At 44.2% G+C, this 141704-nt stretch overlaps 8 protein-coding genes and 1 long non-coding RNA gene across 13 annotated transcripts; 6 read left to right on the plus strand and 3 right to left on the minus strand.

Moving 5' to 3' along the window:
• Positions 1-7219: 7219 nt before the first annotated feature.
• Positions 7220-11614, plus strand: zdhhc15b (zDHHC palmitoyltransferase 15b). The gene is made up of 11 exons (XM_003970441.3): positions 7220-7532; positions 7870-7896; positions 8009-8103; positions 8216-8336; positions 8625-8694; positions 8882-8914; positions 8992-9112; positions 9273-9405; positions 9547-9673; positions 9885-10003; positions 10373-11614. The coding sequence occupies exons 1-11, from the start codon at positions 7415-7417 to the stop codon at positions 10414-10416; spliced, it is 1008 nt and encodes a 335-aa protein (XP_003970490.1). The 5' UTR covers positions 7220-7414; the 3' UTR covers positions 10417-11614.
• A 339-nt stretch (positions 11615-11953) lies between these two features.
• uprt (uracil phosphoribosyltransferase (FUR1) homolog (S. cerevisiae)) lies at positions 11954-15963 on the minus strand. Its single transcript, XM_003970410.3, has 7 exons — positions 15707-15963; positions 15265-15307; positions 15101-15170; positions 14885-14947; positions 13904-14065; positions 12788-12886; positions 11954-12305 (listed from the first exon to the last, which is right to left on the minus strand). The coding sequence occupies exons 1-7, from the start codon at positions 15922-15924 to the stop codon at positions 12199-12201; spliced, it is 762 nt and encodes a 253-aa protein (XP_003970459.1). The 5' UTR covers positions 15925-15963; the 3' UTR covers positions 11954-12198.
• Positions 15964-16261: 298 nt separating this feature from the next.
• abcb7 (ATP-binding cassette, sub-family B (MDR/TAP), member 7) lies at positions 16262-35749 on the plus strand. The gene is made up of 16 exons (XM_003970442.3): positions 16262-16449; positions 17666-17746; positions 17857-17934; positions 19579-19698; positions 21163-21295; positions 23088-23356; positions 24409-24497; positions 24690-24777; positions 27400-27574; positions 28521-28678; positions 29709-29872; positions 30003-30132; positions 30552-30723; positions 31681-31784; positions 32746-32853; positions 34522-35749. The coding sequence occupies exons 1-16, from the start codon at positions 16300-16302 to the stop codon at positions 34738-34740; spliced, it is 2238 nt and encodes a 745-aa protein (XP_003970491.3). The 5' UTR covers positions 16262-16299; the 3' UTR covers positions 34741-35749.
• Positions 35750-37472: 1723 nt separating this feature from the next.
• On the minus strand, positions 37473-40246 carry LOC115252285 (uncharacterized). The gene is made up of 3 exons (XR_003890689.1): positions 40109-40246; positions 38305-39142; positions 37473-37928 (listed from the first exon to the last, which is right to left on the minus strand). It is a non-coding gene; the product is annotated as an uncharacterized lncRNA (long non-coding RNA).
• nexmifb (neurite extension and migration factor b) lies at positions 40164-88732 on the plus strand. 3 transcript variants are annotated; one of them, XM_029846881.1, is made up of 3 exons: positions 40164-40800; positions 76764-76894; positions 81385-88732. In XM_029846881.1, exons 2-3 carry the CDS (start codon positions 76813-76815, stop codon positions 85545-85547), a joined length of 4245 nt encoding a protein of 1414 aa, XP_029702741.1. In that variant the 5' UTR covers positions 40164-40800; positions 76764-76812; the 3' UTR covers positions 85548-88732. The 3 variants fall into 3 exon arrangements, with proteins under 3 accessions (XP_029702741.1, XP_003970492.1, XP_029702742.1); XM_029846882.1 differs by lacking the exon at positions 40164-40800 and adding an exon at positions 49415-49614; XM_003970443.2 differs by lacking the exon at positions 76764-76894 and having other exon boundaries at positions 40678-40800.
• A 2302-nt stretch (positions 88733-91034) lies between these two features.
• Positions 91035-95969, plus strand: rlim (ring finger protein, LIM domain interacting). Of its 3 annotated transcripts, none has more exons than XM_003970444.3 (4): positions 91035-91281; positions 92283-92505; positions 93419-93523; positions 93595-95969. In XM_003970444.3, exons 2-4 carry the CDS (start codon positions 92337-92339, stop codon positions 95304-95306), a joined length of 1986 nt encoding a protein of 661 aa, XP_003970493.2. In that variant the 5' UTR covers positions 91035-91281; positions 92283-92336; the 3' UTR covers positions 95307-95969. The 3 variants fall into 3 exon arrangements, with proteins under 3 accessions (XP_003970493.2, XP_011609038.2, XP_011609040.2); XM_011610736.2 differs by lacking the exon at positions 91035-91281 and adding an exon at positions 91325-91551; XM_011610738.2 differs by lacking the exon at positions 91035-91281 and adding an exon at positions 91622-91768.
• Positions 95970-96587: 618 nt separating this feature from the next.
• Positions 96588-98137, plus strand: LOC101071820 (glyoxalase domain-containing protein 5). The gene is made up of 4 exons (XM_003970445.3): positions 96588-96719; positions 97053-97199; positions 97335-97490; positions 97572-98137. The coding sequence occupies exons 1-4, from the start codon at positions 96663-96665 to the stop codon at positions 97707-97709; spliced, it is 498 nt and encodes a 165-aa protein (XP_003970494.3). The 5' UTR covers positions 96588-96662; the 3' UTR covers positions 97710-98137.
• A 769-nt stretch (positions 98138-98906) lies between these two features.
• On the minus strand, positions 98907-102182 carry LOC115252492 (piggyBac transposable element-derived protein 3). The gene is made up of 4 exons (XM_029847818.1): positions 102105-102182; positions 101224-101448; positions 100949-101086; positions 98907-100778 (listed from the first exon to the last, which is right to left on the minus strand). The coding sequence occupies exons 1-4, from the start codon at positions 102160-102162 to the stop codon at positions 99220-99222; spliced, it is 1980 nt and encodes a 659-aa protein (XP_029703678.1). The 5' UTR covers positions 102163-102182; the 3' UTR covers positions 98907-99219.
• Positions 102183-102299: 117 nt separating this feature from the next.
• On the plus strand, positions 102300-103255 carry LOC101065719 (glyoxalase domain-containing protein 5-like). The gene is made up of 2 exons (XM_003979322.3): positions 102300-102605; positions 102687-103255. Exons 1-2 carry the CDS (start codon positions 102300-102302, stop codon positions 102822-102824), a joined length of 444 nt encoding a protein of 147 aa, XP_003979371.2. The 3' UTR covers positions 102825-103255.
• Positions 103256-141704: the final 38449 nt, after the last annotated feature.

Consider the following 141704-nt stretch of genomic DNA (forward strand, 5'->3'; position numbering starts at 1 on the left):
CACTTCACCTGACTGGAAAAAGGCCGATTAATACATTTCAACATATTTAAAGCACACACACTTTATTGTTATTTATTAAAAGCATTATTCAGAAAGTGCTCAATAACCCCCCCCCCCCCCCCCCCCCCCCCAATATTTAACCTTATCCTCTGTTAAAAGGAAGCAAAAATAATACTGCATCTAGTGTCTTCACCGTTATACTGTTGAGGAAGTGGCGATATGTGTTTCTCAAAAGTAGTTGAGATATAATCAAGTAAAACTGTACAAAGGGTTTTTAATTAATATTGCAGTCTCACTGCTGAGAAACATGGTGTTCTACCTGTGCACACACCCGGCAGTGGGGCTGGGCTGTCCTGCTGGACACCTGCGGGTCATGACAGCAACAGTAGAAGCCTGCGATCTGCGGTGGCGCTCTTTCTTCGTGTAATTCCCTTTCAATTTGACTTGGTCTGAGTCTAGGAATATGTGTGTATGTGTGTGTGTGTGTGTTTGTGTGTGTGTGTGTGTGCGCGGTCCTGCTAATGTGCTTCTTCAACACCTTGAATGCGTACAGCGTCCCTCAGTAGAGCGAACCTCCTCACTGCCTATCACTCCATTACCAGCCCCGCCACTTGACTTAGGCCAATGTGCAAAACAGCTGTGGAAAAGGCCCCATGCCTTTGCTTTAATAGAGCGTCCCCTTAGAGAGGTTTTTTCCCCCTACTTTCCCCAGTTTTATCAGAAGCAAAGAAGTACCCACCCACTTCTGTCATGTAAGATTGGTTCCCCTCCAAGTATGACACGATGGAGTTCATCTGGATTGAGTTAGGGTGGGGCACCCTGTGGAGATAGAGTGGACGGGAATGTCATTACTAAATCGATAAAGAGCTTTTAGCAGTTTGGGCTCAAGGTTTCTAACAAAAACTGGATTTGCTAAGTAGGACTCAGTGTCTGTGCTCAGACTGTCTCCTCGACCTCCAGGTCACGTCTCTCTGCTTCTGGTGTGAGAACTTAGATGCTGTGGTACATCTGACACCTTTCCAGTTCCTACATGTGTTGAGAGATGCTGCGGTCCAAAACTGGGATTCAACCTTTGCCATGGCAACACCTCAACTTTCACAGGAATACACAAGGCTGATCCTGGGAAGTGTAAACGCAGACACCTGCATCTGGATTCAGGTGTATTTGTTATAACACTGACGGTACTGTGAATGAACTGGAGCAGGAAACAGACGTACCTGTGTGAGCTGTCTGGCAGCACAGCTGGTCCGGGGAGAGAAAGTTGCTTTGGGAAATTTGCGCTGATTGTTTCCACTCTTGGTGCTGCGTGTGTGAATCCCCAGCGGAATAAAAGTGGATTTTTTCTTGACGTTTCCTCATCAGAAATAATTTCTTTCCCCGCGTTAATCTCCCGTGTCAGAGCGTCACCCAGTCAACCATATCAAACCCGAAGATACAGAACCAAAAAGTGATGTGTGACACCTGCAGAAACAATCCTCCCATGACTGATGGTTGTGAGAAGAATTATTGTTGTTGTTATCGTTTCAATGCTATAGCAAGTATAGTAAGTAGATTTAGAATGTTTAATCAAAAGGAATGTATGAGTGTTTGAACCAAGTGTTGATGCTGTTAGGTACCCAGCACTGAGAGGTACCATGTTCAAGGACACAGAGAAGTCGGAGAAGGAATCATGAGGTCAGATTGACATAAATGTTGTGTGCACCAAATAAAAGAGGAGAGCGAGCAGCAGACGGGCGGAGTTGAGAGAGGAAGCTTGAACTGCTCGTCAGCTCTCCCTTGCAAGGCCTCCTGTTGTTTGTGTGGTTGATCTGAGTCTAGTGAACGAACAGCGCGGGTGACCAAACATCACCCTCACATGGTCTCAATCCCCCGGTGACCATTTGGAGAAGATTTCAGCCGCTGACATGAAAGCATAGTTGGAATAGCTGTCATTTTCCCCGAGTCTGGTTTGATTACGTGAGAAAGATTCTAATGAGGCTTGTTTTTCAGTCCTCTTGTGCATGTCGAACAGTCGGCGCAGGACCCATCAGGCCCGCTTTCCCGGCCAGCCTCGGATGCCAGCAAAGAGCAATCAGGCTAATTATCCATGGCAACACTGATGAAACATTTCAGGAGGAGAAAAACACGGGCTTGGGAAACTGAATCAATATCATTAATCATGGGCAGGAATCCGCTATTAACAGTGTCTGTTTTCTATTAGGGGCCGATCACAGACCTTCGCTATGCAGCAGGGATAGGAATGAGAGATTGTCTTGGTGCTGCTGTCAATGGGATCCAACGCGGGTTCAGAGCAAAGTGAGCCGCCACGTTTGGCTCTCAACTGGCTCAAACGTCAAGCGGCGCGACTCGTCTCTGTCTGTCAAGGTTGCAGAGTCGCGCAGGCATCACACGCGCCTGCAGGTGCGTGGACAAAACTGGCTGGAAAGGAGAGAGAGACGGATAAGATGCAGCTTACCGGTGGTATTATGTACGTATCAGAATGAGGAGGTGTGTGTTCCTGCGGTTTAGACGCAGCAGAAGGGCCACATGTGGAGGGGAGATGATGTGACCTCCTGAAATCACTCTGCTGCCTAGCAAAGGTGTCAGGAGGCTCTGTGCTGGTCAGCGAATCTCAGGGTGATCGTAACCTCATGGTTACAGATATATGATGACTTTTTGAAAAATTGAACCTCTGAACATCAGCATGATAACAACTACTCAGAATCTCCTGCAGCATCTGGAGACATCCACCAAGATTTATAGGGAAGAACAGGATTTTCCCTTGATGACAGATGGCCACCAGGGGGCCTCACCTCTCGTGTCGGGTTTCATTTTGAAATTCAATTCAAACGAGTGATGCTGCAGTGGAGGTGAGATGAAGCTGCAGCTTTTATCCACTTCAAGGGGGCCTCAGATGGTGAGAAGGAGGAGGAGAAGACATGGCTGTATAGCTGCTGAGGCCGTTGCTGGACAGCTTTAGGTAGAAAAAGCAGGGGTACCCTGGAGCGGTGGGATTTGAACCCCTCCTCTCGATGAGCTGCCTTTCCTCCCCTCTCTGTGCCACCCCTGTCTTTGATGGCTGACTCTGATGGTTGTGCCATATTTTTCTTGGCTCTTGAGATCAAATGGAAAACACCAAGTTGTAAAATTCTTGTTGCTGTCCAATCGAGTATATTTAACTTTTAATGTGACTTTAAAGGATGGGGTAACTATTCGGGGGTGACACTGATGCTGTAATTCCACCTAATGCCAGACTCAAAGCAGAGGTTTTTGTTTTTGAGAATGAAACCTCTCCTCCGCCAGGGCACTCTTTCATGTGTAAGCCGTGACATCATCACAAGACACGTCTGTTACCAGCAGCCTACTGACATGTGAGGGAGCAGAAGCGGTTGTCATGGGAATAAGACACCACCGATACAGATCTGTTTCGCCGGGAAACGCTGCAGGCTGACGTCTGACTTTAAATCAGTGTAAGACAAACATCATCAGTTGTGGTATCTTCGGCCCTCCGACCAGAAATGACTTTGAAAACCAACTTTGGCACCGTTCTGATTCTTCTGATTTCCATCCAGCGCGCTGAACTAAGCGGCCATGACAGTTTGAGCGAGGCTTGTTTCAAGATACTGGACGCTGCAGGAATTCATCAACAGCCTCCTGATGCAAATGCTGTCTTTGATTAGTGAGAGAGTTGTTTTATATCTAATGATTTAAGACTTTTTTTCTTTAAAAAAAAATTATGTCAAGATTGAATTTTTGATATTCCACCTCAACGAATCCAACAGCATCAACTCTGAATGTGTGTGTGTCTGTGTGTGTGTCTGTGACTTGTCTACAGTCATGACGCATGTTGTTAAAATTATCATCTTCTTGACCTGCCACTGTCATGTGCACGTTGGAATGTGTCCGTGTGTTTGGGGCCCAGTGGCACGCTGACACCTAAAGGACCCAGACTAAAGGTCAGAATCGCTCTCCAGGCAGCTGTCGGTCGGGTCGGCAGCTTCTGAGACCTCATCTGACGCAGAGGAAACAGAGTCAGGCGCCGTCATGCAAAGTGACGGCGTTAATGGAAAGACGAAGCCTTTAAAATAAATCGGGGGAAAGACCCTCGGAGACATTAGCCGTGGCTGACAGGAAATTTGAATTGATTGATAGCTGTGGTGTTTGTTTTTAGTCATTTTGATTATTATAGTTGAGTCGCTTGTAAAATTTTACAGGCAAAGGTTTGAAGCAGCAGTATAATCAGTGATTCTCTTTCTTTTTTAAACATGAGATGCATCTAAAACCTTCTGTTGTGACAGAAGGACGCACAATTAAAAACTCACATTACCAATCCTCATTAATGAGTCGATACTAGCTGAATCGTTCCAGTTCTCCCTGGCAGTGATCTAAACTGTCACCAGTTGTTTGGCCCCACCTCATCTCTCAGTCTGTCTGCACTTCAGAGGTGCACGTGCACTGGATACCAGGCGAGGTGCAGGTCTCGCTGCGGTGCAGAGAAGGACATCGTGTATTATGACTACCGAAGAGTCCCCCACGGCTCCAGACTGCATCTGCTGCATTCCTCACAAAGCAGAGCAAAAACATGGTCACACAATTTGTTTTGGCAACCTTGAGCAGGAAAGCGCATCAGCGTCAGTGTGGGGGGGCCGGGGTCGGTTAGACCGAATGGTTCTGTTTCCTGACAACGTGTTTTACAAGTCAGAGACTGTGCCTCATTTGGCTGCTTCCACTCAGTCCTGAGAGATCAGCTGCATTTGCAACTCTTTTCCACCCATCCATCAGCAAACAGGAATCATCCAGCAACCCTGGAATTTCATTTACACCGAGAACTGCAGAATCTTCCTGTGCTGCCACTGGAACTCTACATCCTTTGTCAGAATTTAGGTAGAAGACGTATCAGAATAGTGCCACTTTCTCTTCTGTATTCAGCACTGTTATTCTCCCCTTATACATCTGCTTCACATTGTTCACACTCATACAAATATAATAAACAGGTTTTCCTGTGTGTGGTGCTGCGAATGCTTGTGGAAAGCATTCACTGGCGCAGATTGTCGTCCTCAGGGGCTGCTGGAGGCTAATGTGCTGTTCGAGGCAAGCAGCACTTAATCCTTCGAGGGTTTCCGCCTGTCCTCCGCGTCCAGTGTGGCGCTCTGCCTTCTCATCGGCTCTGTCTGTGTCACACCACCAGCACTGAACAGCCACTTCCTTTTCACTCAGTCAGCCTGACCGACACGTATCCCTGCAGCCGACGGTATTCATGGAAAATCAGCCAGAGGTGATGAAAGCGGCTCCCCTCTTGTTCTCAGCACCACCAAGCAACAGAGAGGCTACCTCTGGATCGGATTTTCCATCCTCTCAGTATTTAGGTTTAGGTGGTTTAAACTTGAATTTATGCCTCATGTATCATTTTGCGGTCAGACGCAATGTGTCACTTCACTTTTGAGTCATTTGCCTGATAATGGAACAAAACTACACAAAGAAATGTCTTTATTAAAGTGCATGTGGCAGCCTTTTGTGGCGCAGCTAGTGCATTTTCCATTATTGCTGAAGACACATGGGTCTCCACCCTGCAGCACATTTATTTTCCCACATGCAGGGTGAGGTGTCTACAGTTCCTCCCCACCCTGTCATTGTTTGTTCTGCTGAGTCTGGACATCAAATTCCAGGCTCTCTGCTGATGACATTTGGCTCCGCATGTGGCATCCGTGACTGATTCACACACGCCTAATGCACCGAAACCAATATTTCTTGGTGTGATGCATTCATAGGTCAATGGGAGAATGCACTTCATCCTGTAGTGTGTTACGCTCAATTGAAATTGACGTGCATGTGACCGTGTTCTGTGCTCTGCTTTCTTGCACTGGTCTGTCTACTAATTACTCCTGTGCTTGTGTCGGAAATCTGCACACACAACTTGATACGGAATGCAGCCAGCAGAGATTTTATGTTCACCTGGATTCACACCAATGAAAACATGTTTGGATGTTCAGCCTTTTCCTCATTACGTGAAGCATATTGACTTCAGCTTTACCAACATTCCTCCAGGCATCGAGGCCCCGCGGGAGTGAAAAGTATCCTTTCAAACGTGCAACTGCATCAACATGGAAGGATGCGGAACAGAGTGCTTTGCATCGTCAGCATTCTCTGACGACTGAGGAAGACGACCTCGGCGTGGAATGAAACGCAGAGTGCCCCTTCATCTTCAAGACACAACAGCGAGCAGCGGGTAAAGAAAAAGCTGTCTCAGCTATTGGGCCTTATCACACTCCAGGGTCCTCTTCAGAAACCACACATGATTTCCTCTCAAAAGGGGCCCCCCAGCCCCTGCACTCTGTGTGTAGACCACAATCAAGGGGGCAGTGAATGCAGCACTACATGCATACACAAACACCTCTGAGATGAGGAGTCAGTGTGGACCTGCTGATGCAACCTGCAGGTGTTTAACTTTTAAAAAGGCTTAAATATTTGAAATAAATGTTGCTACTATCAATCTAGACATATTGGCTCATAGAGGGCTTTGCCTCCCTTCTGATGGATGGACGGCTGCTCCCTTCCTCCAGTGAATGCTTGAATGAGTGAGGAGCTGTCATCAACCAGCTGTGCTGAGGAGGAAGCTGCAGGGTGACAAAAAGAGCTGGACGGAGCAACGATGTGTTGAAGAGGGATAAGATTTCAGAGAAAGGGGCAGGCTGATTGTGAGGAGGATGTGCGTTGAAGGTGAGGAGGTCAGCACCGGCTGCAGTTTGCCTCACACCCTTGTTCCAGAGCTCAGTGCGCAGAGGGAATCTGCATTTCGTAAATGTTGGAAAGCAGCTAGTTCTGAAGAAGACTCAAAGTCTGATGAACAGCATTGCTGGGCTGTTAACAGTCAGTTTAATGCTCCGGTGATTCTCAGGTTTCCATTATTACAAGTTTCGCAGAACAGAAACGTGAATGCAGAGGACAAAAGAAGCAAATGAAAGTGTGGGGTTGACTATGGAGGTTTAATATCAGCTCCATGTATTTATAAAAAGTTAGTTCCTAACAGTACTTAGTAATGAAGCAATATTATAAAACACAATCTGTCTTCATATCCTACTGGGGGATTTACGGGTTTACGCTTCATAAAGTCTTCTGGTGCCGCCTGCTGGTGAACTTTGTGAATGACATGTAGAGTTGATCAACAGGGCTGAACTGGCTGCTGCACAGCTGGTATAACCGTAATATTTACTTTAAATCGATATACTGCTATAGTTCTGTCTGTCATTTCGCTCTGAAATCCATCAGACTTCAACAAAACTCAACCCAGCCCTTTGAAAAAAATAAATAAATCAACGGGCATTAATAGCCCAGCGTCACCCGACAGTCAGTGTAGTTAATCGCTCTCCGATATCAAAGGCGGATCAATCCCAGGAATGTTAGTCAAACCCTGATAAGAGCAGAGGTTTGTTGGAACATGGCGCTCTCCAGAGGTTTGAGATGCTGCCAGAGGGTTTTCTCTTGGATACCGGTGCTTATTATAACCTCCGTGGTGTTGTGGTCCTACTATGCCTACGTGTTTGAGCTGTGTCTTTGTAAGTATAATAAACCAGTCACGTTTTAAAAAAAATATATGATTATTGGCCATTTAACTGCAGAGACCGCAGATTGCCGCACAGCAGTGTTGACAAATAAAACGTAGCTAGCACGTTAGGCGGAAGTGTAAAAGCTGCTTTAATTACGTTAAATGTTGCCTTAAAAATGTGGCATCTAATTTATCACCGGTACTAATGTTGGCCGATTAGACTCAGGATTTATACATAGCCGGAACCGTCTTTTCCTCTATGCAACTTTTAGTTTGGCTAGTACCGTATGTTAGCTTGTTGTTTCCTTTGTTTTAATAAAAACATCTTTCCCCCTCGTTTTTCACAGTTACGCTTAAAAGCACGGTTGAAAAAGGTGAGTGATCTGCTCGTCTACATGGTCATAAGATTAAAATGTTGTTGGACAACATGTGTGGACATTTTCCTGGTTGCCTGGTAAAGCTTTTCTGTATTGCTTGTGCTTCCAGTGGCCTATCTACTGGTATTCCATGTTTGTTTTGTGATGTTCTGCTGGACCTACTGGAAGTCCATATTCACACCCCCTTCATCACCATGCAAAAAGGTATAAAATGCTGTGCAGTATATCAGCTGCACTGATTCTTTACCTTTTAATGTGCATGAGACAGTGAGGCGACTTCAAACACGGGATGTGGGCTGTATGTTTGTTGCTGCAGTTCCAGCTGTCCTACTCAGACAAACACAGGTATGAGATGGAGGAAAGGCCAGATGTTCAAAAACAAATCCTGGTTGAGATTGCGAGGAAGCTCCCCATTTTCACCCGAGCACAGTCAGGAGGTAAGCGTCCTTCTCAAAGTATTTTTCAGTTTATTGTTTTCAATATTTCCTCTCGTTTTATCAAGAAAACCTTGGTAGATTAGCCGCACTCTGTCAAATTGAACCTAATCTGCGCGTAATGAAGGTAGACAGCCTGGGCAATAAGCAGTCCCATTCAGAACAAGCAGTCAAAGCATTTCATTTCATTAGTGCTGGTCGTTAAGGGTCATTTCTTGGCTCTGGGAGGCGGCTGAAGGGTAGGCTCGGCTCAGATGTCCCTAATTCACCCTGTCCTCATCTTTTCTCTAGCTATCAGGTTTTGTGACCGCTGCCAAGTGCTGAAGCCTGACCGCTGTCACCACTGCTCAGTGTGTGAAACGTAAGCTCCCTCTTTCCTAAAAAGAAAAAACTGAACTCCTCACCACGACTCAGATTTACCACAATGAAACAACAAATTGACCAGTGTCAAAAGGGCCACTGTAAATTTTCAAAACAAACTCTTCATACTGTTACAGATTTTACAGGAGCTGCTACATTTTAATATTAATCAAACTTTTCTTTTGCAGATGTGTTTTGAAAATGGACCATCACTGCCCATGGTAAGTTAAACATGGCTGAATTTCCCTGCCTGAAGTGATTTACTTTTGCTCTGATGCCACATTTCTTTTTCTTCTAGGGTGAACAACTGTGTTGGCTTTTCCAACTACAAATTCTTTCTGCTTTTCCTTTCCTACTCCATACTGTACTGTGTGTTCATTGCAACAACAGTCTGTCAGTATTTCCTCAAATTCTGGGTGGTGAGTAACTAAAAAAAACAGCTGATAAATAACAAAACCCATCAGCTGGTGACCGAGTCATGTGGCTGAAGCTTGTTGTGAATGTATGTATTTATTCCTGTTTACTACCCTGGGGTTTCCCTCGGGTTTCTACTGTAGCTCTTCTCTTTCTCTCTCCTAGGGAGAGCTGCCAAATGGGCGTGCAAAGTTCCACGTCCTCTTCCTCATGTTTGTGGCGGTCATGTTCTTCGTCAGTCTCATGTTCCTCTTTAGTTACCACTGTTGGCTGGTGGCCAAAAACAGATCAACTTTAGGTGAGATTTTATCTGGAAAATCATTTGTGTTTAAGTTGTTGGTCGTCCCACATTAAATGTTTTAGTTAAATCCCATCACCACTTATTCTTTTATGTGTTTAATATATACTGACATGTGAAATGATTTTTCCTGTTCCCCAGAGGCCTTCTCAGCTCCAGTGTTTGTCTCTGGCCCAGACAAAAATGGCTTCAATGTGGGAGTCCGCAGAAATGTGCAGCAGATCCTGGGAGAGGATCGACGACTGTGGCTCGTCCCTGTTTTCACAAGGCCAGTCAATACAGCATTATTGGCTTTTTTTTTTGCTCATTTTTAATAATATGTTGTATATTTTGGTGTATTAAAACCTACAGCTAGAAATATTGTGGCCTATATGAATTCCATAATAAAACACACGATACGCATGAAGAAACACATGTAGCCAAGAGATTAGAAGAAGGAATGATCTTGGAGATAATGGTCTTGTAAATTTGTTCATCAGCCAGGGAAATGGTCACTATTTCCCCTTGAAGAACCAGAGTTCTGAGTCCCACAATCCCTTGCTAGCCAACGAGGATATGTGGGAGGAATCTGATGATGGCTCGGAGGCAGAGAGCCAGGGTATGTCACTTTATTATTATTTTAATATGTAAATGACTTGTTCTTTAAACAAGAAACTGCACATGACACTTCAATAGTCAAACCAACCCTGGAACGTTGAGTTTGCCTTGGGAAGTTTTTACTTAGCAAACTCTTTAAAAAGGACTTGGGAAAGCGATGTGCAGATGAAAAAATTAAATATAATAATTAAATAATTGTTTTAAATAATAATTAAAATTTGCCAGTCTTCCTCTGCACATTTTGTGTTCAGTGCCGTCAGCTTCGTCAAGTTTCTGGTGCTGCCCCCTGGTGGACAAACGTCTCATATCCTCTGACCATAAGATCTGAACCAGCCACAACAAACACTTTATTTTGTCTTCTTTTTTCCAGGGGAGGACGATGATCCCTCCGTCACCATCGAGATAGATGAATAGTTTCTCCACATGAAGACTGTGTGATGTGTATTAACATGGTGCATATCATTGCTGCACAGTGCAAATGCTTTCTGAATCATGTAGGGTCTTCTGACAGGTTTGACAGAGGTCCAAACATGTCCTTAGTCCCAGCTGTTTGAGTGTACGTCATGATACGTGGAGGAACTGGAATCATGAACAGTAGCACCACATCTCCTCAGCAGCATCAATAAGATTCAGAATCTGTCAAATTACTACCTGCTGTATTTATGTCTAAAATACTTCTCGTACTTTAGTGGTTCCACTTCCTGTTCTGTGTAGAGGCAGAAAATTCTACTTTGTACAGTAACTTGTGGAACACAAACCTTTTATAATCTATTATTGTAACATATTTGAGTCAGAAGTGGTTAATTCGGGGAATTGATGCCACATTGATTTCCTCCCGCCCTCTATTTACTTCCTTCTCTGTCCGTTGATGAAACAAAACCTTCTTTATACCATATTTTCTGCCACTTTTTCAGCCCCCAGCACTGGCCTAGTGGTGTTCAGTACAAAGCTCGCTGCAGCTGCATCGCCTCCACCAGTTATGGTTGTGCAAAGTATTTAATCAAGGTTAAAGTTTTTCTTTCTTTCTTTTTTTTTTTTTTCTTTTAATCACGCAACATTAAAAATCCATCCTTTGCCTCATTAACAGTTTTTAAAAGCCGTTTTTCTCCCCGAGAATGTTTCTCTCTCTAACGAGTCGTAAGACATCACAAAAGTATAATCTGCAGCCCTGCTTCAAAGCCTCTTTTGAGTACAATTTTCTTTTGAAGGAGGACCGGAGTTCTTTCTGACGACCTTGGTAATATCTTAAGTGAAAGATGATGGCATCGTAGCGGTCGTAAAATGCAGTTTAATTTCCTGCCTTGAAAGAAATTAGAAGCATCACAGTGAGATCTCCCTAGCATGAGCTCTCCATTGATCGTGCACTTGCAGTAAAAGGAAAACAAACAGGATTCATTGTGCTGTTGTAATCATCTTAATTAGGTGTGTATATGTGAATATCATGTTTGACGCTCGTCCACTGGGTGGCAGAGGTCAACAGTCATCCGCAGTGATTATCTTCTTTTTCCCTGTTAAATGTTTCCATATCAGTGCAGTGGCTGTTCTGAGACGCTTTATGGACCTGCTTGTTTTTCCTTCTGTTGGGTGAAATAAATGCTGCTCAGGACTTGAACGCACGTAACCTATTGGACTCAAACTGTGTCGAGTCTGCGGTGAGACCGAAAGCATGTATAGAATAGAGAATATGTCGGTATGTCTTGTGTCTATTTATTGGTCAGCTATTTTACTGTGTACTGAGTTTACTGTTTCAACACTGCTGCTTGTGGTATTTTGTGTATTTTCTGATATATTTTTTAAGGTTTTATCTTGGATTCCTGTATTTTGTAACAATACAAATCCTAATCCAGCCCTTGCAGTATTGCGTTATAGCACGTTGGCTTTTGTTCTCGCCGGAGGACAAGACTGCATTGCTTTTGCTCAGTACCGACTCTGATGAATCACTCACAGTTCTCAGTTGTTAACAAATATAAAGTCTTTATTTTCCATCGGTTGTTGCAACATGCAAAATAAAATCAAACTTCAACCCCTTAAATATTTAAATTTTGTGTTCTTTCCACAGCAAAAGCAAATAAATACACCTGATTTTGATGCTTCGGAGACAAAGTACCAGCATTTGGCAAGAAGCGAAAACGGGACACACTCAAACACAGTATAGAGAAAGCAGGAGCAGGTCACATTCCTCACATTGTCCCCGGTTCAATCTGTGCCGAAATACCTCTGTCCAAAATGTGTGGGTGCCACAGGATGAACCTCTGTGGTTAAAATGGTGATATCTGGAAACTCCTGGATTATAGACTTGGCTCCTAGATGGGAAAAGTAAAGGGAATTGTTGAAATGGAGTATTTTATAGACTTTTAATATCAGTTAAAAGGTCAAAGTGATTCCAATTCAGCTTGAAAAAAAAATGTATTCAGAGCGTAGGTGTGAATGAATAAAATATGCATAAACTGTATTTTGAATGCCAATGTTCACGAGGCTACAGTTCCGGTGAACTACCAGAGACTGGACAGTATTATATTTAAATCCACAGAAAGTTTTGTCCAGGAAAACATAAGTTCCATCCTAATCAACACAGAACCTGCTATAATGTCCAGTCATCACAACTAGCAATGGTTAAAGTCTTTCAAGACTTTGTGCTGCCACTCAGGAGGGTTCCCGGAGTTCGATGACAGAGCAGACCAGTTGCGGAGGGAGAAGATTGGAGTCTATTTGCGAGGAGGGGGGTTAAAAAAAAACCTGCCCTGACACCGAGATGCGGTTGTGGTGAGCTGTCTGGTGTTATTACCATGAGGCGTGGAGAAGAGGCTGAGGAGGATGATGTGTTTAGGCTGCACTCCGTGCTCGATCAGCACCCTCACTGCCTCGATCACCGTGTTCCCTGTGCCTGCAGACGCAGAACAGGAAGGTTATTTTCTCATACATCCACTTTAACATGAGCTACTAGGATTTTGCAGTTAGCGTATGGCTGATAAATTACAGTATGTTAGCTTCTAGTAGATATCTTAAAGATGTTTGATGGCTGCTCTGTCAATGAGCCTGGCCTCTTGGCAAGCTGTAATGTCTGCTACTGTTAGCGTTGCGTCAGCGTCACCATATGGTCCATCATTCTGACAGACTTGGACCGCACCGCTTAAACAAGCCTGTTGATAATGGCTCTATTATTCAGGCTTTATGACACCAACAACCTGAACGGCAGAGACTCCATACCAACACTTTAATGTGGAGCTGCAGCTGCAGAGAATTACTCATTTAAGAAAACAACTTTAAAAATAAATAAATCTGATGTTCAAACACCTACAATTTTTATATTTCAGGTGTAGATTTGTATGTTTTTTCCTTGTCTTGTATGCTGTAATGTGTGAATACTGTTTTTTTATTTGCTATTGCCTGTAGGTTAAATAAATGCATTTCACTGTGCATTATACTGCATATGACACATAACTTTATCTTAACTTTCTTTTTTGCAACAAGTAAACATTATCTGTTAGCAGAAATCTCCTGTGGTTTTCAGGCCAGTTGCCGTAGTGCTGAAACTGACAGAATAAAGAGAATTTTTTCCCCATATATTAACAAACATTTTGACCACTCACTTTAAAAAGTGAAAGAGGAAAAATTATGCTTTTTGACACCGGGGGATGAAGGCCATTAAGATACTATTTTTGTTAGTCGTCATTATGGTATTCCGCAGCTTGGTGGCCATCTCCCCAGCAGCGTATAATTTCCCCATGAAAGCTATAATTATCAGAACAGTGTGAATGGACCAGTATGATGTGGTAATGCAGATGGCAGACATGGTTCTGAAGGTCAAAATGAATAACCACATGAAACTGTTTGCATTTTCAAGAAGAAGGGAATCTCTTGACATTTCCATGCAGGGAACTGGATGCCTCTGGTTACTTACTCAGGATGGGGTACATGAGCAGCACTTTTCTCCTGTATATGTCTGGAGGGAACTTGGCGTAGTAGACTTTGGCTTTCTGCGTCTCCTCGTCGCTCTGGATGAGGATCTTGCCGATGCGAATCGAGCGACAGCAGTCCCTGAGGCCCTGCTCCATGGCTTCACCTGGGCGGAGACAAACGCAGATGCCAGTGTGATTAATTCCTTCACCCTGTGAATCACCCAGCCTCATGCAGAGCCAACGTTGTAGGAGTCTGCATTGAGATAAACATTTATTTTCTCCTGGAGTTGGATTATTTTCATCCCGTGTTGACGATGGCCGAGCAGAATAAACTCCTCCTTGAAACTTGACCAAAAAGCAGCGTTACAGTTGTAAGTTCGCCTCTGACCCGAGTAATCAAGCGTATTCCTGCAGTCCGCTGATCTCATTTGCTGGGCACATACTTTTGCCCAACCACCTGACCAACTAAAGCCCCCACACAAATAGTTTGCTGAAGTGAGATCTGAGGTGCTGAGGTGAGATCTTTAGTTACTGTGAAACCAGACAAAGTTCCAGCATATTTTAGATGAATCATTTCCTGTAACTGTGTCATGTTGGTTTTTTCACAAACCCCTCCTCAGCAGGCTCATGGTGCGTATAGTCACTCTGACAACTCAAATTTGCTCATCTCAGACTGCAGCGTCTTTGTGCACTCCACCATCTGTGGGTGTACTCTGACATGTCAACTACCCTCAATCTACAAACACAGGTGTTAACGTGACACACAGGCAGTTTAAACTAAAACTGTTACATACACTGTTCCAAATAGAGATTTTGTATGTGTACCAGGAATTTCACATGAAGGAGTCACATTTACAATAAAGGCAACAGATCAATGTAAAAGTCAACTGTGGTTGATTGGTGTAAAGGTCTAACCGATTCTATTTGTGCATTCAACAGATCATTAAAAAACATTCCAGTTTAACAGCTGAGTGACCACTCACCACTCCGCATTATGCTCACTCCACAGTTGCCTCGTTCAAACTTGACACCGTCATACTTGTACCCTATGAGAAAAAGTATTAAAAAAAGTTTAAATGCAATGGCTCAGAATGAGCGGGCTGCACTCCTACTACTACTAATTTACACATTCTGCTTGGCCCAGTGTGAATGTCACCATTTTAGACCTTAAATTTGTTATTAGATGAACAGATCTTTACCTGTTGGAGTCGTCACCGTGCACTCCGAGAAGGGGAGCTGATTCAAACCCTCTTCAACTACCAGTCTGATCTGGAATAAACAATAGTTTTGTATCTTAGAATCCAATGGATGTCTGCAATCACACACTAGGTGTTTTATTACAACGTCCAGTGTTAATTCTTACCAGCCGATCAGCACAAAACACAAAGTCTCCTCTACTAGTTGTCCTGAAATATGAAGGGAAAGGATTTGTTAGGTAGCGGACAATGTACCTCGCCCATTACTACCATTTCACCTACTCTTCTATAAATATGTGCTATTATGTAACACTGATATCCTGTTCCAGTGCATAACAGGACACTGTGTATCAGTGTTGGATAAATGTGCTTTTTTTTTTTTTTAATTATTGTGTCGTTCCAGAAGATTTGTCAATCCTGCATTTGAAACGTGTACATGTCTTTAAACCATTTACATGTTTAGTGGTGCTGCACAATGCCGACGTGCATTTAATGGGTGCAACAGAATCGACACAACTATATAAAAATAGACGGATGTCTTCATCGCCTAAAGACTGCAGATTATACAGCAGGTGTGTGGTGTCGCCCAACACGCCTGTGTGCACTCACTTGTCTCTGATTATAGTCTGTAATTCACGGATCTGGTCATTCAAAGGCAGCAGCTTCAGCTGTGGACCGATGCTGTCCTGGTTGACAGGAGGGTTGCTGGAATCACTTGGTTCAGAATTTGACAGGACTGCAGGGCTGCTGCTGGCAAATCGCACTTGCTTCATTGGGTGCTCCTGGCCGGTGTTGATATTGTTCATTTGCTGGTTGTGGCATGGCATCCTGAGCTACTTATTGGAGGTCCTTCCACAAAATTGCTAAGGCTGTGGCTTGGCCGGGCGACCCACTTACCGACGCACGATGTCTGACAAAGGAGAAAACGTGTTCTTCCCTGTGCCCGGACACTTGCTTTAAAGTCAAAATCTCCGATTCGCACTGCTGCCGCGCAGGGATTAATCATTGGGTCCGCAAAGGCGAGCTTCAGAATACTTAACAGCGTTGAATCGAAATCAAAATAGTGCTCGATAAGTAAAAATATACATACTGAGTTCGAAAAAGCAGCTTACTAGCTTACTAGCTTTGACAGTAACGGAGGCGCAAAGCGGAAATGACGTAACAGCCGGTGCTTCGAGCCCCTGCCTTCCACTGTCGTCAACATGGCGCCGATGTTAGCGCCTCTGAAATGCGGCTTTCACTTCCAAAGACGAAAATTGGCGTACCTCCTTGGACAGGCGCGCTCTTTTCATCACTGGAATAGTTGCGTCGGTGACATTCGGACGGACCACAGGCGCCAAAGTGCACACGCGGTGAGTGAAAGGTCGGCCGCAGGGAGGACAGTGTGTTTGTGGTGTGACAGTCACCGGACAAGGGCAGGAGCCGAGTGCTTCCGTCAAACTTCCAGGAAAGTTTTTGATGGAATGAAATGGACAGCGTTTCGCCTCTATGTCCAGCTGTCGTCACTGTCCTATTAATGAGGCATCGAGGAACAGGGGGAGACAAACAAGAGCTGGGTAGCTAGCTAACTTAAGAGTTACTGTCGCTGCAGTCTTACGTCATTTGTTTAAACACGCACATGTGTCTTTCGAAATAGTCAAACTACTTCGTTCCTTATCGATTTCTTTTTTCTATAGAGGTCTACCAGTCGTTACTTGTTCTTTGGCATGTGAGTGATCTGCATCACGTGTTGGAACTGTCTGTGGATGATAACGCTGCTTGTTTGGCCCACCCAGTGTTGCTGTCTGCAGCGCTTTACTCTCTTAACATCCACTTAGTAGTTATTTGACAAAATGTACATGCACAAATAGCTGCTCATGTACAGCATACAGCAGCTAATCTTTGGGCCTTTCATAATTGTTGATTTCATTGAAGCCATTATCATTTTTGGTTTATGGAGGTGTTCCTGTCCATCTGAGTTTGGATCCTTGCAAACAAAAGCACATTTACAGACTTTATGATCCTAAAAGACTATTCCAAATGACTTACCCAACATGTGATGATTCTTGGGTAAAGTGGTAACCATCAATGATTTACAGGGGGAATAAAGAGTATTGACCCCCTCCCAATACCAGAATGACCTTTTTGAGTCTAAATACAAACACATGCCCAGCTCTTCAGTTTGAGCATATTAAATGGCTTTAAACATAGTATATCTTTATAATAATAATTGCAACCAATCTAACTTATATGGTGCTTTAATTTAGAGCTTTTAATATTCTATTCTTCAATTTGGCAGTGGTGGTTGGTTTGTAGAGCAGTCGCTCAGGTGATGAGTATATCTGTTTCTTAATCCCTTATAGGCATGGCAACATACAGTATCGGTGGGTCAAGTCTCACCCTGCGAGGTTATACTGGGATATCAATGCAAATCCTTGAATTGATGAATGTGTGGTGTTAATTTTCTTTGAAAAGACGTGTCAAATCTGATTTTTGTGTGTTTGCTCTTCTGTGTGGAATCAAACAGCTGTTTGCTTTGCTTTACTTTTTTGTGACAGCTTTTTTGATTTGACATGTCATCCTTTATAGCTGACCTCCAAGCCACAACAAAGACGTGCTACATGGAGTTCAAGCAGGAGTGGAAACCATCGGATTTTAGAGGCAGCAAAAGTAAGTTAGCTCGATATATTTGATCATTCCTTCATGTATAATTCACGTGTTTCATTGGCTTTGATAATGGCACTAATCACACGCACATCCTAACCATGACTCTTCTGCAGCACTTGCAGATTACAGACAAAAGAACATGTTGGCATGGAAATGCGGGAGGACGGCTAAATGCAGATCCACAAAATGTGGTGAGTACTCAACCTGCTTTCAGCTTTATGTCCTCGAAATGCTGTTCTGATATTTCATTTAAAGCAAATAGTGCTTATTTATTAATGGAGTGACTGTTGGACTCTCAACTGAAAACACCTGGGGAGACCAACTCCACTGACAAGGTTGCTATTGTTATTCAAATCAGGCTAAATGAGGAGCAATGCTTTTAAAAACAACACAGGTAGGACCCTCTTATCACAGAGCTAATATTTAGCCAAGCAGAATACTGATTCTAGAAGTGATGTCGCAATGCTGGAAACAAACACATTAATTCAGAACAAAAACAGTCTTCAGTAACAAGTATGTGTTCTTATGTAATAATAAAAATACAGGTTAGCTGAGTGAGCTCACAGTTGCTAAAAGTAAGTATTTTTTTCGACCGTAATTAAATTACCCACATATTCTGCCAATCACACAAACCTCATTTCTTTTGTGTGTGGGGGGTGGGGGGGTGGTATTGTAAAAACAGTTAACACTCACCTTGCAACGTGCATTAAATGATTTGTGAGGCTGCAGATGATCCTAAACTGTGCTACAGAGTTCTGTTCCCTGAGCAGGTAAATAACGTTTCCCTCTCTGCATCCTGCTCGCCTCAAAGGCTGAAAATGAGAAAGGGACCTCGGATATGGATTCTAAATGAAAATTATCCATTCATCCCTACTACATGAAGGGGGAGGTGAAGTAAGGGCCATGTTTAAGGTTCATTGAGGTCCTGAATTGTTCAGTCGAGTGAATCACTGACCTTCAAACATTAAAACCCAGAAGAAGCATAAAAAGCTTCCATATTGATCTTGCACTTCAACATTCAAGACTTGTGCCATATTCAGTTCTATGTTTTAGCCTGTTAGCGCCAGTATTTGCACACATCCTCTCTCCTTTCTCTAGCACATCTGGTTTAATGTTTCCGAACTAGCTAGCCCTACAGTAGCTGTATGATGCTGTTTTGAGTTGACATCTTGAACAGCCTTTTACCAATTTATGATAATAATTTAACCTTGGAAACTGGATTACTTTATGGATTCAGATTCAAAAGCATTTGAAATGAGTGCAATTTCCTTTTGGGCGAACCGTCATTTTAATATTAATTCTCAATTTGGAATGTCACATCCTTCTTGATTGCATTGAAAGCAGGTGCCGGGCACAGTCTCACTGTAATATTTTTAGGGATGATGGCACACAGCGACGCTGTATTTCACTGCCACCATATTGAGTGGATTAGAGGAATTATTGCATATTCTTTGGCCTGCAGTCAGTCCCTGTGGCAGGTGTGTGTTGGAGCGTTGGTAAACATCCATGTTGGCAGTATGCTCTCATATTCAGCTGGGATGACAGTTCAGGTGTCTCTTGGGACTTGTCGTGTCAAACCAGTGTCCCAGGTTCACCTGGAAACTCGGCTGTCACTGCCTCTCCCTGGCGCTCCCAAGGGACCACTGCTGACATTCAACATTCTGTGTGTCTGCCGTCTTTAATTTAATTTATTTACAATGAAATGCAATATCGGTTTATTCATGGCTTAGCAAGGTAGCACAGCAAATGTTAAGTGGTCTTCAAAATGATCCTGTACCGATTGTTATGGTATTTATAATCGAAGAAATAATTTACCTTTTGTTTTGTTTCCACAGTTAAAGGAGATAAATTCAACTCAGATCCTGTCTGCAATGCTGTCCTACATATGGCCCAAGGACAGACCTGACCTACGAGCCCGAGTTGCCGTCTCTCTGGGCCTGCTTGCTGCAGCCAAAGTGAGTTTTATGCAGCAGTTATTGAAACGGTATTTACTGTAGATCAACCACTCTATCACTTTGTGTGCATTCTTGAACTCTGTAAGCCTGTGAACGCAATTGGCTTCTTTTATAACCTTTTGCAATTTCTGCATGGTGAGGATTTGATTCTGATGTTTCATTTCACCCCTAGTGTTTTAACTGTTGGCCATAATGAGCAGCCGAGTCGGTCAGAAACAGCCATTACTCCTAATCGTGGCATAAAATGCTGCCATCAGATTATGTCAAGAACATGAAGTGTATAATTCAGTCACAAAGTGGTTTAGTGCATTAAAAGTCAAAGTCAAACTTGTTGAGACATTTGTAATCAGAAATGTCGTTGTTAAATCAGATGACCTGTTTGCTGAAAACTCCTGTGTAAAAACTATTCAGAGACAGTTTTTTGTTTTGTTTTTAAATAATTAATTGCAGGCATCAATCAGTGCATGGAGCATTTCCTCTTCCTTTATTCAATGGTCTCTAATTAACACCCTGGAAAACAATCAAATTCTCAGCTCCTAAATAAGCATGTGCTGCTGCCTCCCAGCGTGGTCTTGTGTTTGCGAAAGATGAAAAGAACACACACACCGTCCAGCCTTACCTCCCGTTCTCCAATTAGTTTGAACTCAACCCATCAGTAGTGTGAAAGCAATTATTACGTGGAATAAGTCAGTGGCTACAGCAGACCATACCTCTGGTCCCTCTAGTATTTTACACACTATCACTGCTGTGAGGTCGTATATGGACGGGAACAGACTGACATTGTGTCAATTTAATCTCCAGTTGGCTCATAATGGGTTGAATGCGCGCTGGCTTATCATTTATATTGGAAAAATTGAGACGCATTTCGAACAAGTGATAATAGCTAGGGCTATTTTTGTGTCGTTTTCCTGTTGTCTTGGTAGCAACTATATTGTTTCTTTCCTTGAGGGGCCCAAGAGGATTTGTATTGTCTCAGTATAATGCACAAATGTGTTAAAAGCCCCAGAGATATAGCTTTAGCAGACTATAAGCCATTTTATTATACTTTGTTTACTTTTTTGCATTGGTAACATTAGAGAAAGCAAAGTAAAAAATGGGGGAAGATACTCGAGTGAACGGGCTCTGCATGTTCCTGTGTTGTGTAGCTGTCCTAAACACCCAGTCTGAGTCACACAGCTGTCCCTGTGCTTTTAATTATCTGTAATAACCATTTCAATTCCATTAGCAGGAAGCTCCAGCCTCCTCGCCTCGGTTCAGCCTGTCAGGGAGAGTAACCATGGCTTACACAGAACAGTATTCTTGTGGCTATACACATATGCATCCAGCTGTCTATTAACAATAACATTTATCACCTACAGTTAGTGGGAAGCCCTCCTTTACGTGTGTATACGTAAATGTAGATGTGTTAACTTTACAGTCTGTTTGAAAGTGTCCTCTCCGGTTTCTCCTCTGAATCCCTCCCAGCTCACCAATGTGACGGTGCCCTTCATGTTTAAGTATGCAGTGGACGAGCTTAACCAGATGTCAGGACACATGCTGAACCTGAATGACGCGCCAAACACCGTGGCTACCATGGCAACGGCTGTCCTGATTGGCTGTAAGTCCCAGACTTGTGTTTTGTTGGCAGGTGCCGCGCTCATCAAAAAGGGACGATGGGAGTGCTTATTATCTGCAGGCTGACCTTTTCTCAGCACATTCAAATCACTGGTGCTGCACAACCAGTCCCTCTACACAAAAGTATTTACATTGTGCTCCTCTTTCTGTGCCCCACTTCATACCGGATCACGCTGCCCTCTCGAGAGAGGTTTTCTTATCATACTTTAATCGAGGAAGACAGGTAGATGGATTTCTGTTGCAGTGATGAGGTTGCAGTTCACGTCCTTTTGGAACTGTTTGCAGTTTCTGCATCATGAAGGCCAGAGAGCATCTTTAAAGAGCTGTGATATATCTTGTTTTTGTTCAGTTCCCCCTGTAAGTGAGGAGTGGTGACACGTAGGCTGAAGATGATTTATTTCTTTAAGGAGCCCACTGCCTGCACATTTATATAGACTGTTGGATCAGGGAAGTGCAGGAAAATGGCACCAAATCACACACATTAAGATGACATGGGAGAATGAAGGGGTTTTAAAGAAGAATTCCCCCTCCATTTGCAACACTTGGGCCCCCAACAACCTGAGTGTGCCGTGACGGGTGTAATTTGCCGAAGAGGTTGCACAGAGTCTTCATAAATGTGCAGGTTGTCTTGTCAGATGTGGACACATTGTTCATTGGATGAGCATTTCCATTTAACGCCGCATTACAGCCTGCTGAAGCTGGAGGACGGAGAGAGATTCTAACCCCAACTTTGGTCTCAGCAGGGAAATAATGTACAGGAAGGTGAAGGCACAGCACGAAAGCAATTTGTCATTCAAACACAGATTAATATTAATTTGAAAAAGACATGCACTACATTTTCTGCAGCAGCTCAAGAGAGGGGTGTGGGTAACTATAAATTTCACTTCCCCCCCATATTAAAGCCATACATACATACTCCACTTTCACAGCCAAGACAAAAAGATGGTTTGCCGACAACTACACCTGCTCACACTAATACATGGCTGTCATTTGCGTCATGACCATGGAAGCTGTCTATATGTGATGACAGTCTGCATCCCTGAATGTGATGGTATGTGCTTATTGTCTATGATTATATTGTGTGTTGCTTTTGTATTTTTGGATTATATGTGCTGCCTCTGCATAATTACTGGTGTTTCACTATTGTTTTTTTTCATCTTGGCTGTATTTGCTATCTTTTTTTAATAATATGCTTTTATTTATAACTAAATATCTACTTGATATAAATGGTGGGCATGTTGTTTGGAGCTGGACAGAAAGCATAGATAATAGATCAAATCTCTTCACTGGCAACTTCGTCACGTTTCTGCACAATGCTCTTATTGAATCCCACCTCGCTCCTCTGGTATTCTGCTCACACTTGTAGTTTGCTCCCCCCAGCACTCTGAACAGACGTGTGTACGGTCAGATACGCTCCCTTTGCTGTGTCTGCAGTGTGCTGGCCTGTCATAGTAGCCAGGCTGCCCCCAGCTTCATAATTACATGTCTCTGCACTGCTCTCACACCAGAGATGATGTGCAAAAAAAATTGGCACCTCATATAAGCCTTCACATTGCAGCAGCTGCAAATTGTCAGCACTATATTAGATATCACAAGACCATGAAGGTTATATTCTTTTGTTGCATCACAGCATTTTTAGAGCTTCAGAGCAGTTCTAAGTTGTTGGGGATGAGAATAGAATATGTTCGGCCTTCATCGCCTTGGAGCCTCTTTGTCTGAACCTCACTGCTTTTCACAACAGCTGTTCAAATCTTCATCTCCTCTGTTGGTCCCAGATGGTGGATCGCGGGCTTGCGCAGCCTTCTTCAACGAGCTGAGGAACACTGTGTTTGGGAAGGTGGCCCAGAGCTCCATCCGTCGCATCGCCAAGAACGTCTTCCTTCATCTGCACAGCCTCGATCTGGGGTTTCATCTTAGCCGACAGACGGGGGCGCTATCCAAGGCTATTGACCGTGGCACGCGGGGCATCTCCTTTGTCCTGAGTGCGCTCATCTTCAATCTAGGACCCACGGTCTTTGAAGTAGGCCTCGTCAGTGCCATCTTGGTGAGTCTGTGCGTTAGCTATGCAAGCTAATACCAAAGATGTTGATTGGAAAGGATTCACCTGACTTTGTGATTGTTGGCTTGAAAAACTGGGGCTTTGCAAAACATTACTATGAATTTTTTTAAGAATCTTTTTACAAACTACATTTTAGTGTAATACTGCTAAACTAGAATTTTAAAATCACTTTAAAAAAAAAAAAAAAAAAAAAGAAGAAAAGTCTAGGTCAGCCAGAGCTCACAATCAGTTGTCATTGAAAACCAGATTAGAGAATCTTTCATCTTCCAAGTCAGCTTCACTAGAGGTATTTCAGTGATGCATCAATTCATTTTTATTTTGAATGAAAAGGATTGGGGAATGTGAGCTTCTACGCATCACAGTTCTGCATCTTAACTTTGCCATTTACATGGAAATGACTTTGGTCACAAAATGGAAGCGCCCTGACTGATCAGATTACTGTAAATATTGTACAGATTGCCAAACCTATTGGCCGAAAGAGTTTTTTTTGCTTTAGTTTTTCCTCCTTTTCTTGTGGCTGTTTCAGTCCTTCCTTGAGACAATCCATCACCTTGATGGCCATCACAGCAGATTGTTGGAATATTAATTCTGGACATATTGTCTCATTTGCATTCTAAATGTAACAGGATTCCAATGAACCTGTAGTGGCAACAGAGTGCCTGTTAGCGTCAGGGATAAATCTCAAAGCTTTGTTGCAGCTTAATGTCCTTCTGTGGAGCACGTCACGAACAGATGTCTTTCTTCTCGGCCACCAGTGACAGAAAGGCTCATCTGTAGTTCCTGATATTACTCTGCTCAGGATCTTGATGTCGGTTTTTCTGTAATGAGAAGACAGCATTGTCCAAATAAATAAAGTCTCACTTAGCTTCTTATTAATTCGCAACATGAAATTTCTTAGTGGGTTGATGAAAAATGGTAGAGTTTGACATCAGTTTTAGGCTGGCTGACATCTCTAGACATTTTATCAGAGCTGTTGAATCACAGAATTAGACTCATCCTTTGATTATTTTTTTTCCTTTGCTTTTTTCCTTCTGCAGTATTACAAGTGTGGCGGACAATTTGCAGCAGTGGCCTTGGGCACCTTATCTGCATACGCGCTCTTCACTATTCTCTTCACTCAGTGGAGGTAACGAGGATGTTTGTGTCGGTCTTGTGTCTGTTTGTCATTCAAATTGCTGCTTTACTGCTCGTGGTTCTTATCACGTAAATACTATTCAATAAATGTTTCTGCCCATCACTGCACAGACAGTAACGTGCTTCAGCTTTTGACTGAAATGTGTGCTTAAGAAAGTGCTTACAGGAATGTGTCTCTGCACAGGACTCGCTTCAGGATAGAAATGAATAAAGCCGACAATGACGCTGGTAACGCAGCTATTGACTCTCTCCTCAACTATGAGACTGTTAAGGTGAAGCACGTCCCGCACACACAATCACACTTTTCATCCCATGCTGCTTCTTATTTTTACATTTCACTCTCCTTTATCATCTTCTCTTTATTTTCTCCTCTTCATTTGAGTAAACATGCATTTACGAGGCCATGGTAGCAGTATTTTAGGTGCATGATTGTCACCATCAGAATTTGCATTTTAGTCACAGACATTGAAATAGTTCATTTTGTCTAACTGACCGCTTACAACCTTGAGATCTTTGGCTTACTTTCACAAAAAAACTGTACACTTGGCACATCCTCCCCTTTACTTCCTTTAAAAAAAAAAAAAAAAAAAAATCCTTTCAGTCAACTCCCCAGAATGCTGAGCAAAAAAGGTTTTCTACTGACTCAGGCATTTATCATTTTTAATGCTCCATCTCAGTATTTAGTCTCTCACTGTCTTTTTTGAGTCTAAACCTTAAATGTCACTGATTACATTTTCCTATATTGCTGTCACACAAAGATGGCCCGTTGGTTAAAGATAAGGATGTTATTGTGCTCTGACAGACGTTAGTCTCAGTGGCCTGGTTGTCATGAATCATTGGCTGTTTAGGTCACCCTGTCAAACATGTTTGGACATAATCAGCCCCCTGTTTTGGGTGCTTTAGTTGTTGTTCCAGGTGTATTTTGGTACCCACGTGATTTCTTTTGCAGTATTATTTTGCAACCCTGTTTTTCTTAATGTTTTGTTCAGTTATTTTGTGTCATCTGTGCCAATGCGGCTGGATTTAGCATCACTCTGAGCTGTGAGTGTGCATATGTAATTAGATCTCCACCCACTCAGAAATCCGTTCCACTTTCACAAAGGGCTGGATGAGAACCTGAACATGTTGCCTTGCACTGCCTCTGTTTGCCTTCCATGTGCTACTTTCTTTTCAATCTCTGATTTCCTGCATTTCCCTATATGCAAATCAGTGGCAAGTCAGTAGCAGCATGGTACCACTGCTGTTAGCTAGTGAAGCAAATCGCCCACTTAACCAGAGCAGAGGAACAATAGTGCAAACTAAACAAACAGCAATATTAGGTAATTGGTACCAGAGTTGAGGAGGGCTGTTATTGTGATTATGCTAGAGTTTTATGTTCTGAATTCAAGAGCTGCTATTGGTTTGCGTGTGTGCCAGGTGTGTGTGTTCTTGTGCTTAGTGGGCAGGATATGCTTTTCACCTGCAAAGGTTAATGGATCGAGGATTTGGACTTTTAAGGTCATGGGTCATGGGGTCGCATTTGGTCAGAAAGATATGTCGAAGATAGATGTGGAAATGTGTTTGTGTGTTACTTGATTAAACTGGGATCTATACAGGAAATCTATTGTTGGTTGTTTTAGTCTCATCTTTTAGATAAATCCAGGGTCTGATGGAAATTAGTACCGTAATTCGTTTTCAAGTGCGGTCTAGAATTTCTTAGAAAAAATAATCCCCTGCTTTTTTAGAAATGCTTTAATTTTAATCATTTACACACACTGGACCATGGTCTGAATTCCATCCATCCCTCCCTCCCTCCCTCCCTCTACTGCTTATCCGGGGTCGGGTCGCGGGGGCAGCAGCCTAAGAAGAGAAGCCCAGACTTCCCTCTCCCCAGCTACCTCTTCCAGCTCATCCGGAGGGATCCCCAGGCGTTCCCAGACCAGTCGAGAGACATAGTCTCTCCAACGTGTCCTGGGTCTTCCCGGGGGTCTCCTACTAGAGGGACATGCCCTGAACACCTCACCAGGGAGGCGTCCTGGGGGCATCCTAACTAGATGCCCAAGCCACCTCATCTGGCTCCTCTCAACGCGGAGGAGCAGCGGCTCTACTCCGAGCTCCTCCCGGATGGCAGAGCTTCTCACCCTGTCTCTAAGGGAGAGCCCAGCCACCCTACGGAGGAAGCTCATTTTGGCCACTTGTACCCGTGATCTTGTTCTTTCGGTCATTACCCAAAGCTCATGACCATAGGTGAGGGTAGGAACGAAGATCGACCGGCGTCTGCACCGATACGCTGTCGATCTCCTGCTCCATTCTTCCCTCACTCGTGAACAAGACCCTGAGGTACTTGGACTCCTCCATTTGGGGCAGGATCTCCTCCTTAACCCGGAGAAGGCACTCCACCTTTTTTGAGAACCATGGCCTCGGATTTGGAGGTGCTGATTTTCATCCCAGCCGCTTCACATGCGGCGGCAAACCGATCCAGTGATAGTTGGAGGTCACGGGCCGATGACGCCCACAGAACCACATCATCTGCAAAGAGCAGAGACCCGATCCTGAGGTCGCCAAACCGAATTCTGAACTGAATTCTGAACTGAATTGGTCTGATTTCCATTTTATTATTCTCCACATCCTTTTAGTACACGAAGATGAAGAATTAGAGAGGAAAAACTGCACAAAACGCCGACTGAGACCTCAACTATGCCTACAGTGGTCCCTTGGAACAAATGTTGCCTTTAGTCCTGCTGCACTTTAAGTGTCTGTCTACCTGACACTTCCCTCCACGCTTCCCTAACTTTTAACCTTTACCATATTTTGCAGCCTTTTTTATTTCTTTCTTCTCTCAGCTCAGAGTTTAGTCTTATCGTGAATCTCATTTTTGTCCCGCTCCTATCCTCCTTCCTTCGTCCTGGCTGCAGTACTTCAACAATGAAAAATATGAAGCAGAACGGTACGATGGGTTCCTGAAGACCTATGAGTCGGCCTCTTTGAAGACCACATCCACACTGGCCATGCTCAACTTTGGCCAGAGTGCCATCTTCAGTGTTGGACTCACGGGCATCATGCTGCTCGCCAGTAAGGGCATCGCTGCAGGTGAGCCGAGAATTTGGCGTGTGTTTGTGCGCGCGCATGCGCGTGTTTGTGTGTGTATGTTAACAAATCATTAAAAATGATTCTGAGATGTCTTCAATGGCCTGGGGCTGGCTGGCCTGAGTGGGTGTTTGGAGTCATCGTCTCTCTTGCATTGGATTTAGATAAGTGTGACACTAATTTTATCTCCTAAATTTATATTTGCTTTACTGGTTTCCACTTGGATAACTATGGTATGCTTGTAGCCATTGTCAGACCTTTCGAGTTTCATTTCCAAACCGATGTGTTACTGACGTCTGACTTCGGACACCAACACCACCTGTGCAGCATGCAGATTTTAGCTTTTATTTAAAGTTACATTGTGTATCCTGTTGGCAAGAATGGCAACATCTGCAGTCACCTGGCTGAGTGATTGGTGAAGGAATTAAAACACAAACAGACTGATAGTTTAAAATTTGAACGTCGTGGTGTTTTTACAGGTGGGTTTATTCTTGGCTGTTGAATTGTATTTCAGCCTGTTCAGCCCTTATTGATCTGGCAGTCCAACAAACATGCACAACAGGATACACTTTGTGAAAAAAGTCTGAGATCACCGAGGTATAAATATACAAATTGGCAATTACCCAGCTAGATTTTACTGCTTTGTGCCCCAGGTTTGTGTCCACTGCACAAAAAGAAAATATGAATTTGGAATAAAGAACCAAAACAACCTCATCTAATACAAAAAAATCATCTGAACTGAAGCATTGTGCGATGAAAAAAGAACAGGAGCTTTAACTACCTCAATTCAGCAAATTGGAAGTTAAGACTGAGTGAGTGAAGACTGTCACGCTCAACGTTTTCTCCCAAAGACTTTGATAGTGGACGTGTGTTTTAGGCTCATTCAAATTCAAATGATGCAGCAGAGACAGACATTCAGGAGCGATGTTGTTTTGTTGTTGTGGCAAAGGTACGATGACGGTTGGAGACCTGGTGATGGTGAACGGACTCCTCTTTCAGCTCTCCCTTCCTCTCAACTTCTTGGGCACAGTCTACAGAGAGACCAGACAGGCCCTAATAGATATGAACATTCTTTTTACTCTCCTCAACGTTGACACCAAGATCAAGGTAACTTGTTAGCTTAGCATGCCTCTCTTTGTAGCCTTAAATTGCAAAAGAGATTTTGTTCTTTTGTGTGTGTGTGTGTTTGTTTTTTGTTTTTTTACAATTTCACTTCTGAATTCCGCAGAGCGCAGAGTTCAATATGAGAAAATCTATTAGACCGATTCAGAGTTAAGATGTTTAATGGTGCACTGAGCTCCTTTTTGATGCCAGTTCTAGTTCGCCTACATGTCCATCTCTGCACCCATGGCCACATACATTGGTAACACTTGATTACATTTATCATTATGATAGCACCCTTTATCAGAAAATCCCATTGAAAATGTGAGTGAGCTTCTTTAAAGAGATGAACACTGTCACAGTTTTCACCGAGTAATTGCAGTTGGAGAAGCAAATCTGTCCATTTACTTTTTAATTCATCAGTAAATCTCCTTTCAGTTGTGATTCCCTCTGGAATGGCACTGCCCAGCAGGCCACAGCTGCCTTAATGTTATTTTTTGTGTCAAACATAGGCATATTATGTAGCTGCAAAATAATTTAAAGCTCCCTGTTGCTCAAAATTGTTGCATAGAATTTTCAGGCCCCATGTTTGGGATTGCGGGGATTATCATCTCATTATACTAATGGACTTTGAGTTACGTATTTGTATTAATTGGCTGCGGTCGATTCAGGCACATGCTAATAGGTAGCGTGGTAATGGTGCAGATCGGGCTTTTATGCACAGAAAGTAGAGAATTCTATTCACTGCTGGCCTTGGCCGCAGCTCTGTATGTACTGAAAGTTTTCACAGCTATTGATCCTTCAGTTGCTATGAAGGGCATGTGTGTGGAGATTCAGATGGCCTTTAGAAACAACCTCTTCAATTGGCTTTGAATGCCTTGGCTTTATGCAGTTCACGTCGGCTGGGAGCAGCAGCAAAATCCCTCTTTGCAAGGTGTTGGAGTGGAATTGCATCATGTTGGGCCGCGTCTGCCACTGGCTGTTTTGTATGTGTCTTCTCTTTATCCCAGTGACTCAACCCCCTGCTTTTATGTAGGAAAAGGATCTCGCACCGCCATTAGCCATCACACCGCAGGAAGCGACCATTCGCTTTGAGGATGTCTATTTTGAGTACTTGGAAGGCCAGAAAGTTTTAAATGGGGTGTCCTTCGAAGTGCCCGCTGGGAAAAAGGTGGCTATCGTCGGTGGCAGTGGGTCAGGGTAAGTACACAGATCTTCATTAAATCTTTAACTGTATGTCAGGTCGTGCAGCGCAGCCGTGCCATCAGATGTGACCGATACCGTGGAGGTGCAACGCTGTTCTGATGATTTGTTCCTCCTCTGGTTGCAGAAAGAGCACCATTGTGCGGCTTTTATTTCGCTTCTATGAGCCTCAGAAGGGCAACATCTACATAGCTGGGCAGAATATCCGAGAAGTCAGCTTAGACAGCCTGAGGAAGTCTTTGGGGGTCGTTCCTCAGGTGTGTGACACACACACACACACACACACACACACACACACACACACACACACACACACACACACACACACACACACAAAGTACACGACAATGAAATACAAGCACTCTGGAAGGAGACATGATGAGAACACAGTTTCAAGCTGATGGCCACAAATGAAATGTTTGGGCTTGAATGTAATTTCCAGTTCTTACTTGCAACAGCAGAGCAGCAGAGTTTAACATTAATGCCAGTTGAAATAAGTACAATTCAGTCTGCAGTGGAGCTCAGAGGCTAATCTGAACAGATGGTACGAAACCAGTGTTGTTGTCATCCGTGTGGTCTGCTTCTCCCTCCTACCCTCCCTTTTCTAACTGCAGCCTTCTGCTGCAGTAAACTGCTCTGAAGCCTGATTTTTGTTTTGCTTCTGTAATGGTGTCAGGATGCAGTGCTGTTCCACAACACCATCTACTACAACCTCCTGTACGGGAACATCAACGCAACGGTGGAGGACGTGCACCAAGTGGCGCGTCTAGCAGGCATCCACGATGCGATCCTCAGGATGCCTCATGGCTACGACACGCAGGTTGGCGAGCGAGGCCTCAAGCTGTCAGGTGTGTTACATTATCATCTCCCTAGGTGGTATTACACGTTTCTTTGCATATGCTGGAACTATTGAAAACCCCAATCCACATTTACAATGTTGCCGCTACACACTTAATTGTAGATTCTTGATGAAAGGAAAATGTCCAAAGTGTTTTATGATCAGTTTGATTGTTTAAAAATACTCTGAAATTAACGTAAAAAATGCTTTTAATTGAAAGCAGAATGTTTTTATAGAAATAACGGGGGGCTGACTGTCTTTTGGTCTTATTTTGAACATCCAGCATGCAGCCTTAGATGAAATCATTGCAATGTTTGGTAAAAACAGAAGAACAAGATAGAACTCCTCTTACTAGGTTACTTTCCACTCATCCACTCATAACTCTCATTAGAAAAGGCCAGCTGAGGTGACGTATGAACAATAAAAATATCTTATGTCTGTTCAGAAGATACTGGACTCACCCACACAAATTAATGGGCTCATTCTTTCTGTACGATTACTGAGCCTTGTTTATTTTGCGAGTGAGGGAGTGAGGTGAGTGAGGTAGGGAGTGAGGTAGTGAGTGAGGTAGGGAGTGAGGTGAGTGAGGTAGTGAGGTGAGTGAGGTGAGTGAGGTGAGTGAGGTAGTGAGGGAGTGAGTGATATAATGAAGACATGACTAACCTCATTAATTTCACTGTTTCTTTGACAGCTGCCAGTGACTCTGTCAGGAGGGGAGGTGGCGGGGGGGTTTCAGGGGGTGGGAGTGGTGGGCAGCTTGGTCTGTGAGGCTACTTACTCCCTTAATTGCCGCTGCACACAGCTTGTATGTAATAAAGGCCAAGTCAGGCACAGTGGGAGGAATCTTTTTGTCCCACTGCTTTTGCTTCGCAATTAAAAAAAGTCGCTTTCTTCAGCCCTGCGTTGCTGCACACTCGGCGTTGGGTCCGGTCCGCTTTTATTTGTGACACCTGTTGTTTTGACTCAGGCGGGGAGAAGCAACGTGTCGCCATCGCCCGCGCCATCCTGAAGAACCCACCCGTCCTCCTGTATGACGAGGCTACGTCTTCCCTTGACTCCATCACGGAGGAGGTGGGTCTGACAGACAACGGCGGCAACACTCCCAGAGACGGCCGCCCTCTCTCGCACGTCCACGCCGACACCTCTCTGTTCCCGCGTACGCATTTAGCAGAACAGACGCCCTCTCTGCTCACTACTGCGTCATCACGTACCTGCTGTGAGACACCCCCACCCCCCAAAAAACAACCCAAAAACAAAACGCTGCACCCCCAACACATGCAGGCTCACACACACTCCGCTCATGAACACACCTCCCCCTGCGCTCTGCTGCCAACTGCCACTGTTTCCTCCCCCCTAATCTGCAGCTCAGCCTAAAGCCCGGAGTCTTTGTAAATGTTACACTTAATGAGAAAGTTCAGCGCGGCCGCTCTGAACTTGGTGGGCAGGAGTGGGGCTGCAGATGTGGATGTTAATTGAGATTTGCGTTTGCTGCTCACAATGGTATTTAAAATTATCATAAGTAAACATTGAGCATATGAGGCGGGTTGTTGCTGTGCAATATCCTACTGAATTAGCTTCTCTGACAAAGGCATTTCACACAGTATATATATCCTGTGGGTGCAGCAGCGTACGAGTTGATATTAATATAGAACTTCCACTGATATCGATATAAATTATATTAAAGTCAATCTTATTGTTTTTTTAATGATATTTACTCAATGGATTTTTTTCCATTTTGATGTTATATTAATTTATGTCAAACTTCTGATGTGCGGATGCTGGTTATTTAAAAAAAAATATTATTTAAATTGGAACTCTAAATGTATTTGTGTGTTTCTTTTAAAACAAATAAATTGGTGATTAGTGAAGCGAGAAGTAGAACAAATGCAAACAGAACACGTCTGTCTTTAATGAACAATGAGCTACACAGCGTGCGCAGTTTCAGACGGGTGCACACCGCAGATCTCGGACCCGGGTCGTCGTCAGAGCTATTACTGTTGTCGGCGATTGAGTTGAATTTGTGTTTTTGCAGAACATCCTGACGTCGATGAAGGAGATGGTGAAAGAGAGGACGTCGGTGTTCATCGCCCACAGGCTGTCCACCATTGTAGACGCCGATGAGATCATCGTTCTCAGCGAGGTGCAGACTCATTTACTTACTTGATCTCATACCTTTCCTCGTCTATATTTTCTCCAGCTGGAATCTCGGGCCCACAGAGAGTAAATGATCTATCACTATTCTGTTACCCTGCACCGTGTTAATTGCTGGTCCAATTAGATGTTTCTTACATTGAAGGAAGGATGAGGTCTCGGGCTCGATGTGACCTCTTTTGCACCGAATCTGCCAGCAGCACAAAATCAGCGAGTAGCCTGTGTCGTTAGCACTCATTTATTTTTGAATCACCTTTCTCCAGTGTACGTGATGATAACATGCTTTGTTTGGCTTTTCTCATTATCTTCAACAACAGCAGGACACTGTTAGTAGCATTGAATGTATTATTTTTTCCATAAGGGCTCATTAAAGCGGTCAGGCTGCTTCCTTGGCTGTTTTGGTCAGATGGCGTGTCTTGTTTGTCTCGGTGACTAATAATGTATGGGCCGTGTTCCCAGACACTGCTGAGGCCTCAGAGTAAGCATGTCGTTTCTCTATAGATCGCCATTAGCTACAGTGTGGTCCCACGTACAAAAGCCCTTTTAAACCAGAGCAAATCATTCCGATCAGACTTGCTGTTTACATGGAGAATGAATCTTTAACTGAGTGTCAGGTGGTCATTGAAGACTTGGATCTTTAAATGAACCATTCTCACAGCAACAAGTCTCCTGTAGAAGAAAACAAAAACGTATTGCCTCGTGCTTGCTAACGCTAGCTCGTGGGCTCCGAGTCCTCGCAATCGACTTAATGGCAGCAGCTACCTGGAGAGATCATCCCACCCACCAGTCACCCAAGACCAGATCTCAGCCATCTTAGTAGGCGGGGAGTGCCTTTCAACCAGTGGCAGCGAGCACTTCTGGCAAATGTGGGTCTGCCACCAGTTCATCACCAAAGGCTGAGGTTTGTCTCATTAGCGTGGGGCAGAGACGCTGCCAGACCTTATTGAAACATCTGTATCTGGACACCGTTCAGAACGACCTCAACGCTTGTTTAAAGTAAAACTTCCGTCCACCTCTGACCGAAGGCATTTGTATGTTCTGACTTTTTAATGTAACCGTGCATACGTGTAGGGTGATGTCAATTATTGGCGCTATGTGACCTTTTTGGACCTGCGTTAAACTCGGAATGAAAAGAGGCTCCTTTGAACCGTTGGTAGAGGACGCGAGTGGTTCCATGTTCCAAAGTCAGATGGTGGGGATCTGAGGGATCGTGCCGATGAGGCATGTTTGCGTGTGATGTCGCCATGGCGTTTGCTTGTGTCACCAGCAGAGGACTGCCTGGGGTGCTCATTAAAATAACGAGCAGAAGCAGTCACATGCTTATCTCGGGCGCACTAAAAGACGATGCCAACACCTCTGCATGCTCATGGGAGGTGGGGGAAGGGGGTGCCTTCATTTGTGTTTGGCTGTGTGGGAGGGATGCGCGCGCCCGCGTGTGCGTGCTCGCGTGCCTGTCTGTGAGTGCGCGCCTTTGCGAGAGATTGTAACAGTTGTTGGGGAGGCGGTAAAGATTTTGGGGGGGAGCCAGCTCTCTGCAGTGTGGTCAGCATTGTGTGGTCTTAGAGAGCCGCTAACTAACGTCTGTAGCCTCTTCAGTTTAACTTCATGCGTGCTGCAGTTTATTTATCATACATTCTTTTTTTTGCTCCTTCGCCAGGGTAAAGTGGCCGAGCGAGGCAGCCACCACACGCTCCTCAGCAACCCGAGCAGCTTGTACGCCGAACTGTGGCACACTCAGAACAGCAAAATCCTCAACAACGGCCAGAACGCATCAAAGCCAGCAGCTGAGCGACTCTCCCAGAAGGAGGAGGAGAGGAAGAAGCTGCAGGAGGAGATCCTGAACAGTGTGAAGGGCTGCGGGAACTGCTCCTGTTAGGGGAGGCGCTGCCTCCGTGTCTCCTTCTTCCCTCGCAGATGGTTTACCCCGCAATCTGCCGGAGTCTGGGGGGGGAAAGGGCGGGATCGGGGTACGGCTTCTCTAACCACGCCCACTTCAGCCAAATGCCCGCTTATGTAACTGTCTCCTCCCCTGACTCCTGTGAATCAAGGCCGCACCTTGCTCAAGTCGGGGAGGAGGAGCGGTGAAGTCTCCAAACAGAGACCATGTGCGTGTATCACATACATGTGTAACACTGTCAGCACAATCGACCCCCGCCGTCATTACTGATGTCTGGTTTGTTGACATCTTCCTGTGCACTGGACGCTGGTGAGCTATACGATGACATTTATTTGCCTTGACATTGATGTAAATTTCCTGTTAGTTGAATTTTTAACGTTATTTTTGAAATAAATTTAAGATTAATTTGTTTTATATGACCAATGTCAACTTCTTACAGCGTGCTGTTTATGAATGCAGATAAAACGCTTTTAAGATCCCACTTTTAATGACTGCGCTGCTCTGAAAGAATCACATTTAGAACCAAGTTTTAGAATCAAGTCGTCTCAGTCAAACACAAATCAGACTAAAAGTGTAAATCATCTCCATGACAATATGGGGAGGTGCTGGAGGCTGCTATCCCAGCTGCATACGCTCAATATTCAATATGTCACTGATAGAAATCATGAGTCTTTTTCACCACGGACGGAGCCTCCGTTTGCCTCCTTTGGTAATATTTAATATGCCGCAATATAGATCTTACGGGAACTGTGAGATTGTTCGGGCTGTATAATCAGAATATGGAGACCTTATATTTAAAAATTGTACACGCATGCATGTCCTCAGTTTCTGGAGGGCTGCTGTGGCTCTGATGATGTTTCTAAATGGAATAATATCATTGGGATTGATTCCTACGCACCCAGTGTTGTTGTTTTTTTCTTGTTTATAGAGGTATTGGTGGTGAAAGAACACTGCAGTAGGATTAATAAAGGTTCTGTCTAATCAAAAAGTTGTCAGCGCTCTTCTCATCAATGTTGCGTGATGGCTCCAGACACGGGGCACTTGGGAGATTCCCATATTAGATCTCCCGTCAACACACAGATGGCTGAATGACTTGGATTTCAGTTAGCATGTCGAACCATGGAGTTAGCATCGCTAGGAAATGTGTATCTCACAATAGCTTTTCTCAGAACAATTTTGATGGAAAAATTTACCCCATCACGATTTTAATGCACCTCAATACGTCCAAATTGGTGTGTAATAAAGTCCCCGGTGGATCCACCTGCTGCTCTCCGGCTCCCGCTCTGGGACCAGATATGCCTTGGAACGCTTTCTGGGAGGCGTTACGGCGGGAAAAGTAATTGCCACCGACAATGGCGGAAAAACAACGACCTGGCCCCGCTCTGCTGTGTAATGACCCCCTCCCTCCGCCACGGCGTGGCATTAGAGATGAAAGTGGACTTTGATAGAGGCCTGCTTAAAAGGAAAGCAACTGGGTGATTACTGGATGGATGGGCGCGCTTTCATGGAGCAGATGTCTGTGCAGATGAGTCGGTGTTAATGGTGTACAACCCTGGGAAGTGATTATTACTGTTCATTAGCAACACCGCAATCCTCAAACCTGCTCCTAACTGGCTATTCAGTCATTTTTGGGTGAACGTCACTCCCTGCGATCTGCTCTGGCTTTGCTGGCGAGCCTTAGGTGTACCCGGCCGCAGGATTATTCCACTTCTCCGTCTTCTGTGGAGGCAAAGCTTTATCTGAGAGGGTCAAGGACATAATACTGTCGATTATTAAAGTTGCCGAGCGTTCTGAAAGGGGCTTACGCGGGGAGGTGTTTGCTTTCTTAACTAGTTTTAATCCTGCATCACGCCATCTATCCTGCGGTGACGCTTAATTTTTCTGCGCGGTGTGGAAGTGATGCGCGCAGATGCGGAGCTGTGTGCCGGCGTGTCCTCCAGAGGTAATGAGAAAGACATTTCCACTGTTTAGCATGCAGCATTCTGCAGGCACAAAGAGAGACGGGCGCGCAGAAGCCTTTAATAGCATCCTTAATATGGACCGCAGTAGGAGAGCCGGGCCCATAATACTAACCACGACCTTCTGCTCAAGGAGAGATTTTCAAAGAACTCGCTGCTGATGAGCAGATATTCCGTTTTCTTGTTGAACCCGCTCTTTTCTGGGCGCGCACGGCTCGCTACGTTTCGGCGATGCAACAAACGCGCGGTGTTGTCTAAACTTAAGCAGAGGTCTGATCGGAGATGCCACAAGTGTAGCCTGCTGGTGATGAAAGGGGTCGTGGCGCACACGCACACACATATCAAATCCCAGCCGACCCCCCACCGTGGCCTGCTGCCGAAGTGCACCGTGCAGGGTTTTGTGATGATAACGGGCAGAGCCGACTGAGACTCGGGCCCATCCCTCTGCACCAGACAGCCAGCTCGCCCTTGTACCACTACAATGGAACTAGTTTGTGGCCAAGGGCGGCTCTGCCCCCATGAATATGCATCGACGCCTCGGAGAAGATGCACTTATTTCCACCATTGTGTGTGGGAGTCTAAATTTATGTGCGTAATCCCTGTGTAGTGTATTGATGCTCCTGGTCAGGATGAGAATGAATATTCACACAGCTCTCACACACACACACACACACACACACACACACACACACACACACACACACACACACACACAGAGTTCCTTTTAAAGTCAATAAAAAAGCATCTCTGGATACAGCACACTGCAGATAACACACCCTCTGAGCAGCGTATTGATTGATCCGGACTGTTTGTTCACATTCATACTGCAGAAAAAACCCTCACGTCTGAATGTCCTGCACGCCTTCATTAATGTCAGGAAAATCACTGAGCCCGTCCCCGTCCTCTTTCCAAATCGCGCCTCAGCCTGCTAAAAGTTTCTCGTGTTCTCCCGAAGCATCGGCTGGTTCCCGCCCTCCCTCCAGCTGGTGTCGTCGGCCGGCGTTACAGGTGACCTGACTTCTCATCCCTCCACGTTGTGAAACTGTAGCTGCCACTTGTGATTCCAAAAATGCCCCCTCTGTTCCAGTTAAATGAGAGCAGCTGCTGCTGAGAGTCCCGCGGGAGTCGTTCCATTATTCACCGTCTACAGAGCAGCTTCGGGGGCCTTTGCCAGAGGAGTTAAGGAATTAAGTCAAATAACTCCTGGATCTGAAACATAACACAGGCAAAACAATCTGATGTGACTTAAAGCCCACCCACCCTTAACGGATCAACTCTAGTGACTTCAAATCATATCTGAATGGTTTAATTCTCCAAACAAGCAGGACTTAAGGTCCATGTCCAAGTTCTATTGTAGAAATCAGAGTGAAATAACTTAAGTGTGAGTCAGAAAGTCTTGCAGAAATGTTGAGGAGATCATATTAAAATGTTTAAAAAAAAACACATTTTCATCCAGCAAGACAAGGAATCAGGAAATAGACATTTGTTGGAATGGAGATCAATAAACAGCAGGAAGGAGCACAGGCCTATCACAGAGCGCAGACGCTGTTTACACATCTACAGGCAGTTCAGCAGCTCCACTCACCTAAAGTGCAGGTTCCTGTTTCTGTAGGTGGAAAACTGGAAGCTGGTTACGGAATACACATTTGTTCCTGTCACATCTGCCGTCATTCAGGGGCCTTCCAGGCTTTCAGGTGAATCAGCAAGAGCGACTGCATGTTCCAGGACGGCTGTTTGCATCAGTACACTCGCATCTCAGGCAGAGCTGACAAATGAGCTCCGATGTGGGTTTTCTTTTGGTTTTTCTTTTTTGCTGATGCTAATCCAGCGAAGGAGGCGTGCAGGTTCCAAATGTGGTAATCCTAGCAGAGATTTGGTGGCAGCCGTCAGCCAGTGAGGGTCAGACCAAGCGATCTGCTTTTGTCCCCTACTCTCAGCGCCGGTCCATTTGCTTAAAGATTTGCAGAGATTCAGGAGACTTTTCATGTAATAGTCCAGTTTTCTAATCGCTATTAGTGCCTAAAGCTCTTTTCACCGTGGCGAACCTTCCATCTTCCGCACAGATACGTGATTTTGCTCCGTTTGTTTACTCACCATTCAGCTTCAGCTTTTAAAGGTGAAAGAAGGAAAGTTTAGCGTGCAGCGACACTGGCGCCTAAAGGCAGGCGAGCAACGGTTCCGCCATCTTGAAGAAGACAATTAGTGAAACACCACTGGTCCCATTGATGGAGTCTTGATGTTGTTATGTTGAACACGCAGTGTGGACGCACCAGGACACGAGTCCAGTGTGTCGGCGTGAGCTTGACATGTGGGTTTGCTGCAGCCCCATAGGTGTGCTACATTTCCTTCAAGCTTTTTTCAACGCCGCACAATTTCACAGAGGGTTCACAGTCACGGTGAGACCCACACAACACTCCAAGACACTGGAAAACAGCCACACCAAACAGGTTAATGACAAAAATCAGAGCAGCACACCTGTGACGGTGTACAATTCAGGGTGTTTCTTTAAATGGTGCGTTGTAATAACGCGCCACATCTTTGTTATTGTGCTTTTCTAATGAATAAACTTCACGTAGATTTGCTTTTGCACTTCCGACACTGCAGATAAGTTTAATAGTTTTGCACAAACAGCGTTTTAATTGATTTTAATGAACCTGTTTTAGGCAAATTATCATGCGCCAATCACATGGAAAAGTTCATTATGTATGTGTTAGTAAGGAGCTTTTAGAGCCAGAGAGAGAAGCAGGGACAGTCATTTTCATATTTCATCAAAAAATATGTTATAAATTAGCAAAAAAAGACAAGTGACTTTTGTTCTGCAATTTGACTGCAGAAGTGATATTTTTAGCCATAGATTTAGAAATTTGTGTTACTATGGAGCCAAAACTGAGGCTGGTTGACCATGTTTCAAAGTCAAGTTAAGCAGAAAGAAGTGTAACTAAGACAGAGAGAGAGAGAAACCCGGTTTGGTGTGTCACTGTCAACAAATACCAAAACCTAGTTTTTCAATACACTTTTATTAAAATCACATCAGCGATAGTGGAAACAGTCTAAATATGTATAACTTGAGATGGCTGTGGAACTTATAGTTTCACTTTGGTCATATATGAACTAATGAACTATAATCCTTATTGATCCATAAGGAATACTGAACATATTTATTTGTATAATTCCTTCTCAGCTGCAACCCAATCGATCATGTATCGACTCTCCTGTCGATTGTAGTGCCATTATCATTTAATCTATGGGTTAGGAAAATAAAGGCTGCAGATATGATCCATAGATGTTGAGAGTGGCTCCATCAGCAGGAGCAGACGTGAGTGAGACATTCATTATTCATGTCATTGCAGTTGCCCTGTTATGATACAGTCCTGTTCAGAGTGGACTACCTGATTTGCTCAGCGCGTCCGTCAAAGCGGTGCGTGGCCCTGCGTCGGCTGGCTGTGCGCGCTCATAGGTCGGACCGAGGAGAATCAGAGAGAGAGCAAGAGGAGTGCGCGCCTGCGAGACTGCGCGCCGCAAGGAGGGGGAGAGGTCCAGCTGCCAAAAAAAAGAAAAGAAAAGAGGAAAAAACAAGAAGAAGAGGAGGAAGAAGAGAATCCGCCGCGACAATGGCAACGTTCAGCATCTCTTAAACGACAGGAGGACTGGCGGAGGGGCGCCGCGCATCGGGAGTTTGTGCGCGCCGTGTTTGTCTGAGGAAAAGAGGCGATATTAGGACATGCTGGCTGCCCGATAGCGCCTTTCCTGGAATACGAATTCTTCTGTAATTTAAAAAAAAAAATGGAGCGGCGGGGGAGAGAAGAGTCGCGCTGTCTCTGCCAGTGAGAGGCGCGTCCACCTGCTAATACTGGAGGCCCGGGCTGCTGCTGCTGCTGCTGCTGCTGCTGCTGCTGCCGCCGCCGCTGCTGCTGCTGCTGGTAGTAGTGGCGGGGAGGGTGGGGGGCGACATGCAGGGGGAGCGTTTGCATTTCGGGGCAAAGACGCATCTCTGATACTACCCGAAGCGGCGGAGAAGGATCCCATTGCGGCGAGGGAGAAAACGGCAACGCAGCTCGGGCGCGCACACACGCTCATGGAGGTAGGCAGTGGAATCGTTGTTATTATTAGGTCGCTATTCAGCCTGTGTGTGTGAATTAGGCGACCGTGTCTCTCTCAGGTATGCACATGACAGCTTGATTTCCACACGCGCGGTGATTTATGCCCCCGCTTTGGCTGCATTTGATGCGATTTTATTCAGCGGCTCTGCGGTGTATAGTGGCTGCCCTGCCTCCTCGGGACAGCTGGCGTAGCGTTACATTCATTCGTCTCCGCTCCATTGATCACCCTGCGAAAAAAAGGAGAGGGGGGAAAAATACCCCCACTTCTCTGCTGCACAGACACCCACCGGTTCGCTTTTAGCCTCGGAAATGCTGCAGAAATACAGATTCCACGTGTGGTTCGCTCGGAAGCCAGCAGCCGTCCGTTGTTTGTATGTTTTGGAGACAAACAGTGGCCTGTGGACGTCATTTTGAATCGATGTTATGCATCCCGAGCAGCGCTGTGCACCCCCCCCACCCCCCTTAAAAAAAAGAATCAAAAATGAATAAAAGGGGATTAATCCACAGTCCGAAACTGATTAATCATTCATGGATGCACTACTTCACCCCAGTGGGATAACACATAGTCTTACAGCTAGGCCCCCTCTGTGGTGTGGTGAATAAATGATTCATAAACGGTTTATAAGCGCCAAATTCTCAAGAAAATGGCCTAAATGGGATGGGAGCTCAGGAGCACACACACAGGTGCGTCAAAGGCGTGCGTGTGTGTGAGTGAAAAATGCCTGCACTGTGGGGTCACTGGATCAGTAGCTTACTGTGTCTGCTCCCCTTTAAGGATGCGTCCTGACAGATGTTTACTGGATGTCCCAGTCAGCCGCTCTGCCAGCAGAGCCAGACAAGTCAAGCTGGAGGAATAACGAGCTGCAGCCCATAATAACAGCCCCGGTGCTGGTGTGGAGGTGTCTGACTCAGTTGTTAACTTTGTTGGAAATCAGATTTTAATTGGACTGTCTTCCCCCCCCCCCCAATGAGCTGGCCCGCTTGTTAAGGTGGAGTTTTTTTGTCCCCCACCCAAAGTCGTAGCTGGTGTTTACCGACCTGACCTGACCTGACTGGATCTGACTCACGTTTAGCTGGCTTCCCCCCCCATTAAATGAGACATAACATGGAACTGGTAGAAAGCAGTTAGGGAAAATCTCTCCTTCGCTAATGTGAAGACAGCAGTGGAAAACAGATGGAAGGCCGTGCATTGATTGAGTCAAAGAGAGCCCATAAGAGGCCCAAATTGAGTTGACATGTTGATGTGGGAGTCATTATCATGTGCTGTCATTCGCGCCGTCACACCATCGGGCCCCTGGGCCACGTGACGTGCCGAAGGGCAGAGGGCCTCCCTCCTCTGTCCACCTGGGCTTCGTTTGAGGGCTGTTGAGGGAGGAACTAACAAGATCTATGGCATAAAACTGTGTCCCCGTCCTGCAGTCAGCTGCCACCGTGGAGAGTTGTTTGGACAACCTCTGCAGCTCCCGTTTCCTCCTGGGCGCCTCGTTCCAACTGGCTTAAACTGGGTGAGAGATTAGCGTCCAGAGGCACGTCCAGTGGACGCCGTGGCTCCCGTCCACAGTGGCGAGGGGCAGCGCGAAAACCAGTTTTCGTTTTTTTTTCCTGCAAATGTGTTTAAAATGCTGCCTGAGCTTTATGCTGCGGCAATAAAACGCAGCAGCTTGTGTGTACACACTCTCTTATCTTTGCCTGCCCGTGTGTGCACCTGTGCTCCAGCCTGAGGCCCGTGCGCAGTCCTGGACCTGCGCTGCCGGGTCTGCCGATGGGAAAGTCCTGATCTGAGCAACCGGGGCTGCAACTGACACCCAGTTTTATTACCTTTTAAACAGTAGGTCGCTTCACGGTTGGTCCACGTGCTGGTTAACGGTTGGTTACTGTAGATAGGCGATAGAAACACAGACTGGCCGCCAATCGTTTCAGGACATGTCCTCAAGTTCAGAGAAAGATGAAATAATAATCAAAGCACGAGATGAGCGAAAGGGTGACGGCTTTTGGTCCTGGTTGCTGACAATGTCACAAAGACTGTCAATATGAAGGCAAAAGCAGAAATGGCACATTTAGATAATTTTTTTGTGTTTTTGATGTGAGTCAGAACTCGCCTCTCGGCAGGACACTGAAGGATACAGCTGTTTCCTTTAGACCATTTTTCAGTTGTGCTTTCATAGAGAATTGGACATTATTTAATGGTATCAGTTGCAACATACTCAAATCTGTCTTTGGTGCACAACTATCCAGAGCTCTGATATATTGGCCCATTATAAATACGTCAAGTAGATGAAACGTGTAATGATATAAGTGTGAACAAATGCGCTCATAGGAAGCCAGCGATAATTAAACCAGCTTTAATTGATTTCACTAATATGAAGTATATATATTCTCCTGGTTCATACTAGTTTATGCACATGGGGTTCCAACCCTTGCGTGGAGTCGGTGTCCTCATTTTGTCGCTGCAAGGTTTGAGAGTCACTAATGGCAGAACATTCAGGTTAATGGGCGGTAAATCTGTGGCGCTGCAGCGTCTCCTGCTTCTAATATCGCTGCAGCCACGACGCCGGCCGCCTCTCCCAGCTGATACAATAGATGGAAGCCGACAGCACGGCTGCCCCGTCCCTGCATCGGGGCCGGGACCTGCCGGCTGGGGCCCGGCGGAGGCAGTCTTTCCCCGCGCTGCTGCTGCTGCTGAGTTCTGTAATTAAAGGCAGAGGTAAGTCCAGGGGAGAAGGCTGCGCTCTGATTGCTTTTCATGGCCTCGAGGAGAAAGCTGCAGCTCGTCCCGAGGGACCGAGGCGCTGCTCAGCTCTTTGCTGCCTGCTTGAAAGGGAGACGTTTGCAGGAAGCTACGCATTTGTTGTCTCACGCTACCGACATGTGCACGTGCGCTCACGCACAGGTGCTCCAGCGCATTCTGCAACACACACGCGGTAGCTGAGCAGAAGAACACATCTGTACTGTAGCTCCCGCTCAAAACGTGCTGATCCACTCTGGAGAAGCTCTATTTTAGAAAATATGTGCCAGGATGAGGAGTGAGGCAAACCCAGTACGGGAAACGTCCTGGATCTCTCCCTCCATTGGCTGCTCTGGGTGAGAGCTGTGATATAAACATAAAGCAGGGTTGTGATTGGCTAGTGGTGACTGTGTTTGCTGGGGTGTGTCGCTCCTCGCTGGGGTGTATCTGTAGGTACGGGGCTTTAAATCCCACCAGTCGGTGGCATAAAAATGAAACCGCCACCACGTTCAGCCCTCGGTTCTGCATCACTGTCCTCGCGCATTGCTCCTGTTTACTGCTGCTTTTGCCGCCTGTATTCCGGCCGGACAAACCCCGTGGAGTCACCGAGGTCTTCTTTCCATTTTTGCCTTCACTTCTTCACCACAACTGCACGTGTGAACACATGTTGTGATGTTTGACCTCCGGCTGAGCGCCTCTGCTAGCGTCTCCTTCTTAATACCACATATTCTGCATTGCATGCTGGCGTACTTTGATCAGATTATTCTGTAGATTATATATTTTATTCCATTTCTGGTTACTGTTGTAGGTTTAACACGATTATAATTCAAAAACAAAGTGCACAGGTCTGCGAGGTATGAAGACCTGACACCATTTCTCCAAAAAACATGTATAATAACTGAAAATTCACATTTTTTTCCTGATATAATTGGATAATTTACATTTTATTTAACACCCACATTCTAACAAAAAGGAACAGTTTGCTGTGACAGTTCTTGTTTTAAAAAAAATAAATAATCAAAACAGTTCTAGCAGAAGATTCAAGATTCAAAGATTTCTATGTTGAATGTAGTTTATTTGAATTCCAGTTACATTTTTACACCCTAACATCTGCATATGTTTCATTTTAAACATACCATTAAGCCAGTGATGAGTACAATAAGTCTTTTTTTCCAATGATAACTCTGAGAACCAGGCAGGAAAATACCAGATATGCCGGAACTGTTGTACAAGGACACCAGCCATTTTAGATAAATTGGGAGCAATTTGCCCACACTGCGGTTGTCAAACTTTATTTAATAAAAGCCAAGAGCCCAAAGAAGGCAACAACAAGGCCAAAGTGGTGCTAGCATGGTTAGTGGACAGTGAAAGCAGACTTTTAGTTTTGATGACCAACCTTTGACAGATTATTTGTGGACCTGAACCACTTTACCTTCAGCTAGCATGCTATGCAACATTAGCTGATATTTTTCTTTTAAATTGCCTTTAAATGTCTCAGAAGTCTCTGAATGATTATCTTCAGTTACAATATGGATATAATGCCGGCGTCTCTGACCAGGTTTCGAATGATTTTAATCATGATTTGGGCCAGTAGGGAGCAGCCTGTCTGTCTGGCTCCTTACCTCCTCCCTCCTCCCCTTCCTTTGTTGCTGTGTGCTGTGATGATCTAACCAGGCCATTTGTCACACGTAGGATCTATTAAGAGTCCTGGTGCTTTTAAGGGGTGTGTGGGGGGGGGGGGGGGTGTCCTTTCACCTCCCGTCTCTCTGAATTCAGTTATGATAGGCCGTTGGTTAAAATAGTCAAATGGTCCCAATGAGCTTGGTGCGATGAGCGAGATCGGCCTGAAGAAAGCAAACAGAGGCTCAGAAAAGCTCAGACAATGTGATCGGATGCTGATTTAACACTGAGTCCAGCCACCTTTTTCCTTTTTTTCCTTTCTTTTTGCACCGTGCTCATGAATTAGTTCTGCCAGGGTAATTAAAGTAATGCATCAGGATTTCTGCTATTAACAAATAAAAGTCCAATTAAACCGGGGTCTATTAAAGCACTCCCTGCATTGCCTACTTGATCTCAATCTGTAGGCTGGGGGCCACAGGGACCCCGGGCACACGAGCTTGACGTTCACAGCTCATTTCCCGCTTCCACATCAGACCCCAAAATTGCGGTTGGATTGATAATGTGAAATTTCCCTGGTTCTGCCCGGGCTCTCTGGGGTCCCCTCACATTTGGACTGGCAGGATGCTTGAAACAGACAGTGATGATGCGATGCCGGGAGAACCGGCGCCTCCAGGGGCGGAGATGAACTGTGGTGGACACAGGTGCGGCGTCAGGAACGGCGTGAAGGCGGCGTATTCACAACATGACAGCACGAGGGAGGACGCTATATGATGTGGCTGGGGTTTAATTGCTTTCTCAGAGTGTCCTCCCCTGGATTGTTGCCTCTGTAACGGCACACACAGTGGCAATAACAGCTTGCTTTTTGTTCTATAATAACACTAATAGATTTATTGTCTCTTTAATGTCCCCCCCTTCCTTTCCAGTAGCCCACAGAGTTTGTTACACTGGATCTGTATCCTGGCAGGGTCTTGGGAGAAGGATTCACAGGCCACCTTCATTAGCCCCCTCTTTGACTTGGTGGATAGGAGAAAGGGGATGTGGGTGGGAGATAAAAAATAAAGGCAGTAACACAAGGTGGAAAACAGGGTGGAATGTACAGAGGAGAGGTAGGATGGTGGCTGGTGGAAGATTAGAGGAGAGGAAAAGGGTTACTGTAGCAATGGGTGGGGTATGGTGGGGGTGGGGGGGCTCAGGGCGCATCCTCCCGGCACAGCCAGCTGGAACAAACAAACGGCCGTGAGACAGACAGCGCTGTTTCTAATGGGAGAGAAGCTTGCTGCGCCTTGGATGTTTCCCTGCACCTTTCATTTTCTAAATGCTGTTTTGTCTGTTCACCACTTAACAAGGCAGCAGTGCCTCCGAACGAAAACGCGCTTTATTTGCCGCTGTACATAATTACCAGCCATTCAAGACTTGGCTTGTTTGCGACGCTCACCAATGTTGTGGATTTATATACAAATGAGGGACAGGCTATGTTTTTGCCGCCGAATCCAAGCGGCATCGCTGCTGGGCCTGAAGTTGTGATTGGAAGGCCGTTTAATTACTGCGTTTGGGAGGACGCCGCCGTTTGCGCCTTATTCAAACTTCAGCTCTAATTCAATAGCGTTCTCGCGTTACTGCTGACGCAGGGCGGGATGACAAAAGTCTGGTGGAACAGATGCAATAGCCTTCCCGTCAAATACGGTCAGATGGCGCCTTACTTTCCATTTCCTGCAGCGCGCCGTGGGCAAAGCCGCATCCAGCGAGCGACATGTCAGCACAAGTCAAATGAGGGGTGTTTTTGCAAAGTGGAGTTCAATTGAATAAATGCATTTTCAAGTCGGATTCATCCCCGATCTGTCGGGCGATGTTGCTGATGACACAACAGCGTGACGGCTGTTGTACTATGGGTAATGATTATAATCACCCGCAGCCAGCAGCCCTCGTCACAGGAGCAGGAAACAATGGAAATAATAATTAAGACTTTTAGAGGCATTGCTGAAGAGTGCATGAAGTGCGTATTGTGACTTTTTGAGGATTTACAGCTGTGCGTCTCTGCTGTGTCTCCAGCGTGGGTCTGGATTCTGAGAGAGAGAGAGAGAGATTTTGCAATATGACAGTGACCCAGTCCGCTGTCATAAGGCTAAAAGCATAAAAATAACCTGATGTGAAGGGCCAGGGCTCCTGCTCCGCCTGTATTCCGGGCTCACCCGCTGACAGAAACCCTCAGTGACGCACTGAAGCTCCGTCATCTGCAAATAGGCCTTTTTTTTTCCAGCACGCCATCTCCCCGCACGCTTCTAACCCATTTCCCCAAGTCATCATTCAGCAACAGCATCAGAATACAGCCCACATACATCACAGCTGAGCCAGTAAAATGCTCTCTAGAAGGAGTCAAATATGCACCTTGGTGTAGCTGCCGCCGATAAAAGAGCTAATTCATCATTTAGTCACCCAAAGCCTTCGAGATTCTTTGTAATATATTGTGCGACGGTTGAGTCTGGGGGATCTGGATTTACTGAATAATAATGGCTTTTTCCTGCAGCGGCGGTTTATGTTGAGGCTTTGTTTCTCGATGAAGTAGATCATTTATTTCTCAAATCATACATTGAATTTTATTTCAAATGTTTCAAAACAGGAGGAAAAACCGAGTTCAAGGGTGTAATAACGTCATAATAATTTGATTCGAGCTGGGTACAGAATCTTGCTCAGGGCTGAGACTCAAACTGCTGAATCACGCGCAAAAGTTCATCCCAATGTGCAGTTTGGTCGATGCTTAGGTTTTGGCATTCTTAGGGTTAGGGTGTGAACGGCCATTAGCCGAATAGTCCCTATTCTGCCCCCATTTTTAATACTTGTGGGCTAAATACTCCTACATACTGCGACCACTGAAGCACCACGCGTTCCTTTTTCCTATTCAAATAACTTAGTCCTCTGAGATCTGTCTCACACACACACACACACACACACACACACACACACACACACATATATGCAAAGAACAGAAGAAACTGGAGAAATACGAAGGGCTGAAAGAGGAGATAGAGAGAATGTGGGGTGTGAAGGCACCAGTGGTCCCAGTAGTGATTTGGATACTAGGGGCAGTAACCCCCAAGCTGAGTAGATGGCTCCAACAGACCCCCAGGCGTCTGGTAGAGGACTCGAGAAGGAGGCACCGCCTAGGAGGACGAGGAGGAGATTATTTATTATTTTGTATATGTATAGGTATGTATCCTTTACTGTTGTCCACTCGTTTTAGTGGGCTTGCTTTTGGTTTATTAATGTAGGTAATTCCAGAGAGGTGGCGGTCGCTGTCAGGGGAGAGCCCGTGCACACCGTGCATGCATACCTAACAGCTGTATGATCTAATAGTGTTAAAAGTCTGAATCAATGTCTGCTGCTGCAGTGCTTTTGGTCCAGTGATGAGGCCTCTGGAGAGGTGGGGTAAGGTATCTGCATGTATATATGTATTACACCGCGTGTGCGGGGTGTGCAATTATCTGCTGTCGGGTCAGCCGGTGAATATAGGAGCCCCCCGTGCTGCCTGCAACGACTGTGGCCGGTAATGGTGGTACAGAAAAATTAGCCGTACCAAACCTCCATCTGTCTGTCTGTCAGTCTCAAATCTGCAAGTATCAAGCACAGTGAACCCAGTGACAGCCTGCCAAGCAGTTGATGAGCGCACACCCATGTTTACATTGTTATTTAGCCACCCGAGCGTGTGCGAGCGCGCGTGCACTTACGTGCAGAAAGGATAAAAGCAAACACTGCTATTTGGATAACGCAGAGGGGCTGCGAGGAATGCAGCGACAAAGGCGCCACTGTCGGAAGGAAAACGGAAAAATTTGGTAACAGTTTACACTTTGACTTCCTCTCCGGGGGCGTTAGGAAATGGTAATTCCCGCTATAAAATGTATTTAAATCAGGCTAAGAATTAATTCCACTATTCTTGGAGGCAGCAGGGGCTCCTGTATCCGTCGAGACGGTGTGCTGCTCCCTCCTGAGACCAGTGGGTTTTCCCATCACTTTAAAAATCAATTACCGTTCTACCTCCCTCGCCTCTCCAACTCTCTCCAAGCACTCTCCTATTATTTATTAGAAAACCCACCACTTCACCTCTAACTCACAATGAGCAACTTAACCGGAACTCTGTGTATATTTAAGCCTTCCTGACACCTTTGAGTGCCTCTCTGTGTCTTAAATATTGTTCGCCGCACAATTGTTTTAATCTTATTTTCTCCACGCTTCAGATAAAAACGCGTCAGGGGTCGGGCGAGATCTGTTCGGTCTGCGTGACACTAAATGCCACCACAAAGCCGCCGCTCCACTTCTGCTGAAGAGAGGCTGTGGCCCCTGGGAGAGATTATGTTATTCTCCCTGGTGAGCCATCTCACAAACATCTGACCGCGCTAACCAAGGGAAACAAGCATGGACGGGCTTGACGGCTGCTTCCTATTTTAGTCATCGACAGGTAGGCGGATGAGTTGAACTGCAGAGGATCTCTGTGCGGCAGAGTCTTCGTCTAATTAGTTTGTCTAATTATGTCTTTGTGCTGGAAATTTCTCAAATTAGTGGTATCGCGCAGAATGTGAGCATGCTCATTATGGCTGTCATGAGAATTGTTGCGGTGGTTGGTGGAGGAAAAGAAAGGGAGAGAAGGAGTGTCGCTGGAACCCACAGCCCTCCCTGGTCCAGGTCTTTTACATTAAACGCGAGGATTTCGAAACGTCGCCCGGCAATTCACATGGAAAATGTCGCTTCCGGCTGCCCCCCCCCCCCCCCCCACCCTCCCTGCCTCCTTCACTTCCTGAGCAGCGGTGCTCCTATTTGTCGTGTACCACAAAAGGGTCCCCTTTGAGTCTTCCTCCTCCTGCATCAGCTGCAAATGTTCCCCAGCACTGAGTGCCTCACGTGAGACGTCTTCATTTTTCTTTTTCCCATGCTAGCTCCTGAAGCATCGGCGACACCCCCCAACCCCAACCTGCTCAGCAGAACTCTGAAGCCCTTTTCACATACAATTTTCCCAACATCGAAAAACAAAATCACATCTTCTTACGCGGAAGGAAAAACAAGACATCATAATGAGGCCCCAGTGTGTTTTCAGATTTGGAGCTCTGCAATTAAAAGGTGTGATGGGACTCTGTTTTGACGTTTCACATGGATACGGCGTCAATAACAGCGATTTATGATTGCTGCTGTGTGACACATGTCAAATCCTCAGTTGAGCACTTTAGGATGTTGTTCTTGGAGTTGGCGGCTAACTGTAGCTAGCTGATATTTAATCTCATGGTACCGGGTCACACTCGGTGAGCACCACAGCTGGTGTCTGGTGTGATCCCCGAAACGTGGGCTTTGCCCGCGCACAGCGTGGATCCTGCTCCCTCTGATGTCACCACAGAGGTGGAACAACTTGGATCTCCCATTATGGAGCTGTTAGCAAGCGCCTGTGTGAGAGAGGTTGAAGCTTCTTTTCCTGGCCACCAAGTGAGGACAACCTTTGTAGATTGTGTGCCAGTGACCCTCACCTCCCTTTCTTGCCATTTTCCTTCATTTTCCTGCTTGTTGTCTCCCCACCACCCCTCAACCCCCCACACTCCTGGGCCCACAGTAATTGGTATTCCGAGTGGCAGCTGAGATCCATACAAACGCAGCAGACGGGGAGAGAGTGAGCAAGGCAGGGTGTGTGTGTGTGTGTGTGTGTGTGTGTGTGAGAGAGAGAGAGAGAGCGGGAGAGAGAGAGACATTGAGGCAGAGAGAGAAAGCTGGCAAGTCAATACGCTGGTTCATTAGAGCACTGAGTCACAGTGGCCGCTGCCTCGTTTGTTTATGTTTGTCCAATACTCTGTCTTAAGCAGAGCCCACCGCCTCGATCCCCTCACACCGACAAACCTGACAGCAGCACACCCCAGGCCGCCTGGCCGCCTGTGATATGAGCTTTTCTGCGCCTGTGAGTGTTTGAACATGCAGGCTTATGGAATAATTACTAAATCAATAGGTTCGAATTAAGCAAAGTGAGGTCTTTTCTCTCCTACATTGCTCCAAGTCAGTGGCTGCAACGCGACCATGAATATGTAAGGGGTGCAGGAGGGTGCAATTCATAATAGCTTCATATAGAACACAATAAAACACTTAATTCAATAAACGTTATTGGTTTATTCTCATTAGCACAGGGTCTGGGAGAAGCATTGGTAGCATGTGTGTAACGTACTTAATTTACTGCACTTTATTTTCCATTTTCTAAATTCTTTGCTACTTATCTTTTACATCTCTATTTCCACTGTTGTTTCTGCAGGTTCTTTTCATAGTCGGTTGCGTCGTAACTGAGACAGACGGTTTACTACCGGCAGTACCGGTATGCAAGAATAACAACGATAAACGTTTAATTGAATTTCGTTGATTCACCCTGGGAATTGCCACCAGTTGTCCTGTAATTACGGCGTTACGGCGTTACGGCTTTATTTTGGGCAGCGGATTGTAGATTGTGGCAGCGGATGCAAAGCAGAGGCCTGTTCTGCAGCGCCAACACAAGAGGTAAACAAAAAAAACAACACGCGCTCCCATCTCGGGCAACAACAACTGCAACAAAAAAAAGATTCTGCCGTTGAAAACACTAAAGTGGATGTTCCACAAAAACGAGTGGGGGGGTGCAGTCTGGCCATGGCGAGCTGAGAGCAGACCACTTGTTGGGATATTGAAAGAGAGAGAGAGAGAGAACGAGGCAGGTGAAGAGAAAGGGCTGAAATGACCTGTTCTCTTCTTCTGGGCTGTTTGCTTTGCAGGAAATAGTAATATGGCGGTGTCTGGGAGGGCTGTCTGGGTGGGGCCGTGGGCTCCCAGGGCCCTCACGGTGCACGGTGACCTCTCATTACCACTGCTTCGGGGAGCGTGAAACGGAGGAGATCACTCCAAAGGGCAACTCCGTAGAAACGTCTAACCTTTTAAACAAATGGAAATACGTCACCCATACAAATAATTCATTAACCTTCTCCTTTTAAATGAAAAGCTACTGCTTTAAACCTACACTACCTTTTTTCAAAACCTACCATTATATTTGTTTAATTGGACATTGCGCGTGACGAAAGTGGCACGTTCCCTTGCAACGCAGAGTGCTTGTGCCACGCTGTAGGATGTGTGTGTGTGTGTGTGTGTGTGTGGGGGGGGGGGGGGGGGGGGGGGGGTGTTGGTTGCAGGAGGTGATCTAGCAGGTTATGATTTTAGTGATGCTGTTGTTTTGGAAGCAGCCCGCTGCTCTGTCCTCCAGCATAGACAGCCATTGATTGGAGGAGCTCAATAACTCGGGCCATTTAATCACCTCACTCACAAGCTGCATTGTCCCAGAGGCCCAGGGAATAAGGGCTGTTAATACCCCCGTGCATATGCACACAGCCGCCGCCTCCCAACTCCCTCACACACCCACAAGGCCTCTAATCAATAGGCTTGATTATCAACAAGTAGGCAAAGGGGGCTTTGTTCTCATATGTGGACAGAAGACGCTCGCACCCCGCCCTCTCAAAAGACGGTTTAAAGGGGAGTTTTACCTGGAAAAGCTGCCTGATATCAGCTGGGAGGGCTGCTCTAACCCAGTTAAAGAAAACATATAGATGCGCATTAGCCTTCTAAAAACAGCACCTCCTCTCCCCTCCTCCCGTCTGCCTCCTCGGCTGTCGCGTCCCCTCGTCCCGCTCAGCATTGCTGCATGTTGTGTTGCAGGGTTGCGACTGATAGTCTGCCAATTTGAGCTGTGGCACATCACAGGGTCTAACCCCTCCTCCCCAACTGCACACAGGCGCACGTTTGAAGCCCCAACAGTGGGCTCCTTCTGCTGCCCTCCATCACTCCCTACAGTCGGATCGAGCGTTTCACGGGAGCGCCACATTGTTATTGGTATTAGCTTCCCGTGTAAGACTGCATCATTGCACAGACCCCCCCCCCCCCCCCCACACACACACACACACACACACACCACCACTTGGTTAGGATGTTATATTTGTGCTGCAGCTTTACGTAGAGCAACAGACAGGAATTATTGCTGCCTCTCGTCAGAGATTTGGAAGCCGTTTGTGTCTATGCAGCCTGTCAAAGAGCCTCTAAGCTGGGTTTCAAAAACTAATAACATCAGCGACTTTAAAGGCTAAAACAAATATCAAAGGAAGGCGCCGTATAAGTGCCCGGAGATGAATATTGAGATTTGGGTTTATAGACCATCTAAAGGGCAGAGACGGACGGCTGTTTTGTCCTGTGTCCTCCTCATTATTACCCACCAACACATACAAACACATTGTGGGTTTTTCCCGTCAATTTCCTGAGTGGCCCTGTCTCTCCCATGACCCTCATTTTCCCTATTTTTTTTAACCTCTTTTATTCTCTGCCTCCTCCGCCCCCCCCCCCCCCCATCAGCCCGGCTGCCCCCGTCCCCTGTCCTTTGGTTCCAAAGCCGAGCAAACGAGTCATTTTTTCTGAAGCAATGGGGAAATAATTTGTGGCGCAGAGAACAAAAGGAAATCTTCACTGCGGGCGTAATAAAATGGATTTTTGCGAGGCGGATGGAAACTGTGTTTCGAAAAAACAAACGTCTGACGAAAGCCTGTGACATTAGAAGTGTTAACAGGGTGTAACGTTTGGTGGATAAAGATAATTAGAAATTCATTGGAGACTTTTTTTTTGTCTTTGTATTTGGCTGGGGTCGGGTAGGATGTGTCAAATTGTGGTTCCAGTTTTAAAAAGGCGCCGTGTGCAATCCATTACGGTTCACTTATTGACTGTAGATTCCTCAAAGCCCCCCACAGACCTCCGTGCTTCCTTATCGAACTGATCAATGCACTGCTTTTGTCACGGCTCAAGAGACCACTGATGTATTAGCACCACATTAATTGTGTGAGAAAAGACGAGTTAAGAAGCCAAAGATGCCGATTTCTGAATACAGGCCTGTTCTATTCAGGCCTCAATGGCTGTTTTCCATCACAGCATTGCCCCCCTCCCCCAATTTTATTTTATACAACTTAAAACTAGGCTGAGGAAAGTTAGGCACCTGAATCCAAACCTCCAGAGGGTTTTTTTTACCCGACAGTCTTCCTTCAGATTAAACGTGCCGTCTACTCTGTTCACCAAACATGAACACGTGAGTCCGTGGGTGAGATGTGCAACTTCTTCAAAGAGACCCAAAAATGTGCTATTAAATAATTCTGAATTGAAAAAGTAACATTTGCAGTGCTGTCTAAAGAAAGTGAAGTGGTGCGCTCAAGTGGGATTTAATGACCCCTTTTTTGTCCACTGCATCTTGGCTTCACAACTGCTGGACTTTTCTGCTGATGGCGGCTGAGCCGTTGCTGAGAAATTCAATTCTTTTTTTTTCATTCGGAAACAAATGACTAAGTGTTTGCTGTGAAAATTACCATTGCTAGCATGCTAGCTAATCAATACCTATTTTCACATTCGCCCCAAGACTCCGGCTAACGTGAAGTCATCGTTCTACTTCTCTCAGCTCTAGAGAAAAATCAGCTAGTTGTTGACAAGTTCCCTCAATATTCGGTCAATGGGGGGGTCAATAATACAATTGCAATAATTGTTTGAGCGGTGAAAACACAAACGGAATAAGCAGTTTAAGGAGCAGCCACCCTGCGTTCCACGGAGATCAATCTTGTGGGAGTTTAAGAGATTTGATGTTTTATATATATTTGATTTTTCAAATTGTGTATTTGGATGTAAACATTTGAATTATTTGTCATGATAGAGGATTTGCACAGTTTAACCCGGAGATGAACCCTCCCACCTCTACCATGTTTTTTTAATCACCAGGTTACATCATATGCATGTTTATTATTGTAACTGTGACAAGCACAAATCTCCTTTATGGGTAAAACCAATCCTTACCTCATCACATCTCATGCCAGCTCCCAGTAAATGCATGAAGAAGCATTATTCTTCATTGAAATCCGCATAATTCCATTTCAGATTAATAAAAAATAACTGTGAACAGTGCAGTTATTCCTTTTGTAGCGGCACCACATTGACAGCAATGCACGTATTTGGAATATTGTTCAGGTTAGGTTATAATAATGCTGCTGTTTTGCCCAAATAACAAAACCCCAACCCACAAGGTGCTAACAGCAACACCAAGAGGGTGCTTGGGTAGTGCAGCTTCTCCAGGATATCAGATGAATACATTCCGTAGTCAGATGATCTGTGTGAGGAGCATCCAGGAGATACCAGGAGACACCAGGTGAGGTGGAAGGGGCCTTAGCAAGGCAACTAGCTTGAACTCTACTAAATGACCTCCAGCAGGCCACTTGTGTGCCTATTTTTGCCTAAACCCTCAGAAAGAAGCTCCATTAGGGTGGCCCGAAGGCCATGCGTGAGCGAGGCCTGTGTTTACAGCGAGCGCTGTGCTGCCTGATTGGCATTTGCCAGGAAACAGCAGATTATCTATCAGTGCCCTGTTCTCTCCACAGAGGAGAACAGGTTCACACTGAGCACATTTGACAGAGTGCGACCGGTGACCTGTCCAGGGTGGATTCCTGCCTCTCACCGATAACTGGGCTCCAGCAGCCGTAATGAGGAAAAGGCATTGGTTTGCAGGAAACAAATAAAAAGTAAAGTTTTTCTGCTGTTGTTTTAAGGCGGGAGAGGGGAACTTTTATAATAAGCTTTAATTTGTCTCCTGTCAGCCATACGGAACAACATTTTAACCACCATCTACATTAAACCGTCTCATTCCTGCATTGCCACCAGTTCAATGAAGCCACAAAAGCAAAGAAGACTCTTCTCTTACCAAGGATCCTCCGTGATCCTTGGGACAGATCTCCTGTTTTGTTTTTGTTTTTTTGCCCAGTATCTCCCTCAGCATCTCTGAGCAGGAGCAGAGGGGGTGTGAAAGAGGAGGTTGCCATTAATCACAGGCCCAGAGGTAGTAAACACTCTTTGATGGTCATTAGAAAACAGTTCTATTACAGAGGTTACTGTGTCTAGCAGTTAACCTTCTCCTCTCTAATGTATAGCACCATGGATTTTTAGAGGAGGAGGAAAAGGAAGGAGGGGGTGGACGGGGGAAGCATCCTCACCTTGACTGGAATGTCCCCCTCCAGCAGCTTTTGAGTGGTCGGTGTATCCCCCCTTCTCCACACGCACACCCTGCTCCTCCTGCTTTACCCCCCCCCCCCCCCCCCCCCCCCGGTTCTCCTCCCTCCCTCCCCCCGCTGTGATCTGAAATGTGCCCTGCATAAGTGGAGGCAGCTGCTTAAGTGCTGAGAGAGGGAGGAGAAGGGGAGAGTGGAAGTGGAAGGTAAAGGCTGAAGAGAGAGGGGGGAGAGGCTGACTCACAGTTAGCCTGCCTCTCCCTCCCTGAATGCTGCAGCGTCTCCTCCCGTTGCACTTATGCTCCCTCTTTCTCCCCCCCTCTCCCCCTCACACACACGCGCTCACACGCACACACACTCACACTCCCTCTCCTATAAACATGAATAAGATGCATTGGGGGGGTTTGTCTGGGGGTTTTTGGACTGTTGAAAACGATTTGGCTGCTTCCCTGCATTATTGATTCGAGTGGCTTTATTGTCATCTTGTTTTTTATGTTTTGAAATTTTAATGCGGACCCTTTGTAATTAGGGTGGCCGCGTTTGATGCAGCCGCGTCTCCTGCAGCCGTGCTTTGGGCCGCTGATGCAATAAAAGCAATAGCGTACAGTGACAATTGTTTCTGTCAATGAATTGTCAGAGGAAATGTTGCGGGAGCTTAAGGGCAATTGGGTGATGGCTTGTGCCCCTGTCTTTAGTGCTCTTGCAGTGGTGGGCTTCATAGCTGAAAGCACACTCCCTTGCAGTGGAATTATGTACTGGCGGCCCAAGGCTTTTATAAGCTGTCATTCCTCCAGCCAAAGCTGGATATAGACTGCAAGGCCACCTCAGCATGGCACAGGACAAAAGCCTGATACTGGGCTGTAATTGTTAGGAATAAATGGCAGCTAACAAGGCAGGAGAGATGCGGCGCTCCAGTCAATGTGTGGTTTCAGCAGCAAAACAACGGCGCAACCTTGGTTCGGAGCCGCAAACCCGCGTTTCAGAATGCTGGGAAGGTTTGAATCTCTTCCCAAATGCTGGTGGGCTGGGGTAGACTAAGCTCAGCTGTGACATCTCAGATGTGTTGTAACAGCATTTCTATGTCAGTTCTGATCAAACTGGTCTTCTGAATAATGAAAGACGTCTACGGAGATTAGGACATCGATACTTTTTGAACTATTTACTCGTGCTTTGTACGGAGAGGAGCCGCGGTACCTCAGATTTCAATTTTGCATCGATGAATCAAATGATAATTAGCAGCAAACCAGATTCCTTGAAGTCATGTTTTAATTAAAACACTAAAATCTCTGTATTTTTCATGAGAACTTCTGATGACTTGTGGCACTTTGGAAACTACGAGCACGTCTGTTGAGGTGTATATTTGATAAAAAAATGATAAAAACTCACTCCCCCATTTCCCCTTCTTAGTATTTATAATTTAAGGAATGTGATAGATTAAAAACGCGGCTGAAACGTCAGCTGAAATTTGACCTGTTTCAGCTTTGAACGTGATCACGTTTCACTTCTCTAACACGAAGCAGAGACTCCGGTCCGAACAGGCAGTCTATTGACGAGCACGCGAGCATCTGACGCTGTCAACACCTTCAGCCAACCGTCTGCTTGGTGCGTCCCAGTCGTGCATGAGCGGTCGGTTTTAGAGGTGCCTTGCGTCACTTTTTCTCATGGAAACCCTGTTTTTCCACGAGATAATGAGCATGTATTCCTGCCTTTAACCTCTCCAGGTAAACCTGTTAATAAAGCACTATTTATATGCCAGAGAGATAAATCAGAACGCCTGGCAGTCAGGAAAGCGTGGCCACTCAACAGGAAAAAACAATGTGTGATCAAGTAGCTTCTTTGTTAAGAAGATGAAAAATGTACGAGCTGCTGTTGGATAGAGGCGTCCACTGACGCTCTCAGGTTTGCGCAGGTTTCAACCAAATGTTTATTCTGATAACAACGCGTTTACATAAGGTCTTTTTATCGCACTAGACTCCAAAACAAATGATTCAGCTGGTAGCATTAGCGCGATAGACCACGAAAATTACCAAGACTACAAGCTAGGAAAACTTGCGTCAGTCAGCTCGGCTGGACCGACCGATTCTTTCCACAGAAACATCCCACACTGAACCCGGATTCAGCAGTTTTAACAACGAACACATTTGCAACATCAAACCCAACTCGCTGCAGTATTTTAGTGAGGCTCATTACTAATTTAAGAGCTCACATAATAACACGGAACGCTCTTGTGTTCTGTTTTTCTTTTTTTTTTTTCAGATCAGCATCTTCTCAAAACACAATTCAGGCTTTCCTACAGCCAGTGTGGAACTGCTTTTAGACATTTTACTGCTGTTACAGTGACGGGGGTAAGAGTGGCGCCATTACACAACACAGAAGTCAAGAGAGGGAATTGTATTCCCCTCCAGGTGGGCGGGACTTAATTTCGCTCTCGGAAAGGTAATTGAAGTGGAAATCTCCATGCGATTAAAACTAAAACCGCGTGTGAATCTTTGTTTGGTCGCTCTATGAAAAGTTAATATAACAATTATGCAAATTTGTCAAACCGTGTTGACACAGAGTGAGGAAAGCTACGTCTGTGGTGGAAGGTTATAATGTCATCATCACTTCACATTAACTCCTGCAAAAGGCATGAAAAAATAACGGCTTATTATTATATTTGATGGAAAGGCGCTGGAGACTGTGGTTTAGGACGGACACAGATGTGAGTGGTTGACATGTAGGCCTTTTATCGGCTAAAATGTGAGAATTTACTTTTTACAGGTTTCCTGTTTAAAATAGCCCATAAAATCATTTTAAAAGTCAGTTTTCTAACCAATGTGCCAGTTTAAAATTGTCTGCCTTTAAAAAAACAAAACATAAACAGATTTAAATATATCCGACACCTATGTGATATGATTATAAATGTTTCCCCCTCTGAGGTTTCTCATAAATATTAACGATCAGGTTGCGGTTTGAGCTGCGTGGTTCCTCTGCCACATCACTTAACAGGAAAGTTCCTAATATTCCATATGCAGGTGGGGATGATGTGAATATTTTGTTCATTTTTCTCACTTTTCACAAAGACTGCGCGCTCTCATGCACAGCGGAACAATGTGCAATGCAAGCGTCTTTGCTATTTTTACTTCCCCACCCGACACTGTTTTAATAGCAGATGCACATTTGCCCTGCTGAGCAGCTGCACGTGTGTTGGCGTCAAAATGAGGCGTATAGAGGGGAATTTACAAAATTATAGAGGGGAATTTACAAAATTCCGGTCAATCTCACCTCCCTGAAGTCTGAACGATGAGGACGGCAGCAGCTTCAGCACCTTGGAGAGCGCCGCAGCGCTCGGCCCAAAAACAAGGAAGATGTACAGGATTAACAAAAACCTTTGAAATGTTCTGGTATTTTTCAGTGCAGGCTGGTTGATGAAGAGACCCAGTTCAATCATTCTGGACTTTGTGAGTGGGACTATTTTCCACCCATTAAGCTTACAGTGGATCTGACTTCTCATCTATTCTCGACCAAGGAGAGGGGCCCTCATTTATCCACATATTGAGAACGTAACAATTACAGTGCAAATGTTTACAGAAAGATTCTGGAAATGTATCATCAGTATGTGTGACTATAGACAACCCGCGTGAAGAAAAGGAAGCAGAAATGATTGTTGGTGAGCAGTGAATTACTGTAGCAGCAGGGAAGTTCAATCAAATCAGCTCCTCACATCTCATTCTGTAGCAGGCGCTTAACTAAGAAGTCCAAAATGGCGTCTAAATGTGAAGAATATGTGGTATGAGGGGGACGCTTTAGTGAAACAATGATTTTCTTATTCCAAGTGTAATGATGTACAGTGAACGAGAGAGGGGTGCCTTTACAGCTGCCTGAACTTTCATCCTATTTATGTGCCCTGTGTTCTGTCACCACATATCGTTCACTTTGTCTCTTTATGCATTTGGATCCCCATTAGACTATTGCTATTCTCTCTTAGCCTTCTAGAAAATATATATGGTTGCAAAACAATCAGCACTTACACTACGCACAATTACACAATGACATTATGTTGCACCGCCGTCGCCTTCCTATTGTGTAAAAGCAATTGCCTATTTTGCTTTAGTGCTTCGCATGATTGCACCTCTGTTTTCCTCATAGAAAATCTCTTTGTTTTGGAATATGTTTTTTTTTTTTATATATAATCAATTCAACATTTGCACTTTCAGTAAAAAAACAAAATCATCTTTTTCTTGTCTTAGAGACAACCAAAAAGTGTCCTTTTTCCTTTCACGTACTTAGCACTGGTCGGTGTATTTCTTTGGAGACACATCTTTGTCCACACCTTAACTTACAAATGACAGAATTTGCTGATGCAGATTTCTGTCCCAATGCAGGTTTGAAAAAAACAGCTGAATGACTCCATCATTCCAGAAACCACCATTATGTCTGGAATAGCACGTATGACCAATGTCTCGTGGGAGGAGTTAGAGTTGTTTGTGCAAGTCTTTGCATGTGTGCGGGAATACACAAGAAACGCCACAGGCTGCACGTCCCACATTTTGTGGATGTGTTATGTAAAAGCCATCAGAGTCTGGACCTGGGAATTCCCGCTCCACGCCTGTGATGATGTTCTTCGGTTGGTACTGAAGCTCTGGCCAGCAGCTCACACCCAGACATCCCCCCCGCCCCCCCGGTCTCTCCAGGCAACAGGAGATAATGAGGGGTAGGTCTCCTCCACATGTGCTGAATTTGATCTCGATCCCAGACGCAACTTTACTCTGCAGCACTCGCGTGTCTGACTCACACAGCAGTCAAACTCCATTTGTATTAACCCAGGCTGGCAATATCAAATCAGACCGTTCGACTTGAAAGAACCTGAAACAACAACAACGTCCACATTCAAATAAGTTATCTACAAATGATGTTTGCGCATGATTGCCTGATGGAAACAGGCAGTCATTCCGTATGAATTCCTCTCAGGTAACTATTTCCCAATGCGTTTATCTCTTTAAGCTCAAATAAACAGTTGTATCTGGGTAATGAATTTCCCCTTTGACATCTTCTTAACATATTCATATAAAATAGACTGCCAGCAGCAGAGGCCGTATTTTAATATCACTGTTGTGATGGCCCAACACAGGCTGGACGCCTTTTATCGATGCGGCGTATGTTGCCGTCAGACTGACAGTGCTATTGTAGCTCGCATTCTCGTTGAACAACTAAATGTCAGTATTGGTAGGAGGCAGGCCTGATGCGTGCTATAACCCAGTGAAATTATACTTGTGGAAAGATAGACAGCAGAGCAACACGCATAAATGATAGTAATAAATTATTAGTAATAGGTTTGCCTGTCTCAGCGCAAGATTATACAAGATTAGACCAGATTATTGGCTCTGTAGGATATGCATAATTGCAAGAATCCTATTTATTTGACACAATGTGATGTTGATGGAACAGAAAGGAATAGTTCTGCAGAGCTGCAGAACCATGACAGTCACCAGTGCACGTGTGCTTCACTGAATGTTTATTAGTCTCTCCCTCCCCTGCAGAACTTTGCATGGTCTGATGGGTCCTGCGCTGTTTTTGCGTTGCATTACAAATAGTGTCGTGACAGTTTTCATATTTCATCTTTTTTTTTTTTTTTTTTTTGTATTTCTATTTCAAAGTGACCAACATGAACCCTGAACATTTACAGCACGGATGAGATAATTGTAGTATCCCTGAAATCTGATCTCATCTCATAATAAAGATGATGTAAGAGATGCTACAGAGCGGCAATTACCCACTGCCCCACATTCGAGCATAATACCAGCAATAACAGCTAAATGCCTGCATACATTATACAAGACCGGCAGCAGGAAATCTCTTTGCGAGGCCTAATGACAAATAACATCAGAGTGAAAAAGACGTGAGCCCCCTCGTTGAATTTCTGTGCCCTGGGTGGTTGTTTTTTTTTAGGGCTCATTAACACCGGTGCTGTTCTGATGGAAGAAGTGGGATGTGAGAGTGCGTCTGTGCGGCTGCTGCTGAGGCAGCGTCTGTGAATGGCTGCCCTGGGCTTTCAGCAGAACAAGGCGCAGCGCGAGCTGAAGCAAGCAGCTCTCGAGAAACAGCAACACTCGGTTATTCAGCCCTTGGCCTGTGCTCCAGAACATTGTGTATACATCTGTAATCTTACCCACCCCCTGGGCTCTCTCAGACCCCACCCCCACCCCAACACCAGCACCTTGCTCTTTCCTGCCCCCCCCCCCCCCCCACACACACACACACACACACACTTCCTGCTTCACCTATGTGCGGCATTGTGTGATTTTTCTTTACACAAAATGTAGTCAAGCAAATACGTGCCCACGCACTCCACTTTGACGGCTATCACATGCGCGGCAGCGGCCTTGAAGATACGCCCGTGTGTGTGGATCATGCGGTTTTAATGTGTGGGTGACACGACACATGCACAGTTAATATCTTAATCTGCAAAATTAAAATAAAAAAAAACAACAAAGCGCCCGTGTGCTTTCCCTCCCCTCCCATAGGATCCTCTGTCCTCTCCTCTTCTCAGCTCCTCGGTCCAGAAATTGTGCGTGCACACATCAGAGCATGGTTTCTAGCCCTACGTGTGTGCGTGTGTGTGTGTGTGTGTGTGTGTGTGTGTTCAAATATACATGGGGGCTGCGTGAATGCGATCCCGTCCTGGGCGGCCGAGCGGCTGCGAGCTGTGTCATGCGTCAGCTGCGTGCAGATGAGCCTCTGCCTCTGTCACTGAGACGTGCTCCTCTCCCTCCCTGCCTCCAGCTCGGCTTCATCCGCTGTATTAAGGCATTCGCACAGCGTCTCTGGTGCCTCTGCTGTTTTGCTGCACCACTACATTGCAGTCCAAGTGTAAACGCCTGCTGTTGTCTCAGCGAATACATGCTCTCTGACATGTATTGATTTCACTTCAGCTGCACAAGGTGATGTGCTTGTAGGACAAAGGATATAAATGTGATGTGATCATTTGTATTATTCTGCCATCACCTGCTTGTTAATGTGTGCTGCTGTTTCCTTGGGGACTGCAGAGACTATGAAATTGCACAGATGCCACCCCCCCCCCACCCCACCCCATATGTCTTTATTGTTTTTATTGCATTACCAATCAATCATCATCTGGCTAAATTGCTTTATATTTTTTTCATTTCGATACATACCAAGTGTTAATTGCTCTGATTTTAGCATTATTGTGTTTGTTTCTAATGGAAGGCATTATAAAATGTCTTTCAAGCTCCTGCGGAGTTCAAAACAACAGCCACGTATTTTTCCCCTCGCATCTATTTGAATTTGAATGCTGTGCTTTTAGCACCAGGGTTGTTTGATTATCCACAGACAGGGAGCTGTGCTGGATTCCATTCCTTTCATCATGTTTAACCAGTGTGAGCTGGCTCCCCTGTCGCATTTTACGAGAGGTGATTTCGGTGCCTCTCCCTTATGCAGATGATTTTGGCTGCCTCTCCCCAATCTAACCTTTAAGAGCTGGATATTGCATTTGACAAGAGGGCTAACCCTGTTGCCTCCGCTCTCAGCAGGTGGTCTTCCTGGCTGCTTCACCTGGCTGGGCTACTTAGGCCATATGCTAATGTGAGTTACACTCAATGAAAGGCTGGATGCCGGATCCGTCTACAGGTGACGGAGGCTCAATTTTACACCAGGCTGGATATTTCAGACTGTTCGGGGGGATGTTGGTGTTGGCTAACAATATCCCTCTGATTTCAATATTAGATATCAGCTATTCATATTTGGAATGTATTAATTTACATAAATAAATTTCAGGTTAATTTAGGGTCTGTATGTGTGATCTTGTGTTGTCATGTACAGTATTTCGCCCATGCCACTGATAAATATTCATGTTTTTTTTACTATTGGGGTCTCCATGTCTATCTAATATGGTTAGATTCCCAGTTCCTTCATGCCACCAAGTTGCTGTTTGATAATGAAAACCATTGACGGGTATTTTTTTTGTTTCTGCTCTGCCAAAGCTGTGGCTACACAGAGATGCAGACGGCACTGTTTACTGCAGCGTATGAATACAAGGTTGGGTTTTGCGCTCTATTCAGGTACAAATGTTAGAAATGGTCATATGCTGAGACAAAGGACAGCACATTGCATTCAGACCTTGAATATTCAGCACAACCCCGCAACTTTATGTAATGATCTTCGAACGTTCATGATAGACGTGTATAAATCATCCAAAGGGCATTTTCACGCCAGTGGTGTAATGAATAAAACCCTATATTCAAAACAGCAAGAGTCCTGTCTTACATGAGGCAAAGCGCTCTGTTTCTGACTAAAGTCACCTCTTCACTGCGAAACCAGCCAGGGAGAGCAGCACCGAAACCAAGACAACAAGCCGGGGACATCATGCTGCAGCCGCATTTGTTTGCGAGTGGCGAAGTTGTTTGCGAGTTTTTTACACTTGTGAATATGGTTTAGTTTTGTGCTTCGTGTCCTGACTGTGAACACGGACACTTGTGCTATTTTTGCACGTTCACGTGCACATTTGTTAGTATCATCGAAGACACAATGTTTGCTGCAAAAAGGAAAAAAAAAAAAAATCAAGCCAAACCCAAATCTGTGTAATTCTTGCAGGGCTGATATGAGCAGAGCTTAGCCTGGCTGATTGTTTCACCTTAATGCTGCATCGCTCTGCCGCTCACATGTTCCGCCTTCGTCTGTTTAAATGTATGCATGGAGCTGGAAATCCCAGCTGCTGGCAGGTTCTCTGCTGCTGCAGTGCTCTCTGCTGTGGTAAGCCGTTATCTGATTGTTATTGTTCTTTTTTCTTAAGCTGGCAAACACTATAAAGATAGCACAAAGAGTAGGTAAGGCAAGTCTGGTCAACTCGATTGGCTAATAACACACAGGCACCATTTGTCTCTCTTCTGTCTGTGCTGAAACAGATAGAGTAACTGTGTGGAATAAAGGAGATGCTCCACTCTCTATCACACTCCATCAGCATTATTTTCCAGGCCTGCCAGTTGCTTTGTACAGCACCTCTCCCTGCCAAGTAGGCGACTGGCGTTCGACCAGGGGCTAGTGACAACAGGCTACAGTGGGAAGCAAGGAGAGCTGTGCACGAGCCAAGTCTATTCATTTCCCGAGGCCGCCGACTGAAGCACAGAACTCGATCTGCTCTCGCTGAGGAGAACGCGGATCTTTAAGGATTTGTTTTATGGTATTGCGCTCGACGTTGGAAACGATCATAAACTCGGTCTGTCTGCCTCGGCGTGACAGCACAAACGCTGGGAAGTGGCGGCGCCATGCTAACAGGTTTCTGACGGCTGTGAATGTCCAGATTTGCTGACTTGTACCGTAGTGAGTGCACGATAAGTGTTGTACATACGGAGGTGAATCACATGTGCCGGAGAGCCTATAATAAATGGATCATTTGTTTGTAGTCCCCAGCCACACTCCAGAACTCACTTTCCAGCCTGTGGAAACATCAGCACATGGGGGTTGGAGGCAGAAAAGTAATTTTTTTCCCCACTGTGTGTCACAGATGGTGGGAAAGCCTTTGTAATGCTAATATAATATCACACTGTGTCGGCCTAGCACTGCAGTTTCCTCTGTGTGCCAAGCAGCCTGACTGTGGAGTGATTTACCCCTCTGTGGAGAAAAAGACCTCCCTCGGTTTTCCCTGAATGGCTGTGTGGTCGGCCGGTCTTGCTGCCCGGCCTGCTGCGACCGGTCCCGCCTTTACATTATTGATTCCATGGTGCATCCAGTGTTTTGTGCTGTTAATTAACTCGGCCTCTGAGTGCTTTTCGCATTGTCTGAGCTTATTAAAACTGATTATACAAAGGGAGATGGGGCTGTTAAAAACCTCAGGACAGAGCGACTTGGATGAGGCTGACAGCACTTGAAACTGCACATTTAGAGACGGCAGTGCAGCTCATGGGTCATGGTGGAATGAGAAATTAGGACAGATATGGAAACACAGTAACACCACCTCCGAGGATTCAGATATCTTTGTGTTTCAGTCATGCCTGATTCACTCCGAGACGCAATCATTGTGAAGGTGGTACGATCTAGTTCTCTTTGAGACCTTAGAATTTAGTAAGTACTTATTTTATTTGTTTAGTGCGGGATCATAGTGGGTAATAAATGTATTAGAAATTAGTGCAAAAATAAAAATGATCCCTAATTTTAAAAAAGTACCAAAATGAAATGTTTTTCTTACGCAAAGCTGGTCTCACGATCGAACAATAAAAAAGTAATATTATCAATAACACGCCACCTCCCAACAAACAGGCCAATCAGAGGCCACTTCCTTCTGCGTGAGCCAATGTCATCGCGCCTCCTTGAGTCAGCTGCCACAGAGGAGGAGACAGAGACACTGATGTCTCTCTCCAGCAGCGCCACGTCATGTTGTCTATTCGATTTCCAGCCCTCATCTCTGGTATTTGAATCACAAGGGGGAGCGTTTCATATCCTTGCTGGGAGAAGAAGGGTGATCTTGTCTATCTGAAAGAACATGCTGGATTAAGGGGGTTATTTCCCCAGAGGGGGGATATGAGAGTGAGTGTCACTCACAGAGCACTCAGCCTCGTTCCCCTTCCGCAGGTTGTCAGGGACCCAGCTTTGACTTTTCCTCCTTCCTCTCCTTCATCATGCTTTTCCTCTCCTCATCTTCTCCTTTCTCTGGCTTCTGCCACTTCTTCATCAAAGCTACCATCTCGTCACGCTTCCTTCCTCCTTCTATTGCTCCTGTAGTGCCGCCCTACAGGGAATGGAGAATTGCGTGGTTCGGAGGATGGTTGTTATTCCAATCACACCCCTGATGCAGTGAGGGTCCAGTAAAGTACAGAATAATTGGCAGGTTCCACCAGCTTCAGGCAGGCTTTCTATTCCTGTGTGTGTGTGTGTGTGTGCGTGTGTGTGTGTGTGTGTGTGTGTGTGTGGCATTGATGAGAAAGAGGCTGCTGAGGCTGCATTCGGAGGTCATTTCATTAATTACTGCTCTTGTTTTATGTACTGTGCGTGTTCTCACATTTGGTGTGTGAGTGATGACATGAACACGCTGAGTGACCCTTTGCAAATAAAAAAAATGCAAATTTTTGGTTTCAATTATTTAAATTAACCAGCTGAAAAAATATTGGACGGTTGTTCGATAGCTCCCTCCGTCCCTCAATATTACATTTCTATCAGTCATTTGAAGGTAACTCTAGGAAATATGTGTATGGAATGAGAAAGTGGGAAAGGATCGTGAGCGCCCCCTGTCGGCCGACTGCAGTAGCACAACAAGAACCTTCCCCCGTCCAAATCACAGAAACAAACCGAAACGCTCTAAATCGTTTTTTCCCCAACCAAAAAGATGTTTTCATTTCTCATAGGTGCTTCTGAACAATTTGGACATCTGGAATCATGGGGAACTCCAAGTTTTGTGAGGTCATAACCGACCAATTCTGCTAAATGTTCAAGTGGATGGTGTTGCAATGTGAAGTGTGACCCACAAATGATTAGGCTTGGTGTGTTGAAAAGGTTGGAGTTCAAATGGCCATTCGAAAAAATCACCATAACTATTGGAGAACTACCTACAACAGATAGAATCTGCTGGAACACTGAAAATGATGGTCTGCCCCCCCCCACCCCCAAGGTCTGAAACCTCAACCCCATCCAGCAAATTTGTTGGCCAGATAGAAGACCCAGCATACAGCGTACCGACGGAAAAATCGGTTCCCAAATAGCAGCAATAGCGAGGCGTCATCACTCTGTTGCGTTGTTGGGTGTAAGATGTCACAGCAGAAATGTTCCACTTTTTAATTGGGGGGGTCCATGAGTGACCACGCTGCAGGGCGTCTTTGTGGCACTTTGCTCTTATTCTGTCTGACAAAAGATGGAGCGTTTGTTTCTGTTTGGAGGCAGGAAAGCCTGAAACCAGCCGGTTCACAATGTTGCTGTCCGCTGTAAAAGAGATTTGGCTTTTTCTGAGACAACAGATTAATGGCGCTGTTGGAGCAGATTCTTTGGTAAACACACACACACACACACACACACACACACACACACACACCTAATTAACCGAGGGTCATTGCGGGTCAAGGGGCAGAGGTTGCGGGTCACACGGGTTCGCCTCCTGCCTTCTGACTGATGGGACTCCGGGGGTGACTGCTGATACACATCATTGGATTCATGCGGGTCAGTTAATAAAGCATGTGGGGAACCGAGCTGTAGACAAGCATCCAGGAGAATAAACTAGTGCTATCTTCTGGCAAACACACTGACCCCCAGACTTAATGGAACATGTCTCCCCTCCACACACTGCTGCATTGATTAGCCATCGATAGCAGGTGTATTCTACACTGATTGCTAGTGCAAATCTTCTTTTTTGGCCACCATATGTGTGCTGGGCCCGTCTGTTCTCACAGCGGTTCAATTAACTAGGTACAATATATAAATGTGTCATTTCAAATGCTGCTACTTTTTTCTTTTTTTCTAAGGTGTGAGTGGCTACCATGGAGACCAAGAACCACAGCGACCACCATCACTGCTTGTTCTGACACCGTGCCTTTTTGATCCAACCTCACCTTTTAAGGGCTTCTCATTATGAAAGGCTTTTTGTGACACTTACAAAAGCAGACATGTACTGCCTGCACAAGTGCACGCAGTAAATACGTAACATACACTGGATAACTCAAAGGCACTCACAAAAACTCCCCGCTTAATACAGGAGCACAGCCAAGTGCCGTAGCAGGGTAAAAAGCAGACATACAGAGCCATGAGGCACAGACGGTGTGTTGAGCAACACAAAGCAGTGGCCCTGAAAATGACGTTAATGTCAGTTATTCTGCAGCTAATGCGGGTAAGGTGGAACAAAGCTTCAATAATAAAAACTATTGATCAGTTCCAGCTCTAATGGGTCTGACAGGAGTTGTTGTGGGAGCGTAAGCCTGCGGGGTGTCACCGTATCAGCGGCCATGGTGTTGGTGCAGGGGCCCCCAGACTCAGATTCAGCACAGCCTGACTGTAACAGCGCGCAAAAATATGATAATTGTGTTTCTGATGGAGGGTGTCGATGATTATAAAGTGAGATGTGTGCGTGCGCGCTTGTGTGTGTGTGTGCTTTGTATGTGTCTCTGGAGTTGAAAGGTTGGTCATTGGCAGTTCTCAGCTCTGTGTTGTTGGGTGCATCTTTCTGTATTTGTGGACAGTTACTCATACATCAGCATCTTTTTAGCTCTAGCGAGTGGGTGAACCGCGCACTTAACGAATGTGTGTTGCGCTGCGGACATGATCGTGCGAGTGCGTGAGTGTGTGCGCACGTGTCTGCGCAGCCTCATTAAATCTGCAGTTGTTTCCAAAGACTGACCCAGACCAAGAGCAGTGGGTGGACAAAACACATATTTGCACAGAAATCTGGATTGCAGAAGTTTATTGTCTGCTGCGCGTGTTTTTTGATATTTTTACACGTGTGTGAATACGTTGACGATATTTTGATAATACATTTTCCAATTATTTGTTGGAATATATAAGATATATGATACACTCAGCGCTCTCACACTGTACTGTGTGTGCTCGTGTGGGATGACTCCTTACATCATTATTATACATTTCGATCATTTTTTCATGAATATCTCTGATAATTCCATCTGTGAACTGCTGCATTGCCACAAGAGTGGGTGGGAAATAGTCTGAAAAGATGCAGATGTTGATGCGCTAATGTCAGCATTTATAGCATGAACTATTGAACTATTTGATTAACTCAAGCTACCATAAGGTGAATATGACTTCAGAACCTTCTTACCTGGGCTTTGCCTCACGCCAGGCATGCAGATGCCTTCATTTTGCTGTGGAACCCATCGAAATGGGTCAGAACTCTGAGCACTAGCAAATTCCACAGGTGAACATGGGAGAACGCTGTTTGCATATGTTAGCGTGGACGCTAACGCCGCCTCCGTCTCATTAGCAGCAGGGCTGAGGCCCAGAGCTGCTTCTTGCTCAGGTGGGACAACTGATGAGGCCTGACTATGTGACCTTTAACAACCTAATCAACTTTTAACACCTTGCCTACCTCCTGCTTTATTGCCATTCTTCCTCGTGTCACTCACAGGAAAGGGCTGATCCCCAGTTAGACTGTTTTTTAAAAAAAAAAAAGATTTAATCAGAAGCTTTGTTTTAACTGATTGTCTGAGGACAGATGAATGAAGCACGATTGTCTACAGAGACACTCACTCACACACATACACACACACACACACACACACACACACACACACACACACACACACACATAGGCAGCAGAAACAGTCTCTGGAGGCATGTAGTGATTCACACTCTTGACCTCCCCTCTGCTTGTTTCTCCTCCTCCTTTCTTCCTCCTCATCACTCTCTCTTCCTCTCTGTGCAGTTCAAGTGCTCAGTTTGCACAAACGATAAACAGAAACGCGAACACTGTACTTTACAACTGATTTCTTTATGTCTTCCAATGAAATACGGGAATGAGTTAATGTTCTCATCTTCAGTCATCCAGTCCACAGCATGAGCATGCCCCCCCCCCCCCCCCCCCTTCACACACACACACACATAAAGGTGGACTACAACCCAGTGCAAACTCACATTTCAGCCTCAGCTTCAGTGTGAAACACTGCAGCACAACACAACTTATCACAAATGGGACATTTGGGTGAAAGTGAGACTGGATTTCAACTCAAGACTCCTTCAGCCCAGATGCTCAGACCTTTGTGCTGTTTCCCACCACCTTCCTGTCACCTTCTGCTGTCAGCCACTAATTTCCAAAGTTGATTTTACAGCGAGGAACTCTGGAGAATTATGGAAAATGCCGTTTTAACGAGATCAAAATTGTGTGGCGTGCTGCGTTTGAAACGAGTGCTTGCCTGATGTGAGATTTCCAGTGAGAATATTTGCCGTTGCTGTCATTTGGTGAACAACAGTGCCTCTGTTCCCATAAACTGGCAATGAAGTTCTGCTTTTTAAACTTTAAATGGTTGATATATCTGCACACAAGACACGTCCTCAACAACTGAGGGTAGACACATGAGAGACAAAAACATGACATGAAGAGGCGCGCGTCTCTAAGGCGAGGCTGCCGTGAGCCTTTGATTGTTACAGTGATTCTGCAGGTTGTGCTGCTGATAAGGATCCACTGTGATCCTGATTCATAATCGGTCTCCGCCTATCAGAATCGTGCGGCCTCTTCCGCTGCTTGTGATTGACAGTTGCTATCTGGCGCAGATATCAGATATCTGATGTCATCTGTGACCATGTCGGGGATTTTTGGTGCTGTTGCTTGATCTGGTATCTCAGCCTGGAGCATGGAGACGTGCCACAGAATTAAGGTACCAGTAAGCAACTTTTTTATTTATCCCCTGTAATTTTCCTCACTGCCTGTCGATGAAAATGATGATAGGTGTGAGCGTTGGGGGTGAAGGAGGTTACACGGATACAATCATTGAGACATTCCAGCTGCAGAGCTGCAGAACACGGCCCTGGAAGTTCACACTCTGGGACTGGGAATCCTGTAACAGCTGTCAGGGACTCACCCATCCCCATCCCTAATCTCCAACCCTGACAGGAACGTCAGCGTAGGGGGACAATAGATGGCTGTATAAAGTTGACTGTCGTTGTTGGTTTGAGGACACGTTAAAAGAAAGACATTATCATTGTGTTTGTTGTTGTCGTATAGCAGAACAAAAGGATGAGCACATAAAAATATCTGAACACTCAGAAGAATGCTACAGTTCCCAAGAGCAGTATAAGAAGTTACCGTTTTTGTTATCATCACGCTTCCCGACTGTGAGCCTGGCACCGTTCTGCCTCCTGGGTACAGTCTTCTATCACTGAGAATGATTAGCTAAATTTAAGGGACCTGTTCAGTCCAGAAAGTAGTCACTTTAACATCCAAAATAATCTGAGAAATTCGGTCTATCAGGTTTAGTACAAACCAAAAGAATCTATATTATGCCTTTTTGTTGAATAAGCCATGGTAATTTGCCATTTTGCTATCCATCAGTTAATGCAGCCCTTCTTGATGCTCAGAATGGGTCAGAATGTATGCAGCATTGAGAGCGCTTATAGTAGCTCAAAAAATAGACCTTTTCTACAGAAGCAATGTTCTTTTCTCACTCTGTGTCAGATGGACTGTATTATTCAAGGTGGGACTCTGAGACGCCTTGTCTGAGTGCAACAACAAGCCCAGATAATGAGGCAACACTAACTCTATGCTAGTTTCAAACCCTCTTCATCTTTAAATGTTACTTCCCCTCTTCACTTTGTTTAAATTCTCTGGGCTCCGTCCTTTTCTTTATTCTTTTTTCTCTTCTGTAGAAAACAAATTGTTTTTTTGTTGTTTTAGCAATGGTACAGGCGTACCCCTGTGCTGCGGATCACCTCCTGCTTTTTAAATCTTTGCTGTGGCTGACAGAATAACCATCATGAAAAGGTTACACACAACCAGTATAAAGATGTATCCCGTCATTTTTATGGCTACTGAATCAATAGTTATTTAATAAAAATGAGTAAAACCATCCAACCATAATCTAATATTTGCAATTTTACGTCATTTCACTCCTGTAATCAGAATAGGCCGATGCTTTTTCCTTTGCTTTGTATTATTTAACAATCTTAGTGAAAATATATGAGGTCTGATTGGCAAGTAGAAATGAAAAGGGCCCACCTAGGGTGTCCTGGAGTGATTTCTAGTTCTGCCTCCGTCATGTTAGAGGCTCTCTGGAGGCCGAATTTGCCCTCTAGGACGGTTTTAGTCAGGTGCTCAGCAGGAGAGAAGATTTGCTTCCTAGGTTTGGAATTTCTGGCCTTTAAGATAAGATTCAAATGTTCTAATACACAGTGCCGACCCTGGCTAATTAGCTTCCCCAGGCAAAATTTGGCACGGTGCTGCAGTCCTCTCCACCACCAGTGCTCAGTTAAACAGAAAACACGCCCCCCCCCCTTTCTTTTTATTTCAAAGAAAATTAACTCACGTGGTAACTCCAAAGTAACCGAACCCGCTTGCTGCCGTTTCATCTTTGTGCTGCTTTACAGCTGACGTTTGCTTGCATTTTTGTAGCCTCGAGCGATTCGTTTGAGGAGGAGTTTTGAATTGATCTGTGTTGTGATGAAATTCATTACAAGTGGAGATGTGTGTTATCTGACTCGGCGTGAGCGCGAATGTCCTCTGCCGCCGCACATATTGACACCGCCTTCACGACATTTTGGCTAACAGCAAGAAAATACCACATGACTGCGGCCACTCTGTGGCGATAGTCTTGACTCTTAAGGACAGGCCGTCAGCTCACTCTGTTCCACGAAGCGATGGCGCACATTCTGCAGCCCTACTTTTCTTATTGTGCTTTCTTGCAGGCACCATATCAATATGTCACCTGAACCAACCTAAGGGCGCACGGCAAATGCAACTTGTCTAAATTGTGGCGCAGTTGGGGGGCTTGCAGTGGTTAAAACATTCAGTTTCAGTGACAGTAATCAGATTATTAATTTCAGCCTGAATGCAGCTCAGTCGTTCCTCCCTGTCTTGTCTTCGGTCTCCAGGCCGCTAAGATCTTTCAGCATTTCATGGTAGCAAGTGTCGTAGTCGCCGTGACGTCAGCAAATGGCCCCTTCTCCCCCAAAGAGCAGGTGAGGTGTAATGAGCTGAGGAGGACGCTCTATTAAAAGAATATTATTAAGTAGTAATGAATAATCCCTTTGTTGTGGCCTCTTCTGTTATAAAAAAAAAGAGCAGTAATAGTATAATAGTCTTCCAAAGGATAAAAAGATACATGTAATACCTCTCCCCCCTCCCCCAACTATCTACACTGTCTGCTAATATCTGTGAAATATCAGCGCGTATAAAGATGATGAGGGTTTGATTTTTTTTGTATTTAATTACATTTTCCTCAGGAGGTAGTACGAGGGGCAGCTCACTCGGCTCCTATGCAAACGTCCGGTGAACCTGCTCGGTACCTGTGCTGGAAACTGGAGTAGCCATTTTGGTGCTGTCTGTTTGGGTGACTGTTTCCTGCAGTGCCATGCCCTCCTCCAGACCCCCAGTGTTGACACAACGGATCCTTTGTGCTACTGCTGCGTGTTGTGCTGTCGAACGCGGCTCCTCTCCAGGCAGGCCTGCTGCCGGGGCCTCGTCTGAGAGACCCGTAATCAAATCGATGGTAAACGCTCTGAAATAGGGAAGCGGCGAGGAGCTTTCAGGAATTAGATTGCGGTACAGATAAGTTCCACATAGAGCAAGTAAACATGTTCTTATCTTGTTATCTAGCTTTCACATTAACACATGGTGCGTGGAGGAGGTAGGAGAGGGTTAGGGAGGATAAATCAAGTCCTAATCTGTCTCTTTGACTTGTCCTGCTGTCTGTTCTTTGTCTCTGTTTCTGCCCCTCACCGCGCAGAGCGCCTGGTGCACACACAGGAACAATAGAGGGGGTCAGCAGTACCAGCCATTTTCCTGCACCTGCTGAATGCTCCTGAGATGAGCGCATGGTGATTACGTGCACTAATGCGCGGTGTTTAAAAAGCGGTTTCCTGCAGCAGGGTACCCGTGATGGTGCCCTCTGTGAAGTATTAATGATGTGGATGAATGAATCAGGTCGTTGAAAAACCTGTTGACGGCTGCCGGGGCGCGCTACTGAAGCTGCACGCAGACATCAGGCTTAACTGCTGGGCAAATTGGACATGCTTGTTGGCTGGAGCGCCAATTTATGTGCACTCTCTATTGCAGTTAGTCCATCTTCATTATTGAAATGGCCTCTCGTCACGTCTCTGCAGAGTGTTGCAGTCGGTACAGGGGGAGGGGGGAAGAAAATAATCCAGTATAAATAAGCCTGGAAATAAAACTGTTTCAGGTGCTGGAGCTGTGTGAAGAAACACCCCCATGCATGTGCAGCTTCTGCCACTGGAGGCCGCAGCTGTCGTTGCGTGCAAAACCCAGAGGTGTGGGGGGAAATTAGAATATTCACTGTCTAATATATTCAGATGAGCAACGAATTTCTTACATTCCGGCTTCAGATTCGGGAAATGGTGAGAAACTGGTGTTTAGTTCAATGTTACCAGAACATTATCAGGGGAATGAGCCCCAAAATGGCCATAATCTGTATACATGATGACTCACTTGTCTGTTGCACAACTATGATTTTTAGATGCAAAACCCCTAAAAGTATTGAAGCAAAAGCATTCAGTCTGAATTAAAGCACTACCTGACATGGGTTACTATACTTCATTCCATATTTAATGGGGTTTTTGTTACGTTAAATGAAAAAGCTGTGAGTTCTTTCAAAAAAATCAACTACAATTAAAAGGAAAAAGAAGCTTTTTATTTACTCATGTCTTATATCGTTTCTCTACAGCACCTTTAAATCGGTGCAAGCAAAAGTTGCTACGTGGTTAAAAAAGAAAGGGGTGGAAAAACATCTCATTTTTATTTGTGCTGCTTGACGTGGAGGTGGTTTGTATTGACGTGGAATTTTAATTAATCAAGCATGCAACGCGTCCCAGATCTGAAAATAACCACATGCGCCTAAGCCCGAGCTTCAGCGGCGATTCTGACAACCAGAGCCGGTGTTGGTTGAGCAGACCCACGGGGTCCTGGTACCTGCTGCACACATGAGCAGGTGTGATGGCTCATGAGATAATTACCCGCCGAGCTGGTGTGTATGCAAGTGTAAGATGAAGCAGGGGCTCCCGTCAGGTAGCCCTCCCGCTCCGGTCAGTGAACAGCTAATGACAGTTCCGAGCGAGGGATGAAAGAGATGGCAGTTGTTTGCAGTCAGCTGCACACTACCTTTCTCTTATTGTCTGCCGTCTGTCTTAATCTCCCAGGCGCCGTTTTCACACCTCAAGGAGATCATGTTATTAGATTCCCTCCCCTGCTCGTTTGTCATCCCGCAGCCCCGCTCCTCCAGAGAGGAACTGCGGGAGCTGAAGAAAGAAAACAATACAAACAGTCAGGAGGCCACCGCATCAAATGTTCATCATTTACTGGCACAGAGTCGGTTGTAGCGCCATTCTTCTTTAAGAAATCACTGGGGTCGTGTTCTGCTCTCTGCAGAAAAGGATTTTTTTTTTAAAAATTAAAAAGCTTCTCTTCACCCCTACATGTATAAGTTTAAGGTTTATTAATCAGATTTCAAGAGAAATATCTACATTATCTTGGAATAAATGGTTGTTTTTGCTCTTAAAATGTCCTGTTGGGGGTTGGTTTTCACGCCGCTTCGCACAGAAGCAGAAAAGTTAGCTAATTACAAGCAAGACACCCATGTAAGGTTTGCATAGGTTAATAACTCTGATACAAATGTTAACTGAAGCTTAAAATAGGAATGTGTTGCATACAGTTGCCATAGCGATCTTAGCAGTGATTCTTTATGTGCTCTGCCAGTTGGTCTAAATTAATCTTAGTCACGAATCGCTGTGAAGAATGAAGAGTGATCGTTTGTGCCCTGAGAGACTTTGCGGTGCTTTTTTTAAATTGTATTTGAAATCATTTCTCTCATTACTGCACCTTTATATTCGTGGGTGATGTTGTTGTTGTTGTGGGACTAAGGTTATTCCACTCACTCTCTGTCCTGTTTCTTCCGTTCAACAGGTGGGACAGTTGAAATGATGCGTAGGAGGTGAAGCGCTGGGCTGTATTGATGGACGTGTTAACAGACAGCAGTCTCACATTGATCGTGAAGACTTCGGAGCAGGACAATGCAAACGCACTGGAGAACACAGGTGGAGACTCCTCACGTTTGCACCACAGCTCGGACTCACATGTGTCAGCCAGCGATATTTGAAGTTGTTACTAAAAGTTGAGAGCAGTAAAGAACTCGTCAGGATGTATGAAATCTTAAGGACACGATTCATCTCAGAACACTGTTCAAAGTTAGAAAAGGAGGTGATTAGGAAACACCACGGAACCGGCTTCCTTTAATTAGCTCTCTGCATTCAATTTTTAAGCTCTTGAACAAGATAGGGGGATGCTGAGTCCTATTTTAAAACCAAAAGTGAGAAAGAAACATTAAATTTGCCTTTTTAAGCTATCACTAATCCTCTTACCCAGTGCTCCTGCCATGATAGCAACTACCTTCTCTCATAAAAAGGTGCAAATGTAAGAGAAGGTGTAACCACTAATTCTCTTGCACTCATTTACATTCATCAGCATCAGCCAAAGTGGGTGTGTGGATGATTTGTTTTTTTATTACTTTTGATATCTAAAACAAAAACTTGCTGACCACGCTGGTTGAAAACCTTTTATATGAGTAAAATATGAAAGTAGAACTTGAATGATTCTTCTCCCTGAGCATTTTTAATGAAGTGATGGCTGACGCTGGACTCATTAGGGCTGTAAAGACGCATCATTTCTCATCCCGAGACATTCGCATCAAGATTTTATAAGGACGAAACTGTGCACTTAGATGAGTAACTTCATCAACACAAACGCTGCAAAAGAAAACTCATATAAAGGTCAGAAAGGTGTATTTTTGAGATTCACAGTTTCTATGCACTGCTTTGAAAAAGCTTATTGCAAATGACTAAATTACTGAATTCTACTTTCCATGGCAGGTACATGGAGATAAATGATGCTGGTCTTAAATCAGATTACTCAATCAGTACTGGGCTCTTTGGACCAGTTGGACAAAACTAACCAAGCAATCTCACTTTATCTTAAATAAATGAGAAACATTCCATCACATTCCAAATTACATATATATATATATATATATATATATATATATATATATATATATATTACACATATAGCTGTGAAAGCCTCAAATTTGACACAATTATAGCTTGTACACACACCTATTTGTCATGGAGTGTTTCCGACAGTGAAATGGATCCACTCTGGCCCTTGAGACCTGCCCACTCACCCTTTCTTCATGAAGTCCCACGAAAAACTGCCTGAAATCCTGCATCTGCCATGACTCTGTCCTGTCCTCCTGGACCAGAGGTTGCTGATCCTTCAGGGGGGCTTATTCTGTGTCTGTGCTGTTGTCAGGTTCAGCGTGTCAGGGTCCCTGTGACAATCCAGATTATCCCCACCTCAGGCCTGTTCTTTTGGAGGAAAAGGGAGGAAAAAGAAAGTGCACTGAAGAGGAAAGTAGATCACCAATAACCGTACTGCAGTTAGCCATGGCCGTGCCGCACTGGCTACCGGACTGATCCTCGCCCCATGCACAAATATATCACATGAGCTGGAGCCCAGGCAGCAGGCGGCTTCTGGTTTTGGCGAAACAGCTGGATAATCGCCCCAGGTGGCTGAGCTGCAGAAGAGCTCGCTCTGCATTTTATGACTGCGAGAAAGCCTCCATAGAACCAGGATAAGGCGAAGACGGCAGCCTGCAGAAAAGGGTGACAAAGGAGATGAGAGGGGGATGAGAAGGGGGGGGGGGCGGGATCAGTTCAAATGAAGAAAGGGTGATGTCAACAATCTTCACATGCACGGAACTATACTTTCGCATCGTGGGTTTAGGACATTTGAGTGGTTCTGGTTTGAATTTATGAAATCTGCGAAAGGCAGTCAGCACATATGTGGGAACAGGTTGCTGGGTTTTGTCTCATAGCATAGCTGTGCACGCGTGGCCACGTGTACGGAGTCAGACACTAATTGTTACGGCCGCAGGCTCCAGCGCGTCTCCGCACCCCGACGTGGCCCTCGCCGAGCATTCATCTCCCCGCAGAGCCACCTGGCACAGAGCTTAGGTGTACCACAGGCGACCACGACAGAGCTCCGAGTGTCAGACAAAGGCAGGCCAAACTTCCAGTACCCCGAGCACTCGCTGGACCGGTCTGGTCCAGTTTGGCGGCGGCTTCGCTGTCTAGCACGGCTGGGTTTTGCAGGGATCATAAGATCAGCGCCTCCTGCCAGCAGCTGGGGTCCCTCCATATGCTCCGTAGTGTCGGTCCATGCCAAATTTATGAGCTGTGTCACATCCAGCCAAACGTTCTTCTGCTGTGTTAACTGGTCGGGTGATCTTAGTATGAAGCATCACTTTTGAACGAGCTGCTCTTTCTCAAGCTAACTGGTGGACATTTCACATATTATACCGTAGCGTATAACATATATAAGGGTGCTGATTCCCCTTTTGACCTCTAATGTCAAAGCTGATTTGTCCCATCCACTCATTGCCATTAGACCTTGTTTGTGTGCACGTGTGTGTGTGTGTGTGTGTGTGTGTGTGTGTGTGTTCTACCTGTCTGACTGACTGATCTATGGCACATTCTGAACAGCTGAAGAGCTAATGGTCCAGCTGGAGACAGATGGCCTCTCGATAACACTATACCCCCAAGCCAATACTCACACTCTGTCACTCTCTCTCATACATACACACATACGCATGAGGACACACGCACTTGTGCATCAGCTCTCAAATAGGCGCACACCAGAGAGTTGGATGTACACACACAGTGGAGGGGAGAGATTGTAAATCTATTGTAAACCCTGAGGAAACGAGCCATTCGGTACGAGTTTAATGTTTCTTTGCAATTCCAAACCCACTCGTTTCAAAATTAGTGAGATTTTGGATTTCCTAAGAGCCTGGAATCGCCCCCCCCCCCTCCCCCCTGCATAATTTCTCTCTTTTGTTGGCTTTTCTTTCTCCTTAAAACACTCTATTTTTTTTATTTTTGAGTTATCTAAGACTGGTAGGTAAACTTTACATAATAAAACCCTTTCTTTTCATATAATCCTCCGGGCACATACATTCATTCATTCATTCATCCATTCATCCATCCTGTCGCCACCAGGGGGCGTCGTGTTTTAATGCAGGTTCCTTATACGTGTCATCCCGGTTTATTAGATGAACACTCAACTCCTTGTCCTGACTGATTTACAAGGTTTTCACATAAAGTGCCTGTTTTAACCCAGTTTTTATTCCTATTATTGTATCCTCCTGTTGACAGATGTGACAGGCTAGTGTTGGAAATCAGCCCCACAGAAATAAAAATCTGTAAATTTGGAACACAGTTTTACACTGAGCTCACAAACTGCCGCAATCTAATAGGAAGCACCTAAGTGCAACCCGTCTGCAGGCTGAGGTTATATAAGCTGTGTTAACATTTTATCTCAGCTGTGATTAGGAGCATCCATGGTAAAATCGAAAACAGTAGTTAACCTCTGTGAGTGCACATTAATTGTCGTCTGCTTTCTTTAAGTCCAATTTTTTTTAGAATTGAATTTGAAGAATAGTGTGTTAGTAGGTTGGGAGTGGAAGGGGGAGGAGGTGTGGATCATATTAGTTATACTGGCTCCAACATATGGTTCTGTCGCATCCCGTGTGTGTACCTGCCTCCAGTGCTGTCGTCTAATCACGCCGAGCAAACAAAGCGTTCTGCCTGCTGCAACAAGCCCGCTTCCCTGGGTTTTGAATGTTGCTCATCAGATGGATGCTTTCAGCTGATTAAAACTTTGTCACAATGGAAAATTGTTAAACCCTATTTTCAATTTAGTCATTACTGCCGTTGTTGCTGCCAATCTGTGTAATTATGTTACCTTAGAGTTGAGCTGCAGCTCCTACGAGCTGATGAAATGCTAACAAGAGGGGGAGGTAACATAAGATGACAGCATGTATTTGATTTCATATATTAGGTTTTGGTTGATAAAGGAAGACATATGATACTCTGGTAAATTACTATTATTATACGGTAGTTGCACCCTGAGTGAATACAATTGACAGAAAACCAATTATAAAGGACATTTCTTATTATTGTATATTTCCAGCTAACCTGCTTTTAAATAAAAGTTTGTATTTACTGTAAAATTCAGTGACTATTAATACAGGATACAAAAAAATGTGTTCCTTTCTTTTCCTTTCACGGGGATGTTAAAATGTTCTGTGACATCAAACACAACTGCAGTCCAAGCAGATTTAACATTTTCTCCTATGTCATATTTCAACATGAAGTTGTCATGTATAATTGAACATAAAATTATTCTATTCCCAAGATGCCATCTTGAAATTTTGTAAAAAATAATCAGCTCATCTTGGCAAGCTTGACATCGCCAGCCCCCCGTGTCTCAAAGGAAAGTATTAATGATTAAGAATGGCATCAAAAAATGACACGCTGAGTTGTGGGGGGTTAATTGATGCTAATTGCCGTTCAGCCGTCAAGGAGATATGTCGGTTTCACTGCAGACAAAAACAACGTAATATTAACCCAACAGTTACAGTTCACAGAGTTGGTGGAGCTGATATGTTGTCTTTTTATTGTCTCTGCAGGGGCATGTGAACCCGGTGGGGATCTGAGTCTGTGCGGACTCGTTGATGCAGCTCTCACTCCATTCCAACCTGCTCCTGCTGCAAAAACCTCACAACGGGCCTGCGTGATACATCAGAAAAGCTCACCTACCGTAGCCCCCTGCAATCCCCCCAGTGATGCTTCAACTGTAGTCCCTCACCTTCACCACACTCCTGCAACTCTCCCTAATCCTCCTGCGAGCTCCTGGGGCCCGACGGGAGTGGCCCAGAAGACTTCCCCTCTGCTGCCCGTTGACCTCCCTCTGTCAGCTACAATGATGGAGCCTGGTACCGTGTCTGCCCTTACAGAGGAGTGTCTCCTTCAACCTGCCCGCACCTGCCTTGGCTGTTTCATCGAAACCCGTGATGCCACTCGCCCCAGTTCTAACCAAAATCCACCCCATGACCCAAACAGTAACACTGACACGGAGTCCGGGCTGAGCGTTCGGATAGGGGACGTGAGCCGAGAAGACTTCTCTGACATCAACAACATCAGCATTCAGTGCCTGAGCCATGCAGGGGAGGCAGTGAGTCATTATGGAGAACAGCTCCTTAATGACCAGCTACTGAGTTTTCCACTGCCGAAAGCCCCAAGTGAGGGCAAGAGAGAGGATGGAAACAAAACAATGGAGGACTCTGATGACCCAGAGGATGATGCAGCAGCTAAGAACCTGTATGAGGGACTATTATTGGACAAAGTGAGTGGAGAAGAGGTTCTTCTGGCTAATGCCAGCCAGGACTGGGGTTACTTTGAGTCGTTTATCAGTGAGAGTAAGATGGAGCTGTTGGACCTCTGTTCGAAGAATGAGCTGTCAGTCAACCTCTTCTCTGAGGAAGATGTTGACAATTTATTTGACGACGAAGACGACGATTCAACCTTAAGCAGCGATGTCTGCTCGCTGAAAATCCGATATGAATCGTTCCAAGACAACATGAGGGAAAAAACAAATGTGCTCCAGGAGGAGACGCAGTTCAACTTCTTCCCAAGTGTCCTGGCTAACTGCGCCAAGAAGGAGGAAGGAGCCGGTGTCTTAAAGAGAAGTGCTGATGAGATTCAGTCCAAAACAGAGGACCTCATCCTGGAGACAGGCCATGATGAAAAGGCTGGGGACTTCAGTGGTAGGAGCCCCCTTGATGGCTCCCAGGGCTCCCCAATGTCAACTTCGAAAGTCAACTACTTAATGGACTTCAATTCTACCGAGGAATCAGGCGAATTCAGCGACGACAGCTCCTGCACCGGCTCTTCCTCAGACACACTGCAGGAGAGAAAGTATAAAAAAGGCCACTCAAAGAGATTACTCAGCCCTTCTAACCCTCTCAACTACGGTTTACGTTCCAAACGGAAGGTACGATACAGTGATGATTACTTGTATGATGTTGACTCGCTCGAGAGCGAAAAGAATGCAGAGAAAAAGGAGAAAGCTCCTGCTGGCCAAAAAGAGGAAGAGGACGTTGACTGGTGCCCGAAAAAACGTCGGAAATCCTATCGCAAAGAGCCGCCAGTGGTGATCAAGTACATCATCATCAACAGGTTTAAAGGAGAGAGATTAATGTCTGTGAAAGTGGGAAAGTTGGACCCTGTGGATGCTACCGTCAGCTTAAACACAGGCACATTAAGCAAATATGAAACACTGGCTCCTCTGAAGGACTTCTGGCAGGAGAGGCAAAGAGAGAGACGGGAACAGCTCATGTTGGCTGCCAGGGATAAACAACAACGTGGTTTTCATCTAAATGGTCGCCACCATCGCCTTTGTAATTCCAGTCATCCTAAAAGGAAATTCAAGATTGAAAACAGACTCAAGATTCAGAGGATTCACACAGTGGAGCAATCAGTAATAGCACAGTGCTCTCCTCTGTCTGAACGGGGCCATGGCGGTGTCACTAAGGAAGAGTCCACCACCAGGGTAGAGGAAATAATAGCACCCCCAGGCCTCTCAGTGACATTGGACACAAACTCTATCATGCACGCTGTCACAGCCAAGAGTCGCTCCCAGGAGAGGGAGGAGAGGGAGGGGAGGCGTTTGGGAGGAAATAAAATAGTCAGGATAAGGAAATTCAAAAGTGAAGCCAGACTGAGGAGCAAGAAAATGAAAGAAGCAGAAGGTGAGGAGGGAAAGAGCATGACAAATGAAACAGATGCCTCCGTTGCCGTGGCACAGATACAGGGTCCTACTGCTGGGTTGGACGAGGCAGGCATCAGCTCAACAACAGACAAACCCCCCTTTCCGAACAGTGCCAACGCCGCTCACACGTCTGAGGAGAAATACCCCTTTGTTTCACCCACCTGCTCTCCTGACAAAGCTTCCTCCTCAGAGGGGGTGGAGACGGGTGTCCCTGTCATCCCTGGGGGCTACCTGCAGACCCTGTTAGATGCCTCTGACTCTTCGAATGGAGCAGCTATCTCTTATTTCCCCCAGCAATCTTCTAGGCAGCAATATCCTCTGGGGCTATCCCTTGAGGAGAAACAGTTTTCTTCTTTGCAGCTGGCCCAGAGCTGCGTCCTCTCTCCACCGTCAGAGTCCGAGCTCCAGCAGTCTCCTCAAAACTGCCCCAGCTTCCCGCAGATGTGGCACCCGCAACTATGCGCAAGTCACAGCCAGAGCTTTGAGCCGGAGACCCCTGAGACTCCTATCTTGCCCAACGACTTCTCAGCTGCCGTGCCTCTGAATGAGAACCTGCCAGTTTCTAACTACAGCCAGCTGAGCCCTGAGGCTGACAGACTACTTTACGAGAAGAGCTACCTGGCTGAGGCTGGGCTGCAGCCTGGAGCAGATCTGCAAGTGTGTCAATCTGCCGTTGTAGAAGGCCAGGCGCAATACCAGAGAGGTTCCCTGTGCACAGACAATGGTAGGCTTATCAGCTATGACTCAGTGGGCTCTCTATCAGCCTCCTCCAGCAATTACAGCTCCCTCAGCCTCAAGTCTTGCGAGCGTGAGGGTGAGGAGGAGGGCAGAGACAGCTTCTTAGCTCACTGCAGTCCTAAAGTGGTGATTCAGCAGAGTGTGGATGCCCTTACTCCACTCAGGGAGTCCTCAGACCTGCTGGACATCTCTAACTTCACCCCTGACAAATTTAGACACTCATCGTTGTCAGAGCTTTCGCCCCCCGAGACCCCAAACCTGTCTCCCCAGGTGGTTGGGCGTGAGGTGAAAATAGCAGGGAATTCAGGAGAATACCAAGATGTGAACGACATGAGTGTGGACTGCAACAGGGAGGTAAAGTGGAACTGTGAAGTTATGCGGCAACAAAAGCACACAACAAACACATACAACGTGGAAGACAGTCAATTTCCACTGCGCAACTTTAACAATCATGATGTGTCTGCTGACAAAAAGGAGCTGGGAGGTACAGAGTTTGATGAACAGACTGCTGAGATGTTAGCTGGTGAGAAAGGTATTAAGTCAAAGAGAAAAGGCAATTGTAAACAGACAAGCGCAGGACAGAGTCCAAAGAAAGTCCGGGCTCCCAGAGCTCCAAAATCAGATAAGGTCAAGACGCCGAAACAGAATTCACGCTCCACTAAAAAAATTAAGGCCATGTTGGAGAGTAAGGCAGCAAAGAACCAGGCCGGTGGTTGCGGCACAAGTCTGACTGACAGCAGCGGCACTGGCGACTGGTCTGGCACTGGCTGGTCCGAGAGCAACACCCTGGTGGGAGACGACCAGAGAGAATTTGAGGAGCCCTCCAACATTCTGTCCAACATTGTATCAGGCATGGCGGAGGTCCAAAGGTTCATGATGGCCTCCATTGAGCCACTGTGGAATCCTATGTCTGAGGCCTGCATGCCCTCTGAGGCCAACAGCCTCAACCTAAAGACCCTCAAAATCTTGGCAGGTACAGAGGCTGACCTGAAGAAAAAAGGTGCTGTGTTAACAGGGGCTGGGAGAGGCAGGAAGGTTGGGGGCAAGGGAGGAAAAACCCAGGCAAAATATAACCCCACTCACCCTCTCTTCCCCCAGCTCGCTCTTGGGTGCAATATGTTCGATAAACCCAACTTTATAAATCCCGGGCCTGCCCATAAAAAGCTGTACCGTCATAAAACCAGTGCAAAGTTTCCTCGGATTGAGACACTGAAGGGGAAGCGAGCTGAGAGAGACCCAAACAAGGATATAGCACTGATGACCTCTTTTGAGAAACTGAGGTAATATTTTGTTATCAGCCGCTGTTGCAACCCTTCTCGCTTTCCCCGCTACCTGTTCGGTCCCCCCACCAAGCATACCTACACTGATGCTATGCCAGAGCTGCATGAGTACTACGTCTCCCCCTGACTCCTCCCACTTCCTTTTAACCCTCCCCAAAGAGGAAATTACTATCTGCATGAAAAACTTCTTGTACTTTGCAAACTACCTATTGAGTGATTGTGTCAAGCTTGACTGAGATTTGAAATGACCATGGCTGCATTTTTCTTGCTTTTGTTGTTTCTGCTTTGTTCTTCTTATAGTCGTTTTTGGTTTACTTGGTCTGAAAAAAAAAAGGAATAAGCCTTGAAAACTGTTCTGTCGCCTTGATGAGGAACTTTGTTTTTGTGTGTTCTCAGCAGAACTAGCTCCCCCGAATTATGTATCTCCCCCTCCCCTAAAGATGTAGCTATATACACAAATGCATTGAGTGACATCTACGCATCCCCCTCTTCATCTGTTTCTGTATGCAGAATATGGATGTCCAGTTGTTGCCGTCCTTCATACACTGCCTGGCTCATTTCAAGAGGGAATTCTAATGAGCCCTATCTAAGCCCCAAGACATCTTGAAACACAAGATGGGACCATTTTTGTATTGATGACATATCAGACATTGTCTTTTTTTTTTTTTCCGCTACGAGTTGGAACAACTTTCTTTTTCTTTTTATCGAGTTGAGCTGTTTTTTGTTTTGTTTTTCTTTCGTTTTGGAGTTTAGACGAACCATTTATCAAAATTTACATTTCTACGCCTTTGCAATTCATAACCTCCACCCTCAGAGTATTTTTGTCAATGTTGTACAGGGACATGCAATATTTGCAAAAAAAAACAAAAAAAAAAAACAGAAAAAAAGATTATAATCTTAAAAATCAATGTGCCAAAAGTAACAATGCTGTGTAAATGACCTCTTATCTATGTGTGTGAATATTGGCTGTTGCTCTTTTTTTATCCACTGGAGCATTAGCTGCTCGGGTTAGAGGTTCCTCGCAGAGACTCGCCACTACAGGAATTTATTTGGGACTTTTCTCTCTTCTCTCGATGAAAGGCACCAACAGCTGGCAGTGGTACACCGCCACTCACGAAACCAAATCAGAAAGACTCCAAATTCTCCTTATTCCTCCCCACCCTCAACTTTGTTTGCCAAATTCAATTTACCTCAACATCGTCTGGCACTGAGAAGCAGGAAGGGAGAGGGGGAGATCTGCTCTGAAGGCCACTTTAGAGGAAGCACGTGGGGGGGCAAAAAAGGAGATGCTCAAACAAGCTTTCTCTGGACCAAGGAGCGCGTAGTGCAGATGTTTGAGGGTAAGCAAGGAAATTATTTGCCAGTTGGGGCTGTGCCTCAATGAAAAGCTCATTTTGTACTGAAAATCCAATCCATTCCTCAGAGAGATTCTGATGTCCACATCAGTCACGAATGAACATTGCATTTTTGCAGCTCGATTAAATGTGAATGTGAACGCAGTTTTAAGTGCAAAACGAGATCGGTGATATTGTAAATGAAGGAAGCATGTATTTGCATCGGCTCCACGTGAGACTCTTTTTTTCCAACCTGAAATGATCATTTGAGAGTAATCCTTCATTTTATTTCCCAATGAGTTGAACCTGCATCAATGGTGTTTTCATTTTGGGTTGCTTTCCACCTCACGTCTAAATGTGACCTCTTTCTTTAGTACTCCGTCTTTAACTGTTTTTGATTTTGGCAGAAAATATTGGCACCTTAAAAAGGGGACACAGAAGGCACAAATAACGATAATAATATCACTAATAATAAAAGCTTGCCGTCTGGGCTCAGTCACTTCCTCACGCCTGGTTCCTAAAATATTGAATTGATTCCTTTTTTGTGGAGCCCTTTGCTTTTAAAAAAGGCCTTTTTTTCAGACATTTGACCTCCTTTTCTTTTTATTTGAATGTTAGACATTTATTTTTTTAATTATGTGGCAGTAATTACATGATGCCGCACACAGACGTGCAGACAAATGAAGGCTTGATGTAGAAACAGGCACATTCTGATGCAGACTTTGCAGTAATTGATAGTTCACATATGACAAGGATCACAATCAATATTTCTCTGTCTGTTTTCTCTCCTCTCTGCCATAATCCTTTGTTTTTTCCTCTTTTTTTCCTCCCATCTCCCCCCCCCCCCCCCCAGCGTATCAGGGTTAGGACCAAGACAAGCTGCTGATGGGAAAGCTCCATGTGGGCCTCGTGCCCACTTAGTCTGCCTTCTCTCATTTCTGCCTGTTGTCAAATTGAATGTACTTCTCTGAGTTCAGATTTTTATTTCTCCTTCTTTGGGGTTTTAAACGTGCCACTGTTGAGCTGCCTCATGTTAATGGTGCTAAGAAAGCTTACAGATTTTCTTTTTCTCTTTTCTTTTATTTCCCAGAGTTAACAAGATGAAAAAAAGAAATGCAAACTAGATTAGGTACCTAACCCTCTTTATGAATGTATATTCTAATGTTCCGTTTGATGTATTCACTTCATGATTCTTTGACATTGATTGGAATTACTTTTGCTCTTTTAATTAAAAGATTACCAAGCTTTATATATACTGTCTAGAGTTGTTACCAGAAGGTATCTTAATGAACTCTTGACACTACAAAATCTTGTATATTTTTTGTGTGCCAATTTGTAACATATTTTGTAAGTGTATATTTTTCTTAGAAAGTGCTGTGAAGTATTTGTGTGTGTGAGTAACCTTTTATGCGCCTCTCTGGGCAGTGGAAAGGATATACGATGACAAGTTTCTGGTTTTAAAAACCAAAAATACGAAAGTATCAACAGAAAATTAGAAATATTTACATTTTGTTGGAAGTTTTGTAATAAGACCATGATCTTGTTGTGGGAGTGTTGTGTTACTGTGCAAAACACAAATAAGCAAAGAAAAAAAAAAAAAAAACTCAGAAAAAATATAATTTGTGAACAATTTGCTGTTTTATAGATTTACATGTAAATTATTTGAGTATGATTTTGTTCTCTTCTTTTCTTTTTTCTTTTTGTTTCGTTGTAACTGTTGCAAAGGTTTTAAATATTTGTGATCAAGCCTGTATGGTGATAATGTAATATTGGTAACTTGCTGAGTTTTGTAATAATGTTTATGGAGTAAATATACAAATTAAAATAAGATTTTGAATGCTGCTTTCTGAAGAGATTTGGGCTATGTTTTTATTTGACCACCAACTATAATAGAAGTTAAATATCTGTGGGTGTATTCCAAGATTAAACTCTGCCTGTTGTTTAATAGAGCTTTTCCTGAATTTTAACTTTTAGAAAAATCAAAGCAATGGAGAAAAAGAGAAATGCATGAGGAGATTTTTAAAAAAAAATTATATACGTATAATAAATTAAAGATAATAACTCCAAGCTGATGCCTGGAGGCTGACGAAAATGTTTATATTCGTTCGATGTTGATAAAAATGTAATCGTAAAAAGGTCAAGGATATTCTCCGTGGCCATATAAGCAGTCACATTTCAACAAATGTGGCGATTAGGTGAGGATACCTTCTGGAGCTCATGGATGAAAGGCATTTTAATTTCGGCTCAAGTCAGCTTGGTGTGATTTTAATGTCATATCTAATTAGCACGCAGGGTCGAGCATTGCTGGAGTTGAATTCTCCTCCACGGCGCTGAACCATGCGGTCCACGCTGCTGCTCGCTCTGCCATCCCTAATTGGAGCTGGAGATACAGACTCAAACCATAAACAGATCCTGTGACGTGCGCCTCCCAAATTGTCAGGCGGTATTAGCATTGTTTTTGTTCTTCAGTCACCCATAACAGATCGGGGAGTGGGCAAATGATACGATGCAAATGGTAATAGAAGGGATCAGACACACTTGTGGTTGGAAAATGAGACCCTGTTTTTAGCGCCTGCTCACACCTTTGCAGAGTCTCATTAAGGAGAGCGATAATGTAAGGCAAAATTCAGGGTGCTTTCTATATTAGCAATACTAGAGTGTTTCCATTTTGTGCCACGTAAAATTCCAATGCAAAAGTGTTTCTTTGACTATCGCAAAGCTTCACTTACCAGGTTGTTGCATCCAGCCCAGTGAAAACCACAAATCCCAGTGGTAAATCTGATTCTGAATCCCTCCCATATGGATTTTCTTTACAGCTTGGTAAGAAAACATACCCCCACATGCCAATGAGCTATTTAAAACCCACCACAGATGTGCCAGAAAACACTCAGGTATAAAGCTGAAAATCTGCTGTTTTTCTGTGCTTGTGAAATGTTGACAAGGTCGTCGAAGGGCAAGCAGGGAGGCCACTAAATCAGATGCTCAATCGTCGATAGCGTACTCTACAGCAGCCATCGGTAAAACTATGACTAAATATATAACAGCTGTGACCTTAACAGCAGCGTATACAATGTTCACTACTGCCAGGTAACAACACACTGCAGAAAGAGGGATTTTATTTCTAAAATATGCCACCAACAGTTTAATATAAAAACAGCTGCCTGCCAGACTGCACGTAACTTTTTATGCAGGGATTTTTTAAAATTGTTTTTGGGTTTCCAGCACTCCCTTTGACCCTGATCAGGAATAAACTATTAGTTGATGGCTGGATGAATGAATGGATGGACTCTTTCTTCCGTTTTTGTTAATGTTCATGCAGACATTTTGGGGTTTTGGAATGATTTGCTCTGTACTGACCGTCTAAGGAGAAAACAACTTTCTGTTGCTTCCAATGATCAAACCATCCAATTTTATGGTTGTACTATTCCTGTAGTCACAACTACAAAGTGAATCATGAGATTACACAGTTAGGCTGAAAATGAGTGTGTAACCGGTATCTGGAGACAAAACAATCCTTTCTCCCATTCACTACAGCTGAGACTTAAGTTCACCATCACATCATAGATGTCTATAAATACGTGATGACAATGGTTACTTCCTTAATTTCTAAACAGCTGAATAGGAAAATGTTAAATTTTCCTGTAAAACTGTTTCGTGACTCAGGTTGTCCGAAATTATTATTTATTATATAGAGATAATTTGTTTCAATAATCAGCAGGTTTCTGACAAAGTGGGAATCATTTAATCATCTTATGTCTGTTGCCGCTTTAGGAGATAAAAAAAGAAGGCATAAATGTCAGACGTGAATGGCTCAGCTTGCTTTTATTGCTTTATAGAACAGCTAAAAATGCCAATGTAGAAAAACATAAACACAAATCGTTTCCCCAGTTTCACTGAAGTGTAGGATTTTGTTTAAGTTGAGGGCTCTTTGTCTTTATTAAATTAATTAGTTAGGCAATATGTGGTTTGGTTGGATTTGATTTTATTCAAACTGGCTGTGTGCGCGCATTTATTATCTCCTATTGCGCAGAGAGGACGAGTCTATACATTTGTAACCACGTGGTGGCGCTGCAGCACGCAAACAACATTTTGACAACACTCACTCCAATTATATCCGTGTTCCTCCGTGTGAAATATTTCCTGGGTATCGCCTGTAAGGCAAAATTCCCTTCCTGCGCGCGCCCGTCTCCGGGCACAGCGTTCGAAATGTCTGCCTGTCAGAATATACCGAGGGTGTATTAACCCTCAGGACCCTGCGTCCGATCGTTGTTGCCTTCCTGAAAGAAAGAAAATGGAATCCTGAAATCGCTCTAAGCTACATAATCAGGCCTCTTTCGGTGGAATTTTTGAACAACGAGTCGAACTTGGGCGTACGATTCTGCTATTACAGACATCACTGAACAGGTAATCGAATGCTTTTTAATTGACAGACTCTACATTATTCCACATTATGTTTATTTTCACCAGCTAGCCAAGTTTAGCTCGCTAGCTAGGTTTGGGACGCGTACGTCACCGGTTGACGTCGTCCGTTCATATTATTAGCAGGCAGCGATGCTTTAGCCCGTTGGCAAAGTTTTCTTCTTCAGACATAACCTTGTTTTGCCTTTATCAAACAGCCAGTGCCGATAGGAAAAATGCAATTGATACATTATCCTCACACTACCGATATCCCTGGTAAGTATACATGCGATGGGGACAGATTTGCGGGGTTCGTTGCTAAGATAGTCACAGCTAACCTGAGATCCCCCCCATGGTAGTGTATGCAAGTTAGCCAATCGGTCATTTTAAGCTAACTAGCGTTAGCACAGGGAAAGTTTTTGGATTCTCGGATTCGGGTGATCTCCTCGGGAATCCAATTAGGAACAACACACAAATCTGAACCACGTCAGAGGTATAATGAAGTATAATTGTTTTATTTATAATCAGTTTGTTAATGGGTATTAGATATTCCCGGTAGTAGATGTCAGTTCGCATCCTTGGATAATGCTAACTGCTGAGGGGCTAGCGTGTATTTGGCTACATGATGGCCATTTTGTTTTATCATTTCTTGGACAAATACTCTGTATTTATGCCGGTAAAACACACCCAATTGAAGAATGTGCCATATTGTGAAAATGAAGTTCTATAATTGCATGACCTCACTCTGGTAGCTAAGAAGTTCCGTTTGTTAATGTCAGAAACCTTTGGAACCAGTGACTAAATTCCGTCCTGACATTTGCTGATGACACTGGTGTGACAAAAAAAGCCTTCCCCCCCTTTACTCGATTAATGATTTGCAAGAGACCCTTTCTTTTAAACGTTTGGTGCTTAATCACTGCTATTGTTTGTGGTGTGTGTGTGTGTATATATATATATATAATGCCTATGCTAATCTGTATCTTCTGTATTCTTATTACATCCTGCAGCTGCTGGACGTTGCTGAAGTTTGGAGCTCATTCACCTCCCTCCTCTCTGAATCAATGGAGGGCTCCGACAGTTCAGACCAGAATGGCGGTGACCGGCCAGAGTCGCTCCGCAGGAGGCAGCAGGACCGTTTGGGCCGAGAGGAGGCCTTCTATCAGTTTGTCAACAATCTCAGCGATGAGGACTATCGCCTCATGAGAGACAACAACCTGCTAGGCACCCCAGGTATTAAACCCTCCTTTACAATACTTATCTGTGAGTGTTGCTTAACTGTGTGTGTCTGGGGAGCAGAGATAACATTTAAAATGAACTCTAAGGTTCCCAGTATGAGCATATGTTCTAATAAGTAATAAGCAAAGACTGCTGTTATATAGTGGCTGTCTCTAGTGTCTTACTTTGGTCAAAGTGCGACAGCATGCGGAGACTGAAGGCGCCCAATCCATTTCTGTCCCAGGACAGTGGGAAGGGGGATGTAAGTTTGGAGCATCCTTTAGTGGAGCAACCTGCAAGGAGAGGGCATTGGAGGGAGAATGGCATGCCCTGGTAAGTCTGGTGGTTTTCAGTATTGTCGTGATGCCGTGTTAGAAGAAAACAGCCCTGTGGTCTAATAAAGTGCAGACTTTTACCCCATTTTTGTCTGTCTGCAACTGTAAAGCTGTAGCTGCTTCTAACCAAAAAATGCCCCGTGTCTTAATCCTTCCAACCTCTTTTGCAGGAATTGTGTTTTTGTTGACCACGTCGTGCCACTGCACCAAAGTCAGTCACATGGATGTGGCGGACAATGACAGTTTGTGTTGGAGATGGTTACTGGGATCTTTATTCAGGCACCAGTTAGGCTGCTGACATAAATGTGACAAAACAAAAGGTTGATCCTGGGTTCATGGTAAAAAAAAAGAATCCCTGCATGTTCTGCTAAAGGGTCCCAAAGCTTTTGGGGTGCTTTATGCTCCAATTAAGAACTTTTCACCTTTGGAGTTGGGAAATGAGTGGATGTATCAGTGATGCTGGAACATCGTCCTCACACATGCAGGGGAGGTCTGACTAGAGACGTTTGGTCAACGAGGAATTTGTCAGCTGGGTGTAATCACATTTTATTAACAGAATTTTGAAAATAATATACATATGTTGTGTTATCCAGGAGAGGCAACAGCAGATGAGCTCTTAAGTAGACTCCAGCAAGTCAAAGAAGGCCAAGAGCAGCAAAATAGTGCCCCCAGTAACGATCGGGGAGAAGAACCTATCGGTAAGATTGGCTCTTTTTGCCCTCAGTTTGGTGTTGCAGACGTGGTTCTTGACGCTGCTGACTTTTCCCAGAGCCAACTGAGAGCGCTGAGGATTCTGCCAGTCTCTTGGATTGGCTGAACACAGTCAGGCAGCCGGGCAACACAACCAGAACTGGGCACCGTGGAAACCAGTCGTGGCGAGCCGTGAGCCACACAAACCCCAACAGCGGCGATTTTCACTTCAGCCTGGAGATCAGCGTGAACCGAGACCTGGCCGAACAGCAGGCCGCTGCTGAAGGGGAGGAGGCACCTGAGCAGACGCCTGAGGTGGCACCTGAGGTGGCACCTGGGGTGGCCCCTGAGGTGGTTCCTGAGGTGGCCCCTGAGGTGGCCCCTGAGATGGCCCCTGAGGTGGCCCCTGAGGTGGCCCCCGACGGTCCAGAGGCGGTGGCGAATGCTGCGCCACAGGTTCCAATGGAGACAGAAGTAGTCGAGGAACCGGTCGTTGAAGAGATGGCTGTAATTGTGGAACCAGAGCCAGAGGTAGAAGAGACGGTGTCACCCGCTTCCCCACCGGCACAGCGCCCCCTCTCTCCTTCCCCACGCAGAGGATTACGGAGGCCGTGCAGCCTCAGTACGGAGCCGCGCAGGACGAGAACCCGAACAGCCAGGAGTCGCTCCCCTTTAAACCTGGACCAGTTGGACGGTCTCTCTAATTACAGCTCTCTCGGCCCAAACTCGGCCGCTAACTCTGCCCCTGTGCCTCAGGTTGAGGGCAGTTCTCGGACTCGACACCACATCCCCAGGCAGAGCGCCGGTGATGCTGATGTTCAGCTGTCTAGAGCGTCTGTGGAATCTCCCCCCGAAGCCCCAAATGTTTCCTCCCAGGAAGGTGAAGCTACTGCGGCAGAAGGCGGCGCTTCGGGTCGCCGCCCTCCGACTATTATGCTCGATCTGCAGGTGCGCCGCGTCCGCCCGGGCGAGTATCGGCAGAGAGACAGCATTGCCAGTCGCACGCGCTCACGCTCCCAGAACTCAAACAACACGTTTCTATATGAGAGCGAGCGAGGTGGGTTCCGCAGGACTTTCTCGCGCTCCGAACGGGCCGGCGTAAGGACTTACATCAGCACAATTCGCATTCCCATCCGTAGAATCTCAGACGCCAGTTTGGGCGAGGCCACGTCAATGGCCCTCCAGTCTATGATCCGCCAGATCATGACTGGTTTCGGGGAACTGGGCTACCTCATGGATTCAGACTCTGATTCTTTAGACTCGACCCGCGGGGCCAACCCCTCCACTGACCATGCCGACGTTGTCAACAGTGACAACCCTGCCCCCGCCGCTGCTCCCGCCGCCGACGTTGACAGCGAGCCTCCCGTAGCAGCAGGAGCCAGAGCAAGGAGAGCCGAGCCTCCTGTGGACGAAGGCCTCGCTGCTGCTCCACCTTCCTCCGGCGGCAGAGCTCGACCCCGACCCCCTGCCGGCCTGGAGGAGCCCAGCTCGCTGCCCTTCCTTCGGCTCGCCCACTTCTTCCTCCTGAACGACGACGACGACGATCAGCCCCAAGGACTCACCAAAGAGCAGATAGACAACCTCTCCATGCGCAGCTTTGGCGAGAGCGACGCCTTGAAGACTTGCAGCGTGTGCATAACGGAGTACGCAGAAGGCAACAAGCTACGGAAACTTCCCTGTTCTCACGAGTACCACGTGCACTGCATCGACCGCTGGCTGTCTGAGAACTCGACTTGCCCCATTTGCCGCAGGGCCGTGTTGGTTTCAGCTAACCGAGAGAGCGTGGTTTAGCCCGTCAGCCCGCGGGCCTGGTAATAACCCATAGGACACTGTTCACTCTTTATACCGTTGTTTGATCATCCTGAAGTCACCCGTTAGATTTGATTTCTCCATGCCGTTTGTAGTATGCTATTTATTGTCCAAGGTTAGGCACAAACACAGCATGCTGTTTGACCCTGTAGTGAGCCAACAGTTGATCGCATCACAGTAAATTCTGCTCTCACTCGGACCGAAAAGCCCGCTGACACCAGCCTGCAGGTGGGTCGGGCACACAGGCTGTTTCTGTGTAAGCACGCTCCGTATACACACACACGCGCACACACACACGTGGACACCAGGCATTCGATATTAGGGCGTTATTGCACCAGTTTAAAAGTATTAGCTGTAAATAAGCTTGTAAACTTTTTGAGTCATCATGCTTTGTATCAGTGAGTTGCTTTTGAATTGCAAATAATGTCACGAGAAGTTAGAGCGCCTTTGCCACCAGTCTGCAGATGGAAGAATCCATGTCTAGAGGGGATTGTGCAGTCAACAATTTGAAGATTATGTCCGCCTGATACTGGACAAGGACTTGAAATGTATGTTGTGTCTTGTTCTTTTTAATTCGCCTGTAAAAAAAACTCATCTATATTAAAGGTGCATATAGAGTTGAACATTAAATGGTCTTGAAAAATGTGTGAAAGTCCAGGGAGTCTGTTCTGGAGCCGTCTTTATTTTCTTATTGAAAGTGAGTGATATTGGAAACAAGTGATTGTACTGTTTTAGTCCTATTAATTAATATGTGTTAATTTGAACTCCTGCTTTTCTTTATTTTGCATTTATAACACCGTTGGTGTACAGGTGGTAAGCCTCGATCACCCGTGGTCACCGTTCTGTTAAAAATGGTCGAAGCAAAGACTTGTTTTTAAAATGTGCTGAATCTAATTTAATTCTATTTAGAGCTTCATCCAAAAGACTTGGCAATGAAGAGGAAAGTGCACCGGCCATGCTGTCATGTTTCTGAGTTCACTCTAATGTGTTTTTTTGTTTGTTTCTTAGAGCAAAAATTGGATCTAAAGTCAAATAAGCGTAAATGAAATGTGTGGGTTTTAGACTGCATTTGCAAACTGATTATATTCATGAATTCAATTCGGGTCAGAATTTCACGTCACGCTCAGTGGTGTGGATTAAACTTATGCTAAAGTAAATAATAAATAGCTGTTTTTATACTGGCTATATTTTATACATTAAAATAAACGGACTTAAGCTCGGAAAAAATCAAATGAGGTGAAGAAAATGCGGACATCGCTTGTGACGTCACCCCGAGTTTCACGTCCACAGGTCAGAAAACCAGGAAGTAACTAGTTGACTAGTTCTTCTCCGGCGAGGATGGCGCTTCGGACAGTGGGAAGGTGTCTGTGGAACTTTCAGAGAAACCGTTCTAAGGTACCACAGTTCAATGTTTGTAAGAATATATATATATATGTGTGAAATTTTTTTTGAGCGGAACTCTCGACGTTCACATGTCACTGGACGAAAATCGGTCACCTGCAACCAGAATTAGAGGATTTCTTCAGCGCAGATAACTAATAACGGTGAAAGTATCGGGGGAAATTTGAAAATTAATGTCGTATAAAGTAGATCAATTATTTTTATACAAGGATAGGAGCAGATATATGGATGCTGACTGCAGTACTTCATTTGGTTTCGCTAACACCATTTTTACCTAATTGACAGCGATATTTAAGGCGCACAATTTAATCATTGTTTCCTTTATAGACAGTCACTGTCGGGGGTTTCAGGTTAAAAACGACCAGCCCAGTTGAAGTGAGCCATTTAGATCATTTAGTTCTAACCGTGCAGAGTGTGCCAGACACGGTCAACTTCTACACCACGACCCTCGGCATGCAGGTCATCACTTTTAAGGTATGTCAGAAGTTACCATGACACTTAGGTCATATCAACACGTGTCAGGCTGAAGAAGCTGCTGGTAGAGGGCAGACTTTGGGTGTTCCATTTTTGTCCTGCGGCAGCGCGGAAACACATTTCTTGTGTTTTAAGGGAAACCGTAAAGCTCTGGGGTTTGGCCAGCAGAAGTTCAACCTTCACCAGCTGGGGCAGGAATTTGAGCCCAAAGCAAAGCATCCAACTTCAGGCTCCGCTGACCTGTGTCTCATAACCAGAACCCCTCTGGCCCAAGTAGCTGCACATCTGAAGGTATTTGACCCACTGCCACCACATTTCCTGGGTGATACTTTGAGATAAAGTCCACTCGGTTCATTTACGGTGTTGTTTTAGGCCTGTGGCGTTGAGATCGAGGAGGGTCCAGTGGAAAGGACTGGAGCTGTGGGCACCATCACCTCCCTGTACTTCAGGGATCCAGACCACAATCTCATTGAGGTGTCCAACTATATGCAGCCATCAGAGGGCTCCTAATGAGACTTTGGCATTTACACAGAAATGTCTCCAACCACCAGACTGTTTCTTTCTTTTATTTCTCAGAAACAGACAATTAATAAATAGAAATTCAAATACAATTCACTGTTTCAGGATCAGTTTTGATCTGAACAGTGTAGCTCAACGAATTTCCAGAGATTATGTTAAATTACTATGTTTGACGAATGATTACTTTACTAAGTAAAATAATGTACAATTCTCTGTATCAAGTGCCAATTATCAGGAGTGTAGATTAAAATTGAGTTACCTGTTGGAATTTTTTAATGAATATGTATTTTTTGACACGCATTCATCTGTTCAGATCTTTTGTGGTCGTTTTTTTTTTTCTGAGCAAAAATGGCAGAAAACAGTTTAACTTTTAATTTCTCAAGACATACTGATCAAATGTATTAAAAGTTGAATCCAAAGTTGTTGAACTCTTCATTTATTTCAGTATCAAGTGTGTTTAGTAATGATCTCCCACCAGAACACACTCCCAAAATGTATCATCAGTGATCTTATTAATCTGTCACTAAAATGCGAAGCTGAGCAAGTCCAAACGCTTCATTTTGCTGTTCATCAGAACTTAAAAATTGTAACGTCACTAATATGACAGCAAAGATGGAAACTTTCTAAGTATTATTCTATTATCCTTTTATTATCTTATGCGAGATTACAGCGTCTGCCTCTGAGGATGAGTTGTGTTTGTAGTGAGTTTGCTATGGAATAAGTACATTTCCCAGCAGGTTTATGACATGTTTGTGTGTTCAGTTCAGTTTGCAGAGGAACATATTAGGAGACACAGGACAGTTTTGTTTGAAATAGAAGCATTGTGGTAAATTCCATCAGCTCCACTTATCGGCCAGGTTATGGTACTGCAGCAATACCAGCCGCCAGCTCTTCGCACGGAGCCTAAAAAGGTGTCCATTTTCTCCCCGTGGTGTCGCCAACGCTGAGCTTAATACAGGTCTACACAGGTGTGATGGTCAAACTTTAAAACCTCTTAAGACCCGAGCTCTTGTTTGATATGCAATTTTTATTTCTCTTTGCTATTTGGACTTATTGGAACCCAATAAGTATAAAAACTAAGCATCATCTTTTGACATGATGTAGTTTTAGAGAAAAATGATGGCCACATATGTGTACACTCGGTCTGAATTACCATAAAGCACAATAAAATCAATAATACAGTTTTTGTGTAATATAATGAAAAACTCTTTATTTACATAGTTTTGAACATGTTTTGAACAGGTTATACTGTAATGACAATAATAACACATTATTAATAACACATACAAACATAGTTTTGAACCTTTTTTGAACAGGTTAGACTGTAATGACAATAATAACACATTAATAAGACATACAAACATAGTTATGAACATGTTTTGAACAGGTTAGACTGTAATGACAATAATAACACATTAATAACACATACATAGTTTTGAACATGTTTTAACATCACAGCCCAAAAAACAAAACAAAATAACACATCATATGTCTGTCACATCTATGTATGAAATTCTAAGAAACAGTTGCGCTCGGTTTGTAAGCACAAGAACACCTTGCAGGTCACACAACGCACTCGGGTTCTCCCTGTGCAGCCTGCTGCTCTGCATCGTGCTGCATTCTTCATGTTGACCATCTCTGGGAGATGTGCATTAGCCCTCCTGCGGACAGACACATGGGGCACTGCCATCACTGGACGTTTTTTCCTTTCTAACGAGTCATCTTCTCCCTCTGACAGCTCTGGAAAGTCTGCATCATCTTCTTGGCTATGATGCTGGGCCAAGAAGGTCCTGGCCACGTCAATGCGGAACTCCAGGAACTGCATGATGCTCTTCCTTGGTGCACCACACGTTGCCAGATCTTTCCGATAGAGTAGCCAGCTGTTGGCTAAAGCCAGATCTGTAAAGTGCATTAGCATCCTAAATGTCCACTTCTTAGTACGGCTGCTCATTCGATAATAACTAATCATTCTGTCGATCAGGTCAACTCCACCCATTTTGAGGTTGTACTCCCGAACAATGCATGGTCGGGAGACAGACACATATTTTTTTTGTTTCTTGTCCCAGCGCTGGCAGGTGTCTTCAGGCTGTGTCCCATGAACAGCAGATATCATTAGAACTGGTTTGTTGTCAAACCACTTCACGACACACAACTGTCCATCTTTGGTAGAAACTTCTTTTGAAGTACCTCTTCCTGAATTTTGCATTATTTTATCGGTAGGTAACTTCTGCACTGCTGCAGTGACCCGGTTCTTCATTACTGTACCAGTAATGTACAGCTCCTTTTTCAGCATTTGCTCCGCACCTTGGATGCTTGTGAAGAGCTGGTCACAATACACTTTTGTGCCACGATGCAGAGTTTGACACAGACGAGACATTACTAAACTTCCCAAACCCAGACCCTCTGGTTCTTCGACCTGCTCGCGCAATGCAGCTGAACCTTGATAGAGATCAAAGTCCAGCACAATCCCATCTGTTGTGGCACAAACAAAGTTCTTTATGCCAACAGGGTTTGGCTTCATTGGCAAATACTGCCTACATGGACAGGTTCCTGTGAAAGGAATCATCTGTTCATCTATAGATACGCATTCAGGCCGAGTCTGAGACCTGCAGCCTTGCAAAATCCTATCCAGGAAAGGTCGCACCTTCCAGAATTTGTCCCGCTTCCTCAGGTCTTCCGGCACATCATCATCAATTAGGACTTTTAAGGATTGCCTCAGTCTGAAGAATCTGTCCCGAGTGAATCTTTCAGTGATAGGAGTGACACTGAAGGATTTGGACCAGTACATTCTTATTTTGGGGTATGGGACACAGGACATCAGAATACAGGCACCAAAAAAATGGTAGACCTCATCTACTGATGTTTTGAGTAGGTCCCCACTCCTACTCAGTGACATAGCGTTTGTGCAATCTGCTATGGTTTTCATTAAATCTTGATCTATATACTGTTCCAAATAGCTCAGTGGGGTCCAGCTATTTCGGTCATGCTCAGTTTCATCCTCATTCTTAAACTCTACTAGGTTTGGCATCAATGGAGCTGCCCTCCAGCGCATTCCACGTCCTGCACAACAAGAATTAAAATACAAATTGTGCTTATTGCGAAGTGACTCACACAAGCAATTCACTGAGGTGTATTGGTGCATAACATAGTTGAATCTGAGTGAACATTTATATGAAATTTTATGATTTGCCTTCAAGGCATGCCAAAATAAGAACCATTATTATTATTACCTTTATAAGATTGTCCCTGAGGGCTTGGTCCTGTTGTTGGCTCTTCTGGACCATCATTTGAGCCATCAGCCTCATGCCGAGTTCGACAGCTACTTCTGGGAGTGTTGGATCTGGCCGCGCCATAGCCTGAACCTGTCCCTGAATGTCAGCAAGTGTTGTGAATTGGCATTTTGCTAGAAACAATGAATGGTGCGGTACCTTTATGTACTCCTCTAAAACATTAACTTAGCCCTAAAGCCCTAAAATAAACAAATATCCACTAAGTCTTGGCTAACCATTATCTTCACCACGGAGACGTTTACGTCCCCTGCTCTGTTCAGTGGGCTGTGGAATGGGGTACTCATCACCACTGCTCTCATCCTCACTGCTGCTTTGCTCCTGAGGTTGGGGTTGATAACTGGCATCCAGGATGTCATCATCATTGTCAGACAAATCTAAATCTGACGTGTCTCCATCCATTGCACTGAGTAATTCCAGTGCTCTTTGCAGAGAAAAACGATCTGGAAATAAAATTGTTGGTTTGTGAGGAGATAGAGATTTGAAGAGTGAGAGTATTTTGGCAAGTTTCATGGCGAGTACCACCAATAAGCGACATTCTAGAGTTTGTGAGGACAAATAACTGTTCTGCTTCTGTGAAAAATCATTCCAAATCAAACATAAGACAAATGACAAACTAGAATTTTTATCTTTTAGAGTAAGGGGGGAGTATCGGCATATTTTATTGTAATGGAAATATAATCATTATTTGTTATGAATGAACAAAACACCTGGATGACCACACAATGAACTTTTATTAGCGTCATGGGATTGAAACAGTGCCGGTGCTTCAGTCGTGCTCTTCGGAGGTTTCTATGGCTTCGGTTGTCCACCAGATATCCCCATCACTGAAGTCTCGAAGCTTTGAATCTTTTTCGACACAATTGTTAGGAAAGTGGTGAAGTGGTGAAGCCTCAGTGCTTCGTGAGGCTTCACCACTTGCCCACCCCTAAAAATAACATTTTCGGTCCCTCTGTACACATGTGTACATCAGGTTTAGCAGCATATTACATCAATACTTTTACTAAACTTTGTCAAATTTGTATGCCATAGCAAACTTACAATGCTTATATGCAAATCTAAACAAGAATAAGCCATTAACTTTGACTGGACTTCTTACCTGGTCGATATTTTTGTTTGGAGTTGCTACCGGAATTTTCGAACGTGTTCTCCGCCATTTTGAGTCACGGTATAGTGTAGTACTCTTCTGACACCACTAGGGGGTGGTGTAAGTATCCACATATGTGGCCATTAGGCCCCAGTTAAGCAGAATTAATTACTGTGGGAAATCTAGCCCAAAATGTGATGTCCACACATGTGTAAAGCTCTGGGGTTTGGCCAGCAGAAGTTCAAACTTCACCAGCTGAACACGTGTCAGGCTGAAGCAGCTGCTGGTAGAGGGCAGACTTTGGGTGTTCCATTTTTGTCCTGCGGCAGCGAGGAAACACATTTCTTGTGTTTTAAGGGAAACCGTAAAGCTCTGGGGTTTGGCCAGCAGAAGTTCAACCTTCACCAGCTGGGGCAGGAATTTGAGCCCAAAGCAAAGCATCCAACTTCAGGCTCCGCTGACCTGTGTCTCATAACCAGAACCCCTCTGGCCCAAGTAGCTGCACATCTGAAGGTATTTGACCCACTGCCACCACATTTCCTGGGTGATACTTTGAGATAAAGTCCACTCGGTTCATTTACGGTGTTGTTTTAGGCCTGTGGCGTTGAGATCGAGGAGGGTCCAGTGGAAAGGACTGGAGCTGTGGGCACCATCACCTCCCTGTACTTCAGGGATCCAGACCACAATCTCATTGAGGTGTCCAACTATATGCAGCCATCACAGGGCTTCTAATGGGACTTTGGCTTTTACACAGAAATGTCTCCAACCACCAGACTGTTTCTTTCTTTTATTTCTCAGAAACAGACAATTACTAAATAGAAATTCAAATACAATTTACTGTTTCAGGATCAGTTTTCATCTGAACAGTGTAGTTTAACGAATTTCCAGAGATTATGTTAAATTACTATGTTTGACGAACGAGTACTTTACTAAGTAAAATAATGTACAATTCTCTGTATCAAGTGCCAATTATCAGGAGTGTAGATTAAAATTGAGTCAACTGTTGGAATTTTTTAATGAATATGTATTTTTTGACACGCATTCATCTGTTTAGATCTTTTGTGGTCGTTTTTGTTTTTTTCTGAGCAAAAATGGCAGAAAACAGTTTAACTTTTAATTTCTCAAGACATACTGATCAAATGTATTAAAAGTTGAATCCAAAGTTGTTGAACTCTTCATTTATTTCAGTATCAAGTGTGTTTAGTAATGATCTCCCACCAGAACACACTCCCAAAATGTATCATCAGTGATCTTATTAATCTGTCACTAAAATGCGAAGCTGAGCAAGTCCAAACGCTTCATTTTGCTGTTCATCAGAACTTAAAAATTGTAACGTCACTAATATGACAGCAAAGATGGAAACTTTCTAAGTATTATTCTGTTATCCTTTTATTATCTTATGCGAGATTACAGCATCTGCCTCTGAGGATGAGTTGTGTTTGTAGTGAGTTTGCTATGGAATAAGTACATTTCCCAGCAGGTTTATGACATGTTTGTGTGTTCAGTTCAGTTTGCAGAGGAACATATTAGGAGACACAGGACAGTTTTGTTTGAAATAGAAGCATTGTGGTAAATTCCATCAGCTTCACCTATCGGTCAGGTTATGGTACTGCAGCAATAACAGCCGCCAGCTCTTCGCACGGAGCCTAAAAAGGTGTCCATTTTCTCCCCGTGGTGTCGCCAACACTGAGCTTAATACAGGTCTACACAGGTATGATGGTCAAACTTTAAATACAGAAATAATTCATTTGATTGTGTATTCAAAGCACCTTTGTCACAGCACCTTTTGAAAGGTTAAAGATCAAAGTAAATTTGTTTAATAAGGGTCAGAGCCTTAGCAGCAAAGCTCCAGAAGTTAACATTTAAACATTAGTTAAACAAAATCAGCTAAGAGACAAACAAAAGAAACAAGCTCTAACATGGTTCAAGTCAACGTTGAAGTAAAAGGGCTGAACGGCGCCTTCTACGAGGTGAGGCGCTGCTAAATTTAGAGATGATCTCAGCAAAAGCACCTGTATACTTAATATTCACTAGCTCACAGCTGCCATTGCACACACTTGTTAGATCAATACTTGTTAAGAATTTTAAACTTATTTAACCACGATGTGTTTGAATGTTGTCAATACTGTGACTGGTTCTTTCTCTTTAGGCCCAAATCAAGTCCATTTCTGAAAAGCTACTGGCAGTAGTTTATGAAAACAAGTAAGTTTAATGTTTTTTCTTTATACATCTTAAACCTCTGGAGTGTATTGATGTATTATTAGTTTTGATTATTGACATATATTATCTATAGTCCACAGGAGGAAGTTGAGGTGTATTGCGACTCTGTGCGGCTGCCTCCTCCAAATTTTTCCTTTAACGTGGCTGTTGGAGATGAGGTGGAGGTGAGAACTACCAGTATAACTGATGATTCAAGGATGACTCAGGTCTGGTAGTTGTAATTTACCAGTTTTTATGTCCACTGTCTCACAGGTTTTCTCCAGGCTCAGTGATCAGGAACCATTTGGCTGGTGGCAGGCACAGATCAAAATGATTATAGGAGAGGTAATTCAGATGTTGCTGCAGAATCACAAGTCCTTACTCAGAAGCTGGAGTGGATTATTTTAAAAAAAAAGCACAAAAAATAATTCAGCTTGACTGATAATTATTCATTTACAAAGGGTTGGTAATAAAAAAGCTTCCTTTCTTACACTTTTCCCAGTGGTACCTGATTGAATACAAGGATGGATTCCAGGAGTTCGTCAAATCAGGGTCCATCAGGAATCAGAATAAGAACACTTTCTGCAACATAGAAATGCTCGTGCAGATCTTCTGGTCAGAAGAACCAACAGTCAGACTGCAGGTGAGTGCTCAGAGCGTACGCTCCACATAGGTCTCACGAAGAATTTCACAAGCAGATGTGAAAGTGCTGGCTTTGACAGCTGATCCATGTCTTCCTCTGCCTGGCCATTTAGAAGGAGCAGTGCCATGCCCAACCAGAGACCGAGGATAAGGGCTGTCAGACTGAAGCCGATGACGGTCACCCAACGAAATGTTCTGGTCCCAGCGAGCAAAGGGCCCACGCGACATTAAACAGCAGCTTGCAACACCAGAACTGTCCGAGCAGTGAGGCCCACGGCGGTCAGCCACCAGACTCCGGTGAGAATAAATTAACCCATAATTCACATGTGAAAGCAATAGAGAAGATGATGACGATCATGACGATGGTGATGATGGTGTTTCTGAACAGGCGAACACACTGAAGAACTGTGGCAATCCAACGAAGACCAGCCGGTCTGGACTCTGAAATGTAAGTATCTGGCTTTGTTGTGAAATGAATGCAAGTCACAGGAAGGTAGAAAATTCTGAACACTAACAGACTTTTATAAAATGTGTTCTAGTTGATCCCAAGCCTCCAAAGGCCAGCAAATCCGCCCGTCGTCGTCGTCGCAACGGCCAGCGTCAACTGCGTGATTACACAATGGATGATGAGTACGATGACGAAGAAATTAGGATGACCCCACAGGGACTCTGCCTATTCAGATTGTTTGGCAGCCGATGGGTGGCAATGGCCTAATCAGTTTTTCTTTTTGAAATATTTCCTTTTTAATGATCCATTTTTTTCGTGAACTTCATGAATATTTGTGATATTTGTGAGTAAAATCTGAATATACGCCGGTGTTTTGACACGATTTGAGTCAATTTGGAGAAATTCAAATGCAATAAAAGCCAAACCTTAATTCTTTTAACCCCAATTCTTAGATCTCGAACATTATATTCTTATTATATTAAAGATAAACCTTTGACATAGAATATTTAAGCGCAAACTGACAAACAGAAGATAAGTGCCATGCCTGTAAATGACCGCACGGGAGCGCATTTTCTCCAGAATCAATGGCACTGTTTGTCAAAGGGAGCCCTGAGAAATATCAAAATGTCTTAGTCTTAATTTGTTTCTTTCAGTTCAATTCATTTCATTCAACAAAATAATCTTTGTCTTATTAAAAACAAAAAATAATCATAGTACATTGAGATCTTTTGTCCCCCAGAATAAAAGACAATAAAATACTTTAAACACATTCAGTTATATAGCAGAATTCATTCACAGCTTATAAATAACCCAACGTGTAATTAAAATACAATTACAAACTAGATATACACCGAAATATATACATTATCATTTTGGGATGTTACATAACCCAATAGTCAAGTGGTAGTCAACGTTGGTTTAGCGATATGACTTTCTGTAAATATGACTCGACTCTGCAACATCGCGTGGACACCGGGGGCAGTGCCGCTGGATTGGCAGACCGGGGTGGTAGTCCCTCTTTTTAAGAAGGGGGACCGGAGGGTGTGTTCAACTATAGGGGGATCACACTCCTCAGCCTCCCTGGTAAGGTATATTCAGGGGTACTGGAGAGGAGGGTCCGCCGGATAGTCGAACCTCGGATTCAGGAGGAGCAATGTGGTTTTCGTCCTGGGCGTGGAACAGTGGACCAGCTCTACACCCTCAACAGGGTCTTCGAGGGTGCATGGGAGTTTGCCCAACCAGTCCACATGTGTTTTGTGGACTTGGAGAAGGCATTCGACCGTGTCCCTCGGGGGATCCTGTGGGGGGTTCTCCGAGAGTATGGGTGAGTTTGGTCCGAATTGCTGGCAGTAAGTCGAACTCGTTTCCGGTGAGGGTTGGCCTCCGCCAGGGCTGCCCTTTGTCACCGATTCTGTTCATAATTTTTATGGACAGAATTTCTAGGTGCAGTCATGGTGTTGAGGGGGTCCGGTTTGGTGACCTCAGGATCGGGTCTCTGCTTTTTGCGGATGTTGTGGTCCTGTTGGCGTCATCGGCCCGTGAACTCCAATAACACTGGATCGGTTCGCTGCCGCATGTGAAGCGGCTGGGATGAAAATCAGCACCTCCAAATCCGAGGCCATGGTTCTCAACCGGAAAAAGGTGGAGTGCCTTCTCCGGGTCAAGGAGGAGATCCTGCCCCAAGTGGAGGAGTTCAAGTACCTCGGGGTCTTGTTCACGAGTGAGGGAAGAATGGAGCGGGAGATCGACAGGCGGATCGGTGCGGCGTCCGCAGTAATGCGGACTCTGCACCGGTCCGTAGTGGTGAAGAGAGAGCTGAGCCGAAAGGCGAAGCTCTCGATTTACCGGTCGATCTACCCTCACCTATGGTCATGAGCTTTGGGTAATGACCGAAAGAACAAGATCACGGGTACAAGTGGCTGAAATGAGCTTCCTCCGTAGGGTGGCTGGGCTCTCCCTTAGAGATAGGGTGAGAAGCTCTGCCATCCGGGAGGAGCTCGGAGTAGAGTCGCTGCTCCTCCGCGTTGAGAGGAGCCAGATGAGGTGGCTTGGGCATCTAGTTAGGATGCCCCCTGGACGCCTCCCTGGTGAGGTGTTCAGGGCATGTCCCTCCAGTAGGAGACCCCCGGGAAGACCCAGGACACGTTGGAGAGACTATGTCTCTCGACTGGTCTGGGAACGCCTGGGGATCCCTCCGGATGAGCTAGAGGAGGTAGCTGGGGAAAAGGAAGTCTGGGCTTCTCTCCTTAGGCTGCTGCCCCTGCAACCCGACCCCGGATAAGCGGTAGAGAATGGATGGATGGACTTTATGTAAATGTGAAACCTGCTGAGAGGTTTTGTTTGTCTTCTGAGTCTTTCGGTCTTGGTGCAGTTGAAATTGTGGTATTTTCTGATTCAGGCCTTGTTTGCTGGATTTGCCTCCCTTTGTGTGGACGGCAGAACCAGATCATAGTCAAAAGCAGGATTTGTCTGCCCCTGTTGGTGCCTCCTTTGAACTTCCTCGAAGATTTGAAGCACTTTTAAAACACAAACACAGGAGCCAACAGCTTCAGTTGCAGGGTGACACCAAACTGACACTGAGCGTGATCAAAAATAGAAAAATAGATCATCTTTGATTTAGGAATAATTCCCACTCTGAAGGAACCAATGTGGCCCGTTTCGATCTTCGTACAGTCAACCACCGTGGACGTAATGTTCTCTGGGGAGGCCCCATCACAAAAACTCCATCCACCTGACCAAGAGTAATGCCGCTGGAGCCCACACTGAAAAATGATCAGTATGACAAACATTCCCCTCACCTTGTTGCCAAGTTTGGCATAAAGTTGGTTGTGGTGAGTTGTGTCTGCTTCGCCTGTGGGGTTTGCCGAGGTTACAGCAATTGGGCCCACCTGCAGAAGAAGCAGTGTCTTCATACCATCACAAAGACTTTTTGCAGTGTTGAATCTGATGATCGTTCGACTGTTACCTCTTTTTCTTCTCACCTGAGGTATGTGGCCACAGTGCAGTCTGGGTTCCTGATAGCAATGCTTTGTGGAGTCCCTATGTGCTTGGCAGCGTCCCCCAAGCCAAAGATGTCCATAACTAGTTAACTAACTAGTTCTTCTCCCGGCGAGGATGGCGCTTCGGACAGTGGGAAGGTGTCTGTGGAACTTTCAGAGAAACCATGCTAAGGTACCATAGTTCAATGTTTTAAGGAATATGTAGATATATATATATATATTTATATTTTTTTTTTTTTGAGTGGAACTCTCGACGTTCACATTATGTAAGTGGACAAAAATCGGTCGCCTGCAACCAGAATTAGAGGATTTCTTCAGCGCAGATAACTAATAACGGTGAAAGTATCGGGGGAAATTTGAAAATTAATGTCGTATAAAGTTGATCAATTATTTTTATACAAGGATAGGAGCAGATATGTGGATACTGACTGCAGTACTTCCTTTAGCCACTGAGTGGCGTTGTTGAGCTAACACCCTTTTTACATTCTTGACATCTACAGTATATTTAAGGCGCGCAATTTAATCATTGTTTCCTTTATAGACAGTCACTGTCAGAGGTTTCAGGTTGAAAACGACCAGCCCAGTTGAAGTGAGCCATTTAGATCATTTAGTTCTAACCGTGCAGAGTGTGATGAAGACGCATTTTTTTGACACGCATTCATCTGTTCAGATCTTTTGTGGTCTTTTTTGTTTTTTTTTGAGCAAAAATGGCAGAAAACAGTTTAACTTTTCATTTCTCAAGACATACTGATCAAATGTATCAAAAGTTGAATCCAAAGTTGTTGAACTCTTCATTTATTTCAGTATCAAGTGTGTTTAGTAATGATCTCCCACCAGAACACACTCCCAAAATGTATCATCAGTGATCTTATTAATCTGTCACTAAAATGCGAAGCTGAGCAAGTCCAAACGCTTCATTTTGCTGTTCATCAGAACTTAAAAATTGTAACGTCACTAATATGACAGCAAAGATGGAAACTTTCACAGTATTATTCTATTATCCTTTTATTATCTTATGCGAGACTACAGCATCTGCCTCTGAGGATGAGTTGTGTTTGTAGTGAGTTTGCTATGGAATAAGTACATTTCCCAGCAGGTTTATGACATGTTTGTGTGTTCAGTTCAGTTTGCAGAGGAACATATTAGGAGACACAGGACAGTTTTGTTTGATTTAGAAGCATTGTGGTAAATTCCATCAGCTCCACTTATCGGTCAGGTTATGGTACTGCAGCAATACCAGCCGCCAGCTCTTCGCACGGAGCCTAAAAAGGTGTCCATTTTCTCCCCGTGGTGTCGCCAACGCTGAGCTTAATACAGGTCTACACAGGTATGATGGTCAAACTTTAAATACAGAAATAATTCATGTGATTGTGTATTCAAAGCACCTTTGTCACAGCACCTTTTGAAAGGTTAAAGATCAAAGTAAATTTGTTTAATAAGGGTCAGAGCCTTAGCAGCAAAGCTCCAGAAGTTAACATTTAAACATTAGTTAAACAAAATCAGCTAAGAGACAAACAAAAGAAACAAGCTCTAACATGGTTCAAGTCAACGTTGAAGTAAAAGGGCTGAACGGCGCCTTCTACGAGGTGAGGCGCTGCTAAATTTAGAGATGATCTCAGCAAAAGCACCTGTATACTTAATATTCACTAGCTCACAGCTGCCATTGCACACACTTGTTAGATCAATACTTGTTAAGAATTTTAAACTTATTTAACCACGATGTGTTTGAATGTTGTCAATACTGTGACTGGTTCTTTCTCTTTAGGCCCAAATCAAGTCCATTTCTGAAAAGCTACTGGCAGTAGTTTATGAAAACAAGTAAGTTTAATGTTTTTTCTTTATACATCTTAAACCTCTGGAGTGTATTGATGTATTATTAGTTTTGATTATTGACATATATTATCTATAGTCCACAGGAGGAAGTTGAGGTGTATTGCGACTCTGTGCGGCTGCCTCCTCCAAATTCTTCCTTTAACGTGGCTGTTGGAGATGAGGTGGAGGTGAGAACTACCAGTATAACTGATGAATCAATTAATTCAGGTCTGGTAGTTGTAGTTTACCAGTTTTTATGTCCATTGTCTCACAGGTTTTCTCCAGGCTCAGTGATAAGGAACCATTTGGCTGGTGGCAGGCACGGATCAAAATGATTATAGGAGAGGTAATTCAGATGTTGCTGCAGAATCACAAGTCCTTACTCAGAAGCTGGAGTGGATTATTTTAAAAAAAGCACAAAAAATAATTCAGCTTAACTGATAATTATTCATTTTCAAAGGGTTGGTAATAAAAAAGCTTCCTTTCTTACACTTTTCCCAGTGGTACCTGATTGAATACAAGGATGGATTCCAGGAATTTGTCAAATCAGGGTCCATCAGAAATAAGAACACGAACACTTTCTGCACCATAGAAATGCTCGTGCAGATCTTCTGGTCAGAAGAACCAACAGTCAGACTGCAGGTGAGCGCTCAGAGCGTACGCTCCACATAGGTCTCACGAAGAAGTGCACAAGCAGATGTTAAAGTGCTGGCTTTCACAGCTGTCAACCACATGTGATCCATGTCTTCCTCTGCCTGGCCATTTAGAAGGAGCAGTGCCATGCACAACCAGAGACCGAGGATAAGGGCTGTCAGACTGAAACCGATGACGCTCACCCAACAAAATGTTCTGGTCCCAGCGATCAAAGGGCCCACGCGACATTAAACAGCAGCTTGCAACACCAGAACTGTCCGAGCAGTATGGCCAACGGCGGCCAGCCACCAGACTCCGGTGAGAATAAATGAACCCATAATTCACATGTGAAAGCAATAGAGAAGATGATGATCATCATGACGATGGTGATGATGGTGTTTCTGAACAGGCGAACACACTGAAGAATTGTGGCAATCTGACGAAGACCAGCCAGTCTGGACTCTGAAATGTAAGTATCTGTCTTTGTTGTGAAATGAATGCAAGTCACAGGAAGGTAGAAAATTCTGAACACTAACAGACTTTTATAAAATGTGTTCTAGTTGATCCCAAGCCTCCAAAGGCCAGCAAATCCGCCCGTCGTCGTCGTCGCAACGGCCAGCGTCAACTGCGTGATTACAGCATGGATGATGAGTACGATGACGAAGAAATTAGGATGACCCCACAGGGACTCTGCCTATTCCGATTGTTTGGCAGCCGATGGGTGGCAATGGCCTAATCAGTTTTTCTTTTTGGAATACAGTGATCCCTCGTTTATCGCGGGAGTTGTGTTCCAAAACTAACACGCGAAAAGTGAAATCCGTGAAGTAGTCAGCTTTATTTTTTATTTGTATTTTACAATGCAATACTGAACTATAGAATGAAACCAAAAATCAAAACCTGTTTTAAAGCCCAAAATTTGTTTCAAACAATAATTTTAATATAGTAATACAAGGTTGGAAACATTGTCACTCGCGTATTTCCCAGTCCCAGCTGTGCCTCTTCGTCCTGACTCCGCTCCGCTGGAGCGTCTGTTTCTACTGGAGGCGCAGGAGTCTTTCTCCCAGAGAAGAACATTGTTATGGGTAGTTGTTGGCGCTCTTTCTTTTTCTGAGCAAGAAGATTTTTATAAACGGATATGCCACCTTCGATTATATTTGAGAACTGCAACGAACGACTCGCAAAAAAAAAATCCGTGAAGCAGCGAAGCCGTGAAAGATGAAACGCGATATAGCGAGGGATCACTGTATTTCCTTTTTAATGATCCATTTTTTTTCCTGAACTTCATGAATATTTGTGAATAAAATCTGAATATACTCCGGTCTTTTGTGATGATTTGAGTCAATTTGGAGAAATTCAAATGCAATAAAAGCCAAACCTTAATTCTTTTAACCCCAATTCTTAGATCTCGAACATTATATTCTTATTATATTAAAGATAAACCTCTGACATAGAATATTTCAGCGCAAACTGACAAACAGAAGATAAGTGCCATGCCAGTAAATGACCGGAAAGTGGCGCACTTTCTCCAGAATTAATGGCACTGTTCGTCAAAGGGAGCCCTGAGAAATATCAAAATGTCTTAGTCTTAATTTGGCTCATTCAGTTCAATTCATTTCATTCAACAAAATGATCTTTGTCTTATTAAAAACAAAAAAAACAATCATAGTACATTGAGATCTTTTGTCCCCCAGAATAAAAGACAATAAAATACTGCAAACACATTCAGTTATATAGCAGAATTCATTCACAGCTTATAAATAACCCAACATGTAATTGCAACACAATTACAAACTAGATATACACCGAAATATATACATTATCATTTTGGGATGTTACATAACCCAATAGTCAAGTGAATAACAATTACCCAGGCCACAAAACCCTTAACGTTGGTTTAGTGATATGACTGTAAATGTGAAACCTGCTGAGAGGTTTTGTTTGCCTTCTGAGCCTTTCGGTCTTAGTGCAGGTGAAATTGTGGTATTTTCTGATTCAGGCCTTGTTTGCTGGATTTGCCTCCCTTTGTGTGGACGGCAGAACCAGATCATAGTCAAAAGCAGGATTTGTCTGCCCCTGTTGGTGCCTCCTTTGAACTTCCTCGAAGATTTGAAGCACTTTTAAAACACAAACACAGGAGCCAACAGCTTCAGTTGCAGGGTGACACCAAACTGACACTGAGCGTGATCAAAAATAGAAAAATAGATCATCTTTGATTTAGGAATAATTCCCACTCTGAAGGAACCAATGTGGCCCGTTTCGATCTTCGTACAGTCAACCACCGTGGACGTAATGTTCTCTGGGGAGGCCCCATCACACAAACTCCATCCACCTGACCAAGAGTAATGCCGCTGGAGCCCACACTGAAAAATGATCAGTATGACAAACATTCCCCTCACCTTGTTGCCAAGTTTGGCATAAAGTTGGTTGTGGTGAGTTGTGTCTGCTTCGCCTGTGGGGTTTGCCGAGGTTACAGCAATTGGGCCCACCTGCAGAAGAAGCAGTGTCTTCATACCATCACAAAGACTTTTTGCAGTGTTGAATCTGATGATCGTTCGACTGTTACCTCTTTTTCTTCTCACCTGAGGTATGTGGCCACAGTGCAGTCTGGGTTCCTGATAGCAATGCTTTGTGGAGTCCCTATGTGCTTGGCAGCGTCCCCCAAGCCAAAGATGTCCATAACTAGTTAACTAACTAGTTCTTCTCCCGGCGAGGATGGCGCTTCGGACAGTGGGAAGGTGTCTGTGGAACTTTCAGAGAAACCATGCTAAGGTACCATAGTTCAATGTTTTAAGGAATATGTAGATATATATATATATATATATATATGTGTATATATATATATATATATTTATATATTTTTTTTTTTGAGTGGAACTCTCGACGTTCACATTATGTAAGTGGACAAAAATCGGTCGCCTGCAACCAGAATTAGAGGATTTCTTCAGCGCAGATAACTAATAACGGTGAAAGTATCGGGGGAAATTTGAAAATTAATGTCGTATAAAGTTGATCAATTATTTTTATACAAGGATAGGAGCAGATATGTGGATACTGACTGCAGTACTTCCTTTAGCCACTGAGTGGCGTTGTTGAGCTAACACCCTTTTTACATTCTTGACATCTACAGTATATTTAAGGCGCGCAATTTAATCATTGTTTCCTTTATAGACAGTCACTGTCAGAGGTTTCAGGTTGAAAACGACCAGCCCAGTTGAAGTGAGCCATTTAGATCATTTAGTTCTAACCGTGCAGAGTGTGATGAAGACTGAAGAGAATTGTCTTTATTTTATTAGCATGTGTTGTACCATGTTTCTGTTTTCTGTTATAAGCACTTTAGAAGTTAGGAATAGTAGAATGTTTAATCAGTGGAATAAAGATAAGCAGTCAGTTGACCCTTCCTTGACATGAATGTTGTTTAGACAGTTGGAGCCAGGAGGAGACAGTCAGAAGGAAAGTGGTAGACCCCCATCGTAAAACGTGACAGAATAGTTTACTGGTGTTGGTAAGTTCCTCGGCAGGAATGACCTCTGACCTGACCTGACCTGGGCCAAGGGATAGTTAGGCGGTCAGACTTCATGCCCTGACAATTGACTTTGTTGTTGCTAGGGTTATGAACTGGCCCAGAGCTCTGTAATATTTGTATCTTGAAATAATTTTATTGTAAATACATTTTGAAATTGGCATTTGTTTACTTGAAGTCTTCATTTAAAGAACACGCGGATTGGCAGTGACACACGAGAGGTACTGCGATCCAACAATTTGGTGACCCAGACGTGATGAAGACAGAAAAGACATCTGAGGCAAAGAATTCAACAACGGTCACTTCGGAGGACAACTGACGACAAAGGGATCCCTAATAAAAGGTAAGCAGACACCTGTTTAATCAAAGCTCTGCACATTGGCAATTTCCAAAAATTTGTCGTCACTGTCAATTGAAGTGTCCTAGTTATAAATTCCATATACAAATATTGAAACGACTGCAGTAAGTACGGTTAGAGTCCGGAAATTTGAACGGTTAGAGTCCGTAAAGTTGAACGGTTAGAGGCCGGAAGTACTGTTGAAAAAACAGGGAATAGACGGTTAGAGTAAACCGGAGCTAGTAAAGTGCTGTATTGCTGTACACACAGCACTGTATATGAAAAAGATTTGGGTTGGGACTCGGAGCGCAGTTGACGGGACGGACACTCCCGACGCTCGAGATTTGTGTTTTTGTGTGGGTTGGAAAAGTGCCAGAGTGAACGTGAATTAAAAGGCTCTTTGTCCTTGGGAATTAACCCCCAGAGTGGAACCGGACCAACGAAGTTTGGTCTAGAAGCTTGTTTCACTGAGGCATTGAGTTGACCGTTGGAGTCATTCACATTCAATCTCACTTGGGAGCATAGTTAAAGATGGAACTAGAAAATGGCAAAACGTGTTGGGATCAGGGACAATGTTCTCCCTATCCTTGGTCTGTGGAAGAACAGTGGAAGTGGACTCTTGATCAGGTGGTGAGTGGCATGAAAGAAGAGGACAGGGAGAGAGAATTGGATGCAATAAAAATGTTGTGGAAGGAAGATCAGAAGCAGAAGACACTTCCCCCTCCAGAGGTGAAGGTTAATTTAGCTGAAGCATTGTGTAAGTGGGAGTCAGAAATTCACACTAGATTACAAGATCATTTGGATAATCCAAAATCCAAAGGTTTTATAGCAGGAAAATCATGGCAAAAACAGGGTAAGGAGTTAGAAGATAAGCGTCGAAGGATACATGTTGTGGCTGTGGCATGTGCAGCGGTGCACTATTGCAGATCTATGGGGGTTACACGAGTGCCCAATGTAGAGAAGCCTCCATCAGAAGATCCAAACCAGACACTGACACTTAACACCACTCTTTACCCATCATTACCTACTACCTCTTCCCCACCCCCATATCATTTGCCAGTTTTGACTACTAATAGTGGTCAGTTAGATGTGGACAGAAATGAAGAAATGCAGGAGTTACGTGAGACAGTGTGGGACCTTCGGAGACAGGTTAGCAGGATCAAACAGAGACAGGAAGAGGTTGAGGATAGCTTGGGAAAATTTGAATTTAGAGAGAAAGGTCAAGTGGTTCGCCCTAAAATCTCCCAACAAACTATATTTAAGAAACAGGACAGGCAAAAATCTGCATTAAATCTCTTTAAAAGACTTAACAATCAAACAAAACAAGCGAAAAGAGTTGATCCCTCAGGAGGATTTGCCAGGGCTGAGCGCAGGGAGGAGAAGGCAAGACTGATTTATGGCAGTGATAAAGAGGAGAGCGAAAATAAGACAGACACCCTCAAACTTCCAGCTACATTTATTGGAGAATCGGATCTTCAGGAGCCCGTTGAAGCTCAGACAAAATTATATGAAAAAGACCCAGCTTCAAGTATGGAAAATTATGAATCAGAATCAGGGGAAGAGAGTAAGTGTGAGTACAGAGGTGTACCGTTGACAGGGGCCATAAACAATGAGGAGGTTGGTCAAACAGGAATACACACAAGGAGTAAGGGGCCCGTTTCAGGACTGCCGCAGCTACAGGCCCCTCTGATACAGAAAAGAGGAGGACGGGAACCAGTATATGTTCCGTTTGCTATCACAGACATTAATTGTTTGGTGGATAAGATGCCCCCACCTGCAGAGGGAGGCGGCAAGTGGATGTCTACCCTTTTCAGTTTAACACAGAGCATGCAGTTGGCGATGGGAGACTTTAGAGGAATTTTAGGGAGACAACTGTCTCTCTGGGATTTGGATAAGGTCGAGGTAGCAGCAGGTATTAAGGACAGACCTAATGCTGCACGTTTTGGCCCATGTGCAACCAGGGTTGGTGAAGCTATGAGACAGATATTTCCAGTATCTCCAGGAGCAATGCAGAACTTAAGATTTAAGTGGGAGGAAAGTGAGTCAGCACATGGATTCCTTGCGAGGTGTAAAGAGGAATGGATGTGTGCCACAGGGTGCCATCCTGGCTCAGACAATCTACACACCACTTTGTTCCGTCAGGCAATAATTTTAGGACTTCCACAGTCAGTGAGAGAAGCCATGGAAGGAAATCCTGACCTTCCAGGCAGCACAGCAGATGTCTGGGAGAGACATCTTTCTCACCACATCAACACATTTAAAGTTAAACAACAGGGAAAGAAAGAGGGGGTGATGACAGCGCAGGAACAGCTCCTAAAAATGCAGTTAGATGAAGCACTGAAAAAGCTTAATGATAAACAAAAGGAAGAGAAACAGATGGTTCAGCAGTTTTCTCGGCAGGTGCAGCCAGATCAGTTATGTCCGCAACAGGATTTTGCTCTGATAAACCCGTATTGGGTCAGTCCAAGGGGAGGCATGTGTGGGAGACATGGCGGGCAGGGATACGGCTTGATAGGCGGGTACTTAGGCCGAGATCAGTGTCACGCCTGCAAAGGGTATGGTCATTGTCAAAGGGACTGTCCATATCGCAACTACCCGGAGGTACCAGGCAGTGTTCCACCATCTCATGGAATTTATCACCGGAGCCGATCTCATCTGACACCGTCGAGCTTGTGGGGTTCTCAGGAAGCCCGGAGAGACTGCCGTTTTCGGTGCCATTAGTGACTCGTTTTGCCGGACAGACTGTGTTGCACCCTTTTTTGATTTCACCACATTGCCATATCAACCTGTTGGGACGAGATCTCCTTGTGAGGACAGGAGCAGCTATTTTGTGTGGAGATAAAGGTCTTTTGGTGCAATTTCCTAATGGAATGAAACTGAACTGCTGTATTTCACACCAAGGTGTGAAGGGACAAATGCTGATGAGTCCGACACCCTCGCCAGAACAGGGGGTGTGGGCGGACATTTATTGGGGAGAACTTGAGCCTGAGACCTCACCTGGTGTCAGTGTTGTGGCATTGTTTCAGAGCTGGAGGTCCTGGTTGTCGATGCTAAGTCCTTTTGCCCCGCCAGTTGATCCCTATCATGTCACCCTATTTTACGACCGTGGGAATAATGAGGTCTATCAGGATGCGTTTAGAGAAAAGTTACAGGGAAATTTCTGGATGATTACATCACCGTGTTTGTGTGTTGGGCCTGAGGGTGTGGCTGCGCAGGTCGACTTTGCTGAACAGAATGAGTGGTATGAGAGACTGTAAAGGAAATGTTGTCATTTCTGGGTCTCACGAGCTATAGTAGACATTTTATTCCTACATATTCAAGAAAAGACTATGCCCCTACGTGCAATGGTGAATGAACAGGGAATGCGTGATTTGGCAGCTCGGTTAACATGGACAACTGAGGGAGAGAAAGCGTTCATTGCTCTTAAACAGGCACTCAATACAGCTGCAAATTTGGCAGTTCCAGATTATAAGGATACTTTCTCTTTGGATGTTTCTGAAGGAGAACATACAGCAAATGGTGTTCTCTTTCAGAAAAAAGGGGGTGACAGGAAAGTATTAATGTATGAAAGCATAATACTGGACCCCTTTGAAAACAGACAGCCACCATGTGTAAGGCATGTAGCAGGGCTAGCAAAACTTTTACAGAAAACAGCACATTTAGTGATGGGTCACGCTCTGACAGTTCTTACAACACATAGCGTGGTATCACTGGTTAGCTCAGCAGCATTCACCATGACCTCACTTAGACAGACAAGGATGGATAAGATTTTAACTGCACCACACATAACATACACGCACGAAGGGATCAACATGGCAGATGGTATGGGAGAGGGTGAACCACACAGATGTGAGGAGAAAGTGAAGAAAGATGAAAAACTTAGAGTAGATCTTAAGGCGGAACCGTTAAAGGATCCAGACGAAGTATTATTTACAGACGGCTGTTGTTTCAGACACCCACAGGAGGGGCTGAAAGCTGCCTATGCAATAGTTAGAAAATTAGAAGAGGATTTTGAGGAAGTAGAAACAGGAAAGATAACAGGTAAAGAGTCAGCACAACTTGCAGAATTGAAGGCAGTTATTAGAGCGTTAGAAATATCAAAAGGAAAGAAAGTCACTATTTATACAGATTCAGCATATGTAGTGGGAGCTATACACTTAGAACTTTGTCAATGGTTGCGGGCAGGTTTTAACACAGCATCAGGCTCTCTTATAAAAAATGAGGCAGATATGAGGCAATTGGCACAGGCGCTCATGGAACCAGCGGAGGTCACAGTCGTAAAATGCAAAGGTCACAGCAAAGAGAACTCTCTGGAGGGAAAAGGTAATGAGGCGGCCGATCAGGCAGCAAAGAAGGCTGCAGGTTATAAACTAAGTTACAATTTGTTGATGGCAGGGAAAACAGTTTACGAAATTCTTCCAAGATACGACAGGGAAAGACTTGGTTGTGATCAAGAAGAAGCTTCTCCACAGGAAACAGTTTGGAAGGAAAAGGGGGGCAATGAAAGTTGAAGGAATTTGGCGGGGCCCAGACGGCAGACCTGTTCTCCCGCTCGGTCTGGTAGATGCCGTTCTGGAAGAGGCCCACGGCCTGACACACTGCGGGAAACCACGAATGATGCAGAGAATGTTCAATATGCAAACACTTTAATGTAAAATCAACAATTCGACCACATGAGGGCAAGTTTCCATAGCAGGGCAAGAAAATTCTAGATTTCACTGATATGATAGACAGGGTCAATGGGTTCCGATACCTCTTGGTGGCAGTGGATGCATACACTGGCTGCCCAGAGGCGGTTCCCGTAAAAGCAGAAGATGCAAAAAGTGTTATTAAATTTTTGATTAATCCGACACATGGTTTCCCCAAACAAATTAGGTCTGATAATAGAACTCATTTTAAGAATAAAGATTTACAAGAAGTAGAGAAGGCGTTAGGCGAAGGTAGAAAGAATGAATCAAACACTGAAGAGCAAAATTGGCAAGATATGTGCTCACAGTGGAATGAAATGGACACAGGCACTTCCAATTGCCTTGATGTCAGTAAGAAGCTCTGTTAAGCTCCCGAACAGGATTCACCCCCTTTGAGCTCAAGCGGGGTGTTCCCTTTCTGGGACCAGGAGCAGAAAATCCATAGGCCAGCCCAGCACTTGTATGAAATATAAATTGTTCAACTAAAGACGACTTTCTCAGTTTTCTCCCAACAGGCAACCTCTGTAACCACAGCCAGTGAGGATCCAGGAACTCAACACACAGCTGAGTGGGTTCTTCTGAGCGTCATCAAGTGAAAGTGGTCAGAGCACAGGTGGACTGGTCCCTTTGAAGTTGTAGAGTGAACATCACATGTTAACCATAACATCCTAACATACTAACACCCTAACACATTAACCCTAACTCTGGTATCACTGGAATCAATGTACCCCAGCAGATAATCCACAGAGAACGCTTGGACGGATCCAGGAAGATCCAAAGAGGATGGCACCATGATTAAACTTCTATTATTCTTGATTACAGCAAAGGGAACGGTCGATGAATTGTTATATTGGCCTAGCGTAGGCTAGGCCAAAAGGGGGATTGAAGAGAATTGTCTTTATTTTATTAGCATGTGTTGTACCATGTTTCTGTTTTCTGTTATAAGCACTTTAGAAGTTAGGAATAGTAGAATGTTTAATCAGTGGAATAAAGATAAGCAGTCAGTTGACCCTTCCTTGACATGAATGTTGTTTAGACAGTTGGAGCCAGGAGGAGACAGTCAGAAGGAAAGTGGTAGACCCCCATCGTAAAACGTGACAGAATAGTTTACTGGTGTTGGTAAGTTCCTCGGCAGGAATGACCTCTGACCTGGCTATCTGGGAAGATAATGGAGAAGAAGGACTGCACCAACACCAAAGGAGGCTGGAAGAAGAAGATGGGGTCATCCAAGAAGAAGGACTGGATTGGAGTGAATTAGCATCAATAATTTACATATATTGTTCTATAAAAGACTGGGCCAAGGGATAGTTAGGCGGTCAGACTTCATGCCCTGACAATTGACTTTGTTGTTGCTAGGGTTATGAACTGGCCCAGAGCTCTGTAATATTTGTATCTTGAAATAATTTTATTGTAAATACATTTTGAAATTGGCATTTGTTTACTTGAAGTCTTCATTTAAAGAACACGCGGATTGGCAGTGACACACGAGAGGTACTGCGATCCAACAAGACATATTTTTTTGACACGCATTCATCTGTTCAGATCTTTTGTGGTCTTTTTTGTTTTTTTCTGAGCAAAAATGGCAGAAAACAGTTTAACTTTTCATTTCTCAAGACATACTGATCAAATGTATTAAAAGTTGAATCCAAAGTTGTTGAACTCTTCATTTATTTCAGTATCAAGTGTGTTTAGTAATGATCTCCCACCAGAACACACTCCCAAAATGTATCATCAGTGATCTTATTAATCTGTCACTAAAATGCGAAGCTGAGCAAGTCCAAACGCTTCATTTTGCTGTTCATCAGAACTTAAAAATTGTAACGTCACTAATATGACAGCAAAGATGGAAACTTTCTCAGTATTATTCTATTATCCTTTTATTATCTTATGCGAGATTACAGCATCTGCCTCTGAGGATGAGTTGTGTTTGTAGTGAGTTTGCTATGGAATAAGTACATTTCCCAGCAGGTTTATGACATGTTTGTGTGTTCAGTTCAGTTTGCAGAGGAACATATTAGGAGACACAGGACAGTTTTGTTTGAAATAGGAGCATTGTGGTAAATTCCATCAGCTCCACTTATCGGTCAGGTTATGGTACTGCAGCAATACCAGCCGCCAGCTCTTCGCACGGAGCCTAAAAAGGTGTCCATTTTCTCCCCGTGGTGTCGCCAACGCTGAGCTTAATACAGGTCTACACAGGTATGATGGTCAAACTTTAAATACAGAAATAATTCATGTGATTGTGTATTCAAAGCACCTTTGTCACAGCACCTTTTGAAAGGTTAAAGATCAAAGTAAATTTGTTTAATAAGGGTCAGAGCCTTAGCAGCAAAGCTCCAGAAGTTAACATTTAAACATTAGTTAAACAAAATCAGCTAAGAGACAAACAAAAGAAACAAGCTCTAACATGGTTCAAGTCAACGTTGAAGTAAAAGGGCTGAACGGCGCCTTCTACGAGGTGAGGCGCTGCTAAATTTAGAGATGATCTCAGCAAAAGCACCTGTATACTTAATATTCACTAGCTCACAGCTGCCATTGCACACACTTGTTAGATCAATACTTGTTAAGAATTTTAAACTTATTTAACCACGATGTGTTTGAATGTTGTCAATACTGTGACTGGTTCTTTCTCTTTAGGCCCAAATCAAGTCCATTTCTGAAAAGCTACTGGCAGTAGTTTATGAAAACAAGTAAGTTTAATGTTTTTTCTTTATACATCTTAAACCTCTGGAGTGTATTGATGTATTATTAGTTTTGATTATTGACATATATTATCTATAGTCCACAGGAGGAAGTTGAGGTGTATTGCGACTCTGTGCGGCTGCCTCCTCCAAATTCTTCCTTTAACGTGGCTGTTGGAGATGAGGTGGAGGTGAGAACTACCAGTATAACTGATGAATCAATTAATTCAGGTCTGGTAGTTGTAGTTTACCAGTTTTTATGTCCATTGTCTCACAGGTTTTCTCCAGGCTCAGTGATAAGGAACCATTTGGCTGGTGGCAGGCACGGATCAAAATGATTATAGGAGAGGTAATTCAGATGTTGCTGCAGAATCACAAGTCCTTACTCAGAAGCTGGAGTGGATTATTTTAAAAAAAGCACAAAAAATAATTCAGCTTAACTGATAATTATTCATTTTCAAAGGGTTGGTAATAAAAAAGCTTCCTTTCTTACACTTTTCCCAGTGGTACCTGATTGAATACAAGGATGGATTCCAGGAATTTGTCAAATCAGGGTCCATCAGAAATAAGAACACGAACACTTTCTGCACCATAGAAATGCTCGTGCAGATCTTCTGGTCAGAAGAACCAACAGTCAGACTGCAGGTGAGCGCTCAGAGCGTACGCTCCACATAGGTCTCACGAAGAAGTGCACAAGCAGATGTTAAAGTGCTGGCTTTCACAGCTGTCAACCACATGTGATCCATGTCTTCCTCTGCCTGGCCATTTAGAAGGAGCAGTGCCATGCACAACCAGAGACCGAGGATAAGGGCTGTCAGACTGAAACCGATGACGCTCACCCAACAAAATGTTCTGGTCCCAGCGATCAAAGGGCCCACGCCACATTCAATAGCAGCTTGCAACACCAGAACTGTCCGAGCAGTATGGCCAACGGCGGCCAGCCACCAGACTCCGGTGAGAATAAATGAACCCATAATTCACATGTGAAAGCAATAGAGAAGATGATGATCATCATGACGATGGTGATGATGGTGTTTCTGAACAGGCGAACACACTGAAGAATTGTGGCAATCTGACGAAGACCAGCCAGTCTGGACTCTGAAATGTAAGTATCTGTCTTTGTTGTGAAATGAATGCAAGTCACAGGAAGGTAGAAAATTCTGAACACTAACAGACTTTTATAAAATGTGTTCTAGTTGATCCCAAGCCTCCAAAGGCCAGCAAATCCGCCCGTCGTCGTCGTCGCAACGGCCAGCGTCAACTGCGTGATTACAGCATGGATGATGAGTACGATGACGAAGAAATTAGGATGACCCCACAGGGACTCTGCCTATTCCGATTGTTTGGCAGTCGATGGGTGGCAATGGCCTAATCAGTTTTTCTTTTTGGAATACAGTGATCCCTCGTTTATCGCGGGAGTTGTGTTCCAAAACTAACACGCGAAAAGTGAAATCCGTGAAGTAGTCAGCTTTATTTTTTATTTGTATTTTACAATGCAATACTGAACTATAGAATGAAACCAAAAATCAAAACCTGTTTTAAAGCCCAAAATTTGTTTCAAACAATAATTTTAATATAGTAATACAAGGTTGGAAACATTGTCACTCGCGTATTTCCCAGTCCCAGCTGTGCCTCTTCGTCCTGACTCCGCTCCGCTGGAGCGTCTGTTTCTACTGGAGGCGCAGGAGTCTTTCTCCCAGAGAAGAACATTGTTATGGGTAGTTGTTGGCGCTCTTTCTTTTTCTGAGCAAGAAGATTTTTATAAACGGATATGCCACCTTCGATTATATTTGAGAACTGCAACGAACGACTCGCAAAAAAAAATCCGTGAAGCAGCGAAGCCGTGAAAGATGAAACGCGATATAGCGAGGGATCACTGTATTTCCTTTTTAATGATCCTTTTTTTTTCCTGAACTTCATGAATATTTGTGAATAAAATCTGAATATACTCCGGTCTTTTGTGATGATTTGAGTCAATTTGGAGAAATTCAAATGCAATAAAAGCCAAACCTTAATTCTTTTAACCCCAATTCTTAGATCTCGAACATTATATTCTTATTATATTAAAGATAAACCTCTGACATAGAATATTTCAGCGCAAACGGACAAACAGAAGATAAGTGCCATGCCAGTAAATGACCGGAAAGTGGCGCACTTTCTCTCAGAATTAATGGCACTGTTCGTCAAAGGGAGCCCTGAGAAATATCAAAATGTCTTAGTCTTAATTTGGCTCATTCAGTTCAATTCATTTCATTCAACAAAATGATTAGATTAGATTAGATTCAACTTTATTGTTATTGCACATGTACAGGTACAGAGCAACAAAATGCAGTTTAGCATCTAACCAGAAGTGCAAAAGAAGCAGCAAGTGAGGATAATAACTTAATAAATACAGTATGGCGGTTAAAATGATCTTTGTCTTATTAAAAACAAAAAAACAATCATAGTACATTGAGATCTTTTGTCCCCCAGAATAAAAGACAATAAAATACTGCAAACACATTCAGTTATATAGCAGAATTCATTCACAGCTTATAAATAACCCAACATGTAATTGCAACACAATTACAAACTAGATATACACCGAAATATATACATTATCATTTTGGGATGTTACATAAGCCAATAGTCAAGTGAATAACAATTACCCAGGCCACAAAACCCTTAACGTTGGTTTATTGATATGACTTTATGTAAAACGTAATGTTCTCTGGGGAGGCCCCATCACACAAACTCCATCCACCTGACCAAGAGTAATGCCGCTGGAGCCCACACTGAAAAATGATCAGTATGACAAACATTCCCCTCACCTTGTTGCCAAGTTTGGCATAAAGTTGGTTGTGGTGAGTTGTGTCTGCTTCGCCTGTGGGGTTTGCCGAGGTTACAGCAATTGGGCCCACCTGCAGAAGAAGCAGTGTCTTCATACCATCACAAAGACTTTTTGCAGTGTTGAATCTGATGATCGTTCGACTGTTACCTCTTTTTCTTCTCACCTGAGGTATGTGGCCACAGTGCAGTCTGGGTTCCTGATAGCAATGCTTTGTGGAGTCCCTATGTGCTTGGCAGCGTCCCCCAAGCCAAAGATGTCCATAACTAGTTAACTAACTAGTTCTTCTCCCGGCGAGGATGGCGCTTCGGACAGTGGGAAGGTGTCTGTGGAACTTTCAGAGAAACCATGCTAAGGTACCATAGTTCAATGTTTTAAGGAATATGTATATATATATATATATATACATATATATATATTTTTTTTTTTTTTTTTGAGTGGAACTCTCGACGTTCACATTATGTAAGTGGACAAAAATCGGTCGCCTGCAACCAGAATTAGAGGATTTCTTCAGCGCAGATAACTAATAACGGTGAAAGTATCGGGGGAAATTTGAAAATTAATGTCGTATAAAGTTGATCAATTATTTTTATACAAGGATAGGAGCAGATATGTGGATACTGACTGCAGTACTTCCGTTGTCCACTGAGTGGCGTTGTTTAGCTAACACCCTTTTTACATTCTTGACATCTACAGTATATTTAAGGCGCGCAATTTAATCATTGTTTCCTTTATAGACAGTCACTGTCAGAGGTTTCAGGTTGAAAACGACCAGCCCAGTTGAAGTGAGCCATTTAGATCATTTAGTTCTAACCGTGCAGAGTGTGATGAAGACATATTTTTTTGACACGCATTCATCTGTTCAGATCTTTTGTGGTCTTTTTTGTTTTTTTCTGAGCAAAAATGGCAGAAAACAGTTTAACTTTTCATTTCTCAAGACATACTGATCAAATGTATTAAAAGTTGAATCCAAAGTTGTTGAACTCTTCATTTATTTCAGTATCAAGTGTGTTTAGTAATGATCTCCCACCAGAACACACTCCCAAAATGTATCATCAGTGATCTTATTAATCTGTCACTAAAATGCGAAGCTGAGCAAGTCCAAACGCTTCATTTTGCTGTTCATCAGAACTTAAAAATTGTAACGTCACTAATATGACAGCAAAGATGGAAACTTTCTCAGTATTATTCTATTATCCTTTTATTATCTTATGCGAGATTACAGCGTCTGCCTCTGAGGATGAGTTGTGTTTGTAGTGAGTTTGCTATGGAATAAGTACATTTCCCAGCAGGTTTATGACATGTTTGTGTGTTCAGTTCAGTTTGCAGAGGAACATATTAGGAGACACAGGACAGTTTTGTTTGAAATAGAAGCATTGTGGTAAATTCCATCAGCTCCACTTATCGGTCAGGTTATGGTACTGCAGCAATACCACCTGCCAGCTCTTCGCACGGAGCCTAAAAAGGTGTCCATTTTCTCCCCGTGGTGTCGCCAACGCTGAGCTTAATACAGGTCTACACAGGTGTGATGGTCAAACTTTAAATACAGAAATAATTCATGTGATTGTGTATTCAAAGCACCTTTGTCACAGCACCTTTTGAAAGGTTAAAGATCAAAGTAAATTTGTTTAATAAGGGTCAGAGCCTTAGCAGCAAAGCTCCAGAAGTTAACATTTAAACATTAGTTAAACAAAATCAGCTAAGAGACAAACAAAAGAAACAAGCTCTAACATGGTTCAAGTCAACGTTGAAGTAAAAGGGCTGAACGGCGCCTTCTACGAGGTGAGGCGCTGCTAAATTTACAGATGATCTCAGCAAAAGCACCTGTATACTTAATATTCACTAGCTCACAGCTGCCATTGCACACACTTGTTAGATCAATACTTGTTAAGAATTTTAAACTTATTTAACCACGATGTGTTTGAATGTTGTCAATACTGTGACTGGTTCTTTCTCTTTAGGCCCAAATCAAGTCCATTTCTGAAAAGCTACTGGCAGTAGTTTATGAAAACAAGTAAGTTTAATGTTTTTTCTTTATACATCTTAAACCTCTGGAGTGTATTGATGTATTATTAGTTTTGATTATTGACATATATTATCTATAGTCCACAGGAGGAAGTTGAGGTGTATTGCGACTCTGTGCGGCTGCCTCCTCCAAATTCTTCCTTTAACGTGGCTGTTGGAGATGAGGTGGAGGTGAGAACTACCAGTATAACTGATGAATCAATTAATTCAGGTCTGGTAGTTGTAGTTTACCAGTTTTTATGTCCATTGTCTCACAGGTTTTCTCCAGGCTCAGTGATAAGGAACCATTTGGCTGGTGGCAGGCACGGATCAAAATGATTATAGGAGAGGTAATTCAGATGTTGCTGCAGAATCACAAGTCCTTACTCAGAAGCTGGAGTGGATTATTTTAAAAAAAGCACAAAAAATAATTCAGCTTAACTGATAATTATTCATTTTCAAAGGGTTGGTAATAAAAAAGCTTCCTTTCTTACACTTTTCCCAGTGGTACCTGATTGAATACAAGGATGGATTCCAGGAATTTGTCAAATCAGGGTCCATCAGAAATAAGAACACGAACACTTTCTGCACCATAGAAATGCTCGTGCAGATCTTCTGGTCAGAAGAACCAACAGTCAGACTGCAGGTGAGCGCTCAGAGCGTACGCTCCACATAGGTCTCACGAAGAAGTGCACAAGCAGATGTTAAAGTGCTGGCTTTCACAGCTGTCAACCACATGTGATCCATGTCTTCCTCTGCCTGGCCATTTAGAAGGAGCAGTGCCATGCACAACCAGAGACCGAGGATAAGGGCTGTCAGACTGAAACCGATGACGCTCACCCAACAAAATGTTCTGGTCCCAGCGATCAAAGGGCCCACGCCACATTCAATAGCAGCTTGCAACACCAGAACTGTCCGAGCAGTATGGCCAACGGCGGCCAGCCACCAGACTCCGGTGAGAATAAATGAACCCATAATTCACATGTGAAAGCAATAGAGAAGATGATGATCATCATGACGATGGTGATGATGGTGTTTCTGAACAGGCGAACACACTGAAGAATTGTGGCAATCTGACGAAGACCAGCCAGTCTGGACTCTGAAATGTAAGTATCTGTCTTTGTTGTGAAATGAATGCAAGTCACAGGAAGGTAGAAAATTCTGAACACTAACAGACTTTTATAAAATGTGTTCTAGTTGATCCCAAGCCTCCAAAGGCCAGCAAATCCGCCCGTCGTCGTCGTCGCAACGGCCAGCGTCAACTGCGTGATTACAGCATGGATGATGAGTACGATGACGAAGAAATTAGGATGACCCCACAGGGACTCTGCCTATTCCGATTGTTTGGCAGTCGATGGGTGGCAATGGCCTAATCAGTTTTTCTTTTTGGAATACAGTGATCCCTCGTTTATCGCGGGAGTTGTGTTCCAAAACTAACACGCGAAAAGTGAAATCCGTGAAGTAGTCAGCTTTATTTTTTATTTGTATTTTACAATGCAATACTGAACTATAGAATGAAACCAAAAATCAAAACCTGTTTTAAAGCCCAAAATTTGTTTCAAACAATAATTTTAATATAGTAATACAAGGTTGGAAACATTGTCACTCGCGTATTTCCCAGTCCCAGCTGTGCCTCTTCGTCCTGACTCCGCTCCGCTGGAGCGTCTGTTTCTACTGGAGGCGCAGGAGTCTTTCTCCCAGAGAAGAACATTGTTATGGGTAGTTGTTGGCGCTCTTTCTTTTTCTGAGCAAGAAGATTTTTATAAACGGATATGCCACCTTCGATTATATTTGAGAACTGCAACGAACGACTCGCAAAAAAAAATCCGTGAAGCAGCGAAGCCGTGAAAGATGAAACGCGATATAGCGAGGGATCACTGTATTTCCTTTTTAATGATCCTTTTTTTTTCCTGAACTTCATGAATATTTGTGAATAAAATCTGAATATACTCCGGTCTTTTGTGATGATTTGAGTCAATTTGGAGAAATTCAAATGCAATAAAAGCCAAACCTTAATTCTTTTAACCCCAATTCTTAGATCTCGAACATTATATTCTTATTATATTAAAGATAAACCTCTGACATAGAATATTTCAGCGCAAACGGACAAACAGAAGATAAGTGCCATGCCAGTAAATGACCGGAAAGTGGCGCACTTTCTCTCAGAATTAATGGCACTGTTCGTCAAAGGGAGCCCTGAGAAATATCAAAATGTCTTAGTCTTAATTTGGCTCATTCAGTTCAATTCATTTCATTCAACAAAATGATTAGATTAGATTAGATTCAACTTTATTGTTATTGCACATGTACAGGTACAGAGCAACAAAATGCAGTTTAGCATCTAACCAGAAGTGCAAAAGAAGCAGCAAGTGAGGATAATAACTTAATAAATACAGTATGGCGGTTAAAATGATCTTTGTCTTATTAAAAACAAAAAAACAATCATAGTACATTGAGATCTTTTGTCCCCCAGAATAAAAGACAATAAAATACTGCAAACACATTCAGTTATATAGCAGAATTCATTCACAGCTTATAAATAACCCAACATGTAATTGCAACACAATTACAAACTAGATATACACCGAAATATATACATTATCATTTTGGGATGTTACATAAGCCAATAGTCAAGTGAATAACAATTACCCAGGCCACAAAACCCTTAACGTTGGTTTATTGATATGACTTTATGTAAAACGTAATGTTCTCTGGGGAGGCCCCATCACACAAACTCCATCCACCTGACCAAGAGTAATGCCGCTGGAGCCCACACTGAAAAATGATCAGTATGACAAACATTCCCCTCACCTTGTTGCCAAGTTTGGCATAAAGTTGGTTGTGGTGAGTTGTGTCTGCTTCGCCTGTGGGGTTTGCCGAGGTTACAGCAATTGGGCCCACCTGCAGAAGAAGCAGTGTCTTCATACCATCACAAAGACTTTTTGCAGTGTTGAATCTGATGATCGTTCGACTGTTACCTCTTTTTCTTCTCACCTGAGGTATGTGGCCACAGTGCAGTCTGGGTTCCTGATAGCAATGCTTTGTGGAGTCCCTATGTGCTTGGCAGCGTCCCCCAAGCCAAAGATGTCCATAACTAGTTAACTAACTAGTTCTTCTCCCGGCGAGGATGGCGCTTCGGACAGTGGGAAGGTGTCTGTGGAACTTTCAGAGAAACCATGCTAAGGTACCATAGTTCAATGTTTTAAGGAATATGTATATATATATATATATATACATATATATATATATTTTTTTTTTTTTTTGAGTGGAACTCTCGACGTTCACATTATGTAAGTGGACAAAAATCGGTCGCCTGCAACCAGAATTAGAGGATTTCTTCAGCGCAGATAACTAATAACGGTGAAAGTATCGGGGGAAATTTGAAAATTAATGTCGTATAAAGTTGATCAATTATTTTTATACAAGGATAGGAGCAGATATGTGGATACTGACTGCAGTACTTCCTTTGGCCACTGAGTGACGTTGTTTCGCTAACACCCTTTTTACATTCTTGACACCTATATTTAAGGCGCGCAATTTAATCATTGTTTCCTTTATAGACAGTCACTGTCAGAGGTTTCAGGTTGAAAACGACCAGCCCAGTTGAAGTGAGCCATTTAGATCATTTAGTTCTAACCGTGCAGAGTGTGATGAAGACGTATTTTTTTGACACGCATTCATCTGTTCAGATCTTTTGTGGTCGTTTTTGTTTTTTTCTGAGCAAAAATGGCAGAAAACAGTTTAACTTTTCATTTCTCAAGACATACTGATCAAATGTATTAAAAGTTGAATCCAAAGTTGTTGAACTCTTCATTTATTTCAGTATCAAGTGTGTTTAGTAATGATCTCCCACCAGAACACACTCCCAAAATGTATCATCAGTGATCTTATTAATCTGTCACTAAAATGCGAAGCTGAGCAAGTCCAAACGTTTCATTTTGCTGTTCATCAGAACTTAAAAATTGTAACGTCACTAATATGACAGCAAAGATGGAAACTTTCTCAGTATTATTCTATTATCCTTTTATTATCTTATGCGAGATTACAGCATCTGCCTCTGAGGATGAGTTGTGTTTGTAGTGAGTTTGCTATGGAATAAGTACATTTCCCAGCAGGTTTATGACATGTTTGTGTGTTCAGTTCAGTTTGCAGAGGAACATATTAGGAGACACAGGACAGTTTTGTTTGAAATAGGAGCATTGTGGTAAATTCCATCAGCTCCACTTATCGGTCAGGTTATGGTACTGCAGCAATACCAGCCGCCAGCTCTTCGCACGGAGCCTAAAAAGGTGTCCATTTTCTCCCCGTGGTGTCGCCAACGCTGAGCTTAATACAGGTCTACACAGGTATGATGGTCAAACTTTAAATACAGAAATAATTCATGTGATTGTGTATTCAAAGCACCTTTGTCACAGCACCTTTTGAAAGGTTAAAGATCAAAGTAAATTTGTTTAATAAGGGTCAGAGCCTTAGCAGCAAAGCTCCAGAAGTTAACATTTAAACATTAGTTAAACAAAATCAGCTAAGAGACAAACAAAAGAAACAAGCTCTAACATGGTTCAAGTCAACGTTGAAGTAAAAGGGCTGAACGGCGCCTTCTACGAGGTGAGGCGCTGCTAAATTTAGAGATGATCTCAGCAAAAGCACCTGTATACTTAATATTCACTAGCTCACAGCTGCCATTGCACACACTTGTTAGATCAATACTTGTTAAGAATTTTAAACTTATTTAACCACGATGTGTTTGAATGTTGTCAATACTGTGACTGGTTCTTTCTCTTTAGGCCCAAATCAAGTCCATTTCTGAAAAGCTACTGGCAGTAGTTTATGAAAACAAGTAAGTTTAATGTTTTTTCTTTATACATCTTAAACCTCTGGAGTGTATTGATGTATTATTAGTTTTGATTATTGACATATATTATCTATAGTCCACAGGAGGAAGTTGAGGTGTATTGCGACTCTGTGCGGCTGCCTCCTCCAAATTCTTCCTTTAACGTGGCTGTTGGAGATGAGGTGGAGGTGAGAACTACCAGTATAACTGATGAATCAATTAATTCAGGTCTGGTAGTTGTAGTTTACCAGTTTTTATGTCCATTGTCTCACAGGTTTTCTCCAGGCTTTGTGATCAGGAACCATTTGGCTGGTGGCAGGCATGGATCACAATGATTATAGGAGAGGTAATTCAGATGTTGCTGCAGAATCAGAAGTCCTTACTCAGAAGCTGGAGTGGATTATTTTTTTAAAAAGCACAAAAAATAATTCAGCTTAACTGATAATTATTCATTTTCAGAGGGATGGTAATAAAAAAGCTTCCTTTCTTACACTTTTCCCAGTGGTACCTGATTGAATACAAGGATGGATTCCAGGAATTTGTCAAATCAGGGTCCATCAGAAATAAGAACACGAACACTTTCTGCACCATAGAAATGCTCGTGCAGATCTTCTGGTCAGAAGAACCAACAGTCAGACTGCAGGTGAGCGCTCAGAGCGTACGCTCCACATAGGTCTCACGAAGAAGTGCACAAGCAGATGTTAAAGTGCTGGCTTTCACAGCTGTCAACCACATGTGATCCATGTCTTCCTCTGCCTGGCCATTTAGAAGGAGCAGTGCCATGCACAACCAGAGACCGAGGATAAGGGCTGTCAGACTGAAACCGATGACGCTCACCCAACAAAATGTTCTGGTCCCAGCGATCAAAGGGCCCACGCCACATTCAATAGCAGCTTGCAACACCAGAACTGTCCGAGCAGTATGGCCAACGGCGGCCAGCCACCAGACTCCGGTGAGAATAAATGAACCCATAATTCACATGTGAAAGCAATAGAGAAGATGATGATCATCATGACGATGGTGATGATGGTGTTTCTGAACAGGCGAACACACTGAAGAATTGTGGCAATCTGACGAAGACCAGCCAGTCTGGACTCTGAAATGTAAGTATCTGGCTTTGTTGTGAAATGAATGCAAGTCACAGGAAGGTAGAAAATTCTGAACACTAACAGACTTTTATAAAATGTGTTCTAGTTGATCCCAAGCCTCCAAAGGCCAGCAAATCCGCCCGTCGTCGTCGTCGCAACGGCCAGCGTCAACTGCGTGATTACAGCATGGATGATGAGTACGATGACGAAGAAATTAGGATGACCCCACAGGGACTCTGCCTATTCCGATTGTTTGGCAGCCGATGGGTGGCAATGGCCTAATCAGTTTTTCTTTTTGGAATACAGTGATCCCTCGTTTATCGCGGGAGTTGTGTTCCAAAACTAACACGCGAAAAGTGAAATCCGTGAAGTAGTCAGCTTTATTTTTTATTTGTATTTTACAATGCAATACTGAACTATAGAATGAAACCAAAAATCAAAACCTGTTTTAAAGCCCAAAATTTGTTTAAAACAATAATTTTAATATAGTAATACAAGGTTGGAAACATTGTCACTCGCGTATTTCCCAGTCCCAGCTGTGCCTCTTCGTCCTGACTCCGCTCCGCTGGAGCGTCTGTTTCTACTGGAGGCGCAGGAGTCTTTCTCCCAGAGAAGAACATTGTTATGGGTAGTTGTTGGCGCTCTTTCTTTTTCTGAGCAAGAAGATTTTTATAAACGGATATGCCACCTTCGATTATATTTGAGAACTGCAACGAACGACTCGCAAAAAAAAATCCGTGAAGCAGCGAAGCCGTGAAAGATGAAACGCGATATAGCGAGGGATCACTGTATTTCCTTTTTAATGATCCATTTTTTTTCCTGAACTTCATGAATATTTGTGAATAAAATCTGAATATACTCCGGTCTTTTGTGATGATTTGAGTCAATTTGGAGAAATTCAAATGCAATAAAAGCCAAACCTTAATTCTTTTAACCCCAATTCTTAGATCTCGAACATTATATTCTTATTATATTAAAGATAAACCTCTGACATAGAATATTTCAGCGCAAACGGACAAACAGAAGATAAGTGCCATGCCAGTAAATGACCGGAAAGTGGCGCACTTTCTCTCAGAATTAATGGCACTGTTCGTCAAAGGGAGCCCTGAGAAATATCAAAATGTCTTAGTCTTAATTTGGCTCATTCAGTTCAATTCATTTCATTCAACAAAATGATTAGATTAGATTAGATTCAACTTTATTGTTATTGCACATGTACAGGTACAGAGCAACAAAATGCAGTTTAGCATCTAACCAGAAGTGCAAAAGAAGCAGCAAGTGAGGATAATAACTTAATAAATACAGTATGGCGGTTAAAATGATCTTTGTCTTATTAAAAACAAAAAAACAATCATAGTACATTGAGATCTTTTGTCCCCCAGAATAAAAGACAATAAAATACTGCAAACACATTCAGTTATATAGCAGAATTCATTCACAGCTTATAAATAACCCAACATGTAATTGCAACACAATTACAAACTAGATATACACCGAAATATATACATTATCATTTTGGGATGTTACATAAGCCAATAGTCAAGTGAATAACAATTACCCAGGCCACAAAACCCTTAACGTTGGTTTATTGATATGACTTTATGTAAAACGTAATGTTCTCTGGGGAGGCCCCATCACACAAACTCCATCCACCTGACCAAGAGTAATGCCGCTGGAGCCCACACTGAAAAATGATCAGTATGACAAACATTCCCCTCACCTTGTTGCCGAGTTTGGCATAAAGTTGGTTGTGGTGAGTTGTGTCTGCTTCGCCTGTGGGTTTTGCCGAGGTTACAGCAATTGGGCCCACGTACAGAAGAAGTAGTGTCTTCATACCATCACAAAGACTTTTTGCAGTGTTGAATCTGATGATCTTTCGACTGTTACCTCTTTTTCTTCTCACCTGAGGTATGTGGCCACAGTGCAGTCTGGGTTCCTGATAGCAATGCTTTGTGGAGTCCCTATGTGCTTGGCAGCGTCCCCCAAGCCAAAGATGTCCATAACTAGTTAACTAACTAGTTCTTCTCCCGGCGAGGATGGCGCTTCGGACAGTGGGAAGGTGTCTGTGGAACTTTCAGAGAAACCATTCTAAGGTACCATAGTTTGATGTTTTAAGGAATATGTATATATATATATATATATATATATATATATATATTTATTTTTTTTTTTTTTTTTGAGTGGAACTCTCGACGTTCACATTATGTAAGTGGACAAAAATCGGTCGCCTGCAACCAGAATTAGAGGATTTCTTCAGCGCAGATAACTAATAACGGTGAAAGTATCGGGGGAAATTTGAAAATTAATGTCGTATAAAGTTGATCAATTATTTTTATACAAGGATAGGAGCAGATATGTGGATACTGACTGCAGTACTTCCTTTGGCCACTGAGTGACGTTGTTTCGCTAACACCCTTTTTTCATTCTTGACACCTATATTTAAGGCGCGCAATTTAATTATTGTTTCCTTTATAGACAGTCACTGTCAGAGGTTTCAGGTTGAAAACGACCTGCCCAGTTGAAGTGAGCCATTTAGATCATTTAGTTCTAACCGTGCAGAGTGTGATGAAGACGTATTTTTTTGACACGCATTCATCTGTTCAGATCTTTTGTGGTCGTTTTTGTTTTTTTCTGAGCAAAAATGGCAGAAAACAGTTTAACTTTTCATTTCTCAAGACATACTGATCAAATGTATTAAAAGTTGAATCCAAAGTTGTTGAACTCTTCATTTATTTCAGTATCAAGTGTGTTTAGTAATGATCTCCCACCAGAACACACTCCCAAAATGTATCATCAGTGATCTTATTAATCTGTCACTAAAATGCGAAGCTGAGCAAGTCCAAACGCTTCATTTTGCTGTTCATCAGAACTTAAAAATTGTAACGTCACTAATATGACAGCAAAGATGGAAACTTTCTCAGTATTATTCTATTATCCTTTTATTATCTTATGCGAGATTACAGCGTCTGCCTCTGAGGATGAGTTGTGTTTGTAGTGAGTTTGCTATGGAATAAGTACATTTCCCAGCAGGTTTATGACATGTTTGTGTGTTCAGTTCAGTTTGCAGAGGAACATATTAGGAGACACAGGACAGTTTTGTTTGAAATAGAAGCATTGTGGTAAATTCCATCAGCTCCACTTATCGGTCAGGTTATGGTACTGCAGCAATACCAGCCGCCAGCTCTTCGCACGGAGCCTAAAAAGGTGTCCATTTTCTCCCCGTGGTGTCGCCAACGCTGAGCTTAATACAGGTCTACACAGGTATGATGGTCAAACTTTAAATGCAGAAATAATTCATGTGATTGTGTATTCAAAGCACCTTTGTCACAGCACCTTTTGAAAGGTTAAAGATCAAAGTAAATTTGTTTAATAAGGGTCAGAGCCTTAGCAGCAAAGCTCCAGAAGTTAACATTTAAACATTCGTTAAACAAAATCAGCTAAGAGACAAACAAAAGAAACAAGCTCTAACATGGTTCAAGTCAACGTTGAAGTAAAAGGGCTGAACGGCGCCTTCTACGAGGTGAGGCGCTGCTAAATTTACAGATGATCTCAGCAAAAGCACCTGTATACTTAATATTCACTAGCTCACAGCTGCCATTGCACACACTTGTTAGATCAATACTTGTTAAGAATTTTAAACTTATTTAACCACGATGTGTTTGAATGTTGTCAATACTGTGACTGGTTCTTTCTCTTTAGGCCCAAATCAAGTCCATTTCTGAAAAGCTACTGGCAGTAGTTTATGAAAACAAGTAAGTTTAATGTTTTTTCTTTATACATCTTAAAGCTCTGGAGTGTATTGATGTATTATCAGTTTTAATTATTGACATATATTATCTATAGTCCACAGGAGGAAGTTGAGGTGTATTGTGACTCTGTGCGGCTGCCTCCTCCAAATTTTTCCTCTAACGTGGTTGTTGGAGATGAGGTGGAGGTGAGAACTACCAGTATAACTGATGATTTAAGGATGACTCAGGTCTGGTAGTTGTAATTTACCAGTTTTTATGTCCATTGTCTCACAGATTTTCTCCAGGCTCAGTGATAAGGAACCATTTGGCTGGTGGCAGGCACGGATCAAAATGATTATAGGAGAGGTAATTCAGATGTTGCTGCAGAATCACAAGTCCTTACTCAGAAGCTGGAGTGGATTATTTAAAAAAAAAAGCACAAAAAATAATTCAGCTTGACTGCTAATTAATCATTTTCAAGGGGTTGGTAATAAAAAAGCTTCCTTTCTTACACTTTTCCCAGTGGTACCTGATTGAATACAAGGATGGATTCCAGGAGTTCGTCAAATCAGGGTCCATCAGGAATCAGAATAAGAACACTTTCTGCACCATAGAAATGCTCGTGCAGATCTTCTGGTCAGAAGAACCAACAGTCAGACTGCAGGTGAGTGCTCAGAGCGTACGCTCCACATAGGTCTCACGAAGAACTGCACAAGCAGATGTGAAAGTGCTGGCTTTGACAGCTGTCAACCACATGTGATCCATGTCTTCCTCTGCCTGGCCATTTAGAAGGAGCAGTGCCATGCACAACCAGAGACCGAGGATAAGGGCTGTCAGACTGAAGCCGATGACGGTCACCCAACGGAATGTGCTGGTCCCAGCGAGCAAAGGGCCCACGCGACATTAAACAGCAGCTTGCAACACCAGAACTGTCCGAGCAGTGAGGCCCATGGCGGTCAGCCACCAGACTCCGGTGAGAATAAATTAACCCATAATTCACATGTGAAAGCAATAGAGAAGATGATGACGATCATGACGATGGTGATGATGGTGTTTCTGAACAGGCGAACACACTGAAGAACTGTGGCAATCCGACGAAGACCAGCTGGTCTGGACTCTGAAATGTAAGTATCTGGCTTTGTTGTGAAATGAATGCAAGTCACAGGAAGGTAGAAAATTCTGAACACTAACAGACTTTTATAAAATGTGTTCTAGTTGATCCCAAGCCTCCAAAGGCCAGCAAATCCGCCCGTCGTCGTCGTCGCAACGGCCAGCGTCAACTGCGTGATTACACAATGGATGATGAGTACGATGACGAAGAAATTAGGATGACCCCACAGGGACTCTGCCTATTCAGATTGTTTGGCAGCCGATGGGTGGCAATGGCCTAATCAGTTTTTGTTTTTGAAATATTTCCTTTTTAATGATCCATTTTTTTCGTGAACTTCATGAATATTTGTGATATTTGTGAGTAAAATCTGAATATACGCCGGTGTTTTGACACGATTTGAGTCAATTTGGAGAAATTCAAATGCAATAAAAGCCAAACCTTAATTCTTTTAACCCCAATTCTTAGATCTCGAACATTATATTCTTATTATATTAAAGATAAACCTTTGACATAGAATATTTAAGCGCAAACTGACAAACAGAAGATAAGTGCCATGCCAGTAAATGACCGCACGGGAGCGCATTTTCTCCAGAATTAATGGCACTGTTTGTCAAAGGGAGCCCTGAGAAATATCAAAATGTCTTAGTCTTAATTTGTTTCTTTCAGTTCAATTCATTTCATTCAACAAAATAATCTTTGTCTTATTAAAAACAAAAAATAATCATAGTACATTGAGATCTTTTGTCCCCCAGAATAAAAGACAATAAAATACTGCAAACACATTCAGTTATATAGCAGAATTCATTCACAGCTTATAAATAACCCAACATGTAATTGCAACACAATTACAAACTAGATATACACCGAAATATATACATTATCATTTTGGGATGTTACATAACCCAATAGTCAAGTGGTAGTCAACGTTGGTTTAGTGATATGACTTTATGTAAATATGACTCGACTCTGCAACATCGCGTGGACATCGGGGGCAGTGCCGCTGGATTGGCAGACCGGGGTGGTAGTCCCTCTTTTTAAGAAGGGGGACCGGAGGGTGTGTTCAACTATAGGGGGATCACACTCCTCAGCCTCCCTGGTAAGGTCTATTCAGGGGTACTGGAGAGGAGGGTCCGCCGGATAGTTGAACCTCGGATTCAGGAGGAGCAATGTGGTTTTTCGTCCTGGGCGTGGAACAGTGGACCAGCTCTACACCCTCAACAGGGTCTTTGAGGGTGCATGGGAGTTTGCCCAACCAGTCCACATGTGTTTTGTGGACTTGGAGAAGGCATTCGACCGTGTCCCTCGGGGGATCCTGTGGGGGGTTCTCCGAGAGTATGGGTGAGTTTGGTCCGAATTGCTGGCAGTAAGTCGAACTCGTTTCCGGTGAGGGTTGGTCTCCGCCAGGGCTGCCCTTTGTCACCGATTCTGTTCATAATTTTTATGGACAGAATTTCTAGGTGCAGTCATGGTGTTGAGGGGGTCCGGTTTGGTGACCTCAGGATCGGGTCTCTGCTTTTTGCGGATGATGTGGTCCTGTTGGCGTCATCGGCCCGTGACCTCCAATAACACTGGATCGGTTCGCTGCCGCATGTGAAGCGGCTGGGATGAAAATCAGCACCTCCAAATCCGAGGCCATGGTTCTCAACCGGAAAAAGGTGGAGTGCCTTCTCCGGGTCAAGGAGGAGATCCTGCCCCAAGTGGAGGAGTTCAAGTACCTCGGGGTCTTGTTCACGAGTGAGGGAAGAATGGAGCGGGAGATCGACAGGCGGATCGGTGCGGCGTCCGCAGTAATGCGGACTCTGCACCGGTCCGTAGTGGTGAAGAGAGAGCTGAGCCGAAAGGCGAAGCTCTCGATTTACCGGTCGATCTACCCTCACCTATGGTCATGAGCTTTGGGTAATGACCGAAAGAACAAGATCACGGGTACAAGTGGCTGAAATGAGCTTCCTCCGTAGGGTGGCTGGGCTCTCCCTTAGAGATAGGGTGAGAAGCTCTGCCATCCGGGAGGAGCTCGGAGTAGAGTCGCTGCTCCTCCGCGTTGAGAGGAGCCAGATGAGGTGGCTTGGGCATCTAGTTAGGATGCCCCCTGGACGCCTCCCTGGTGAGGTGTTCAGGGCATGTCCCTCCAGTAGAAGACCCCCGGGAAGACCCAGGACACGTTGGAGAGACTATGTCTCTCGACTGGTCTGGGAACGCCTGGGGATCCCTCCGGATGAGCTAGAGGAGGTAGCTGGGGAAAAGGAAGTCTGGGCTTCTCTCCTTAGGCTGCTGCCCCTGCAACCCGACCCCGGATAAGCGGTAGAGAATGGATGGATGGACTTTATGTAAATGTGAAACCTGCTGAGAGGTTTTGTTTGTCTTCTGAGTCTTTCGGTCTTGGTGCAGGTGCAATTGTGGTATTTTCTGATTCAGGCCTTGTTTGCTGGATTTGCCTCCCTTTGTGTGGACGGCAGAACCAGATCATGGTGGTCCTGGGATTAGCACAGGGATCACATCCTTAAACTTAGCTACAGCATTATCTGAAAGACATCTGCTATAGTAAGACTTTGTTCTGAGCATAGAAGAATCCTTAATCATAAATGTGAAAGTGATCAAAGAATGGTCTGACAGGAGGGGGTTCTGAGGGAACACTGACACATGTTCTACCTCAACACCATAAGTCAGAACTAGATCTAGGGTGTGGTTGAAGTTATGAGTTGGTTGGTTTATCTGCTGGAGGAAACCAACTGACTCAAGTAATGAAATGAAGCCATTTCTAAAGCTGCCATTTACAACGTCTACATGGATATTAAAGTCTCCAATGATAATGACTTTGTCCCTTCTAAGGACCAAGTCAGATAAGAAATCAGAGAACTCGGACAGGAACTCTGAATGTGGCCCAGCAGGGGGCCGATATACAACTACAAACAGAAGTGGCTTTTCTGCCTTCCAGTTCAGACGGGTGATGCCAAGAGTCAGGCTTTCAAATGAACTGAAGCCATGTTTTGGTCTAGGATTAATTAATAACTTGGAGTGATAGATTGCTGCCACTCCCCCTCCCCGACCAGTAACAGGAGGAATATGATAATTAAGATGGGTAGGAGGAGTAGATTCATTTAAGCTAACATACTCCTCCTGAAGCCAGGTCTCAGTAAGACAAAATAAATCAATGTGATGATCCGCTATCAGGTCGTGTACGAACAGGGATTTACACAGAAGAGATCTAATATTTAACAGTCCACACTTCATTGTGATATTAGTTTCTCCAATTTGTGCTTTTGTATTAATTTTAATAAGATTATGGTGATTGACTGCTCCCCTGCTCTGTGCTTGGTGAACTTTTAACTGTGGAACAGAGACTACCTCTATAGTGTTAAATATATTATTATTGGTGGATGAGGGTTCTATGGAAGCAGCAGAGAGGTGTGTAAGACTACAACTCTGCATCCTGGTCTGGACCCTGGATTGTCAGGTCAGTTTGGGTCTAATAAAATTAGCCAAATTAATAGAAATGAGAGAGGCACCATCCCGTGTGGGATGGACACCGTCTCTCCTAATCAGACCAGTTTTCCCCCAAAGGTGCTCCAATTGTCTATAAAGGCCACCTGGTTATCGGGGCACCACCGTGATAGCCAGCGACGAAGCGATGACATGCGGCTAAACATCTCTTTGCTGGCCAGATTGGGGAGGGGACCAGAGAATGCTACGGAGTCCCACATCGTTTTTGCGTAATTGCACACCGACTCTATGTTAATTTTGGTGACCTCCGACTGACTAAGCCGGGTGTCGTTGGCTCCGACGTGAATAATAACTTTACCAAATTTGCGTTTACGTCTCGCCAGCAGCCATAAATTTGCTTCTATGTCGCCCGCTCTGGCCCCCGGAATGCACCTAACTATGGTCGCTGGAGTCGGCTTCACGTAGCGCAAAACAGAGTCTCCAATTACCAGGGACGGTTTCTCAGCGGGTGTGTCGCCGAGTGGGGAAAAGCGGTTAGCCACGGGAAGCGGTTGGTGGTGCACCGTGGGCCTTTGGTTTGGGCTACGCTTCCTGCGAACCGTCACCCAGCCACCCTGGCTCGCCGG

This window comes from Takifugu rubripes, chromosome 14 (genome assembly GCF_901000725.2).
Source record: "Takifugu rubripes chromosome 14, fTakRub1.2, whole genome shotgun sequence".
In the NCBI taxonomy this organism is placed as follows: domain Eukaryota; kingdom Metazoa; phylum Chordata; class Actinopteri; order Tetraodontiformes; family Tetraodontidae; genus Takifugu; species Takifugu rubripes.

Coding starts and splice junctions, on each gene's coding strand:
- rlim (XM_003970444.3), top strand. CDS start 92,337: ATGGAGGGCTCCGACAGTTCAGACCAGAATGGCGGTGACCGGCCAGAG. Junction 92,506..93,418: donor CAACCTGCTAGGCACCCCAG/GTATTAAACCCT, acceptor TGTGTTATCCAG/GAGAGGCAACAGCAGATGAG. Junction 93,524..93,594: donor TCGGGGAGAAGAACCTATCG/GTAAGATTGGCT, acceptor GACTTTTCCCAG/AGCCAACTGAGAGCGCTGAG.
- LOC101065719 (XM_003979322.3), top strand. CDS start 102,300: ATGTGTAAAGCTCTGGGGTTTGGCCAGCAGAAGTTCAAACTTCACCAG. Junction 102,606..102,686: donor AAGTAGCTGCACATCTGAAG/GTATTTGACCCA, acceptor GTGTTGTTTTAG/GCCTGTGGCGTTGAGATCGA.
- uprt (XM_003970410.3), bottom strand. CDS start 15,924: ATGCCATGCCACAACCAGCAAATGAACAATATCAACACCGGCCAGGAG. Junction 15,308..15,706: donor CAGACTATAATCAGAGACAA/GTGAGTGCACAC, acceptor TTCATATTTCAG/GACAACTAGTAGAGGAGACT. Junction 14,948..15,100: donor CACGGTGACGACTCCAACAG/GTAAAGATCTGT, acceptor TTTTTCTCATAG/GGTACAAGTATGACGGTGTC.
- zdhhc15b (XM_003970441.3), top strand. CDS start 7,415: ATGGCGCTCTCCAGAGGTTTGAGATGCTGCCAGAGGGTTTTCTCTTGG. Junction 8,695..8,881: donor CACTGCTCAGTGTGTGAAAC/GTAAGCTCCCTC, acceptor TTTCTTTTGCAG/ATGTGTTTTGAAAATGGACC. Junction 9,406..9,546: donor CAAAAACAGATCAACTTTAG/GTGAGATTTTAT, acceptor CCTGTTCCCCAG/AGGCCTTCTCAGCTCCAGTG.
- nexmifb (XM_029846881.1), top strand. CDS start 76,813: ATGGACGTGTTAACAGACAGCAGTCTCACATTGATCGTGAAGACTTCG. Junction 76,895..81,384: donor AAACGCACTGGAGAACACAG/GTGGAGACTCCT, acceptor TTGTCTCTGCAG/GGGCATGTGAACCCGGTGGG.
- LOC115252492 (XM_029847818.1), bottom strand. CDS start 102,162: ATGGCGGAGAACACGTTCGAAAATTCCGGTAGCAACTCCAAACAAAAA. Junction 101,087..101,223: donor TCTCCGTGGTGAAGATAATG/GTTAGCCAAGAC, acceptor GCTGACATTCAG/GGACAGGTTCAGGCTATGGC. Junction 100,779..100,948: donor TCAGGGACAATCTTATAAAG/GTAATAATAATA, acceptor CTTGTTGTGCAG/GACGTGGAATGCGCTGGAGG.
- abcb7 (XM_003970442.3), top strand. CDS start 16,300: ATGGCGCCGATGTTAGCGCCTCTGAAATGCGGCTTTCACTTCCAAAGA. Junction 19,699..21,162: donor GCCTGCTTGCTGCAGCCAAA/GTGAGTTTTATG, acceptor AATCCCTCCCAG/CTCACCAATGTGACGGTGCC. Junction 29,873..30,002: donor GTCGGTGGCAGTGGGTCAGG/GTAAGTACACAG, acceptor CTCTGGTTGCAG/AAAGAGCACCATTGTGCGGC.
- LOC101071820 (XM_003970445.3), top strand. CDS start 96,663: ATGGCGCTTCGGACAGTGGGAAGGTGTCTGTGGAACTTTCAGAGAAAC. Junction 96,720..97,052: donor TTCAGAGAAACCGTTCTAAG/GTACCACAGTTC, acceptor TTTCCTTTATAG/ACAGTCACTGTCGGGGGTTT. Junction 97,491..97,571: donor AAGTAGCTGCACATCTGAAG/GTATTTGACCCA, acceptor GTGTTGTTTTAG/GCCTGTGGCGTTGAGATCGA.